The 144,179-nt window shown below is 41.6% G+C and overlaps 6 protein-coding genes and 1 long non-coding RNA gene across 13 annotated transcripts; 5 read left to right on the top strand and 2 right to left on the bottom strand.

Annotated features, from left to right (window-relative positions):
* Positions 1-6,772: 6,772 nt before the first annotated feature.
* LOC135486219 (growth/differentiation factor 8-like) lies at positions 6,773-22,188 on the top strand. Its single transcript, XM_064768877.1, has 3 exons — positions 6,773-7,345; positions 16,329-16,889; positions 17,441-22,188. Exons 1-3 carry the CDS (start codon positions 6,823-6,825, stop codon positions 17,650-17,652), a joined length of 1,296 nt encoding a protein of 431 aa, XP_064624947.1. The 5' UTR covers positions 6,773-6,822; the 3' UTR covers positions 17,653-22,188.
* A 30,827-nt stretch (positions 22,189-53,015) lies between these two features.
* On the top strand, positions 53,016-89,641 carry LOC135487252 (angiotensin-converting enzyme-like). The gene is made up of 12 exons (XM_064770777.1): positions 53,016-53,355; positions 66,370-66,503; positions 69,765-69,916; positions 72,060-72,292; positions 78,716-78,907; positions 81,679-81,928; positions 82,190-82,428; positions 83,801-83,945; positions 85,167-85,268; positions 88,093-88,215; positions 88,523-88,700; positions 89,500-89,641. The coding sequence occupies exons 1-12, from the start codon at positions 53,271-53,273 to the stop codon at positions 89,617-89,619; spliced, it is 1,953 nt and encodes a 650-aa protein (XP_064626847.1). The 5' UTR covers positions 53,016-53,270; the 3' UTR covers positions 89,620-89,641.
* LOC135487254 (uncharacterized) lies at positions 75,651-78,198 on the top strand. The gene is made up of 4 exons (XR_010446792.1): positions 75,651-75,930; positions 76,816-76,879; positions 77,180-77,245; positions 77,651-78,198. It is a non-coding gene; the product is annotated as an uncharacterized LOC135487254 (long non-coding RNA).
* Positions 89,642-89,787: 146 nt separating the features above from the next.
* Positions 89,788-97,384, bottom strand: LOC135486467 (uncharacterized). Of its 2 annotated transcripts, none has more exons than XM_064769266.1 (4): positions 97,185-97,384; positions 94,664-95,025; positions 94,239-94,280; positions 89,788-93,353 (listed from the first exon to the last, which is right to left on the bottom strand). In XM_064769266.1, exons 2-4 carry the CDS (start codon positions 95,015-95,017, stop codon positions 93,135-93,137), a joined length of 615 nt encoding a protein of 204 aa, XP_064625336.1. In that variant the 5' UTR covers positions 95,018-95,025; positions 97,185-97,384; the 3' UTR covers positions 89,788-93,134. The 2 variants fall into 2 exon arrangements, with proteins under 2 accessions (XP_064625336.1, XP_064625335.1); XM_064769265.1 differs by having other exon boundaries at positions 97,189-97,384.
* A 6,796-nt stretch (positions 97,385-104,180) lies between these two features.
* Positions 104,181-106,367, top strand: LOC135486040 (uncharacterized). Its single transcript, XM_064768504.1, has one exon. It carries the CDS (start codon positions 104,181-104,183, stop codon positions 106,365-106,367), a length of 2,187 nt encoding a protein of 728 aa, XP_064624574.1.
* Positions 106,368-111,093: 4,726 nt separating this feature from the next.
* LOC135486482 (D-aspartate oxidase-like) lies at positions 111,094-139,647 on the bottom strand. 6 transcript variants are annotated; one of them, XM_064769283.1, is made up of 9 exons: positions 139,564-139,647; positions 122,491-122,594; positions 121,490-121,699; positions 120,812-120,935; positions 120,125-120,201; positions 118,984-119,104; positions 118,393-118,559; positions 114,712-114,931; positions 111,094-113,208 (listed from the first exon to the last, which is right to left on the bottom strand). In XM_064769283.1, exons 2-9 carry the CDS (start codon positions 122,505-122,507, stop codon positions 113,086-113,088), a joined length of 1,059 nt encoding a protein of 352 aa, XP_064625353.1. In that variant the 5' UTR covers positions 122,508-122,594; positions 139,564-139,647; the 3' UTR covers positions 111,094-113,085. The 6 variants fall into 6 exon arrangements, with proteins under 6 accessions (XP_064625353.1, XP_064625352.1, XP_064625351.1 ...); XM_064769282.1 differs by lacking the exon at positions 139,564-139,647 and adding an exon at positions 127,026-127,038; XM_064769281.1 differs by lacking the exon at positions 139,564-139,647 and adding an exon at positions 125,368-125,750.
* On the top strand, positions 132,985-133,818 carry LOC135486038 (uncharacterized). The gene has a single exon (XM_064768501.1). It carries the CDS (start codon positions 132,985-132,987, stop codon positions 133,816-133,818), a length of 834 nt encoding a protein of 277 aa, XP_064624571.1.
* Positions 139,648-144,179: the final 4,532 nt, after the last annotated feature.

Raw genomic sequence — 144,179 nt, 5'->3', positions numbered from 1 at the left:
TCATTCACCTCGGTGTAAGGCACAAATAGAGGTAGTGTAAAACTAGCCAAAGTCCAAGGCACCGACTCGAACCATCCTCCGGCGTTGCTAGCCTCGAACGCGCGGAGCCACTGTGTTCTAGAGTTTGTAAAGGTCAGATATTCAATTGGATATTGGCGGCTAAATAGTCACGGGGGATATCACGCTTGTGATATGTCAGTAGTTTTCGTTAAGTCATCTATTGTAGGCGGTTAAACCTATACGACAGCCCATGCGCCGCCTATCGCCAATAATTTGTTACTGAACACAATCTGATAAAGGAAATAACTTTGGCTTTGACCTGGGGTTACTTTTTTGAGTGTTTTACTTTCTGAGCGTTTCTTTTCATTGTTTTAGGAACGCTGAATGACAGATTGGCTTGTTAGTGTCTGTCTTCCCTATTCAAAAGCCATTGTCTCCAGCTGTGTATTGTATGGAAACACTGAAATATTGGAAACAGTCGAAAACGTAACAAAATGACTCGGATCGAGCGCGGGATCATCGGCCACGGAGGCCGACGACGTTGCCTCACAGCCATTGCGAAAGTCATGTCAGAAGGAAGTTACCTTCTAGCCTTATACCCCTTGCGAGAATCCTGACAGTAAAAACGAGAGAGATGCTTTATTTATGTATGAAAAGCAAGAGGAACTCGTTAAGTCAGCACATTTGCATATAAGCAAACAGTCAACCGCGCTTATCTTCTGTTTTTAGAACCGAGGAAGGGGGTGATTTTAAGTCCTCAGTGGAATATATCAATATTGTCCAGTAACCCATACTTGATGCTGGGTATGAATCAGAATTATAAGTGACCCTTTTACAACATAAACAATCAATCTTCTTTTTTAGTGATCACTAGACAGTCACTCCAGCTCTCTCAATTAATTCAGTTGTTATATTTTGAGAGGTTTTCTCTGTCTCAATTAGGCCAGTTAAGGCAAGTTTCTTCCTTACAAGTGTTGTTCCTTACGGTTGCAAATATGGGACACCTCCTCTGGATGTGCTTCACGGTCATCGACTCCATGTCGCACGGGCAGAGCACCAATTCAGAAATTGTTGAGCAAGTCGTAGGATGTTACAGTAAAACCTCCCTAAGCGGACACCTCTCTAATGTTTACACCCACTCTATTAAGAACACTGCATGTAATGTTGGTTCATAATTGGTTGTTTTGTTATTCAATTTGACCTCTCTAATCAGGACACCTCTCTATAAAGGACAGTCCTTGTCAGTCCCGAGGGCGTCCTTAATAGAGGGGTTCTACTGTAGTTAACTGTTCCGTAGTCTGTATATAATGGGCAACTTTCTTGTCAATTTGGTGTAGCAGGTGTTTGAGACACATTCCAGATCGCTTTGATCAGCCTGGAGAATCCCAAGATTGTCGGGAATCAGACCGGCCATTCAGCCTGCCGAGCTGGCCCGCCTGTCCTGTCCTGTCCTGAAAAAGTTGTTCATCAAAGTTGGTAAAACTGTGTTGTTATCAATGAAATAATAATTCAATGTTCTTTTAAGCAAAATTTGCATTATACAAAATAGAGAGAAATGCACTGCTGGCTAGTCCTTAGGATTGAGAACAAATTAAAAATATGCATGCAACGCATGAATTGAGAATTCACAATTTAGTCCAGGTGAACACAGTTTGTTTGCAGAGAATTTTTCAATGAGCGCACATTTTGGCTGTTTTCCTCCCAGGGCTCAAGCAGCTCTATCCAGGCTGGTCAGTAAGTTGGAAGGTCTGATAAGATTCTCGGAAATCTTGGGAACCAATTTTCGAGGGTGTTGATGGTTTTATACGCCGTCTTATATCATTCCACGTGATATTGCTAGCAGTGCATGATATGCAATCCACGGTGTAGCAACATTTTTCCGACATGTGCATCTAGGTAATAGAGAACTAAAATGAAGTTCTGCATTTCCTCATTCCTGAGATCTTGCATGGCTTTTAAAACTGAGATTGTGTCAGTGAAGATGCCACAAACAACAAATAGAAAAAACAAGCATCACCTTCAACGAAAATGCTGACAAACTAGCAGGAAGCGCCGATATCTTCGGGGACCTGGACCCAACGCCAAGGGATATCAGCAACTGGATACAACGCCGGCTACACCGGATGGAGTAACTCAAGGTCTATAGACAGGATGCTGGAGAGGGGGACAGAGACAGGATCCGGAGACGGTGTCAAGTGTCACCTACGAGGGACCCGTAGACAGTTGGCCACACACCTGAAGAAAGGAGCCATGACACGGAGGCCGGTGGCGCTGCTAGACTTGGGGAGAGGCGGCCAGTGAGTTATCCAGAGCCTTCACTTCTCTGATGTCTACACACAACACAACAACACAATAAACCTCACTTTCCATCGTTTTCGAAGTGTCAAAAATGTTACATACGTGTTCAGGCGTGCCAGGTTTCATCCAAACAGTTTAGTAAAAAACGCACAAATTGAAAGTATCAAACATGATAAAGGAATCAAGTTAAGAAATCTATTCTACTCGGCTTGATCATGATATTTCAAAGCACGGACCAAGAATTTTGTAATCAAAAGTAGGCTGTCAATCTTTCAGTTTCGATCATTGCCATCATTCGGCAAACAAATTACTGAATAAGATGATCGGTCTAGTATCACTAAGGTCCGCATATCAAGTACACGAATTTGTGAATGGACTTTGGTATCCATTGGTAATGTCAATGCCAGTAAGCATGGAGTAGCCAACCCACATGTACTTGTGTGAATAGTAAAATAAATAGTAGAATACAATAATTAAACAGTCATATGCACATTAAACTTATTAAATGTTGAGTATGTAAAACAATTAATGACGAACAAACTCGGTCATCGACTTCAAATGGACACTTGAGTGGTTGACGATAGCTGTGCATTATAATGTAATACACGTCACTTGCATACTACAAGCATGAGACTACAAACAGTTCCTTATCGATTGTCATTGTTTAAGATAACAGGATCGACTAAGGTATCGATGATGACCTAAGTGTCCTGGTATTCTAAAGCGGACTTTGACTCGATCCGTCTTCATGTACTAACAATACTCATGGTGCACGTATTTTTTAAAAACCATTGGCTCTAAAATGCGTAGGTCCATCCTATATTACTTACAATATGGATTTTAGCTCACTTGCTGACTGTAGAATTATTAGTAAGGCAACCCCCTGAAGAATCTAACGTACGGGTGGTAAGGGTTACCCAAAAGTCATCATACTTATGTCTAAAATATCATGACTGTGTGAAAGAAACCACACAGAATGACATGTTTGCCTACTAAATAAGAACTATCGGCATTTTCTGAGCTCTGAAATCGTACATACTCCATTTCTCCTCCCATATAACTTTAAGCAATACGATTCGGTTTTTGCCTTTGTATCTTTGTCTGTCAACTAAATGAAATGATCTGAGGAGAAATCGACTTTACGGTGATGACGAGTGAACCAATCGATGATAGTAAATTCAGTGCTTACTTGTGCATGGCTTATGTCTAACAATCAACTGAGCTTACATAAGTGAATATAGAGTGTGTTCGTGTGAATGAAGAAAACGATCGTCTTTCAGACGAGCATGATCGAAATAATAGCCGGTTTGACAGGCCATTGTGATGACATGAAGTCGAGTGGGAGATACGGCCATCATCAAAAATAAACGTGCGTGCGTGTTTATACTAACCCATCATTTCAATTGTATGTATTTTTGCATTACATGTGATGACCAGTGATGATGAAAATGAGCCTTGGGGTGATAGACGATATACAGTCACGCAGCCTACCGGTATTCAATATCGAACATTTCAGCCCAAGTTTGAGCTTTCGATATTTTTCTGAACGCCGAAGGTATGGGATATTCAAAACAGGAAAATTGACTACAAGTACTTACAAAAATACACCAAACTGTTTGAACTAATCGCACCACGTTAATGAACCAATAGCTCATCTACATGCAATGGAATAAAACCCTACAGAGGTCGACAACTAGTTTATTCGAATCCCATGAATGCTCTCCTTTTTAGGAAAAGATGTGCGTCAATCTAAGTTATTCGTTAGACGTTTTGATACATGAATATATGTTTAAAAAGCCGTGTGTGCTTACATAACCATGTACGGTGAAAACAACTAAAAGTCGTCTATTCAAATGTTACTCGATGACCTAAAGAAAGGTCCTTGACTAGATGTAAAAAATATGGCTCAGATATTATTTACAACAGTTGTATGAATGTTGTTACTGTGCACAGTGACAGCAATTCAATCTGATAATAACAATTTGCCTGTGAAATAACACTGTGTACACTGGCGTACAGTGCTATACATGACGAAAAACGGTCATTTTATCATTTGTTATGCATGGTACTTATGTCAGTCCCCTTCGAGAACCTCTTTGCATCGGCTATACACTAGTGCATTGAAATGAGCACTTATTTCCACTCTAGTTAAACAGAATGCGGTTCTGACCTGATTCCTCTTTTTTCTGTATAGCACTGTATGCTCGTGACGCACTTGTCCACAAGTGCTTAATCTACAACGGAATTTGTGGCTGAAATTCTATGGATGGTCCTTCATAACTACCATCATGGTTTAGCAATTACCAAGATGGATGGCTTTTCATATCAAAATTAAATGTTATGATTGAATAACAACTTACATCATATACGCTGATAATCAGATCATTTGACTTAGAATTAGTTACTTGTGGCTATTTTCATACGATACCTACGCACGAACAGCAACAGTCTAATCCAGAAATCGCTACAAATTCATTCGTCTCACTTAACGTTATATTTTTATTTCACTAAAGGTTTGATGGGTTTCATTATATCATCCACAGCTCGTACAGTTCTAATAAACGTGCAGACTAATATCAAGGCCATTCTGTTACGCCAGTTAAAGATCTTCGTGTTTCCATTTCTCTGAATATCTAAAGTTAGGCTTAACAATAGGGTTAAAAATTTAGCACTTCTGTTCAAAATATAACATTTGAATAACCGTGTTTTCCTTGTCAAAGGACAGCAAGCACAGTTTTATAAGACTGAAAAGTACGTTCCCTGTTTAAATAAAGGGTCTTTTTTTTCTGCGATATCCACAGCAAAGCCATAAAAATCTCAAGATATTAGGCTTTTAAATTGTTACGCACGAACCTCATTTTTTAACCCCTTATCACTTAAAAGTGATACGGGGTCTGGTTTCAAAATGCTTTCAGTAACAAATTAAAACTTGTCCCCTTTAATTAGATTGATTCCTGGCTTTTAAACAACTAGGACCAACTCGTGGAGTGAGTGACCTGACTTATCTGGATGATCAAACAGATTTCCTGCGGGAGGACAGGAGTGCCAACCCACAGATATGGCCGCCATCAATCTACTGCAAGCAAAACATCACGAGAAACGGAGGCACAAAATGCTAATATGTGGCCGATTTTTGTCTGAAATTACCTGATAAAAGCTATTGTGACTTTTGAAATCAGCTCCTTTTTATCATTTAGATAGGCAAATAGACTTGTTTATATTCTGCACCAAATAGCTGTATGTACCATTTGTGTGGCTGATACAACCAAATCCAAGATGAAGCCCACTGTATGGCATTACATGTGGGCCAAATGTAAAAAACAAGCTTTAATTTACGATAAAAAAAGGTGATTTTTCAGCTCCAACTGCGGTCACATCTTTGAGCTGGGGCTGATGCAACACCTTCCCAGAGCAATCAGCAATAACTGGTGCCTTGGAACTGATGCAAGCCACCTGCCTTGGCAGCTTTCGAACATTTACTAACGGTGATTTACGGGAATCTCGGAATGTTGTAAGTTAAAGTTCTACAAGCCAGTTAACAACATTCCTTGAAACAGTGGTGAGAGGGTTACGTAATAGCCCAGGTTGTACATGTACGTCACAGTGCTTCTCAAGAGGAGGCATGTTGTTGTATGAAAATGAAAACAAACAGCCCCGAAAGCCAAGCACAATGACTTGTACACAATTGCAATTGCAATAATACATTCAGAATTCATGATGCTTTTATTTTTTTTAATAGGATGAATATCTTATGATTCAACATCACCTCCAACCATGTTGTTTTTTGCTCAATGCGTCCAATACCTGAGGCAAGATCATGTAAGAAATATTCCTAGGCGTATCATAATATTTCATCAGCGCCGAAGGACTTCCAGCGAACTCATATAACATGTATAATGAACTGACGAATGTGCTGAGGGAATCGTCACTTTTTTTCTGGTAAGGCATAATTGGACATATACTCATTCATCGTTTTGGTTGAAAGGGGTAAACAGACCATCGGCATGTTTTTTTCAATATCATGTTCTTATGAATGGCCACTAAACCCGGAACTAGGCCTATCAATGCAAATGTCAATGAACTAGATAAAAGTTAATTTTGTTATCAGTTAGGGTTAAGAACAGTGATTCAAAATTGACTTAAGCATGTTTAGCAAAACTGCAGATTCATGCATTAAAAACCACAACAGATGGCACGGCTGCCTCAAGGTATGGATTCAGTCAACAATTTTTTTCGCCTCTGGCAGTAATTATCAGAAAAATATTTCCACGCTTTCTGGTAATCTCTCCACGTGCTCTGTTGAAACACCTCAACTTGGAAACCGTCAATCAAATTCCGAACTATCGATGTAAGCTCTGCTCTGATTGGAAGAGTTGTAAGAGCACGGCCCGATCAGCTGATTCATTCGGTCGGCCAGCTGACCAATTTAAGGTTAAATAGCCGGCTTACGCTCAGTCCTTGTCAACGCCTGAGATCAGGAAGGTGAATTGGCCTGCATTAGAGTAAGACTCTACCACATTCACGATGGATCAGACGAACAAGTTTCTATTAACTTTTATCGCATTCTCATTGCTGTTGCAGCTTTCCGCTGCGGCATCTTTGAAAACAAAGCGTGATTTGTTCTCTTTCTTTGACTTGCCGGAATCGGAACCACGGCCGTATCAGCCGGTAGATTCTTCAAGGGAGGATTTTCCTGCACGTTCGACGGGCCCCGTGAATGACGAATTCGGCGAGGCGATAGATGCAGAGGTCGCAAATCCAAATCAACAAAACCTAGGCTTAGGTCTCAATCTACCGACCCAATCAAAAGCTATAAAAGAGGACTTAGACAGAATTCGACTGGAGATTATCAAGCATCAGATTTTGAGTAAACTACGGATGACGAACCGACCTAACACCACATTCCCAAAGGTTCGGCTGCCGACGCCCCTGGAGGAAAGCGAGTTCGAGCCGCATTATCAGGCGACAAGCTCAAAACATGGTAGGGAGATCGAGGACGAGGATTACTACGGCAAGACGACACAAGTCATCATATTTGCTAACGAAGGTATGTTTTTAACAAAACTCGACTATCTTATAGTTTATCCTTAATTTGTTCACTCCTTTCCATACGGTAAAACTGAAAGGATCCGAGCTTGTGATTCGTTCCATTTTGAAAACTCGGTGCCGATGCACTGAGCTAGATTGAGGGCTAAATTGCTTAGTCAGTCTGGATGAATGTCATGCCGATACATCATCGTATTGACATCGCAAGTAATCCATTCCCACGTGTCCCCAAGCACCAATGGCGACGTTGTTACATGTATCAACAGCATGCACGTCCCAAAAGATCCGCACCGCTGTTAGAGGTCGCGCCAAGAAACTGCACGGGTGTCAATATCTTTCAGCAGGGTCGCGCACATGTGACAACCCATCACTTCTGTTGTAGTTCAATGTAACAACAATCTAAAGCACAATTTTTGCCAGATAATGTTGAAAATGTTTGTTTTGATGTCAAGGCGATCTTGATTCAAAAACCTGCATCAATAGCTTCTGTGCGCGATGTTTTAAGGATCTATTTCGAGTATACCTACATGTATGCGTGTGCAGGGAGATGCGCATGTCTACAATATTGACAAATGACTGAAATGGTCGACAACCTGTCTCCAAGTCTGTCCTGATATCAGTCACGTGACGGGCGGACCTGAAGCCTCAATGGCTGTGGCGCTGGAAGCATGACCGTGATTTGAATTTTTTTTTGTTAAGATTTTTTTCAGTTTCGTGAACATGTACCTGCGCATTTTTTACAAAATTATTATATGTTTCCAAGTTAAGATTTATGCTAGGAATCTTACCAGACTCTTGTAAAATGTCAGATTCGCGTGGAGATTGCACATGTATACAGACTTCCAAAACTTAACACGATCTTAACTACATGCCGGAATCTTGTCGAGATTTTCGCCTCAGTGACATCAGCTTTTCAACTTGGTCCGAACAACTTCTTTGTCTACGGGTCCGAGCTGCTATCATGTATCCTGGCGCAAATGACAGTCTTGTAGGATGTCCACTGTTGTGCGTACTGCTGTCTCGCATTGGCATTCTGCGTGTTTTGAAGCCGGCACCCGGAGCCAACCGAGTTGCATGTATTGTCTGGACCGCGATATATGACGGATAGTTGATGAATAAGCAGATCTTTGCCATTGCCATGACGGCCAAAACAGGAAAACGACATCCCCAAGGCCAAGCTGTATTGCTCGCTACAATTCCCTTATTTACTCACCAACTGTAATATACACAGATCGATACCGGCGTCTGACGGCCGGTAACTGTGATTACGTTTCTGGTAGGTAACGATCAGTTGATCCTTCTTAATTGCCCACTGCGCGGAAACGCAGTCTTTCGTTTCATGTGTTTGTATGCATCTTCAGGACAACTTTCGAGGACGTTTTCAAAATCCCAAAGACGTCTGGGTTTATTTCACAGAATTCAATATTCGTGCTGTAATAGCGAGAGAAATCACGGTTGCAAACTTGTTAGAATAAGTTAACGTAAAATTGCATTAGACCCAACAGTATCGTAAAAAATGTACTTAGTGTGGGATTTATATTGGGAAGATCAGTGGCGTAGTGGTTAGAGCACCGGACTCATAATCAGCAAGTCGTGGGTTCGATTCTTGTATCCTTGCGCAAGGCACTTCACACTACTTGCTTTTCTCCACGCAGGAGTAAATGGGTACCTAGCTGGCAGAGATGGCAAACTATGAATGTTAGTCATGAGCGCTGTATAGCTGCAGCTCGGACCTGTGATACTCCCAGAGAGCTTGAATCATGAATGTAGCTAGGGGTAATAATGTGAAGCTATATAGGTCTCATGATTATTATTATTATTATATACATTCAAACTTACCATAGTTAAACAATCTAATTAATGCCGACACAAACAGAACAAAGCATATAACTATGTATTCTTGTAGATCTGCAGTCTCAAACCATTTTCCTGCTAAGATCTCCATTCCCAGAAACACTTCAGGATAACTCACCCAAGTATGTGAATGCGTTTTCGGAAATCAGCCAGGAATAAACCTTCTACATATGTGTACACGTTATGAGAGTATATCCTGACTGACTTCTTGGTCGGATCATTTTATAATTTCGCCCGTCTCAGACGCACATTGATGACATGTAGCATCTCCCCATCCTTCAAATAACAGGTGACAAATAATAGCGTCCATCCGCTTATTTAGGTGATCAATGATACACTGGATGGTATATTACCGCGATTAACCTTTTGCTCGACTTGATATAAGGAATAGGGGTATGGGCTGTCGGAGTGGCGCAGTGTAACATCAGCGCCTGTAACCTCTGAGGTCCCGGGTTCGATATCCGGTCGGTCCCGGTACACTCATGTGATAGAGGGGGCGACTGGCGACAGCGTAGGTTACCTCCAGGGTCTCTGGTTTCCTCCTACTTACATTACAATCCTCCAATAGTGTTTATATAGAGCTAATAATGTCCTTGTTGACACTCAGCTCTCAACTCAACATTTAGTAAGGGATGAGTTTCGTTTCTGGTAATAAAACTACATGTGTATCGTCCATTTCCAAGTTTAAACTCACTATGTAGCCTTCACACAAATAACTAACAAACGTGTAGAATAATTCTCAGGTTGAGCAATGCTTATATCGAAATGGCAATCTTGAAAGTGGAAGATTGATTTGAAATTTTGTTTTTAAACCTTGAATCTCTATGTACATGTATAACATTCTTCTCGAGTTAACAACTCCTTCAACCTTGTTGATGTCATGATAATGTCAGTTTGAAGGGTTCTTAGGACTGATATGCCTAGAGATTTATGTTTGGTTGGCTACGCAGGAAAGGTGGCAATATTTAGTTCCTCTTGTAGCGTAAACTGTATACAGGTGCTATAATTAAGTAGTAGGTGTTAACCACCAGGGTACCAAAATATCGCGCAAATAATTCAGTTGAGAGGTATTTGACCAAAGATCGAGAAAAACGCAATGTACAATGTACATAACACATTTTGAACTACTTATACATTGCTATTACATTTTAAGAAGCAACACTAAATGCATTGTCATAAATTTAACCCCCAAACAAAGAACACAGTTTTCATACAAAATTGAAACTAGGAAATCGAAAGACAGCACCCATACACGACATATATGTAAATACCAGATAATAAACTACAAGTGCCTAGTTCCTCTTCATGCATTGCACTATTGAATAACAGGAAACGCTTTCGTTTGCTACATTCGAAATTATTGAACATGACTTAAAAAGTAGGTTATTCTGTAAAAGGCGCGGCGGCTCCATCCTCTTTGTTATTCTTCGCACAAAACAAAACAAAATTAAAAAATTCACGTTGCAAAATACGGCGACCTGAAAGAATCTTTTTTTAAAATGCCTTCGCCATTTGTTTACTATGGTGGTCATTTTCATGAAATTGACACACGCCACTGCCGCGCCAGCACCAGCACCAGAGAGGCAGATTTGCGATGATTATAACAATACACCAACCTTTCAGTATACGCATATGACAATCTGAGCACACACATATATACGCTAAATTAATATGTAGCGATAGGGAAAATTGATACACGTGCCAATTGCATACAGATAACGCGTGAGCGTGCATGCGTGTTGCATGTATTATGATTGACCATTGGCATCGCCTGGCATTAGATATAGGAAACAGATATAGTTGGACTAACAGTAAATATATATAAACGAACGGCGTACCCCTTTGAGATTCATTGACTAGCAAGATGCATAGATGTCCAACGCACCATCCTTTCCTATAATCATGCCCTCAGTAAACTATCCCTTTCAATTTCTTAGCTGCAATTGTCTAATCACATTGAACGGTCAATATATTTTACCATTTTGAAAGCACCGCTCAAATCTCGTTCATTCCTTCATCTTTGTTTCTTCGTTTCTTTTTCTTCATATAACATTACATAGTTGTTAGTGATACTAACCAACGTAAGTATCCTGTCTTCTTTCTCTGTTTTACCTAACTGATTAATATTCTATCACCATTGCCCTATATTGTTACCTCTATTCTATCAACTTCGTCCTTTGTAACTCATTATTTATCATGGTTCTACCCGTTCCCCCCTCATTATCATTATCATCATCATCTTCATGATCATCATAAGCATCATCATCATAGTTATCATCAACAGCATCATCTTCATCATCGTTATCATCATTTGTCAACAGCATTATCATTATCATCATTTATTGCTTGTCATCTTTTTTGTCAAATAAACCCCAGCCTGTACAAATCACATTTGACCATGAAAATGTGTAGTAATAAAGGGGTAAGGAATACCATGTTTAATCTTATGAAAAGGGCAGACCTGTAACTTTAACCTGCAGCGGTGTACTAGTAGAAAATATCCCCCAGAAATGTGTCAGGCCCATTGTAATCTAAAAGGTTATGTTATATAATTCTTTGATGCCATTTCCATCAACACCTCAGAGATTTATACTACTACTGCTACTAAGACCCATTACCTAAGGTCGTAGGGGCACCACAGCAGCTGGCAGCAGTGATGCATGCCCAAGTAGATCTGTTGTCGGCTTTCCAGAGATTTATAGCGCATGATAAAATCTCTAGTTGCTCGGACATTCTATTCAAAGTTCTGGGCATGTATCCTTGTCAGCAAAATTTTCCTAGAATGCTTATCTGATTGAACAAGCTAAATGTTAAAAGTTGGGTCAAGAAATGGATATCAAAAAGCTTTGATGAACGTTTTGTCAGTGTCTATGATCGAAATGTACGGTAACGTAAAAGGTGAATTGTGAAATTTGTAAAATTTGGATCTTCTCCCTCGGAACTAATTCCGACCTTCCTACAAACCCACACCAGACTATCATCATATATACGACATTGCTTTGTATACCATGCTTGTATTCCGGATCATGTACCACCTACATCACATTCATGATATTCCTCGTTCCGTTTTATCGTTTACATTCATCATGTGAAGAGAGTGTTTGATTCCTACACTCATATAGATATAAGGGGCTTGGGGCTTTCAAAAACATTTAGGTTTTTTCAGCCAACACAAATATATGCCCCCAACCCCCAACCTCCCTGGTTTTTCAGAGATAGAAAATCTCTCCAGAGTGTTGGCTGAAAAACAAAAAAAAACTCAAAACGGCATATTGTTAAGAGTGTATATTTCGAAATCGTCCATCCCAATCCACTTGCCAGTTCTGCTGATTAAGTGCGTGCGTCATTTATGCATCTGAAACTCCTTTTAACTGTTTGAAAACGCAATATTTTTATTCCTTACTTTACCCATTTTTAGTTGATAGGGAACATATAAGTTTATGCTATTAAAGAAACTAACTCTAAAAATCACTGAAGCATGATTGCTCAACCAGTCCAAGTAATTAGGGCAGTTAATCTATAAACCAAATTGTGCCAAGGCAGAATTTCTGTTACGCGTCATCAAAATGATGTCATGGACTTTGCAATTGTTTCTGTTGACTGCAAAAAAGATTTGTTCTTAGGTTTTTTATGATGCAATGATGTCGAAAATATCATCACCAAAATGAGTTCCAAACTAACTTTTACAAGGATATGTATCAAAAAGCGGAAAATGGCGGTATGATCAAGGCGCAATTCATGCTTTCGCTATAAATAAATCCCGCCAAAAATGGGTTTAAAAAACTTTACGTTGTGACGTCTTGGAAAAAAAGATAGGGCTCTTTTCAACCAGGGCGAGATTGTTTTTCAAACTTAAAACAATTCGATGACCGTGTTATATGACCAAGGCACGGTATCATGAAATTTTATATTTTAGAGACTTCTGCTTATGTTTTCCGGGTACATGTAGGTGTTCATTTCCAGTGCATTAATTTAGAGTATAAATAGGTGCTATTTGTGTGGCATTAATACTGCGTTCATGAATCACGAAGCAAATTGAGCGAACACATCTAAAAGTGTGCACAGGACGTCCCACAGCTGATAGAATACCATGTGAACATTGATATATACTAAATTTAGCGCATATGGGCTGTCTCAGAGAGAGCCTGATCGCACTCTGGTACATTAGAGGTTGGAATAATGTCACTTTACTATAGCTAAAAAATCAATTGTCCGATTACCCTGGCAAGTGACCTTCTCGACCATTCACTAACACATGCATACACTTGAGGTCGGATCAAACTCGAATCGATATCTGAGATCCTTAACCTGATTGAGTTTTAATTATTTCCTGTTTGATCAAATAATATGGCCATACAGTTCAAAGATTGACCGATATGAAGTTGGTCAAAGTTAGTTTGTTATATACACTGTATTAATCAATGTAGATATAGGCCTGGCTCTAGATATGGGCCCTGGGTATCTTAAGGACTATTGTCTTCTAATGACGAAACTCCTTGGCATTTGAGAGAGACCTATATAAATTCTGATATAAGGTCAGACGTGAATATGGATTTCTGGACAGAATTGAGCCATGGCCGGCATGAGTGTCTAGTTTGGGCCTCAAGGCCCCCCCCCCCCCCCCCCCGCGTCAAGACCAACCTAGGCCCTGGCCACATTATACGATTCTGCACGTTGCGGCCCGAGTCTCGTCATCCGGGTCGTCGTGCGATAAATAAGTAGTCCGACGAGAGTGTCCACACCATACGATTTTATCAGCCAAATGTAACAGGGATTTTCACGCAAAAGCTCAATGAGAATCTTCACGTTCATCAGTCGATAAGTCTGTCATGATTACTGTATTCATGTCACGAAATGAATGTACTGATTTGTGTTGCAATCCTTCCCGCACTTCATGACCCGACGATCGGGTCGCGTCGCAAGAGTGCTCGCGCAACATGACTGACCACGACTGAGCAGTCTCATAAGACTGGACCAATTCAGTCGTCGTGCGACCTCAGAGTCTTTATCCGTATAGAGTCGGGCTCGAATCTTAAGGCCAATACTACTGCAATCGTTACAGTCGCTGCCTGCCAATCGATTTTGTCACCACATTGTTTGCTGCACCATCAAATATTTCAAGAAAACTATCGAAAACATACAGTATGATTTTTCTAGCTATCATAACTGGGCTTGTCTATAAAACGATTCTTCACGGAAATACAAGGCATTTTCAAAGCAATGGTGCTCACAAGACTACTGACAAGACGAATTTGGAATGATATCATTTGTAAGCTCCATATCCGGAGGACCCTAGTTTTTGATGACATCATACATGTAGTGAAATGAATGAAAATTTTTCAAATCTTTGTCAATTTAACCCATTACCTCTGGACTAGTTGCGTGTGCTGAGACATTTCTGACATCCCATTTTACGACATTGGTGCTCAACTACACGATCACAGGATTATATTGACTGTGTCAATGGGGCATATGTAGCGTCTATCTCATGGTACATTTACAACTATAATTTTCACAAAACCGTTATCCTCACCGAACAAATATATAACAGGAAATGTAGCAAATAGCTCTTTTGAAGATCAGCGTAAAAAATAATGACCGTTTTATATAAACGGACACAGGTGCTGGAAATCAAGTCAGCTACTTTTTTGAAAACCAACACAGAGAAGGAAGCCATTGTGTTGCGAGCATATTTCTTACAATGCACGCGTACATTTCAAAGTTGCCTCATTATTGTAAGTTCATGGAGATTTTGAATCTAAAGTGTGCACCAAGTGCGATCAGGAATTTCTCCTTCACATTGGCAATTAGATAATTCCTGGAAGCGTAGCCAGCGGCCGTGTTAAACAACGACTTCCACACTGAGAGAAAGTATTGCGCAATCTTACAGTTCATCTTTGCATGTTACTCTTTTTCACGTTACAATAACATCCTCTCAGTGTAACTACTCCATATTAACTAACAGCAGCCCCCTCGCATTCCACGAACTCCAGTCACATTCAAGTAGGACCAGCTGGAGCATCGTAGACATCATGATGTTAGAATTCCAACGATTAAGTAGATTAGATTTTCAACAATTAATCAATCAATTATTAGATTTACATTGTATTATGATATTATTGAAAAGTAGGAAACTGTGCTCTGCTAGGCTGTAACGTGTACCTTCATCCACAGTCTGTGATAACATTTTTTTTCTTGTTAACGATCGCTTGTCGGCTGTACAAAATCTCATCAGAAACCAAGTTGGTAACTTAACTATATAAGTACATGTACTTTAAAGCGGAGACAGCTTTTTCATTTTCAAGGAAGCCAAATATCTGTCAGATCATTATGATTTGCATGTGTAGATATAAGTCTTATACCTCAGTTACAAGTGCATATTTCAGTACCAAACTAGCACGTAATATGTAGAGCACAAAAATTGAAAACATGTTAGAAAAATATAGGTCAATCAGACATTTTAAACGACACGCCGTTAATGATACACACATTTTGGCAAACGGTCAACTGAGAGGCCATTGTGATATGCCGCGAGACCGTTGTTCGTATTTCTTTATTTTTTAGCTGCCAAGGTATATGTCGCCATCCCTCCCTAACTTCTCAACAAACCAAAAAGCAGTTAATGACGTGCGGTGGCCGCATCGCAGCCGAGAGCCGCAATGCGCTATGATAATGGTTCCAAACTGGCGGCTGCAAGACATTGCGACGAATTTATTTGATAACGCGGGAGGTTTTTCTTCGCATGTCAGTGTACCGTACTGGTTCTTGTGATGAAAACTGTAGACAATGATCTTAGTGAGCGCTGCGGGAGGTCAGGAAGGGCCTAGAATTTTATTTGAACACTGTACGGCAGTGCCACATTTCAATTACTCTACTAGCTTCGCCTTACAATTTGTAGATCGCAATCTAGGTGCATGTTTATTCTGATTTCCTTGTGCGGCCACTTATCAATATCTACAGTATATACCACCAAGCGCAATTCTAGCTCACTGCATGCTTCCGCATATCTACCGGTCAACATTAACACAGGTGCCGTCACAGCAAGACTATTTGAGTGTGTTTCAACAGATCTACAATCATATAAATCGTTTTTGCATCAACAAATTCTAACGAAGTGTCCTTTTATATAGTTTCAGGCAACTGCTACAACGCTCTGAACAAACCCATCGGATGTTTCCATTTCGACCTTAAGGACAAGTTAGCCGGGAAGCACATCAGTTCGGCGAAGCTCTGGCTTTACAAGCTGAGGGACCCCGGCGATATGCACAACCAGACAATCGAAGTATCGGAAGTAACCAACCCTAACAGCAGCACAAAGAAATCGGGACGATCCATCGGCACCACCGACACGCATCTCAAACGCGGATGGATGCAATTCGACTTTAAAAGCACCATCTATCGGTGGATACAGAGACCGACGAGGAATAGGGGCATTGAAGTTTTGTGCAAAACGTGTCGAATGGACAGTGAATATAGCCCAGTTGATACAGAAGGGCAGTACCGACCCTTTATTGTTGTAGACACTGAGAACAAGTCAAAACGACGAGTGAAGCGCAGTGTGGACTGTACTCCATCAAGTACTGTTTGCTGCAGAGAACAATTTTATGTGTCATTTGAGCAACTAGGTTGGAAAGATTGGGTGATACGGCCGACTGGCTACTATGCTAATTACTGTAAAGGATCTTGCGCTGGTGAGTCTACTGAATCAGTGAATACTCAAACTGTGTACCATGATCCCATGCTTTCATTCTATAATACTTGAGAGGATGGTACCTATTCGTTTTCTATTGTCTTTAAGTCAGCACTCTAAATAGAAATAAAGGTGTTGGAGCTTTTCACAACCCTTTCAATGTTTTTGGCCAACTTAAATATGCACCCAGTGGAGGGTTTTTAATTGAATGACAACCCCCCCCCCCCCCCGGATGGTTTTTTAGATTCAGAAAAACCACCAAGGGGAGTTTCATTTCCCTAAAAAACCTCTCCGTGATTCATATTTGTGTTGGTAGGAAAACCCACAAAGGTTTTTCAAAAGTTCAAAAAACGAGTCTAAGAGTGTATTTCCCATCTAACTGTGACAGATACGTACCATGCAATAGTTTGCACTGACCAGACTTTCCGTTGGGATCAAATAATAGATGTCAATGATTCATGAGTAGTTTCAAAGTGAATCGATACCGTAATTAATCTTTCTTGTCGAGTGTTCTCCTTTATTCTCTAACAAACATGATTTTACCTTTTGCAGAACCAACTGGCCTGACGCATTTCCATCACACGACCATGATGCACGGAGTTGGTGTATCAGGCACTGTAGACCCCTCCGTAAAGGCGGACCTTACCCCATGCTGCTCCCCGAAAAAGATGTCCAGTCTTTCACTTCTTTACTACCACGGCGACAACTACATATTACAGAAGAACATACCCAACATGATCGTTGAAAGCTGCGAGTGTTCGTAAAGGGAAGAAAGAATATCTTGGCTGTTGAAATCTCATGCCCGAGTTCCGGGCGGTTTGAAGCCCGCCGCGTGGAACACTGCTGTTGGTCGAGGCACTTTACGTGCAGTGACGTCACACTAGGCTGAAAGCCTTGTCGCACAATAACAATACAACTCCGATGAAATAACTACCATATGCTTTTCATATTGTGATATAAATGAGGACAAAATGAGACTTTAATATTAACTTATTTGATGAATGCGTTATTGTTAAGTTCTAAGTTTTGGTTGAACTATCCGTTGACATAAAGATATTTCAGGAAATCCGAGCTGCATTGCGTTTGGCTAGACTTCTCTGTAAATCTTTGGTACGGAGTAATGACGCAATGATGAAAAGACAATCTTTTCTGGTTCACTTTATCTACCAGTTTTCCAGAAGTCTACCTACAACGTGGCATGCATGCCTCGGTTTCGTATTGTGTGCAGAGGTGACAGCCTCGTTTTCAAACACTGCCATTTGCTTGACCTTGCACTGCCAGAAAGTAAAGAATGTTGGATATGCTATGATGTATTATGGTTCGTTGATGAAGAAAGGGTTCATAGGTCATAATGATCACGTGACCATTATGGGTTCTTGCACGTGACAAACACGGGAGGTCAAACGCTCCATGAAGAAAAAGTCGGTTTTTCATATTTTTTGTGCATAATATATTTATTGTATGTATTTATTTTTACGTCCAACTTTTTTCAAAAAAGATAATTTATTAATTTATAGTGCAACATAGTTGATGAATTAGTACATCGCCTGCTATTTATTCTACCAAACGATTAGGTTGGAGTAAAACCTAAGAGCAATGTTTGGATATAATTCCTGTTACAAACTTGGTTCATTGCTTGTTTAGTTTATTTTGGATATCGAATGTGAATACCTGATCATAATTTTTGACAACATGATTACTCGATTAGTAAGGTATTGTAGAATATGGATGTCTAAGGGTATTTTTCACTTAAAACTTGCGAGAAGCATTTTATATTGGTTCATACCATAAAATCATGTCTCTGTATATATCGGGTAGCCATAGAAAACGTTGTCATGTCCAATGGCTCAGAACTTGATACATGCAATATTGGTCGCTGATATTTAGTACATACTTAGATATAAGATATTTCTATCATTCATAAGACAACATATTCTCCTCAATACTTTATTAAGTGTATGATTTTTGCCAGGCAATTATAAATGGGGCCTACTCATATTGCCTTAATCGTCGTAATCATAGCTGGGTGTTAAAGATAAAATTAATTTTGAAAAAATGTGTTAAACTCTTAAATATAACAAGCAATGTGGTATTTTTTTGATTGGGCTATTTACAGACACGGTGCACTCCTGAAAATCAAGCTTTTAGCTTTTGAACCTTGCAAAGATGCAACTCGTTGAGTATTTTCTTAAAACTCTAAACGTATTGAGGGGTTCCGTTTTTACCGTGCCAACGAAACGTTCTTAGAGGGTTTTTTTTTTCTTCAAAACTCATTATTTGTTGAGTATATCATTCTATGAGTGTTGGATAGCTTGAATATGGGAAATGCTATCGCTTGTGTAGTCAAACATGAAGAGGGTGCTAACCCAAGACCTTAATTTCACAAAAGATTCTTTTCTTTTTCCCTCTTTTGAAAAAAAACCCGCATCTCTTTCTGAAATATTTTTGGCTTTGAATCTTGTACCACACGTAGATTTGCAGACTTCTTGCAAATTTCAGTCACTAGTGAGATATTAGTTGTGAGATAGTCTTTGTAACAGTTTCGTACTCTCTAATATTAATGAATATTTCAACAAAGTGTTGCGAGACTTTATTGAATATTTAAATATTTATCAGTACAATTTTATTGTAATATCATAAGGAAAATAGAAGATAAGCATTTTCTACGATCTAAATGATAATTAGACTTGTGTTTATTAGATACCACTGTTACTATACACTATTGATGTATTGATGTATTGTTTCCAAAGGCGAATATCCTAGATTATGCGGATGTATCGCCATCTGATATGAATCATCTAATGTAACCGTAAACCAAGTTAGTGCATCACGGCTGTATTTCTTTGGTTCCTTACGACATGAAGACATGCATGCAGATCGGTCCAAAACTAAAGGTTAACCACTGAACTTTTACTTTTCATTTTATCACAATTAAGCGTAGGGTCTACTCTAGAGTTGACAATATGTTCACTTCTGATCATCGACAATGTCATTTGCATTTCTGTGGGGGGTCATAAGTAATGCAATGCTTCTAAATAGTGTTGCTGCTTATGAATGTCTCATGTACGAAGGAGTTGTTTGTGATTACTTGAAACAATTTTACACCAAGAAATACTACTTTGGTGGTAAGAATGTGGCCTGAGTAAATCTTGTGGACTATTCCGTCGGTTATCTTTGCCTCTAAGTTCAGTTTCTTGTTTTGGGGAGGGGAGGGGTGGATTCTGAAAACGCGATTGATTGATGCATCCCATTCAACCGCTATCATCGTCATTCTATTTAAGTTTCATAAAACCATAAGAAGAACGAGGGCATTAGGTATCTACGTTTAGGTAAAGTCACTGGTACATTTATTACCCAGGTACAGTTAAAGGCCCTACGGTGGCAGACGTATAAGTTAAGGCCGGGTCTATTTGGCAAGCCGCTCGCCGAACAGGCATCTTTTTTTGTCCTGTTTGGAGAGCCGCTTGCCAAACAGCACTAAAAAGCCACCTGGGCTTGCCAAACAGGGCAAAAATACTACCCTCTTTGGCGAGCCGGAGAGGTTACAACATGTTGGCCAATCAGAGAGCAGTGACGTCATATTCGAATTTATATGCGCATATTTAACAATGGCCGACTTCCCGCTCTCGATTCAATTTCTGTTACTAAACTCGGGTTTTGGTCAATAATCCATGAAGAAGCATGTACATGTACATGACTGTATGGATCTACAAAAAAATCATAAACGTGATTTAACTGATAAGCATGTTAAATGCATTAGTGTGCATTTCTAAAGGCGTTTCACTGTAACTCCAGTGTTGCTGACCGTGTTGCCACGAATGATAATGAGCTCCTGGATGGTTGAATATGAATGAGTTCGGCTCTCCATCTAGGGCAGAAAAAAGGCGCTGTTTGGTGAGCCGGGCTTGCCAAATAGTCACTTCCATAATTTAATAGAGGCTATAAATGTATTCGGGCAATAAGCGTATCAACTTACCGAACGGATTAGTTTACAATGTAGTAGTTGGTAGCCATTGTAAAATGTAGCATTAGATTTAACATCTATCAGGGTTTGTTGAATATTTAACACCTAGAAAAGTTGTCCCTCTGCTCCATGACACCTGACAATGTACCTTTAAGTGCATGGGAAATTAAGTGCATGTATCTTGAATTTTCTAGGGTAATATTCACACTGTGCTCCTTTCAAAATGAGTAATTCTTGATTCTGCAAAATTACTGCAACATATTTCAATTGTTTTGCCAAAATTTGTTTGCCTGGAAAATTTGGATTGACATGTACAAGACAAAAAGTGCACTTCACGGCATCTTTAGAGTAAGGCATGCTGTGGTTTAATTTTTTACTTTTAAACTGCGAAGGAAAATGCCACCCCCACTTCAAATGAGCCACAATGATCAAATATGCATATTGTAGGTGATTTTGATAATAACACTTGCATGAATTTTTTTTTAATCTTAGACTGATAAACTAAATGGAATGATTTTAGTGTCCCGAGTATCGGTGACCCGTCAAATATTGTCAGTGATCCAAAGGCTGAATTTTAACTGTCACCTATTCAAAAACCTAAACAGTATCATGCCATGGCAATCATGTCAAACCTGTCGGGGTTATGTTCCAGGTCAAAGAATTTAAGTACATGTACGTGTAATTAGTTTCCCAAAGCAAAGAATGCAGACATCAAATGCCGACTGCTTTAGGGAAGCCCCTGGAGCATTTGAGAGACAATGGTGTTGTCTTAGTCAAGCAGAGGTAACTGTCACCTTATACATGTTACACTTTTTATGTGATATTGTTGCATGCTATTTTCAAATGCAGGGATAATGAGTCAGTAGATGTGTAAGAATTTGACGCAGTAACTTAGTTTTAAGACTTTGTTCACTAATGTCATATGCCGTCATCTAATTATTTTTACTATTGCCTACTTACACTTAGCCAATTATCAGTGGTATTGGTCTATGTCATTTCAACAAACTTTCATTTTGTCGAGGAATTATAAAAATAATCTAGTGTAAAATGTTAGTGCATTTTTGTTGGGGTCTCATGTGGGTTGCTATTTATTACATGGAACACAGTGTGCTACTCCTAAGTCTTTCCATGCCATTAGTACGTGGTGTCTCAACTTTGTATCAGAGCGTGTAACAGTATACAGAATCATCTGGAACATTCTTTAGACACCATTGTAAAACCAAGTGTGATAAACGTTCAAATTGTGTTGTTGTCATTTTCCTGTTTATGTGATCGATATGTCCTTGTACTGAAACAGTAGAAAGTTTCAACAATAAAACTCAAATAAATTATCAAATTGTTATCTTGTCGTTTGTGTTTGATAAGCGTTCCGTATATAGACAGATTAAATGGGATGATACCTTGAACCTCGGTCGTGGAATATTTCCAAAACACAGGATGGGCCGATGTTGTCTTACAAACTGCGCAGCCGTTTCTGACCTCTCACGATCCCCATCGACAAATCGTAACCTCTGTTAATTAAGGAGAGTGCCATATCACATTTTGTACCACCCGAGGTCGATAGGCACGTTAGGTGCCCGTGGTTGCGTGGATGGTCCTTCAGATTGTACGCCGTGTTGGACTCTATATAGAAATAAAGCACACATTACGAAGGATTCAAAGGCATACTCGGTTCTTTCAAAAAATGGAAAATTGAACTCAAAATTTAAATATAATTCGTGCGAAAAACCAACCTGAATACGAGTTTGGTACAAGAACAGCTGTACAACATCGATGAAGCGAGAGAAATATCAAAAGGACACTGGTTTATCGCATTTTTCCTCAATGAAAAACCATGTTGAAAAGCTACTAGGGTGAGCGCGCAGGATGTTAAGAAAGTTTCCTGACTTCATCAGATCAACGGCCTGTATTACATGTAGTCAAGTCCTGATGCCTAACTCTGTAAAACAAGCTCGAATTCTATGACTGAGACTCGATAATTTAAGTCTGTCGTTATACACAAATACCATGAAAGACTGACAATATATGCCGAGTTTCAGCGATTTTGCCTGACTTTATACAAACATGTAACTGCACTACTGCGGCCCAATAGGGAAGACATACCGTAAGGACTATCATGGTGCGCCAGCAATGGTGTGCCAATTACACCTAGAAAAGTAATGTTCTAACAGTCTTTCAAACAGACACTTAGTATGAGGGAGACAGATTCCTCGGTGTGAAGTTGAAAATGCATGTAAATGTTTTCAGTGGCCGATTTTTTGGGTTGAGAGCAACAGTTTTTAAGGCGCCTCGAGCAGCAAAGAGAAAATCTTCCAACTAGCAGCAGACAGAATTCCGCGTTTGCTGCCGAAATGTCTTATAACTGCTGCTTTAAACATGAAAGACTTTGTTGACAAATCTTTTGTCATTCAAATCTTGACCCAGAAAGTTCAAGAAAGTGTTTTATTCTTTTTACCGCTGGGGGTGTACCTATCAGTCAAAGATAATCTAAATCATAATTGTATTTTGCGGTAAAACTTTGATCTCTTGTGCAATTTTGACTGTACTGTACTATGTAACAGTATTATGTTAAAACCTATTGTCCGATCGGTTGCATATTCAGTACATGTGCATGTATTGGTCGCTGATATCAAGTATGGATAAATTGGATTAGGCCATAAACAGTTTCTTAGTCATTAATCTAGCGTTTACAGGAAATGACTGTTAAGGTCTGAAACAAAAACTAAAAGTTGAAATAAGCCAAATCCAACTGTGACGAAAATTCGTCACTGTAACGTTGGCAAAATTCAGGGCTAATCTATGGCTGAATCTATGTAAATCGCTGCATTTAATAACCTAATTTCTTAGTGAGGAATTTATCATCAATAGATGAGTAATACGTTTTACATCCATATCTCGACAGTCGCTCGTGTGCGGTCAATTTTCTTATGTGCATGTATTTACTCACTCGTTTTGATAATGAAATCCTTCTTCCATGAAATCAAAGAAGCGTTGAAATGGCAGCAAAATCGCGAATCGAGAAGAATAGCTTAAATGGAGTGACACATGTGAATTTTGAATTTGATTTACAAATTAACGTATTGAATCCTCCAAAGAACCACCGTTCGCTGATCTAAAACAATTATTCAACCGGAAAACAACTGGCGCAGATTCACCATGGAGAGTGAGTTCTCCAACTGCCGAGCATCTTATCAGGGCTTCCAACTTACCGAGCAGACTGCCCTGGATAGTGCTTCTTGAGGCCTGGGAAAATGGCTGCCTCACAAGAAAAACATCCAAAATGTGCGCTCGGTAGTTAATTAAATAGATAAACTGTGGCCATCTGGTAACATGGACAATATGTCATCATATGAACTAAATTTCGAGATTAATTAACCAGCGGGTTACTCTGTGGTGCACGCACAAAATCAATCCATGCATATTTCACAATGTGTTCGCTTTCCATAGGACAAACCAGCAGTGCATTTTTCTCTATATTTGATGTAAATCATGCTTGAAGAACCTAATTACCAGATAAACACAACAATACTTCGTTGAAAGACCCAACAACACAGTTTTTCTAACTTTATTAAATAAAATTTCCTTTCCAAGGACCGGTAAGCTTGGCAAACTGGAGTGCCTGATAAGATGCTCGGCAATGTGGGGATTTGATTCTCAATGGTGAGATTTGCAATGATTATTCTTTATCGAGGAAGGCCTACGCCTTGTGCATGTTATGGAATAATTGTTCTTAGATCTATCATTGCGTTTCATGATCTCAGCAGATAAGTGCTTCCGCGGCTACCTGACGAATGCGATAACGCTTGGATAAGATACAGGTACATGTACACGTTGATAAAATGTCAAAGGAATATTATCAACACATTTCGTATGCCAGCAAGAATTAACAAAGGATCTTAGTCTCTATCAATTCTTGCCAATCATATTCCATATTTGACGTAAGGCGACTTTTTTTCACAAATTGACTTTACTGTACATAATGGCAATCGTCTTGAGATACGGGCCTTTAGAATATTGAATAAGGCAATTATTCAGCCGATGGCAGCGATGGAAGGATAAAAACGCCATTTACATCTGCACGGAATGAGTTACATGTATTTTCACCTACATGTGGGCAACGCTTCACTCCGTCTTAGTTTGACTACACTGTTCAAAATGTGTTTTTTGTACTTGTTTATTATTAGTGTTGATATGGAAACATTTCTAAGACATTTCCCTGGTCGAAAATATTGATGAGATTCTTAATCAAGGTCTTAACTTAAACTCTTACAAGAATCTTGCAACGTACATGACGAATGTACATTTTCATGTAACGGCACCTAGTGAATAAGATGGCAATATCTTGTTGACAATAGACAGGATAGCAGCCGCCCAACTCAGGCTCTGTGTACGAGTCCGAGTAGAGACTGAGGGATTCGCGCTCGAATGCTCAGTTGGACCCGTTAGTAGCGCCATTACTCTCAGTCCGACTTGATGTACAGTCCTACCAGACTGCATTCACTGTATTCACATTCATCAGATAGTGAATGTCCACAGGTTTTTTAATATCACCGAGATAGAATATGATAATTGAATGCGGTTTTCAGCAGAGAATGGTATATCTAGTTGGTCATGTATATGTTGTATTCGGACCCAGCTTATCCTGTCTCTTCATTTTGTAACAGGCAGTTTAAAAAATGTCCAAAAAGTAACTTTTTTATTTAATTTTATTTTCGTTCTTTTTCACAATGTATGGTTGAACTATGATGCAACGAAGGGTTTTTTGCTCTCTTTACTAGAAAATTCCTGCTAAATTCCTTCCTTTTGAAGATTAGTTTTAGCTCGCTAAAGCCGATTGTTTTTTTCAGACAGCTGGTGACCTTTGAGAACACCCCTCATAGTCAGCAATGCAGTCAGTCAGGGTCTTTATTGCCAACTCAGCTCATACATGAAGGATTGGGGGTCTTTATCAAAGATTATGGAAGAGATTTAAAAAAATTACATAAAAATCAAAAGCAAAAATGTGCATTTGTCATGACTATCGAACACACACTATGGATTTGCAAGTGCCAAAAAATTATAATCACAAAGCAAAGTTCATCGGCTCATTTGAATTTTTTGAAAAGGCACATGAAATAAAATAAAGAGATTTTTGGACCTTTTTAAAAATGTTTGTTACATAATGAAGGGATGGAATTAGGTGCATCCAAATACAACAGATATATGACCAACTAAATAAACCATACTCTGCTGAAAACCGCATTCAAATATCTAATTTCATCTCTGTGTTATTTTTAAAAAACGGTGGACATTTACTTTCTGGTAGGACTGTACATGAATTCACCGCAGCAACAAAAAATGTGGGTGTTTCCATGTTTGAGTGTTTCCCCATCAACGTTTGGGAATGCTGATAACAGGCTAGTGTAAAAGTTCTTCCGTGTTTGGCCTCATTGAAAACTCATGGTCTCTTTAGCTGTCTATTATACGGAAACATGGAAAATATGTCAGACCGGTTGTCATAAAATCTATACTCCAGAGGCCTGACTATGAACGACCCTGGAAAAGACACTTACGTAATACCTGGGCTAATCTCCATGTCAATATATCATATATATCATAGATTAACACATAGCTTATAGTAAGCCTTTAAAAACTCGATTGTTTCAATGAAGGACAGGCGATATGGGCTTACTAGGCCGACTCGATTGCATACCAAGCCCCCGGACTAATCCCTTGACATTATTACATAAAACTTCCTATCGAATGTTTTATCTTCATGAATCCATTCATCATTATCGACGTCCAAGTCGTAACGCTACTGGTTTTTGGGCTGAGGGCTCTCTCCCCCTGTGTGTCATATTTTACTTGCCCTGGCAAAGGTACATGTTTATACATGCTTCCCGAAATTGGTGGCTTGCATTGGAACTAACTTTTTCCCCCTTGTCCGTCATTAAAGGCATTCAAGTGTGTTGGTCAACCATGACTATCTCCTTTGTCCCTCCACCATAAGGCCTCGTTCCCCCTATGACATCACTATTTCGGACACTCAGCGCCACATTTCTGGAAAGGTGTATAGATTAGTCTACTTTCTAGACTGGCTTTTAGGTTCATCCGACAGACCCTCGAATTTATGAAGAGCGAGGGATTTTAAATCCGTTAAAGCCCGCAGCACACTAGCCGCCAACTTTGGCGACAAGAAGCGTTCGGCTGACGCCTCTCGACACCAAAGTTGGCGGCCAGTGGATCCCGGTCAGAGCACACCTGCCCAGAATTGGCGTCCAGTAGCGTCTTTTCCGCCACTTTAACCCATCCTGGGCCATGCAGCGCGAAATCATGTGACATCAAGATGCAAGCTGATTGGCCATAGCCTCGCCGCCGACGCCAAGTCAGGCGGCAATCCGTGGCACACCTGGCTTCTTCTTGCGTTCAAACGCGGCGACATGCGTCAAAAATCAAACATGTTAGATATTTTGCGTTTAGTTGCGGCAAGTGGCAACAAGTCGCGTTCGCCGACGCCGTTCGTAGCAGACTAGGGATTTTTCAGGCGTTCAGGACTCATGCGCCAAAAAACGCCAGTGAAAGCCGAAGTTGGCGGCTAGTGTGCTGCGGGCTTAAGAGTTGACCATAAGTACCACCATTTTGGCTAGAAATTGAAATCATAAAGCAATTAGAACTCCATCAAAACGTAGTGAATGCAAGGGCCGGAGTCTTTGTTCTTTGTTTTCCAGAGAACAGACTCCAGCCCTTGAAATGAGCATTCAATTCATTTGGAAATAGTTCTTATTGCTTTAGGATTCGGAGGTCTAGCCAAAATGGCGGTACCTATGGTCAACCCTTAAAGCCACGCCGGTGTTTTTGGTCATTACTGGTACTAATTGGTTATATTTTTTGTTTTTGAGAGAACTTTTGGTATAGAATAATACCGAATCTAGGTAATAAAGGTACAGGAAAAAAGGTACAGGAAAAAAAGGTACGGAAATAAAGGTACAGGAAATAAAAGAACAGGAAATAAAAGTACTAGACATGAAGGTACCGGAAAAATAGGTACACAAAATGGCATAAATAGGTAAACGAGGTACACAATATTTGTTTTTGAATATTATTTGAATTCTCCCTTTTTCTATTCATAACTTTAAATTTATTTGTTACGTAGGCATTGCATAGGCCTTAGAAATAGGTATATCAAATTTCCAGTATACCGTTATGGTTTTCAATAGTGAAAACACGGCTATCAAGATCATGATGATTGTAAAGATTATAGGACAATTCCCTCTGCAAAAGGGTTAACTGATAAATGTACCGGTGTCCAAGTTAAATTGCAATTAATCAATTAACATTCATCATAGCGTTGGACCCAATTAACAATATGCCTGGCCAATTAGGTCTTAACAGACAAATTATTAGATTTAAGACCAAACACAAGCTATTTAGGGAAATTGGCGAGAAACTTAATGTGAAATGCCAGGTAGAAAGCCAGGTGTGCCCCCCCCCCCCCATTCCCAAGATCCTGGATCCGCCCCTGATAAGAATACGACACGAGTATTTTAAAATTTTAAAAAACGTGAATGTAGTAATTAACAAAAAAAATTAAAAGAACATGAATATACATGTAGTCATTACCCAAAAAAACGTCAGCTCCCCTGTTGGGCAACCTCTTCCATGAATTTTCCTCAAATTCATTCTGTAACAAAATTGCCCGCAATGTATTAAACTATTTTAAGGCACCACCTTAGTCACAGTAGAAGAAAAATGGGCAAGAAAAGATTAAGACATAGGCCGAGTCTGAACCAGTTGAAGAGAATAATAATATTCTAAAAAAATTGTGTACCTTTATTACCTACTTATGCCATTTTCTGTACCTTTTTTCCGGTACCTTTTATTTCCGGTACCTTTATGTCCGGTACATTGTACTTTTATTTCCTGTACTTTTATTTCCTGTACCTTTATTTCCGTACCTTTTTTTCCTGTACCTATTTTCCTGTACCTTTTTTACCGTATACCAATAATACCAACCCCTAAACACAATATTAATCCTAATACCTCTCTCAATAAGTCTGGCGGGAATTAAAGCAAAACCTTATTCTTGCTATACCTGGCAATGCGATTTGCTGAAATTGCCCTCGAATGTTGGCGTTTCATTCGCCAAGCCGAAAGTAAACAACTTTATGAACCCGGGTTTATGACTAGTTTTTATTTTTACGTGACGCCGGCGTCACAAATCACCATTACTCACCGTGATTGATCGATTCAAAAAATATTATCGCCTGGTCATCCCTAAAAGTACCGCGCTTGATATAGTCTAGTCATCCTTTAAACAGCTATCCTGCGAAACAGCGCCACGCACGGGCACGCAGCCACCGACTGCGCAGGAGCTGCTCAATTGCCTGCGGCTGGAATTCCTGGCTTTTTTCGAGAGCGCACAAGGCTCCTCCATTCAGGGGGTCAGAGTCTTTTCCAACGGTCTAGTCAGAACTCTCCAACCTCTTTTTCCAGGGGTCATTGCGCGCTCCTATTGTTACTGTGCAGCCATTTTGAATTGCTAATCAAGTAGTCCCCGGATGAAGAGGTTGAGAACTCTCCAGTGCCGTGACTTTCCTGTGCATGAGAATCTGGACGTCGCCGATATTTGCCATGGAAATTAATTCGTCGAAATTTTTTCCCGTTTTTGCGTTTATTGATGAAAACTGTTTCTACAGTCGAAAAGATTATTTTACGAAGCAGAGCATGATGAAATTGTGCCAACATTTATGCTAATCAAATGATGTTGACGTGGCAATTTGGTGTCCACTGCGCCTGCATGACCGCAACTAAATGAAGAGATCATTCAGGGACTGTCTGACAGCTGTGATTGTTGACCCGACGTCATGACATCATGATGACGTCATGACATCCTTGTGACGTCATCAGTGACATCATAGCCTGAGCCTGCATGCTCTGTTGCTCATGGCAACAAGAGAGGACCAAAATGAAGGATTTTTGCTACTGGGCACCGTGCACTGATGGTATGAAGCAACCATGTGTGCCTGATAGGTCATGAAGGTGCAGGAAATGCGGTTTCGTCAAGAGAGACTCATCAGATGCGTGTGGCGACAAAGAAATACGGTTGGATATACAGAGGTATCCTGATAGCGGGACCGCAAGGAGTCAATTTCTCCCCTTGATTGACCTAGAGTAGATCTTGTTCAGTCCGTCCAGGCAGTATGGCCTGCTGAAGGGCGGTCTGAGCCAAGCAGTAGGCAAAAAGTGGGTCTAGATGGTTAAAAGTTTAACCTGTGTGCCTAAAGAAGACACGTGAAACCGGAGAGGTTGAAACAGCTGGACAGTAAAGGAAATAAGTATACGGAGGGAAATAGTATTTAAATGACGTGGCAATGTACGTATACTTACCTTGGGAACATGAAGTCCACAGGGGCTGGGTGCACTGATGAAAGCTTCATGGAGCTGAAGCCCATTAATAATACACTCTGAAGTGAGTGCGGGGCCCTAGGCCCAAATGGTTGCGACAAAAATCTACCACTTATGAAGATGGGAGAGTGTGAGACTTCCTCATCACAGGCACTACAGATGTGCAGTGCCAAAGCCAATGCTAATCGTTCTTAAATCCCTATATTCACTGAAGAATGTTTTTGAACTCAGGTATCCAACTGATGGTTCTCCACTTGCTCTACCACCCTTCACCATAACTGACCGAAGTTTACAAGTCATGCAGGATTCCTGAGTTTACATGTCAAGAATCCTGGGCGGGATTTCACGAAAAAAGGCCTATTTATTCGTTTTACTATTTTTTGCCCCAGTTTATTTCATTCACAAATTAACATCAATGTTTTACCTAATCAGATATTGCGTGAAGAATTTTTTTATCTACAGCCCCGCCAATCAGTTGACTGTTTTTTTTTCTGGCAAAAATCTTTCCCGTGTTTCGCTCTTTTCGCCCCAGTGTATTTCATTCATACATACACATGAATGGTCTTGAGATATGAATGAAGTGGTCAACAATGTAAGCGATTGTCCGCCCACGTAGCTTTCTTAAGGAAATAAGCCCCGCCAATCAGCAGTTGACTCTTGTTTTAAGGCCAAAAAACAAGTTTCTGTGGTTCTTTTTTCTCTACTAGCTGTACCATGTTTCCTATACACACGTCAGACACTCTGATGGAAACTCATTCTGTGATAGGGTAAGGTGAGCAGGATAAAACCTGACGCTTAAAACTTAAGGTTTAATGAGCTTTCGAGTTTTTGAAAGACCTTTTAAGTTTTTTCAGCCAACACAGGTATTCATACCCCCTAGAGGTTTTTCAGGGTTATGAAAAACCACTTGAGGTTTTTCACAAGCTCAATGCATGTGTACATGTACAGTGTGACCTCCTTAGCGGAAACCTCTCTATTAAGGACACTAGTTTTCGTCCAAAGTAGTTTGTTTCCAATTAATTTGACCTCGCTAATCAGGACACCTCTCTATTAAGGCCAGCCCCTGTCAGTCCCGTGGGTGTCCTTAATAGAGAGGTTCTACTGTACATTATATACGAAAAAAAACCTCCAGGGCGTGCACATTTGTGTTGGTTAAAAACCCTAAAAGGGTTTTGGAAAGCAAAAACATTTTTTCAAGAATATTGTGTGACAGTGATCACAAACAACTCACGTAGTTCGGTTAATGAGAGACTCCATTATACCAACGGAATCTCAGTCAATTGTTCCTTCTTGCCATAAATCTCTGAACAGCGTTAGACTAATTCTTCATGTTGGACTCTTTTTGTACACCCCTGTAATGTGTTTGAGTGTATCCGTTTCGGTGTTCCATTGTTTTGGGAACGCCATGATAGAAGGCAAGAATGACATGTTTTTCTGTGTTCCAAATGGCAAGATGGTGTCTCTCTTAGATCTCTGTATTGTACACATAGATACGCAGAAAATGGATAAATGTTATATCGCTGGGTACACGTCTTTCACCAACCTTGAGATGTTTATTGACTTAACCGGCGGAAACAAGCCGCGAAAAATCTTTAAATAAACCAGACCTTTAATTGTTTTCTTTTGTTTTTTTAAATTACCCAAGACTTGGCCGTGAGTCTTGGAGCCCTCTCTGGAAGTTTAAGTGCAAGGCATGCGTTTTCCGGGCATCTGAGGAGGACTTATTAGAAAAAAATTACTTTCTTGTGGAGTAGTTGTGTACCGAAAAATCGTTGCTCTCCGACGAAAAGGGGGCGGGCGCGCGCCTCATGCGCCATCATCATCTTTTGTTTGGCCAATGGCATCCTGGATGTTTTCCTTCGGCCTGAGCCAACCACATCATTCAGTCACATATTCATTCATTAAAAGATATTCATTCCCTAATTGACCTGGTGAACTTTCATCGATTAGAATTTTGATTGACAACTGGCCTAATTGATTGATTGGTGGGGGACCTGAACTGACCCAGAAATAACGGTCGATAAGACACTCCTTGAATACAAAGTGCATTAAACAAAAAGATAAGTCTGTGGACTTAATTACGTATAGTCCACCTCGATACAAAAGGCACACTAATCATTAGCGGAACAGTAGTAAAAAACAAAATTCTCCGTTAATCAGGCAATTATCACACTTGTCTATTACGGATAGCGCATCAGCATGAACTATTGAGTAAATCCAAACCAATAGCGAATTTCCCGTGCCATTTCGCTTAGAATTCGCCACTAATTACGTTGTGACCATGACAGGGTTTGCATTGGCCGCCGCATCGATGATTAGATCATTGATATTTGAAAGTAAACATAATTTTGCAAGTACATGTAACTGTTCTGATATTCTCTTTTTGAAAAAAAAAAGGTCAGGTCAGATCATCATGTACCTACGGTGGCTGTAAAAGGCCACGCGAAATCTTTTTTTAGAATGCCCGAATTTATTTTTTATAACTCGAGCGCTCGACTTATATCTCGAGCGCTCGACTTACGTAAAGGTCACGCAAAATCTTTTTTAGTTTATTTTTTATAACTCGAGCGCTCGAGTTATGAAAAATAAACTCGGGCATTCTAAAAAAGATTTTGCGTGACCTTTACGTAAGTCGAGCGCTCGAGATATAAGTCGAGCGCTCGAGTTATAAAAAATTAATTCGGGCATTCTAAAAAAAAGATTTTGCGTGGCCTTTTACAGCCACCGTAATGCACAGTATACACATTAACATTTTGAAATATAAATTAGAAGGAAATCCTGGAAATTATTTTTGTCATATTTTAATCATAGCTTGATTCGCTGGTGCATCTGACTATTAAAATTATATTTGTTATCATAAGTTGCCCAAAGAAATGATGTCATCATTCGGCAAATGCCTTTGATCAAACAATAAATCACTTGAGAGACAACTTTGGCATGATTTTAAAAAGTGGAATCATTGAAACGCGCACAGAGTCACGGTTTCTTGCGTAAAACACGTTCGACTTTGCTATTATCTTTCTTTTTATTTGTTATCACCAGACGGGTGTGCCTAAAACCCCGGGCAGCAAAAAAGACACAGACTTAATGGATTTTACTGTCATTTAAGTAATGATTTATGTGGCGTGATTGAAGTGTTTTGTGTAAGTTATTGCCCCTCTGACAGAAATCCATGGTCCAAGGTGATAGGATAATATCGATGACTCATAAACCCACAAAGGACATCAAAGGTCTTCCTTTTGAAAATCACCCGTACACACTCAAACGTCTAGTGTCCGTTTACTTTTCATAAGTGGCAAAATATGATAATTACAGGTCAGAACAAACAGAAGGTTTTCACCGATTAAACCACGTACATCATGTTCATTGTATGTGTCCCATTTCAGTGTTTTAATGATTCTTGATGTTTCCGTTTTACACTTAATTATTTTTTTTCACTGGTACGTATACTCCAGTTTTACTGATCTAAGACCACTTCATTAATTACTGCGAAATTGATACTAAGACCAAGGAGATGACGTCATGATCATCGGACAATTTGGTCATGTTGGTTCGCCCAACAGCTTATCATAAACCGCGATCTTCGTAATGCAAAATCGCGAGATGCCAACCTGCCCATGAGACTGGTGACAAAATGGTTGACCAAGCTGCATTGAGGGAAAACATGGCGGGAGCAGTATTGGAGAACCCTGCCCGTCCAAGCATAGTTTTATTCTTTCATTACTTGAATTGGTACACTGTACCGGCCCCTCTCTTTTAATTAGATGGGGGAACATAGGTACCTATTGGGGGAATATAGGTACTTGGGAATATAGGTTCCGGGGAACATAGGGATGACCCCATTATGCTCGTTATTCGATGACCAAGACACCATTTTCTATTTCATTGATGTGTAGGCCTACAAATGGGTCATATCGACCAATTGAACTGCTCGTCACAAAGGAAGGCGTGGCGACATCTGATCGACTCTTCATGGGCGTGGTAAAAGTTTGGTGTCAGAAAAACATTCGTCACGTGACAAATCATAAACTGGTCAGGAAGCCACATGACAGGTCATAGGGCAACAAAACTACATATTGATATTTGCATGTTTCGTGTCAAAGAGCAATGTTTGCGATTTCACCATTTGAATAAGCAGTTATTAGTATTCTTTGTCTGTGTTATTTTTCCTTTAATTCAATGTGTTTAAAGACTATTATGTATAAATTTGAATAGCACTGCTGTTCATTACTGTAGTCACAGTGAGAATTTTAAACGACCCAGAAACTTCTGAGCAGATTTCATGGCTACTGTGGGTCGTTTTATGTATGGCAGGCCATTCCCTCCCAAACAAACTCGCATCAGTCCACGGAGGCCGCCGATATCATGAGAAAGCCTATTTCGTCATACCGACCTCTGGTGCTGCGGGATGCGTCGTTTCGCAGATTGTACCATCGGCGAAGTCTTGCTAGTTTTCAGCGTTATTGAACTCTGTTATTGCCCAAAACTCCTTTGAATATTTTTACACGCGTAATTTCTTTCTCGGTGGATCCAAACCCTTTCTTCTGGTGACATAGTCATGAACTTTTCATAGATTAATGAATCATAGATAAAGAAACTATGAGTAAAACGTCTGTCTGTCTCCACAAATGAGTGGTCTTGTAAATAAATCGCGTACAATCGAGCATTTAAGTTTCCGGCTGCATCCCTGGGGACGGAAAAAAGCCGAGGTGTGTGACGTTACCGGCGGTTACCAATCGTCGTTTTTTGTGAGTGCCCGACCGTCGGGTGACAAGATGACGTGTTTCATAAAATTTTCATCGTAATGACGTCATTTTCGCCAACACTGCTTTTATTGTGAACAGTTGATTTGAATGCCCGATGTGTTTCATGTGACAATATTGCTGCACAGAAACCTCGCAGTTGTGACTTACCTTGTTGGTGTCTTCCGAGCAAACTGTTTTTCAAGTGATTTTAAATGAGATCTACTTACTCTTTAATTCAGTCAAGAGGCCTTTGCTCTTTCGAGGTCAATGCCCTTGTGTACGTGGCAATATTGATGACTTGTGACGCTTCTAGTATCACAATGTCAAGGTGACAGCAAGTACACATGTACATGTAAGCCTAATGTAATGCATTCATCCGAAGATTGTAACCAACTACATGTACAATGCACTAGCGGTACTACCTACCAGAACTGCATGTTCAGCGACCCAACAAAAAATGCAGAATTAATGCTGAGAGTGCTTTTGAAGTTGGTGATCCTAGATTTCTACTATATATTTTGCTCGAAATGTTAGAGGGAAGAGGACCTGTGTATCATCCATCGCCACTACTCTTCTGATGACACTTAACAAACAAGCAAACAAACGATATTGATGTCAAAATGTGTTGAATGAGGTGAACACCCAAAGTCTTATTCGAGGAGATCAGACATCCAGGTGTTAGTGGAAATTCATTGTAACCCTTGGTGTATGCGGTCATGGTGGTGGGGCTCCATCTTCTACTTCTACTAAAGCGGATTCGCGGAACTCACTGTCCCATCTACAAGCTTGCCGATATAACACACTGGTCAGATTTCTTTGAAACTTGTGCTTTTATTGATCTGGAGTTCAAAACCAAACCAACGAGGATGACAGCTTCATTCAACAACAAATACTCCAGACTCACCGATTTTAGACCGTTTCATTAATTTGAGGCGTGACCTACCCCGGATTAAAATGCATTGAACAGGCAGATGTCCCTTCATCCTGATTGGCTCAAACTTGTCGGCCTTCGGATTGTGGTAAGTTCATGGACAGTGGTTGGGATTAGGGATGAACTGATCACTGGTAACCTAACAACCATTATACATACTCTTAGCTCGGCTCTATAATACCAGGTTGATAATACACTCATCAAAGAAAGTTAAGGACCACTTTTTATTTTTAACATATTTTTTTTACAGCACATATTAAGGACCAGAAAATGCCTAAATATGAATGTCCTGTATGACCTCAAAGACACAGTAATCAATTTCACATGTGGTTTGTTCCAGTTGTTGCATAACTTCTTTCTTAACTGGTCACAACCTGAAAATGGGTGTTTTGGTGTGTCAACTTTTTCACTATTTTAGCCTAAATGTCTTGTCATCAATGTCAGCATGGTCAGTAGCGAGTATGGCCTTCCCCTGCTGCAATAACAGCCTGACACCGCTGTCTCATTGAGTTTAGGGACGATTAACATCCCTGACATCAATTGCATCCCATGCAGCCTCCAAGGCCACACCAAGCTGCTGCAACCCATTTGGCTGCACCTCAAGCGCTCCAATACTCCTTTCCATCATGTCCCAGACATGTTCTATCGGATTCAAGTCCGGGGATTTCGCTGGCCAGTCCATACGCTCAATTCCATGATCCGCCAGGTACTGTGTCACCACCCTCGCTGCGTGGGGACGGGCGTTGTCGTCCATGAAAATGTAATTTTCCCCAGCGTTTTCTGCAAACGGAATCACAAAAGGTTCCACGATTTCATCTCTGTACCTCACACCTGTAATTGCTCCCCCTAGGACCACATAGAGGCGAGTGCGTTGACCGTAGCTGATTCCGCCCCACACCATGATGCTGCCTCCGCCATAGCGGTCATGTTCAGCGATGCAGGCATCTGCAAATCTCTCTCCCTGTTGTCTCCAGACTCTAACACGTCCATCATTGTGGTCCAGGCTGAATCTGCTCTCATCTGAGAACAGAACACGGCGCCATTGCTGGTGGGTCCATCCCACATGATCACGAGCCCAATTGAGACGGATTCTTCTGTGAGCAGGGGTTAATGGGATGCATTGCAGTGGCCTCCTGGCATGGATGTCGGCTCTGTGAAGTCGGTTACGGATGGTTTGATTTGAAACAGTCACCCCAGTTGCAGCAGTGAATTGGTTATTGAGTCTGCGAGCACTACTGAAGCGGTTGCGACGAAAAAGAGTAACTAAGTAGCGGTCATCCCTCGCAGTTGTTGCTGATGGGCGGTCAGTACGGGGTCTCTCTGAGTATCGCCCTGTCTCCCGGTGTCGTAGGTTAGCACGACTGATGACACTGTGAGACACACCCATCATCTCAGCTACTCGTCGCTGACTGAAGCTTCCAGCATCCCTATGGCTCGTGCAACCTCTACTTCACTCAAGTGGCATCTAAGCATCTCTCTTGTCAGAATGCTGCCTGAGCTTGGTGGGAAATGCAAGGAAAAGCACTTGCATGGACTTTTGTACCACTTTATGTGGTCAGCTGACACACAAAAACACCCATTTTCAAGTTGTGACAAGTTTAGAAAGAAGTTATGCAACAACTGGAACAAACAGCATGTGAAATTGATTACTGTGTCTTGGAGGTCATAGGACATTTATATTTAGGCATTTTCTGGTCCATAATATGTGCTGTAAAAAAATATGTTAAAAATAAAAAGGGGTCCTTAACTTTCTTTGATGAGTGTACCTTCCAATACCACATTTATGATGTTTATTCACAAGGATATTCATCCAGGTTAGGGGTGTTAGGCCTATACAAATTATCGTCAGACCTCATTGTTTGGAATCGTGATTTTGGGTAATCCTACATGTATGATTAACATATAATGGGCGGACAAGAAATATATGATCTGGTCTTATACAGCCGAGTTGAGAGTATATCAGCGGTTATAGTGTGGTCGATAAATTTCAAACGAAATCACAGTGAAATCCTTATGGGCCTGCCATCTTGAACTCTTACAAATTGGTGTTGCCCACCAATTCTCCATCCCGACTGAAGAATATTGAATGGCATTTGGTGACATTGCGCATGATATATTGGCTTGCATATCGAGAAACGGTCTTAGATCGAGTCAAGAGCATATTTACTCGGTAGCTGGACATGTAATAATATACACACGACATGGTTAAAATTTGCTGTGTGTGAACCCCAAAAAAGCACCCATGAGAATTGACAGAAATTTGGAAAATTTCGGGGGGAAAAATGGGCAGAAGTCCGGATTTTGGCACAAAAAAAAGAGGTATGTTTTTGCGTACCTTGACGTTGTGCATTGAATTTAGACATGTTCCGCTCTACTCAGTTTATCTCACTTCTAAATCTGTGCGATCTCAAGGTTATTATTGTTTTGTGTCCATGAATTCGTGTGCACTTTCAATGTCTTTTTAAGATTTCATTTATTCCAATCATCAGTCAAGAGCACCCGGACATCTGAAGAGAAATCCTTAGTACGACGTTTAAATCATTTCCAAATGTGATACGCCAAAGAGCAACACTGACACATGCTGTCATCGCGGAAGACGAGGGGCTTTCATTGAAAAAAAAATCTGAGTTACAAAAGGAAGTCCGAGTCTGAGTCGAAAAGTTGCAAACTGAGAAGATAACTTACAAGCTTCGGCTACATGGCCAAGCGAAATTGTATGCATGTTTTGATTGACTCATCTGTGCTACTGTCAGACTTTTTGCTAAACGAATTTGAGACACCCTGTACATAATCTGTGATGACATCATTCAAACATTTAGTGAAAGGGCCAACCGTTTTAGATGTGTCAGTAGTTTTAGAGTCTCGTGAAATTGAAATTTTGCCAGGAGGACGATAACCGAAATTTATATTATACTGATCAATTATTCTGTTAGGCAGCTAGATGGGCTAGTTTTATTGTATTTGTTTCGAAACTATATTACAGTTCCATATAATACCATCAAATCATATAGTCCAACTGTCTAAGATCATTATCAAACGACGTCTGATTTATCAATGTTCAAATTCGACTAAAAAACCGGAGGTGCAAAACGATAATAGAACGACCAAAAATTCAACGAAGAAAATATACTCTGCACATGCGGTATACATACTCCAGACTCACCGATCTAACACCGGTTCATTGTCTCTGGGCATGACCGTCGCAAGCACAATGCACATTGAACTGGCCAAGGCCCCTTCACACCTGATTGGCTCATGGCCTCTACCTGTCATTCTGAACCTGTCTTGCTGTGAAATCGACACAAAGACTATCAGAAATGTTAGACAACTTGGTGTCGCCCCCCTATTGGCTATCTCGATTGAACAATGCTGGATGGCATCGAACGACAAAAGGCATCATATGGGGGCTTGGCTTGCATATTCCAAAGTGGTGTTAGATCGGTGAATCTTGAGTATTGTAAAGCGCTTTGAAGTTTATTTTAACGTTAAGCGCTAGAAAAAATGGTTTTGATGATAAAATAATAATAATAGTAATCGATTCTTTTCCAAAGACCTTTCCTAAGATTCACATTCTCTTTTCCCGGTTCCCAAGTTAAAATCTCAGACAAACAAGTCTTAACTAGGATTGTTTTCGAAAAATTTTATGACGTCATACCTAATGCCAGGGTTCTATGACAAGATTTGTGTCAGTTGAAATGTCACCAGAAGGTCATCCACTGGTCCGGTAGTATCTCACATAAACAACTTGATCTTCCTAAAAACATGCACTAATTAGGGGACACAATTCCTGCATAAACAGGTATTGAGAGAGATGTATACGATGTATACGTCATATTTAGACCCTTTGCGGAGGCTCAATTTCTGCCAACTTTTGATATGTTGTTCTCTGAACTAATATCTACAGAATAACACCATAAAACGTTTTCTTGCAATTTTTTTGGGGTTGGCCTGTTTATTTCATATTTTGATCCTACTAATGGGCTTTGTAAGCTGATTAAGTGTGACACACTCTTCTTCTGTCTACTACAACCTATAACCAGGCAAATGACCCTCGATGAGCGAGTTAAAGCTCGATTAAGCTATCGCTTGCCCAGTGCGTCACTGCTATCAGTCTCCACTAGCCATGTGTTGACGGACATGGCATCGCTCGCTCCGCTCAGTCTGGCAAATGACACAAGAATATTCATTAGACGATGACGTCATCGATTGCTTGGAAGTTTTACCAACTCTCAGCGAAATGTCTACAAAACGAAGCGCGATATGCCTGCCTATTCATTTTGCTTGATTATTGTGTAAGACACATTCAGTCAATTATGACATTCGCTCAATAGAACGTTCTTCGTTTCAGTTGAAGCGTTCGATATTGGATTTTTTAGGATCACCACTGACTGCAGGTCTCACTAGACAGTGTGGTGGACCCCTCAGGGCATGACGTCAGACGTGCCCCTGCCGCGGGACGCATGGCATGGACTGGATTGACCCAGACCCAAAATGTTGACATGAAATACAAGGAATTGCGGTCGTTTCGCTACACGACCATTTCGCTACATGCCAGTTCGCTACATAGTTCGGTCGTTTCGCTACATAAGGCGTTTTTACACGGTGCGGGTTCAAGCCGGATCGAGACCAGTTCAGGTACCAGCCGGTTTATTTTCCCTCGTGTAAAAGCGAACCTACCGTCCTGAACCCTCCTGGTCCGAGGCGGGTTCCGATCGCCGGTCTCGGGTCGGTGCAGGCCGGTGTAGGCCGGTGGAGGAGGGTTTATTTATGCGTGTAAAAGCGAACCGGCTCCGAGCCGGTTTGCACACGGTACTCGCGTGACGTCATTCGCGGGAATAGCTGCCGTGTTCCTGGCATGAAATTTTCCGCGCAAAGAAACTGCTGTGAAATCTTCAATTTATCGAGAGATTTTGTCGAATTATTTATACGCCCGTATCATCCTTTTACTTCTATCTACAAACGAAGGTGGAGGTTGTGCAATTGCATATCGTGTCCGTCTTCTTGCAAGAGCTTTCTTCTTCCATACAAATGCTGTAAACACCACCAAAGCAACTCTGCATCTCACCGGCGCCATCGTAAACCATTTTGTATTATTTGTTGTTGTGATATTTTCGTACCTCCACCGCCAGCAGATTGATTAGCGCCATCGATCGACGATGTTAGTGACGAACCGGCCTGGAGCCGGATCGAGGCCAGATCATCGAACCGTCCCCGTGTAAAAGCGAAATGAACCGTCCTGAACCGAACACGCCTCGAGACGGTTCAGGAGGGTTGTCTTGAACCAGCACCGTGTAAAAAGGCCTATTGGCTTATGGTTATTCGGTTATTTCATGTTATGAATTAAATCTTTTTTTACCTTTTTAATGGGTCATTGCAGTACAAAAGTCTTTGATACCCTTTGTAACAGAGCTCGTAACAGAGGCGGCTCCCAGTATGCTCAGCTGGATTGGTTTTGAGTCAGTCCATGAACGAGAGGGGTTGCAGGTACCGTATCATGTACCGAGTCAAATTCATGAAATTGTTAAATGTGGCTATGGTTCAATCACTATATAGTCGATAACTTTATTTGGTCACTGTTGGGACTTGTTATGAACTCTTGCTATTATGTCTTTGCTAGTCCTTCGGCAACAAGATGTCCCCACGGCAATTCTAATTTTAAATGTATTAACGTTAAGTGGGAGCATGACTTTTCACATGTCTTCTTACCGTCATTCCTATAGGGTGTGCGGCTAACGTAGGAATGACGGTAAGAAGACCTTAAAAGTCAGGATGAGTGGGGAGGGGATTGGGCATGCTCTGAATTGCGACTAACATTCATCTCCTATTTTCAGGTCTGCCATGCCAGCTGAAGAAGCCTTTCAGTCAGAAATGGACATGCATAGTTTCCTTTTTTCAAATTTCCATTTCATGCAGCAGAATACTGGCAAAGCACCAAATTTAAGAAACCAAATTTAAGGGGATTGGGTAAAAACAAGACGCATAGAATCATGTATTCACAATTAACCTTTTATTTGTATCACTCAATAGTATTTACAATAATAATATTTACAATAAAACATTTACAACTTCTGCATATGTTTAATTTACATTTAGAAAACTTTCTTTTGACCCTTTATTTTTATATTTACTATAAAAACATCTTGTGTACTTAAAATAATATTTACCAAAAATAATATAAAAAACCCTTGCTGTGGCACATTTAAAAATCAAAGCATTTTCACAATATTGTTCAAGAATGCACAGTTCATTAAGTCCATGCAATAAGAATTTAGTTAACAGGTCCATTGATGTGGGAACAGGCGTTCAGTAGCTGCTTCGTGGTTTTTTCTCCCTTGTTGAAAGCCTCCCACAGGTCGAATACCTTAGCTTGTAGTTTTACATATTTTTTCCGTTGAATTCTTTTCAATTTGCCCTCTGACACCAGCCGCACGTGTAACGTTGTCAATTTATTTTGCTTCCTGATGAAGTAATTCGATTAGTTGATAAAATGGTAGAGCGCATCGACCTCCTGCCCGACGATTGATGGCATTATGCCAACCTTCGACGTCATTGTTCGTACGGATTGGCGACATAAAGATGCTCCAGGATGCTGGTCTCCAATCATCGCTTAGAATCCAAGTCGTTTCAATGTACGATACGAAACGTTTGATTTCCTCGGAATTTGCTTTCGATTTCAAGCCGTCGGAAGCGTCGATTATTGATTCAGCCGGCAAGAACGGGGAGCGCCATTAATTTTCGAATGTAGCTGTAAGTGTCCTTGTCCTCGGTGTATGGTTTTTGCAGACCAAGCTCTTGTATCTTTCGCCACAGGGCCTGCGTCCAGTGAAAGAGGCAGCCAGTAATTTTGACCCCCGGAAAAACCCGTCTAAATGTTCGCCACATCGCCATCTCGAAGTCGATGACGATGTTTTGCAGTCGAATCTCCCCCAGAATTTCACGAATCTTCTCCATCACGGTTTTGTAATCACGCTTCTTTTTCCCCGACATAATAACGAATAGCAGTGGAACCTGTTTAGTTTCATCGCCGCTCCTCACGAAAGCGTTTGTCGAAAATAGTTGTTTAAACGGATGCCGACATAGCTTGAAGGTTGCATCAGCGTACCACGTTTTGGCGTTCCGGAGGAGTCCCAGTTGTTCGTTTGAAGCGAATACTATATGTCGCCGGTCCTTGACTCTGACGTCAGCTTTTAAAAAATTGGCAGGAATGTTCTCTTCGTTGAGGATAAAATCGAGATCGATGGAGTCCTTCGGTCGGTTTTTTTGTCGTAGACGATTGGCAGCTCGGGCTAGGTTCACGGGTTTCGGAAGACTTGGGCACGGAGCGTTGTCGAGGTTTTTAAGTATGACTTCATTCACAATAGCTGACGCAGCTTTGTATAAGTTCTCCGATGCCTTGGCTTTGATCGACGTCGTTATTTTGATGGCGATTGCTGAACCTGGGTTGGCGGGATGATTATGACTGTTCTTTCCGACTGTGAATTGACTTTCTCCGCGCTGGATAACTGATGCTTTGCAGGGATTTGTTTTTGGTCTAACGGTGCATTGCCAATCAATCGTCGTATTGTTGTTCCGTCTTCGCTGTACGTTGTACGTGTATCCACCAATTTTTGTCTCGCACGTTTCGTTCCGTCGGTTATTACTTCAAACGATAACGTGAAGTCCTCAGCGGCGGGTGTGACCAAACTTGCTTCTGCAATAGATGATTCTTTGATGACTGGATTTGCTGGATTTTATCTGGCTGGTGCTTGTATCTCATTGGTGGCTATCTCATCAGCAGTACGTTGATCTGACAGCTCATCGGTGGTTTGGTCTGGTAGCTCATAGGCAGCTAGGTCTGGCATGTCATGGGCAGCTAGGTCGGGCAACTCATCGACAGCGGCTTGGTCTGTCATCTCGGTGGACTGGTCTGGCATCTCATTGGGCTGGCATTTCGGTGGCGCGGGTTTAGTCTGGCATCTCGGTGCGGGCGTCGGCCTGGGGTGGCATCTCGGTGGTGCGGGTTTGGTTTGGACTGGCATCTCTTTCGGGACTGGACCTGGCATTGGTTGATGGAGTGCTTCATCTTCAAGCAGCGACGTGATTCCGATGATTGGCGACGGCGGGAACTCGTGACGAAGGGTCGTCTGCATTGGGGTTGATGTCTTTGCTCTGCGTTTTTGTGGTCTTGCGTCGTCTTGAGTTGGTTCATCTCGACTTCTCTTGGTCGCTTGGGGGGCCTCTAACGAATGAAATGGTCGGAGATCCACATAATTATTTCGGCTTATGCCACTACCGAAGACGACCACATCAGATTGATGGACATATTCACCCCTCTGTGGCGTCGTGTTCATACAATAGCCATATGTACTCTTGACCCACGAATACAAGGAATTAGGCTTCGCCCCCATTCATTACAATGGAGGAGGGATTCTAAAACCAAAATATGAATTCTAAAGAAACGACACAATAGGGTCTCTTTTATTAGAAGAAATGGACTGCTATAACCAGTGATGTTGATTTGTAAGCTGATTAAGTGTGACACACTCTTATTCTTCTGTCTACTACAACCTATAACCAGGCACTGTCAATGTCAGCCAAGATCAGCGCATGATTATAACATACTGTGCTCGCGCAGTTACCTCGTCGTCGAAGGCGTTCCCAAACAACATTAAAGGTGTAAACCGAAGTCACCACTAATAGGAGCTAAACTGATGAGGGCATGGCTTAACACAAAGAGGATCTATTTAGGGGAAGGTCTCTGTCCATTGCTTTTGTGGAATTCAACGTTTCAGGGCCTTGATAATTTGCATAGGCAAGGGTCGTAAGCCTATGTCATTTTGTTGGAGTATGAACCATTGGGAAATGGAGATTTGCTCATTTCGGGCAGTGTTTGGGACTGTTTTCATAATACCCAAATACAATTTACTGAAGGTATTGTCGCTCGATTAATAAGAGAGTTTAAGAGACAGTCCATATGACACGTCCCCGCTAACGCAGTTTTTTTTACAAGCAAGTACTGTAAAAAGATGTTAGCGGTAGTGTTTTCGGGAGTGTGCTAGAAGACGTAAAGACCGAGTCAGAATTATGATTATCAAATGGACAACCGATGTATAACTAAAGAACGTAATTAGTGAAATTCGTTTCAATAATATCCGTTTATTTACATTGAGATATCAGGCGGGTGAATTTAACTCAGGTTAATCTAACTCAGGTTCATCCTGGAACTGAACATCATTATTCTCTTCGTCACTACTCAGTTCATCAGCTCCAAGTAGAAGCTCTTCACCTGCTTGTACCTCCCCAATAAGTCCGGCTGCTCGAAATGCATGGTCTGGAGCTTCGGCTGAAACATCTGCCCATGCTTCGCTGACTATAGTAACCACATCCGCTAAAGTGATTTTTTGGCACTGTCCATCTGGTGTTGTGTTTCTCCATTTCCAGTTACTCCACTTAGCCCTTAGGAAGCATTTTAATCCTCTAATCACTGTCAAGTCCAGTGGTTGTACCAGTGACGTACATCCAGCTGGAATGAAGTCCAATAACATCCCAGCTTCACTGAGAGGAACCGTGAACTCCTCTGTCATATGTGGACGAAACCTGTCAAGAATAAGTAACATGTCTCCTGGTTCCGTATCCCGAGCAACAGGCAGTGCAATTTCATCCAAATAAAATTGGAGAGTGTCCCCGTTTTGCCAACCTGTCCTAGATGACGTAACCCTTATATTATCAGGGATGTTACCGAGGTCTCTAATTTGACGAATGTATCCTTGCTCCCGAAAGATGATCTGAGCCGGCAGCTTCACTCCTCCAGTACCTATTGTCAATGCGATCGTACAACCGAGCTTGTGGTTGCCAAGGCTCGTGCGAATGTCCACATTTTTAGTTCCTTTTGGTTCAGCTGTGTAACTTGGCGGATAATCCAGCTGCATGAATGTCTCGTTCATGTTGAGCAAACGCTGCACATGCTGATCTCGGACAGTATTCCTTATTTCTTGCTGAAACTCAGCAACCCGAGCTGCTGCATCCGCCTGGAAGTCCGGCAGAATCTGTTGTACGCCGACGAAACACTATGTTCCATCTTTTCATGAAACACGTGACCCAACCATCGCTCGCACCAAAGTTTGAACGTTGAGGACGGTCTCTTTGGATTCGTGCGCGTTCATCCAGTGGTAGGTTGTCCCTCCATCTATCGAATGCGAGGATGACAGCATCTTGGAAGTCTTCTCTGGTCACTGGAAGTGCGTTTCGCCGTGACTGAAGGAAGGCGCATTGGACCACCCTCTCAACTTCCGGCCAGCAACCATCGTGGTTTTCTGGAACTCGCCTTGCCTGCGGGGCCGTCTCAAGATTTTCCATCAGGTCGTCGATGTTGCTTATCCATCCCCTCAGCGTTGTGGGTGGGATACGGTACCTCCGAGCATACTCGGCTGCGTTTAGAATTCGCCCCTGCTGGATGAAACCCTGGCAGTCAAGGACATGTCGCACCTTTTCCTGAGTCGTATAGGAACGCAGTTTCCTTGGTAGCGGCTGCTGTTGAGCGTCTTCCGGGTTTGGGTCCATTGCCAGAGTTGGGGATAATAGCAATACAGCGACGAAAAGTTGAGCGAAGTTCATCATGACACTATATACGGCATCAATCAAGAATGCCCCAATCGAAAACCCTACCAATGGGCCTATTACTAAGAGATAACCCTCATGTAATTCTATTACGAATACCTTAGTGGCTTTATTTCAAATAAAGGACATTGACAATGTTGAGCAATGTTGTAAGACTCTGATCTACGATGTCAGCAACAAGCCTTGGACATCATGTATGCATGTGATGTAGATTTCAAATCCTAGTTATTATGGAAATTAGGGATCTTCCTATCGGTACAGTTGTCTGCCTATAGACCACCCTCATACACATCAGCCAATGGTCGTAACTTTAGAGAAAAGGCATTGGTACCTCCCCAACGACGAGGTAACTGCGCGAGCACAGTATGTGACTCCATTGGCCCAAGCCGAAGTACACCGTACATACGCATGTGCGTGACCTCCGAAAACTGTTGGAAAACCAAAACCAAAAATTGTTTCTGCAGTTTCCGGAGCTTCCGTCATGGCCCTCTGTGATGTATTTGCATACTTAGTAGCGCGCGTGGAGCTATTTCTATCACACATGTTCGACGGTGTATCGACGCTATTTTTTAATAAGCGATGACCCGGTGAAGACCATTGTGTGATTTTCGAATTAACCAACGAAAACCTTGCCTTTCGACCTCGCGGTCCATGTCGCGGGCTTGTCGGTCCTTGGACTGACCAGTAGTCTATTGTGTGAAAACAATGAGATATAGGGAACATTTAAAATAACCCTGGTTGATAATTGTTCCAAAGCACTTTCGAGCAAATAGGGTCCAGATGATCGATAATCCCAATGATTCCATCTGGTGGAAGTTTCTATCACTAGATTGAGATCTTACGGCAGTGTAGTTCCGAAACTTATCACAGGTGTCTCAAAAACCCTAAACATTCCTTGTGGGCAGCTAAAACAACACTTTGCTGATAGCATTATGTGTGATTAGGATTTGGGAATTTCAACAATATGATAGATATATACACTAGGAACTCATATCGTTAATATAAGAAGAAACGGATTCGATCCGGAGCAGCCAAGAATGAATGCGGTCTACCAACTGTAGTCTTTATCCATTCTTGGTATGGGCACAGACCACTGAATCAAGGGTCAGTTAGGTGTTAAAATATTGTAAAAATGTCCATGAAGGGTTAAGGAAGAAGACGGAGAAAGAATACGCAGAGGTCCCGTAAGGGACCGAAAGCAAAGAATCTACAGCATTTTTATCACTTCACAACTTCGCCCCCTGTACATTATTGCACTACACAATGTACAGGGGGCGAAATTGTGCAATGGTAGTTTCCTCCCTTTCGGTCTATTTGAGACCTCTTCGGATTTCTTGCTTCCTCTTGGATTTCTTGCTCCCTCTTCTAGCTGAACCATTTTTACAATGATTGGACCCCTTACTGACACTTGATTCAGTGGCCTGTGGTAGCTATTTTGGGACAATTTTGGTACATCACATTGAATCGCTACCGGGGTGGCTACACAGGGCTCATTCAGGTAGCATGCTAATTGTTCATACCATCTTGCACGGCGTACGACTTATGCACTATGAGAACCAGCTACCTGTGACGGCTGTTATAAAACGCGGATTCCGCGGAAATCCTCGGAAAAATCACAGAGCCGCCAGTAAATACGCGCATAATATTTAATGATAATTATATTATACAAATAACAACATAAATCATAAATCGGAGGCAAGAACTACCAGTTATCTGCACATTTCATTGGTCCGATTTTAATCCTCTGGAGCGCCATTCATGCCATTCCGATCGACTCTTCCCTCTTTTTTTCTTGGTGTTGATAAACTTTGCATGTTATCTTCGACACCACCGTGGTTCCTTCCCTAACGGAACACATTACGAGGCTGCTTTCAAGTGTGATTGATGCCCGGATTGATGTACGGTATATGCCTCCTTCAAATATAAGTCGATGACGAACTGAATTCTGGTCTACGAAAATTTTTTAGGACAATCTCCTTGCAGCTCGAACCTAACCAACCATATGCGACTGCACATTGGAGTCTATTTTAAGCAATCACAAAAACTTACTTCGAGGCCCGTCTAGAGTATAAGTTTATTTCAAACCACAAGGTGCTTGTGATTTACGGCGGATACAGCGCACCATATAACGGGGATTCCCAAAGACCTTGTCACCAGGAGTACTTCATGCGCACAACAATGCACACTACTAATATGAAAAACTCTCACCTGCGGTTCAGGTAGCCACCCTGTAGCCAAGTTAGATTTTTCCGCGGATTTCCGCGGAATCCGCGTTTTATAACAGCCGTACCTGCGGTCGTCAATGAGGTCATGATCAAAGACTGAATGTCAAGCGAACTATATATACGCTAGACCAATAATAATTCGTCCCCAGCAAAATGTCGATGTAGAGCGTAGCGGATCGAACCTATATTAATGGACCGCTATAGGCGAAGCGCAAGAAGTGATCTACATAATACACTGTTGCCATACATTGCATGTACGTGCTGTGTCACACTCGACGGAACAGAGGCGAGCTACATTTACGTCCAAAGGGAGTTTGCAGTATGTTCCATCCACCTTATCAGCTACCTAATGAGGCTGCACTATTATGTTGCCACTTCTTAATTCTCGAACAAGGCTCTGCTCTAATCCCCGGAACGAATCAACGCAGGGAGAACTAATGCGCGTCATACCGAATCTTGACCTTGTAGAACCCAAAGTCTTTACCAAATAATTTCTTAAATTTTTAATTAGCAAGGAAAACAGATACTTAGAACGCCTACTTAATCAAATAAATGAACAAAAAATACTTTGGGACCATCGGTCACTAACTTGACATCTACAACATCTGCACTCGGAAGCTCCTGCCACCGTACGTCTCCAGGATCCTCAGGACGCAGTTGTCTTCAGACCTCAGGGATTGCCCGGGTTCGAAGTATGGTAGGAGCTCATCGTTGGACGAAGACCACAGTAATGATTTATTTCAGTCAAGACATTTGCCGATTTTTATGTTTCTCTAACAATCACTAGCACTAAAGTGCATGAGTGGACTGCAGTGCGCCGCGCGCAGACTCTCGTGCATCATATTCTGAGTCTGCCTCGTAATTGGCCAATGGCTATAATGACTATTGGGAGCTTATAAGTGGAGATAACGTAAATCACTGAGTATGGTCGTCGATTTTCAGTGAATTTTTTTATTTAATTAAATTTTCTAGTGCATAATAACAATCAAATTCGTGTAATCTATGAATGAAATCGACAACTCATGAGTTTAACAATTTTTTTCGCGTCATGAAATAATCGACCAATTTCTCTGCCACAAACTCCGATCTTCGTGAAGATTATTTTGGCAATACAGAGCAATTCCAGCCACAATACTCACAGTAATTTCATTGGAAAGAGCTTGTCTTTGTGAAACTTGCATTTGAAAACGGCGAACTTTTTTTGCTACGAATATCGGCAATGACCTTCAAACATGAACAATGTACATGTACACGTGTAATAATAATCTTTCGGAAAACTGTCTTTCATCACATATGAGCTGCAAAATTTTGCGTTTTAACTTATGAGAAATTATCTTTAGAAATTGGTATTTTTGCATTTATGTCTATCGGCAAGTATAGATCAGAGATTCTTTAATCCATACTTGCTATCAGGTATACAGTTACTTTAAAAGCTGAGATCAATACCTATATGTCTTGTTATCGTCAATGATTTCTCAGCACTGCGAGCGCTGTCGTCGGGCGGTAAGTCCCATGTTGTCAAGGTTGTTTGCGATCATGGCAAATGAGACGCAATTTTCCTTTGAGCGGACAAGCTTTTCTCGTTTTCCAATTTCTATGATCAGAAAAAGGACCAAAAGTAATGACCTATTCATCGTAACAGATAAATAACTTAAGTTGTATATAATTCCGCAAATTCGATAAACTACCATTGATCGAATGAAATGTGGCAACCGTTAAAAGGCTAATGAAATGTTGCGGGGAAAATTGTGCGATGGACTGTTGTACTCAACCAAACCGTCGCACAACCGAATGCAATAAATAATTATTGTCTCAATGGTGCAGTTGATTTCATTGTGCTGAAAGTTGGATGCATTTGCTACCGGTAACTGTATTTAACTATAGGGCATCCGAAATCATAAGTCAGCATCATTTTGGGATATATATGCGCAGCGCTAAAAACAGCTCGTCTGAGTCGTGTCCACTTGTATTAAGTTTTGCGGAGAGGTTTCAAATTTAAGCATAAAAATGAGCGTTTAAGAAAGTAATTCAAACTTTCCGTGAAGGCCGGATAAGCAGGAAAATAGAAATCAGATCTGTTTCTGTTTTTATTCATGATTTTTATACTACTATTAATCAAAGATTTTAGCCAGTCTGTTACAAAACGATGTGGCAAATAAATTCGCCATCTTTAGAATGGCCTTTTGGCATGTTTGGGGCGAAGCACAGTAAATTGCATAGCGAGAAATGTGCATGCCGGACATTAATTTTCAAGCACCCATTGGAAATGGGTGGAGAACAGGTGAACTCAATGAGCGGTCAGATGTTGGATGGTTAAGCGGATCCTAGCGGCGTCCTCGTAAAGTCTCCTACAACGTGGAGAGGACCATTCCGGAGGAAAGCCGGGCAAAGCAGGCGGACTGCCACTATCTTGGGTAAAGCAGAGCCCTTTTGATAGACATTGTATGGAGTAAAGGAAGCAGAAATCCATTCCAGGGCCCACGAATGACGACATCTTACTGCTGGTTCGCCAGTTCACGCAAAGTGCAATCAAAGATTTACTTGAGATGCTAAATGGGAGAGTACCAATGCCCCTACCAGAGTCGTTAGTCCCCTGGCCTTGAAGGCAAGGCAAGGCAAGCGTCACTGTGGAGTATGATAACTCTGGCAAAACATTCAAGGAAAAAGCCGATAGACTTGCTGGACTTTAGATATCAGAACAAATTTTTGCTGCCCAGAGACCAAAACAGAGTTAAACGATATATAATACTGTATCACAATGTTTTATTTGCATGATGGTATGGCAGTATTCATACCACCGGGAATAGATACATCAGCATGATGAATGGGGAATATTAGCCTGATTTAATTACCATCGAGTTGTTCTGCTCTCTTGTTTATTGGGTCGATTAGTATCCAGTACAGTATCCCTGATTATCGTTCCACTTATGAAACGCCGTGCAACGCGAACCCTATTATCATTTTTATGGCGGTACAAATTATAACGGTACGCTATTCACCACTCCCCTCCTGTATTCACCGATCTAAGGCGAGAGTATTTCGGAACTATTGCATGCCCGTCGACTCCTGCATAGGAGTAATTCGGGTCAACATTTTAACAACTAGAAATGTTGCGGGGAAAATTGTGCGATGGACTAATTCGGGTCAACATTTTGACAACTACCGATTCAACGGCTCGAATATGGGTAACATCTGATAATGTCAAGATTAGGTCACCAGGTCCATAACTACTAGTAGCTTTTTGGTAGGGGGAGGGGGCAAACACCTCTTTTGTCCTCCGCTATAACCCCCCCCCCCCCCCCCCCCAGCTATGACAATGCTCATATTGTATATACATGTACTGTGTGATGTGATTTTGCATTATTTTTATACTGAGTGCACACTACCCCAGTGATTTATAGGATTACATGTATGCTTATGCAGGCTTGTCAACAATATGGATTTAAAGTGCATATACATGTACTTATTTCTTAAAACGCATGGTATATAGAAGTGAATCTTTTATACATCTTTTAAAAGAATGTATATACATGTATCTTGATTTCGTCAAAGATCATGTTGTGCCTGTAATGTAGTCCTGTTCATTAGCTGATGTCTTTTAGGAACTCTGACAAGACCGAAATAAGCAGCACAATGAAACTTTGCAGGATGATAGTTCATCATGGGCGCAGCATTTTGACATGTCTCACTAAAAAAAAAGGTAATAAAACCATTTAGAATCATTGGAACTTTTTCAAATTCACTTATGACATTGACAAGATATATGATTACACTTCTTCTAAATTGGTGATGACCTCTTATGCAGTTCATTAACTGGAGTCAGTAATGTTATGCAACGTTATGCAATGTTACCCAGATACCAAGCTCACATAATCAACTACCTGAGGGGAACTCGAAACTGCTAAGATTTATTAATTGAAGCTTATTCCCGCCTTAGGTTTTAACCGGGTCGTTCAAAACTCCCCATTTTTACAAGCGTTTCGTGATAGGTTTCCTTTAATTTTGTGCTGAGTCCATTAGATGGTGTCGAAGACGCCGCAGGAGTGGTGATCCCTGTGTCTTTTTGTTTCTTTTCTGCATTTTTGTTTAGTCTCTTTTTTACAACTACCAAGTATAGATTTAATTCATACTTGCAACTACCCATGGAGGTTACTAGCCTCGCTTTAGTGAATAAGTGAAAGTTGAAAGCCCGAGTCTGAAAGTAATCCCGAATTTAAAAGTGGGGATCCCGAGAGAGAATTATCAAGTCGTTTAGCACGGCATATCATACTTGCGTCATACTTGTCCCATGTCATTCAATGGCGCTTGTAAAGGGACGCACCGCAGTTTAACTCGGTTAATTTTCCCTGCATGCAGCGAAGTGATTCATTACTCATTCGACTCGGCAGAGCAGTCCGGGGCAAATACACCTCAGCGCGGGCCGGGATGCGCTATCCGACCTAATGGAATATCACAGTTAGTTTACTAAGTACTGAACTAATTTGAACGCAGACAATCCATTGGTAATAAGGTGATCGAATACAACAGCAACGGGAATATGCAGCAATTTATTCTTTTAGGATTACTGATGGTCTTTACATTGGTTATTTGTACGCCTGGTGAAACAGACTTGGAGAACGTTGGTAAGTCCTCCTCTTCTCTTTTCCTTCTTCCTCTTCTTCATCTATCTCTGATCTACGTTTTTCCTTGCGTTCCTTGCTTTTCTTTGTTTTTGCTCTCGCTTGTACCACTTCGGTTCGGCGCCTCAACTTCCCTACTCTCTGAAATCTACCAGACACCTAAATAAGAAATCCAGTTTGGCTAATTCAACAAGCGTTGGCTGTCAAATCGAACTACTTCTAGACTTTTACAGAAGCTTTCTTAAGACTCCGCGAGAAGTAAGTGTCAAAGTCATTTTGGCCGCTGTGCAAGAACTACCGGACCGGTTTCTTCAAAGCTTTTGTTTTCTTAAATCTAATTTCGGGGCCCAAGAGGATTTTCACATTTCGGTGAAAAAAAGTGTTGTATGTATCTGTGTACATTCACGTTGCATTGATTTTTGACATTTTCCGCTCTGTACCGCTCATTTTTAGTGACGAATTCTGATAAAATCTTCAGGTTGTTTTTTTCATGTGTCTCTTTAAATGTACAAAGTTTAATTTCAAAGCAGTACTACGCTAGATGTGTGTATTGTTACTATGCTCTGCGTCGTGAAAACATCGTTTAGAATTTACCAACAAGTTAAGCTTGTCAATGATTTATACATATCACCAGCTCGACCTTTTTCGGCAAAGTCTTGACTCTCCAGCACTGTGGTAATACTTTTAACTAACGACGCCACGATTGTCAGTATAACGTCGTCAATGGAGAGTGATGACCCCAAGGCTACTATATGAACCCAAGGCTTAACGGTTTTCTCCAAATTTGATTGGACCGCGTGTAACTGAGTATCAAAATGAAATATTGGGAAACACCCCGAATACCTCGACACTTTGTCGTTTAGTTTCTACAGCGCCGACCGCGCAATAAAACTAGTAGGCTCTTCCATGCAGTTGTTGCTCTCCCCCCAATCAATGAAGTTGGTACATATTATTCAAATCGGCATCCTCCGCTGACGACAAAAAAGAAGAACTCGAATTTGAAGACATGGAGGGCATGTATTGGTACGCTGCCGCCGAGGTCAGACAAAAATCGATAAAACCAGAGATACATAATGTATATGCCACAACGAAAACCTTGACCCTTTCTCGCTGAAAAGTTGAGGAAAAATCTTTTTCTCAGTTTGTCAGGATTGAAAACAAAGTTTTGAAAAATAGTAAAGTGTTTAGAAAACACTATTCGCCACCCGATAAAACAATGGATAAGGCGATACTGTTTACATTATTATTTTTTTATACTCCTTAAATTATTCCATTAGAAAAAAAATGCCCCTGACTAGATCCATCAAAATCGTCTGAGGCCCGAGCACCAATGAAGAATTGGTTTTGCTTATTTGCCTTACCTCTAATTCCAATATTGCGTTAGGTCTCAAAATTTGATTTAAGAAAAACTAACTTTTGAAGAAATCGTATCGCACGGGGGTTTAAAAGCATCGTTTTTTACTCCTAAAAAAGCCCATAAAGTTTTTCGAACCTTCGCCCTCCTGGTCTTAAAGCAATCCCTTGAACATTAGTCTTCGCGATCGGTGCTATCAATCAGGGGTGAACCCCGATCAGCCAAACGCCGATGTCTATTCAATCGATTGATAGAATTTTAGCAAGTAAATTCCAAGGACTGTCCCAGGATACCTTCTCAAAAGCAACATAATTTCCGTCGTGGTACCCTCTGCGTGTAGGAAGGGTCGACCTTTCTATTGGAGAAAGGTGCCAGAACCTAATGATATCCGATTGCAAACTCCTCAAGTAGCTTGAATGCATCTTCGACTCATGACAGCTATGCAAAGAATGATAACTACTTACATTCCAATATCGGTTTGGAATACGGCCCGAATGTTAAATTAACAAATTTGATGATCATAGCATTGTTTGAAGACGTAAAATATTCTGATTACTGAATCGATAGAGGTCATTGGTTAAGTGAATTCACGAATTGGGTAAATATGCAAGACCTCCAAATTTTGGTTCGTCATAAAATAAATAACTGTACTCCGAAATTGCTTTTTCTGGTGCTGATCTCAGAATCCGGGCAACATGATGACTTAGAATCGGCCTAAAATTGATATTCTCGTACCATTTTTAGGCTCCTTCCGCCGCCAGTTTCGGCAGATTCAGCATTTTCCCCAGATTCCGCTAAATCGCCACGTCCCTCAGAGCAGCGGTAGTATACAAAAGTGTTGTTCAATGGTACTCTGAATTAATTAATTTCATTGATTCATATAGCGTGTTTGATTACTTGCGCCGCGCCTACACACGAGTAAGCGCGGTGGCTTCATAATTTGGGTGGTGCTTGTCGAAGTTATAGCCACCTCGCTGAGCTGGTTACTTGGGCTTCCAATCCGTAATATTATGACAAGATGTCGCCAAGATAGCAACGATGCTGTTTGTGACGTTAAAAATCAGTTCTTCCGTGTCCAAAGTCTGCTATTTCGCAGAATTATGATGGAAAATGGAAGAAATCGAAGTATGCTAGTGAAAAATGAGGTTGGTGTGAAATGATGTGAGTAATATCACGGTTGCATGTCATGTTAAGTTTTACAGCATTTTTAAAACACTACAAACCGCAAGAATCCAATTTCCAAAATTGTTACCACTACTTCGGAGAATTCAAGACTGCCTTTATAGTGTCATCAACATCTAAAAATAGGTTTACAATCCATGGGTACGGTGGTGTCTGCTACTTTCTGTTCATAGACAGGATAGGATGTTCCATAAACAGGTTAGCGACGATGGAGGAACCGCGCTTTCCATTGATGCTCCAAAATTTTGACGATAATCGGTATCGTCAGACTGAAAGTAAGTTGTTATTAGAATGAATCTAGATTCATGATGTCGGCAACCCCTAGTTTGATCCTATCTTTCAGTAAATTACCGCTCAAAAGTATATCCCTTATGATGATGGCCAAGCGTAGCTCATCAATGGGAGTGTTGGCGAACAAGCTCACCGCATCGTGGGCATCAAAGTCTTCATCCTCATCAATAAGAATTCATCATTCATTTCGTCAGATATTGACATTGCACAAGTCCGACCTAGATCTCTCCAGGCCGCCTTATTGGCCGAAACGGTCACGTTTTCTAGGTGAAGACTCGTCCCCAGGTCTTTCTTTCTGTCTTCAGCTACGAGCGTTTGTGTTTTCCCGTCGGTCTTTTATATTTCCGGGTGAATTCTAGGGCATCCGGGCTGACTTAGTCTTGTCAAGTTTAGTAGGTGTCCTAACAATCTCAATATCTTTGCTTGATGAGATCGCTGCATGGTATTGTGGACATTTGCTCATATAGGTCTTCGTTTGTAATCTTGTCAAGCTTGGTTACTATTGCAATGTTCTCTAGGGAGAGTTATCTGTGAAATGTCAATTATATATGCGTTCTTCCTCTTTGGGTGAGGATCCCAAATTCACTGTCAGATAGGTAGATGTTGTTTACGAATGCTTGAATGGTTTTCACTTTGGTTGTGATGGATGCTTTCAAATAGGTATAGAATTTATTGCGGGTGTTAAAAGTATCGAGTGCCAGTACTTTCCTTCGTTTGACGTCATTTGCTCTATCTAACAGGCTTCCTAGATATTCAAAGCGTATTTCCTACGACAAGTACAATGCACTGCCCTCACCTGTGTAGATATCAAGCATCAAGTCATACGCAAGTTACTGAATGGAACCCTATTGTCCACTTGTTCAGCAGGCCAAATCTAGCTAACGTATGAAAAGGAAATGAGACGGTTCATTTTCACCACCCGAGAAAATGTAAAAACTAGGCTGAATCGCTGCTGTGCGTAATCCCCTTTTGAGAGGTCAGTTATTGGATGCGTGTCGCTCCATATGCCTGGGTATTGAATCATGTTATTTATTATCATCATAGCCTCGAAATTAATAATAAAAGTTTTCAATTCGATTACAACATGGTTGAACATTACATTTCTTCACACCGTCATTATTCATTATTTCTGTTTAATTAAGCTGCAAATCAAAATCTTACGAGTGTTACACCTATTGCAAAAATTCAATGAAGCTTTGGCTATTCATACCGGTTCGTAGCTGTAGTGTAATTAAGGTGAACATAAAATTCTACTCTTCTATAGATAATTTATGGACATTCTAAAACATGCGGAGTGGGTAATACAGTCGGATACAAATACCTGGATATAAAACATATGAAGAACACCTGGGTTTAAAGGTGTTCATTATTATTTGGTATGTTTATTAAAATTGTTAAAGTCACGATTAGTTGCACTTCGTTAGAATTAAGAATTATCCTTTGTATTAGACACATGTTAGAGGTTGTAAAATAAGAGTTGCTAAGCGCATATCATGACCATGAAACCCTTCGTGAGATGAACAATAGTGGCTCGGTACACACCAAAAAATAACGATTTTTGAGCTGAAAAACCTTTTAGCTAAGAGAAATATGCACCCATAGAGGTTTTCGAAAAGGTTATTCAGTTATCGAAAACCCAAAACCCACCTCCCTGAAAAACCTCTGTAGACATGATGGGTTTCATATTAGTTTTGGCAGAAAAACCCAGAGAGAGTTTTCAAAAGCTCAAAAACTGTTATTTTTAAGGGTGTATGGGGATGATAGTGCATTCGTAAATTTTATGTCAGCATCGTCTAGGGCTCTGGAGCGCGAACTACTGGTCGGATTACTTTGAATGCTGGTTTTTATTGATCCTTGCCTCAAAACCAAACAGGATTTGTAGGAGTTCAGCATTTTCGAGGCAGAAATTTTTTAAATTCTTCAGCGAAGTCCAATTGTAATTTTGAGGGTTCCTTGGATAGGCCATATTTTGTTTCTGAATATTTCTCATTCATTCTTAGCACATGAGTAGATTGACACAACAAGATAATAACCTGAACATTTCATCCATATTGGTCAAAAAATAAACCGTACAGAGCAGAAAATGCGAGTTCGATGCACTACGTCAATGTACACTCGTGCATACAAAATAATATTTCGTTACCATGGTTACTAAAATAAATAAATCCTGTTTGGTTTTGAGGTGAAGACCAATAAAAACGAAACTTCAAAGAAATCCAACCAGTAGTTCGCCCTCCAGAGCCCCAAACGATGCGGTCATAACATTTACGAATGGAATATAGTACGTTCGAATCAACGCTTAGGAGTTTAACACTCTTCAACACTACCAATGCATGTTCCTGTCTCAGATCTCTATCCGGATAGCAGACATGATGCCATGCGTTTCGGTCACCGTACACTGTCTTCTGAAAGAAAAATCGACCCAAAGTTGTCAGTTAATATACATATCAAATAAGTTTACCGACGCCTTCAAAACTCGACTTTTCTTATCAGCGGAAGATACAAAGTGGAGCAAGTTGCAAAAAGGACAGGTTAAAAGATAGTGAATGATCGGTTTATGCCTGTTTCGCCTATTCCTGTTTCGCCTATTCCTGTTTCGCCTACAAAATTCCTGTTTCGCCTATTCCTGATTCGCCTATTCCTGTTCCGCCTATTCCTGTTCTGCCTATTCCTTTTTCGCCTATTTCCTGTTTGGCCTATTTCCTGTTTGGCCTATTTCCTGTTTCGTCTGTTCCTGTTTCGCCTACTTTCCAGTACCCCTACAATAAATCGACTCTCCCACGGGGAACCTTAGGGATGCATGTCCATTTTATGGGGAAAATGTGAGGGGACAATTGGATGATGTTAACGATGTGATGACAATTTGACTAATCAAATGCCATCAACTTTGTTAACAAACCATGCCATGACCGTTTTGAAAGAGTCACCTTGAAAGCGGGGACAGTCCGGGACTTATTTGACCATAGGACCATAGGACCATACTGACACACAGTAAAAACTAATAGATTAAGTAGAGTAAAGCAGTCGTTTATTTTATGAAAACTGAATTCATGAGTTTTTGATAAAAATACATAATATTGTACATTCTCATAATTATTTGATCAAAATCAGCTGTAAAACCCATGTCATAATATACATGTAGGTACAGCACATATAAAGTCAAACAAGGTGGAAAATACATATCATGATATTATGTCAGACAAGGTAACTGATGGCATCAACGTAACTCATTATGTCCCTCTCTCCATTGACGTATTGTTCTTTGAGGCGTAACATGCGTTCGTCAATGCGTACATATGTGGCTCTCCTCGGGTTTGGTCGGTCAGTAAGGGACGGTTCATATTCCTACGTCTGTGGGGAGGTTAGCAATACATTTGAATAGGCGAAACAGGAATAGGCTAAACAGGAATTAGGCGAAACAGGAATAGGCTAAACAGGAATTAGGCGAAACAGGAATAGGCTAAACAGGAATTAGGCGAAACAGGAATAAGGCGAAACAGGAATAGGCGAAACAGGAATAGGCGGAACAGGAATAGGCGAAACAGGAATACACCGAATGATCATTTGCCTTGTCCATAATCAGAAAGGGGAACTTACTTGTTACACATTAAAAAATTAAAAGTGTACACAAAATGAATTAATACAGGTCGTCCTCGTGAATACCTGTATCGGGTGCCATTTTTTAAGAGCCCTTTTAGGGTGCAATATATTGCATGTATTATAATTGGCTATCTATACTCCATGAACAGTGTTATTTCAATGTTATTGTATGCACAGGTCGCCACAGTCATTGGCTAAATATCTGTAAGCCACACCAGCGGGTATTTCTATACACTGAGGATCGACAACGGATTGTGTTAGTGAAGCTTTTCTGGAGATTTGGAAACAACTCAAGAAATATTTCTATCAGAGGACATTAGAAATATAAATAAAACTTTACCGGAAGGTTCGCCAATTTAAGGATGCTTTGTCTTTAAACAATTCAACATAGTGTTCCTTGCAATAATCTATTTTGGACAGTTCATTGAGAGAAAGTGAATTTTGCCCTCAATGACTTTGATGTTAAGGGAATGACGGAGGTCGCAAGTTTCTGACTTTTGAATTTAATGTCATTCGCATAACATGTATTGATTTGTTCATTGAGGAAGACTGCGCCTATGAAGTAGAATTCAAGGCATCTGATTCTGCGATCAGGAAACTCTCTGATTTCAACTGTGATTCGCTTCCAGTCAGGACAAACATCCATCGACAGCTCTTCAATTCAAGTGATATTCATTGAACAACTGAGCGACGTCACTGTGTATTAGAAAAGTAGTCTGGAATCTAAAATATGTAGTATCATACTTCAATTATAACATAATTCTCTCCAACGACCTTAATCATACCCACAATATCAAATTACGGATCACTTGATGTCAGCAACTTGACTAGATTCGATTGGAAATGGCTCTAATTTGATAAGTTAGTGGCATAATTGGCCTTGTTTGGCGCCATTACTGGCAAAAGTTCACTAACAATTACTTTCTGGAATCATCCAGCTCCGTGCTAGGTCTATCCTTGGCTGCACGACACTCCTGCATACGAGGATGCTGACATAAGAGCGGGCACCAAAGAAATACGGATGCATAAACATTCACCTCTCATGCCCGGGGCGAGGAATTGACTCCTTGGTCTTATTAAAGTTATATCATGTATGTATGTACAGCATGTCAAACGGTCGCAGGGAAGGTTTCTTAGTTGAATCCTCATCAGTCCTATGAATCATTCACGCAAACCAATTTTCAAAGTCAGATTCGTGAGAAACGTCCAAGGAGGAGAGCGGGGAGGGTCACGCACAGCCAGACGGCTGACCTGTATTGACTTTGTCATCTAATCTATTCTTCATGTAGCAAAATCTATTGGGTGAAAATCAAGATACCATATTTTTTTCAGTAAAGTAATGTTTTTTTTCTCTCACAGAAAGTTCAAGCAAGTTGCCTGTGATGTAAAGGTCTGCCAATAGCCCAGAAATGCACTTCTAAAACTTACACGTAGGGATACATATACCCCAACCTCCCAGGCTGCGCTGTAATTAGTTCCCTAAAGATCTGCCGACGATCAACCGGAAAAGCGACCATGTAGTTCACCGTAGCCTCTGCATTCCTGTCGCCTTCCAATTATTGAGTCGCCTTGCGCAGATAGCGCAAACTAAAGTTTGTGTGATTTATGTATGGAATATTGTTAAAACATTTGAAAAGTTCCTAGCGAGAGAATGTATTAATTCTTTGCTGAATAAAGTTTTGCAATTCTTATGAAATATCGATTAAACATTAGATGCATTAGGTACATTCTCCAAAGAAAACATGATATTTAAGCAATATATATAATATGTTCTCGCTGCCAGCATTATAGCTTCAAGGTTGTATGATCGAGTGAATGTACATTATACATTTCGATCGCGCAGTGTAGTCGGACTGAAAATGGCTGCGGTCACAGATTCGTAATCACTTTAGGAAAAAAATTACAAAAACGTAAGCTATATAGTCGTTGCTGATAAAACAATTTCAACATAGAATAGAATAGAATAAGGTTTATTGGTCAACAAATGCCGTGGTCACACTGGGGTTTTAACACGAATTGAATTCGAATTAAAACGTTGATTCGTATTGGGGCGTCACACTCAATTCGGTTCATACCGATCTCAATCCGCTTTAACCAACACGGTTCTTAAACCGAATTGAATGCGAATCAGCTAATCCGAATCAACGAAACCGTATTGAGATTTCAAGTGTGACGCGCTTGATACGAATTAAGGTTTTCGATCGCACTGCGCATGCGCCCGGTGCATGGAAAGTGACCTTTGACCGCGGGAAGTAGTGCTCCGAACTAGTTAACTGATGTATTTAAATGATCTCATTAACTCAAATCGTTTTTCGTTATGCCATAGAATAGGGAAAAATCAACTCCCTTGCACGTGACTTGCATTTCCATTTCCTAACCCTAACCCTAAATTACATTGCGTAGAGCACAAAACTACCTATATACAATAGAAATACGAATATACATGCGAAGGTTTTTTAACATCAACAAAAGAATACGAATTTGCTTACAATATGATTCGAGTAGTTGGAGAGACTTTGACAAAAATTTAGTTAGTTTTATTAATGTATTCTTTGGCGAGTTCAAAAGTTTTACATATTTAAATAAATCGGGATATCTGTGAAAGTCGGCTGGAATGTAATTTACTCGAATGTTTGAAAAGAAGGGGCATACGAGGACGTGGTGAAATTCATCTCCAACTACTCCGAGGTTACATTTATTACATGTACGTTCTAGTCGGGGGGGGGTATTATTATATCGGCCTAATTCTATAGGGAGTTTATGGTTGGTACATCTAAATTTACAGAGTAATATACGTTGGGCTTGAGATAGACAAAGCAAATAATTCTCGAAACCCCATGCAAACTTGATTTCTCTGAAGATCAAACATTTTGGAGAGTTTATCAGAGTATTGCGCCATTCTTGGAGATACTGGTCCTGCAGTCGTCTTCTGACAATTTCACCGAGATAATTAACGTTGGGGAACATCTGTGTCAGCCAGATGTCCCCGAGCCCACAAAGTTCCAAGATATTTTTGACAAACGCGACCCATTTGATATTTTGACCGTTTTGGTGTCTATGGTATGCAATTTTATACATTTTTCCGGCTATAGTTTGTTCCTGTAGGACCAGTTTCCCCCAGAATTTTACCATCTTGACTTTAACATTGATATACAATGGAAATCTACCTAATTCTCCATATACCATTGCGTTTGGTGTTGAGCGCTTTAACTTTAGTATACATTTACAGAATAACAGGTGCAATCTTTCTATCACATTGAGGTTCTCAAAGCCCCAAATCTCGCTACCAAAGGTCAGTATAGTAGCTACCATAGCGTCAAATAACTGTAGTGCTATATCAAGATCTAAAAACTGTTCTTGCACTCGGTTCAATACATAAAACAATGCTTTTCTGCCTTGGTCACTCAGTGCCTTACGGCACTTTACAAATGAACCATTATAATTAAAAATAACGCCTAACGCCTAGGTACTTGAATTCCAAAACGGTTTCAATTGCTTTGCCGTCTACAAAAAACTCAGGATGGTTTGCAGAATGTCGACTTTCAAAAACTATAGCTTTTGTCTTGGCGTGGTTTATAATTAATTTCCATTCTTTACAATATTCAACTAACTCATCTAGGCTACGCTGTAGGCCGGCCGCACTGTCAGAAAGCATAAAGTAAGATCAGTAAACTCAACCACGGGTCCACATCGACGCCATTCAGATATAAATCAATACTACCAACACCATGATCAGTTAAATGTTTCTCCAACTCATTAACATATATAGAAAAAAGTACAGGGGATAAATTTTCTCCCTGTCTAAGACCAATGTCACTTTGAAAGAATTCCGACGTCTGTCCATTAGCAAAGATACATGATTTAATGTTTTGGTACATGTTTTGGATAACTGTAAACACTTTACCATGTATACCAGAAGCAACAAGCTTGTACCACAGACCTTTTCTCCAAATAGTATCAAATGCTTTTTGATAATCTATGAATGCACAGTATAATTTACGTTTATCTTTCAGAAAGATATCGATCAGCATCTTAATAGTATAGATGTGATCCGAAATACAATGACCTTTTCTAAATCCAGCTTGATTCTCTGATAATAAGTTACTTGCCTCCAAGTATTCGTTTAACCTGCTATTTAGTAAAGAAGTACATGTAAATAGCTTACCAACACAGCTAAGTAAAGTGATACCTCTAGAGTTGTTAGGGTCGTTGACCTCACCCTTTTGACCATAGTTCTGGGATTTCACCGGAATCTAAAACCTTATTGAAGAGTAGCACGAGAGTAGGCAGTAAAATGTTTCTACCGGTTTTCAAAAACTCGTTACTAATCTCATCCAGCCCGGTGGACTTGTTGTTTTTTAAATTTTTAATACTCTTAGCAACTTCCTCGTGTGTAAACGACCTGTTTAAGACCTTATTCTCATCGCCCAACTGGTCCGACGGTTCTGCCTCAACATTCAGATGCCCCGCATCTTGATTGTTTTTTCTTCTTGAAGAATTTCCAATAACAACGAGGATCCGCGTTTCTCATCTCTTTCAACGTGGCATTATGTTTCACCCGTTTAGCCTCTTTCCTTTTTCTAATTTCATATTTGTACTCTCTAAATGCTTTATTCATTATCGTCTTGTCTCTTTCGTTACGACTGGTCTTAAACCGCCTTCTGGCACGTCTGTAAACACTCCTTTTTACCTTTACCTTATTGTCTATTATACCATCATTCTTATTGCCACCTGTTCTGTCACCAACTCGGTAACTTCTACCCATAAACTTCTCTGCAGTTTTAACCAGAATGTCACATAACCTGTCATTCGCTTCATTTGCACTCAGGGTATCGTTATCATGGACGAATTAATGGCCTCAAGATCATCTACATCGAGGGCTTCAAGATATCTATGTGCCTTAAGTCTCGCCCATTTGACTTTCCCGCCAGTGTTAACTTGTCCTCGGTCCTCACTTGAGTGGTCAGTACCTTGCTTTGTTGCCTTAACGCTGCATATTATCGGGCTATGTACATCTGAAACTGCTCGATCAAAACTCTTGACTTCACATTTAGTAAACAAAGGGAATAAGTCAGGTGAGACCAGAAAATAATCAACCACGTGCCTACTCTCACCTTTATAACATGTAAATTCACCAATACCTTTGTCCGCACCGACCCTACCGTTAACAATCATCAGGTTGTGCTCCTTCAACAACTCAATTAGACGGTACCCATAGTTATTTACGCTATTGTCTTTGTTAGCTCTTTTCAAAATATCGATATCAATATCAGAATTCATATGTTCTAGTTGTAGTATTTCCAGTAGCTCCAAATCGTAATTTACAATTTCTGAAAGCTCCTTAGTGTAAGCATTGAAATCACCAGTAAGACAAATATACCTGTCTTCACCTGAACCTGTTATAGACAATAGCTCCTGTCCAGGTTCATCAAATAAATCAACTCCACCATATTTGCTGGTTTCCGGGGGAAGGTACACACCCCCAATAACAAGGTCTTTTTCTAAGCAAAGTACGTCTTTCTCACACTTTACCCACTGAACTAATTTACTAGTTTTTGGTAATGGTTTTATTCCATGAGAGAGTTTGTCTTTCACACCAATCACTATGCCACCGGATTTTTTGTATTATTTAAATCATGTCACAAACATTTGCATGATCAGAGACCCTAAACGTCTTATGATAATGAAATGGCGAGGCCATTCGCAGGCATAATGGCGGCCAATAGTCATGCGAGCAGGGACGAAACAGCGCCATCATGCGCAAGGAGGATGGCCAGGATCATCACGAGAGCCGAAAAATTGAACGATTGGCAACTAGCACGGTGGGTGTAGAAATCCTTGGGGAATCTTTTGAACGAAGCGTTAAACCAGGATGTATGAATTGTAATCTGTGGGACACCCCGTCTCGAAGTCGATGACGGTATTAATTTGTTACTGAAAACATCGTATGAAGAAGACATATGAGAAACAAATGTTGTTTTGAACAGAGTTTCATGCTACCAAAAATAAGCGAGTCTTATATATTTTTGATGTTACTCGATCCATACTTACGGCCGATATCCATGGAAAGATGTTGGTCGAGATGACCTCTCCGTCTCATTATCCATTGACTTAAAGTGTTTTGAACTTTATACCAAAGATTCCGATATCCTACCATTAGGTTTTGCCTTACTACTCATACTTACCATTTACGGGTACTCGACAAAGAATGTTTGTCTCGGCCGTCTTTCTTGCTGCTGTTGAAGTATGTTGTCACTTGCACGATATGTTTCAATAGCGAGCCAATGGGGCTTCTTTTCTACGCTATAAGCAGTTTGTATTTTGAAAGAAGTTTTTAAAGAGGTTTTTAAAACGAATAAGGACTGAATCCTCACCCTGGAGAATGAGTTCTCAAAATTACCGGGCATCTTATCAGGCCTTCCAACTTACCGAGCAGACTGCCCTGGATAGTGCTTCTTGAGGCCTGCATGGTTACCTCACAAGAAAAACATCCAAAAATGTGGAAGGCCTGATAAGATGCTCGGCAATGTGGGGAATTGATTCTCCACGGTGATCCTTTCATGTTGTTATAGCCTTTCTCTAACTTTCAGGAACCAACGATAACTTGACTGCGGCCCTGTTATTCCTGGACGACTACAATAAGCGCCTGGCGACCTACCACTACAATGCTTATGTTGACTACTACCGGATGACTACCAATATCACTGATGAAAACAGTGCCTTGGTGAGTCGAAATAGGGATTCCGCTCACCACGAAAATAATAAAAAATGCTGAGTTTAAAGGGCACCACCCAGAGAACAAAATATTATTTCTAGTTGATCAGAAATATTGTAATTTTTATAGTATAATTACCTCATTATTTAATCTCTGTCTGGAGAGGATTTTTTTATATATAACGAATTGATACGGAACTGGAGGTTTTGCTCGTCTCATAAAAACCGCGAGGGCTGAACTAAACGGTAGGGCGAGGGTGGAACGAAGGCGAGGCGGTATATATTTCTATTCTTCATGTAAGACACCTCAAACGTGATAGTGTTTCATGCGTAAGCTACAAAGAAGCTGCTTTTAAGAAATGTTGTACCAACCAATGCGTTTATGGTTATCCCACCAACACTTCTGTCATCAAAACGATGCGAATAAACAATCTATGTTAAAAATGAAACACTGTAGCCAATGTATTTTAGAATATATGGCCTAGACGACAGCAGCGCATGATAATGGTTTAATGCCAAAGAAACAGCACAATATTTATCAATAAAAGCTTAGCCAGTCTGAGGATTTTGATCACGTCGTTGAAAACGCCCCATTTTTACAAGTGTGTCTTATTCTGTTTTCTTCGAAGCCCCGGTTAAGCCTGCACCACACGGTGAAAATTTGCGTGATGCAAGTGACACGCGTGCATGTTGCGACAGGCAAATTCTCACTGTGTGGGGTCGTTTTTTGCTGCGTATCTTCCCTCGCGAGTCGAGACGCAGCCGATCTAGCATGTTTGATATTTTCTCGACACGCGAGGAAGTTAATCACCGTGTGGGGGCTACCTGCAGCAATGTTGCGCGAGTTCGACGAATCACAACAAGCAGATCGGTCACATGATTTATAGGTCAGTCACATGATACCAAAATGGCAGCTCTGTGGAACTGGCGATACTTCATGGGGTCCTCCTCCCGCAATTCAGCAATTAGATTTGCATAGGCCCCCTTATCCTCTCTTCTCTGAATCCATGGCCTTGTCCAAAGACTACGGTCCACGCGGCGCCGCCTCCGCCGCCGCCTCCGACGGAGTAACAGCAGGAGAATAAGGGCAATTTGGTCTTCTTGGTCCATAATACTTCTCATAGGATTTGACAGTTCCCGGGCGCTGCCATTTTGGTATCATGTGACTGACCTATAAATCATGTGACCGATCTGCTTGTTGTGATTCGTCGAACTCGCGCAACATTGCTGCAGGTAGCCCCCACACGGTGATTAACTTCCTCGCGTGTCGAGAAAATATCAAACATGCTAGATCGGCTGCGTCTCGACTCGCGAGGGAAGATACGCAGCAAAAAACGACCCCACACAGTGAGAATTTGCCTGTCGCAACGTGCACGCGTGTCACTTGCATCACGCAAATTTCACCGTGTGGTGCGGGCTTTATGCAGCGTTCAATGTTAACCCACACCCAACTAGCCTAGAAAATATTCACAGTATATATAAGTGTCGATTGCCCGAGTGTGGAGGCTCATGGTTTTATTGACTGCAGCATTAGGATATGGGTTTGTGTCAAAGTTGAACGACTCGAACAGCTATAACATACCATTCGGTTGCCTTTATTCACAAGCTTAAATAATTGTCCGCAAGCTTATCGACCATATTCTTCTTTTTATCTTCGTTTATAACTGCGAAACTGCCATTTTCAAAGAGATATCAAAGAAGCTGGTACGAAGATATTTAATTTGATATTGACCAAAAATAAAATCAAAACTAAGAGCAAGTGTTGGGCTTATTATAAACCGCGTGATGAGAAATCGCGAAATAGCGAGACGAGGAATTATTATTTTCTGCCACAATATTTTCTACTTCCCTGGACCATGACAATCACCATTTCTATCGTTGTTGTCCAGGCAAGAACTGCATGTTCATCTTGACCACAAAGGTTTTAGCAACTTATCAAGATATACTGCGAGTATAATTCCACGAGGTTCAGGATGCTGCATGTATCAAGATTATTTTCACGTTACGCCTGGCGGCACAAATCACAATAGGCAAGATTGACCAATAACACAGGGCATGCACCTGGTGATCGTCTGGTCATCCCTAAAAATAGCTCGGGATATTAGGCTATAAATTAGGTTAAATTCAACACATCGCACAGCGGATTCTATTTCAATGGGCCAACCAAAACAAGGATAGCCTCCCCACTACAGCCTCGGTCTCATGAATGTTAGCCTTTTCAGGTTCCATATTTGCAATACATCTTGTGGCGCATGGTACTCTCACCGAGGTTGGCATCTCGCGATTTCGCATTCCGCATCTCGCGGGTTATAATAAGCCCAAGATGCCGCTATTAATAAAGTGATGGTCCAAAACATGTTTCGGTGATTCCAATTTGGCATGCAATACAAGGGCATTTTCAGCTAGCTAGATGGAGAACCCTCAAGGTTGTGTGCATTATACTTTGTGGCCCGATGAAAACGTCACCAATTTTAATCTAAGATATAACAAGAACGGACGGAAAGTCCATGAAAAATGTATATATATATAGATAGATATGGATTAGCATGGTGTTGCCAGTTATCTGTAAAAATTGCATTGTTGTAGCTGACAATGTTCTGTCCTCGAGTAGAGCAAAGATAAAATTGGAGTACATGTAGTGAAAATCCGGATTCTGAAAAACTTACAAAATCGGTCTGAAAGTACATGTATAGTATATGACAATAAATTGTGCCTCTCATTAGATATGGGAGTCTAGAATAAGTGTTTTCTATCAAAACATAGTGAACTCTATTCATAATAACAGCCAGAGATCAATTGCCATGCAAAAGCATTGCAAAAACGCGTCTGACTGGCTCTCATATCAATGACGTCATCAAGCCCAAAATAGACAGTAATTTACATGTTTGATGACCAGGTGCGATGGTCAGAATTTTTTGTCCGCCAATAACAAAAGAATGCAAGCCAAGCACTATCGAGTCCAAAGTCTGTCACCAACCACAGCGTAATTTAGGCGCTGCTGCGCTTCCGTGTCGGCTTTAGCCTATCACCACCTAAAAGTCAGCTAACGCCGTGCTCGTGGCAAGTGACGAAGTGAACCGTGAGCCATGACAAATTACAGCGTACATGTACGAACACTCAATATAAACCAGGCCTGAGGCGTAGGTACCAAATGAACAGCTCCTTATTATTGTACATCTAGAACCTCATAGTCTGTACCCCCTTTAAATGTAGCCGGAAATATTGATAAGATGCAAAAACCTCGGTGGTCAAGATGATTATTGTGTTGCAGGCCGCAAAGTCTGATGAGTTGATGAGAACATTTCAGGCGTGGGCCACAGAGGAAGCCAAGAAGTTCAATACTGCCAACTTCCCCGCCGACACGAAGCGGGCGTTGACTATTATCGGCCGGTCGGCGACTCACAAAGATCCGGCACACAGACGGTGAGTTAGCGCACTCTGATCTTTCTCCTCATTCTCCAAAGCGGACATAATATTCAAGCATATTCTCTGCCAGTTTCAGCTTCCATGTTGTATTAGCCACTGTACACTATACTCTGCGATTATGCGGTGTAATCAGACTAAAATTGGCCAAGTCGACAGATTCGTACTGACTTCGGGGATCATCATCATCACCATCATCATCATGTCTCGCAGCTATGCGGCAAATCGGGCGACCCTAAGCTGTTATCGATGCGACACCACACGGTTCTGTCCTAATCGGCGAGGCGGATCAGGTCACTGGTCTTTCTTCCAGTCCAGTGCGTCACGTCATCCATCCTAATTCTCTTTGGACGGCCGCTTCGGCGGCTACCCTCCACTGTGCCCTGCAAGATGATATTTGCTAAGTGTTCCATTGGCTCTCGTGACATGGCCGAACCTCCTCAGCTTTTTCTTCTTGGCAACGGTTAGGAGGCTGTCATGATGCCCAATGTACTGGGTGACCCTCTTACCTGGATGTTGGTGATGTGCGATGTTGAGTAGATGTTGAGTAGTCTCCTGTAGCAGTTCAGTTCAAGTGCGTTGATCCGTTTCTCGATCTCGGTGTTCATAGTCTACGATTCTGCCGCATACAAGAACACCGAGATCACCAAAGACCTCAGAAGTTGAGGTTTTGACGCATTGAGATGTTTCTGTCTCGCCAAATTCTCTTCAGTCAGGCTAAGGCGATCCAGCTTTGGCTATATACGCGTTTTCACCTCCTTGTAGGAAGTACCATCCTTTGTTTTTGTGGCACCTAGGTAGATGGATTCTGCCACTTGGTCTAGGTAGTAGTCTCTTAAGCACACGTAAATCTGTTAAACTCCGCTAGATGCCATTGTCTTCGTCTTCTCCAGGCTGATTTCCATGCCATCTCCCACTGGTTTTGTCAACCTTCTGTGAGTGATGCATTTGGTCACTTGTTGAGTCATGTAGGAGATCGATGTCGTCGGCAAACCTAAGATCGCTGATCATTCGGCCCGAGGTCGTCAAGGGTGACTCGTGTTCAAGGAGGGACTCTGCCATGTTGTTCTCGAGGAAGATGTTGCACAGGGTTGGTGACAGAAGGCAACCTTGTCTTGCTCCTACCGAGGTGGTGAAGCACTTGCTGAAGTCTTCTCCAACCCGAACCATGCTCCCCGATGCAGCGTACAGTGCCTCTATGTACTCGATGATACCAAAGCTGATGTTGTACTTCCTTTGAACTGCCTTAAACCTTCCTTCCAAATACGATCAAAGCATTTCTTGTAGTCTATGAAGTTGTAGTACACTGGTTGGTCAAGCTGCCTACAAGATAACTACGGTTATTGTGCGAGAAGTATAGATACTTCTCGCACAATAACCGGAGGTTGAATATCTGTTCTGTTGTTGACCTGCCTTTACAAAATCCTAGAAGTCGTCTAAAAAAGTATCAACCAAAATGTTTTGATTTATTTTATAAACCAGGTCACAAACATTCGCATGACGAGAAGCCCTAAAAGTCTCATTATGGTAAAAATAGCTTATTCGAGGCCATTTGCAGGCAATGGCGGCCAATTCAAGCAAGGACAGAACGGCGTCATCAATAACTTGAGTTCCGGTTATGAGCATTGAGGGTCCAGGTTGCAGTCTGCAATCATACATCATATTTCAGCAGTTTAACAGCTGACACCAAATTCGTGCATTTGAATTGATCCCCACTCTTTCGTCAATCGAATTAAAATTACGGATGAAATGGGAAAGCATAAAGAATGAGTAGCAGGGTCATGGAAATCCTCGGTCGGAGAATCAGTTATTCTCCGAAAGGCGGATTCGGCGGTTGAATACATGATCACCACGAGTTGGTTCTGTGTTGTCATAAGTGGAGTACCATCAGTTACGGCGAGGGTTGAGATGTTTTGCCTCCAACTGACTTTCAAAGGCAATTTTATAACTTGTTTCATTCGGATATGGACAGAAAAAAAACCTCAGCAGATCGATCCGATATCAAATATCGCCCCAACTGCAGCTACCTTGAAATCGGTTTCCGTCCGTTTTGCATCTGGTCGTGTTGATTTTTACAGAAAGACTGTTAAATGTGTAAATTCCTGAGATTTAATCAGTCAATTATTCTATTTTCTCTTTGTAGGCGAGTCATTGCAATCGAACATGCTCTACAAAAAACATTTGCCTCAACGACGCTGGAATTGAATTCCACCACTTTCGTTGAACAGTCTCAGATAAAACGATTTCTCGCTATGGTGGAATCCCTTCCAAAGAGACGCGAACTGTGGGGGAAGTATGCCACCGCAGTTGGCCTCAAGCTGAGACAGAACTTCACAGAGCTTGTGAGCCTTTATAATGAAGGGGCACGAGAGAATGGTAAGCTTATGGGAACTTTCGACAAAAATTGATATTAACTTTTAAAGGTCAACTACGTTCATGTTCAACTGAGAAAATTTGGTAGTTGTTGTTTGGTTTTTAGCTCACCTGTGGGGAGCTTACGATGCTGTGGCGTCATCCGTCGGTCCTCTCATAATACAGACAAAAACAGTTTATTTTCACCTATTAAGAGTGTACAGTCGGGCAGGATTTCGTGGCTTTGCATTTAACACTTACTGCGGTATTATGCACTACCATATGTTATCATATACTTTGTTTATTCGTACTATACGTACAGTTTACAAATTACTGTGCAAGTGCATGAAACGTTTTGTGCGGGTGCAGACAAATCATGATCAAACCGATTTCTCGGTAATCTCCTTCTTACACATCCTTATGTATAAGCTTGCATCTTATCAAGAATTCATTAAGACAAAGAATTTGGAACTTCAGAAATTCAAAAACTTTTTTTTCAAAAGGGTGGGTAAAAGCTTCCTGAAATCAGATTGTTATGTTATTGATTCATTGTAAAGATATCATCAAGACAAATGAAATGATACCTTATTCAGCTCTGAACTCCTAAAGATTAAGGAGATAAAGAGCATTGTCCAAGAGACACAATTGATTATTCAATTTCCCGTAGTGGGATTTAAAATACCATTTCCTTATGAGCCTAATAATAGCTGTTAAACGAGTTACACCATTTGAGGCATGTTTTTGTGACAAAAAGCAAGCAACAACCAGCAAATAGTAGTGATAGCCATTGAATAGAAGACGAATTATCTTGCAAAAGCCCCCTATTGTCAAAATTTCGAACCTAGTGCCAGTCAAGATGCTGTAGTATTGGTTCCAAATTCGTAGTCTTTATTTACTCTTGATGTTATAATACATCGTCACGCAGTGCACAAGAAATCTAAAATTTGTTTTTATTTCTGCAGTTGTTTCTCCCCTGATCCCTCATTTCCAGAAGTTTCCTAATTTGAGATCCCACCCCATTTGACCTGGCAATTTTTCATGAAGCGTCTTTAACATCTCCTAAAGGGGGCAAATTGTAACTATTCCAATCATTTTTCTGAGTAATGTAAGTAATCGTTTTCCCTAGTGCTGAACTGCTGCCCGCAAATTATTGGTGCTTCTTGATTGTTTTCATACAATGATCTTGAATGGGCAGGCTACTCATTTAATGAAAATAATGTTGAATACTGTTGAGAACTGTACCACTGCTTCTGGGGTTCTTGAAACTGCTTAAAGTTGACCTTTTATTAACATTTTAACTTGGGGTATAAATAATAGGGCATAACATAAGAAACACAAGTGTGAAAACCGCATAATAATCAAAGTCGATCTATACCCATGCGTGACGCAAAACTGCCCAAACTCAACTCGTGAAAATTCATTGATAATAGTGATTTCAAAAATAATTATGGTGCGGTACGACACGTATGAAGCATCTAAGTGAACTTTCCCCCTAAATAACTGGATCGTATTTCTAGATTACCCTGAAAAATGACTTTTTGGGAAGGTCAAAAAATCACCTTGATCAATTTTATGTCAACATGCTATGTCGCATATGGCAAGCCAAAGCGGAATTTATTCAAGACTTTAGAATTACCATTCAAGAAGTTATTGAAAGGACGCAGCCATGCCTAGCGTATGTCCGTATAAGCGCCGATTATTGAAAACAATTCTAACTATGCATATGATTAACAGTGTAGAGCTTTTACTCCACATAATTTCTCTATTTCGGAAATTTTGCGGAAATCTACTTGAAAAACCCACTCCGCGGTTATACGGACAAGCTCCAGTTGCTTAACAGCACATTTCCATTTTCAAAATTTGAAAAATGTTTTATGAAAGTGGAGAAAAACTGCTTGACATTTTGAAACTTTATCATTCACGTCGGTATGTTTACTATTTGCAACACTAGTTCAATAGAGTTCGTTTCGAAATAGCATGCGCAAATCAGCGGACGATTGAAAACCAAGGCCTATAATTGCCATCACATTTCAGGGTTGCGGTCAGGCATCAATAAAAGTTCCTCGTGCGTTTTCTCTGCCTAAAATCGGCGAACAGAGTCTAGGCAATTATGATCATTATGTTACACTCCAATGGGTAGCTTGGAATGTGCTTGCCTTAGGGAAAACCCCTTGACTATGGATCGACCTTAACGTTATCGCAGTATGTAATTCAAATATTCCAGGTGGTGCAAGAAGAACAAACTGATGATGTACATTGCGCTGTACTGAAATAAAGTTTTGATAGTTTCATGCTTATATTCTTATTACCTTGTCACAGGTATGAGCTTTTAGTGAACATATCAATGTACAATTTTAAAATATAGGCATGAAACTATAAAAAAAACTTTATTTCAGTACAGCACAATGTACATCATCAGTTTGTTCTTCCTGCACCGCCTGGAATGTTTGAATTTTCTACCTGCCATACTTGAAGATGGGTAGTTCGATATTTATGCGGTTTTCACCACTGTGTTTGTTATCTTATGCCCTTTTTTTTCCTAAGTTAAAAAGTGTTGCAGGTGACTTTTAATGAATGAGAACATATCCCCGCCTGAAGTTTTACCATGTTACAGAGCCGTTCAAAATTCCACTCTTTTGCCCTTTGTAAACAGGTGATAAACGGTAACTCAATACATGAGATCAAGCACATGAGTATGACGAACTACTTTTTGTAATCCTCCTTCAACGTGGTTTTAAAGATTGATCCTACCTTGAATTCTATATACATGTACAACTGTCTTAAGATAGAGTACTGATATATGCAACTGATGCTGCTCAGATAATCAAACATGGAAACTTAGTTCATGTTCTTACCCAAAACGATAGAGGCAGCACCGGGGCATTCTTTTTGTAAAGAAAGGCTTGCTATCTTAGATTGTATTCTAAAACAACTGGGTTAGGAATGAACCGCACATTACAGTGTAAATGCATGCACTATGCGCCAACGAAGCCTCGTTTTGAATTCAGCGGTTTTGGTTTGGCAACCATATCCGTTTGCGTTGGAGCAAAATGTGGAAGCATTTCAAAATTATTAAAACCACATTATTCGTCATTTAATTTGAGATGTTTCAGAATAGAGCTTGACGCAAGGGCCCAACGCGCCGCGTAGCGGCAAAAAAGCGAAGCTAGCGAAACATTTATAACGGGTCACCGTCACTTATTATTGGACTTATAGCGCATTTACGGGGTTGCAACTATTTTGCTTTATAGTGTCACCAGGAAAGAAAAGCATGCGACCTAACGCCGATCTATTTGTATAAAGTGATAATTGGAAGGTATATAGTAGGAAATATCAATAAAATAATCATTCCATATCGTCTTTTGAGGGCATTTTTGATTGTAAAAAATATATGTGTACGTCACCGTAGTCTCTGCAATGATAATTTTATCAGAGCAGTCTCGCGCAAGTAGAAGTTCTTTACCTATAAGTTCTTCACTTATTAGTCTCAACGTCTGGCGCAAAGCCAGACGTTTTCCATTACGATTTCACTACGATGTTTGACAAGAAGGAGCAGTGCGCGAGATATGCTAATGAGCAGACTTCCCTCGCTTGAGTTTCTGAAGAATGTTCCATATCGCGCTAAGCTCATCACTGCAGCTGATTATGACAGGCGTGCAACGGTAGGTATCTGCTCCCCAACTTCCACCCTGATACGGTACAATAAGTTACCATTTGATGGGAATGGGAGAATGCCCTCACTGTGTATGGAGTCATAGGGATAAGAAGACATTATTCATTAGTGTTGGTACAAGTGATTTTGCCCAAAAAGCATGCGCATTCAAAAAACAAAATATGCAAGGTATCACGTACATGACCATGACGACGTGCAGAAAGTGTACTGGCCAGTGCATACCCTATGGCTATGTACTAGTAAACATGGTAAACATGGACAACATCATTATTCATCGGCAGTTCATTTTACTCCGAGCTTTTCGTGAAACATATAGCCATGATGATTAGGCCTACCATGTACCATGACCAATAACAGCACTAGATCATGATCATGTAGATGTCAACAAGTTCATGTAGATGTCAACAAGTTCACATGAACCGTATAATCCAGCATTGCGCATGTGGGGCATGCGTCTAAACCAAAGCCCCAAAATCACTTGTTTTGGTCTATTTCACTTGTGTTTCCCCCGTCTCCCAGTCCATAATACATTTACAGTTTACAATCCCCGATCATGGCCCAACAAAAGGTCATCGGTTGACTAAAGGAACACAACTGTTCAATGGATTTATAGTTGAATGCGATCAAACTACGTCTTTTCAATCGTGGATTGTAAATTTAACCCCATGGGCCTAGGGAAGGCCCTATAACAATACTTTCGACACAGTTATTATCTCCGCTGCCTCCACCATGTTACACACAGTGCTCACTGCTGATTCTAAAATGCGCCACCTAGTCAAAGCAGGACATATGTTCTCCTAGGAATAGATCTCTTTCCAATATTTCGTCATTCCACTATCGTCATCACCTCATCATACTTTCATTGACATTACAGGCACACATCCACAGAGCACTCTTCAAATCATCTACACAGTGGTTATCCAACTAGGATTATAAAGGTAATTTCTTAGTCCCGCACAGTGGGTTTCAGTCTTGATAAAGGGGCACTATTGCTAGCAGCTAGGTAGGCAAGATAAAGTTAGCCGATGTAGCCGATAGGGGTCTCTCACCCCTCAAAGTCCGTCACAACTATTCAAGCTTGTACAAGGAATACATGCAGCGCTGACTCTAACAAGACCCAATGGGAATGTCGCACAGTCATCTGTCAAAAACAAGACCTATGTTGTAGTATGATCTCTTGCCAATATTTAATAATTGCACTATCGTCATCATCTCATCATACTTCATTGACATTACAGGCACACATTGACATAGACCACTGTTGCAATCAACGACACAGTCGCTATCCAAGTAGCATTATAGAGGTAATTATCATTATCATACCTCATTAGCATGTGAACCAATCGCGTCGCGTCCTTTGCGATCACGGCAAAGCCTCATGGAATAATGTCTTTCACCGTTGAATAATTTTTCATATTCCATGCCTACAACTTCAATTTCTTCATATTCCATGGCTAGAAGTTCAATACTAATATAATATCCAAGATAAAGTTACAAGAAGTAGTCAATAGGGGTCTCTCACCTCTCACTGTATGTCCACACTATTCACGCTTGTACGAGGAATACATTCAATGCTGAATCTAACAACACCCAGTGCCCTTACTCTGTATAGTAGTCACTGGAAGATGGCCCATTTCACTCCTTGCTTCTACTTCACCTATAGTCTCATTGCAAACGCCTCAGTTCTATGATATCACATTCACTTTCAGCTGTCATGCAACGCAACAACTGTGCTATCTGCCATCGCACATCAACGAAGAAGTGCAGCCGCCCACATTCCACCTCACGTCTGTCCGACCAGCTGCAATCCTCGAGGACGCCCCACTGTACCACGATTTCACTACGATGTTTGACAAGAAGGAGCAGTGCGCGAGATAGGCTAATGAGCAGACTTCCCTCGCTTGAGTTTCGGAAAAGAATGTTCCATATCGCGCTAAGCTGACCACTGCTGACCATGACAGGCGTGCATTGGACTGGTACAGGTTGGAACTGAACATTGAATATGCTGGTGGTGACGCTTTCTGATGAGAAGTTGGTCGTGACTGATGCAGTATCCTTGGACTTGTCCACAGCATCGTTCAATCATTGCTCTCTCAGCTGCCTTGATTCTGTACTTACCCAAATACTAAGACCAAATGCCTGTTGACTGTGCTTTAAGAGAGACTGGCGCCATGCCTAGTGATATGACTGACCCCTATTGGCAAATTTGTATGACTTTATCTTGCCTACCTAGCTGCTGCCTATAGTCTCCCTTTAACTGCGGAACACTTCAAAGTCGCTAAAATGCCATGTTCCACCTTTTAATGTGTTCAGACCGCCATTTTCAAAATAATCAAGTCAGGACACTGCCTTCTAGTCTCATAATAAATTTTGCTTTCCTCAATAATAACATTTCTTCTTCTTCAATGCTTTCATCATTCCAAACTTCTCCTCCTCTGACTTTTACAGGGGTACAGTCATGGCAATCAAAACCCAAATACTGAGACCAAATGCCTGTTGACTGTGCTTTAAGAGAGACTGGCGCCATGCCTAGTCTCTCTTAAAGCACAGTCAACAGACACCAACCCCCTCAGACTCAGAAACCACAAACGCCCAACCCTTCCTGCTACCTTAATACTTCTGGATACCGAACTGGAGGACTTGCCTCACCAAAACTGTTCGGGTGGAGCTAAAATATTCGCACAAACCTTGACTACGCCTCGGTTTTGGTCTACATTTTAGCTTAACCATACCTGTGAAATAACGATTTTCTTCGGTTTCGTCTTTCTTTGTAGGTTACAATAATATGGTAGAGTTCTGGCTCGATTCGAGTATGGAGGATCGGCAGTTCGACGCCAAGTGTTGGGATCTGTGGGAGCAACTCGCTCCTGCGTACCGGCAGCTTCACGCCTTCTTCAGGGCAAAACTCAGGGAGAAATTTCCAAATGAGATTCAAGAAAATGAACCTATTCCAATCCATCTAAAAAGTAAGTTTGTTTTGAATCGACACAGGCAACGAAAATAAAAATAAGCTCTCAAGATGGTATGTTCTTCTGCACCAGCATTTTTTCATACCACGGGTTCACCAATATCAGGAAATTCATCAAGACTAAGAATTTGGAACCATACTGCAGCATCTTAACTAGCACTAACTTCCGTACTTTGACATAGGGGGCTCTTGCAAGATAATTCGTCTTCTATTCAATGTGGTCAGTTGTTGCTTAATTTTTGTCATAAAATACATGCCTCAAATAGTATAACTTGTTTAGGAGCGATTATTAAGCTAATAAGGAAACGGTATTTTAACGAGGTTCTAAAACCTTTTCTAAGACAAAGAATGCCCACCATGCATCACGCCATAGCACGGGAAATTAAATAATCAATTTGTCTCTTAGACCAAAGTTCCGTATCTCCTTTATCTTTATGAGTTCAGAGCTGAATAAGGTATCATTTTGGTCGTCTTGGTAATATCCTTACACTGAATCGAATCGATAACATTTAGTATCTGAGTGCAGGAAACTTTTACCCACCCATTTAAAAAACTTGATTTTTTGTTATTTCTGAAGTATGTGATGTGCCGCGGACAATATTAACCTTGTCTATGAACCAATCGTAAAGGACAAGCTTGTCAGAATCAACATAACTATTTTCCCGAGACTGTATGCTCGCTGTTTCGACAATTACGAGAGCCACTGACAGTCGACAATTCGTAAATCAACTGCAAACGCAATTGTGTCGCGCCTAACCGGATATAAACACCTCAACAAAAGTAAGTCCCCCCCTAAACAATTGATCATAACTTCTAAAGTATCAATGACAATGCAATGAAAATTGCAGGACATCATGATACTATACTTTTACATAACAGGTAAAATTAACAACGCAATACCTATTGTTACGCATGAATGAGCCTCAATTGAATGAAAAGAGTGCCATTTCAAAAATAACAAGATTGGCCCAACAAGGTTTCAACACTGAAATCGACTGGCAGTGTTAGCCGTGCTTTCAGTTTTGGTTTGACATGTACTGAAGATGCCACGAATGTCAGAGCAAGACAGGGCTATAGCCATTGGTCTCCTTCAGGCCAATACACCTGTGAAGGAAGTTGCCCGGAGAATGGCAGTATGTCCGAAAGCCATAAGGAAACTGCGAGACAAATTCAACCAGACTGCTTCGGTGAAAGACCTACCAAGGACTGGCAGACCAAAAATCACAACCCAAGGAATCGATCGCCATATCAGGATGTCGTCCCTTAGGAACCGATCGGTGACAGCTACTGCGATCCGGGACCAGATGTTTCTCGCCAATCGACAAGGGATCAGCTGCCAGACCGTCCGAAGGCGACTCCACATTGCTGGCCTTCGTGCCCGACGTCTCGTCAAAAAAGCGATGTTGCTTCTGCGTCACAAGCAAGCCCATCTTGCATGGGCCCGACGGCATGAGAGATGGACCAGAGCGCAGTGGGCCTTGGTGATGTTTAGCGATGAAGTGAGAGCCTGCCTTCGTCACATTGATGCGAGGTTACGGGTGTGGCGTCGCAGAGGAGAGCAACATGCTGAGTGTTGTGTTCAACCAGTCACAGCATTCGGAGGAGGTAGCATGATGGTATGGGCTGGGATCAGTGAGGGGCAGAGGACAGATCTTGTCCAAATCCAAGGAAACCTGAATGCCAATGAGTACCTTCGACAGGTCATTGTTCCTTACGCGGTTCCATTCGCTGCAACTGTCGGGAACAACTTTACGTTCATGGATGATAATGCGCGACCACACCGGGTCGGAGTTGTTGACCAGTTCTTAAACCAGAGGAACATTGAGAGGATGGTTTGGCCAGCGAATTCCCCGGATCTGAATCCGATTGAACACCTTTTGGACCAACTCAAGAGGAGAGTTTATCGGAGGATCACAGAACAATCGAACTTGAACGATTTGGCAGCATACCTGCAACTGGAGTGGATTAACATACCACAGCAAAGGATACGGCGCTTGATCCACAGCATGCGCAACAGGTGCCTACAAGTCATAAGAAGCAACGGTGGATACACCAGCTACTGAAAATGTTTAACAGTAGCCGAAATCGATCTGTAATTCGACAAGAATAAATTTTGAAAGAGATACAAGGTTTTGTTATTTTTGAAATGGCACTCTTTTCATTCAATTGAGGCTCATTCATGCGTAACAATAGGTATTGCGCTGTTACTTTTACCCATTGTGTCAAAGTATAGTATCATGATGTTCTGCAATTTTCATTGCATTGTCATTGATACTTTAGAAGTTATGATCAATTGTTTAGGGGGGGACTTACTTTTGTTGAGGTGTTTATATACGTCAATACAGACGGAAACTCTGGGATATCGATGTACACTGTAAATGGTTAGCGTTTTTTGATTGAAACGTCGCTAAAATAATTACCACACTTTGTCATATTAGCCCAAGCACAAACATTCTGTGTCGTTTTTAATCTCGAAGACCCTCCTTAACCAGCACCTGGTAACATGGGTCCGGAGTTCACGTTAGAATACAGTTCTAACATAGCTCGATTGTCATATTGCATGAATTATACACAGGGCCTTGTTTTCTCGCAAGCAGTCTCGATTTTTCGATTGAGATATGGACGGCGCGATCGAGGAGCGCGTGCTGTACCAAACGTGGTATTTTTAATTATTGATAGATATTTTTTTACCAACCACCTTAATTATATGCCTGTTCCACTCCGTCTATACTGCCCGATCTTTGTTTCCATCCGGGGTTTTCATTTCAGACGAACTTACTGCAAGCGCCGTGCCATTCCCAGAAGTTACAAACCCAGTGGTCACAGATGAGATGAAACGGCAGGGCTACATACCAGTGCGCATGTTCAAGATGGCCGAGGATTTCTTTAAATCACTTGGCATGGCTCCGATGACAGAGACGTTTTGGCGAAATTCAATGATTGAAAAGCCCATAGATCGCCAGGTGCAATGCGGGGGAGGCGCGTTTGATATGTGGGATGAGAAAAAGCAGGACTATAGGTGAGAGAACGTAGCGCCCCCCCCCCCCCCACACCGAATTTAATTCATTGTCATTATTGAATTTAATAATGCGCGGCTGGCGTTTCTTTTGAATCAGCGAGCAGACGACAGAAAGTTACTTTTTTATTATAGTTTTCTACAATGTTGCAGTGTGCACCTATTAAAGCTGGTTCGACAGCCACTTCGATGCTATAAAATTCAGGAAAAAAATAAGAAGATATACAATAATCACATGACGCGGGCATACTCTCTGTACTTCAGAATAAAATATTGCACCCAAGTAAGCCAAGGAAGTTTCAAAACCGTCCACCATGAGATGGGTCACGTGCAGTATTATATGGAGTACAAGGACCAGCCAACCGTCTTCAGGAGGGCGCCCAATAATGGTTTCCACGAGGCCATCGGCGACGTGATTGGCCGCTCTTTTGAGAGTCTTCCACACCTTCAGGCTGTTGGACTGCTCAACAAATCTGCTGAGTGGACCCGCGAGGAGCAATTTAGTAGGTAGCATGCATCACTTATTGCCAAAATCCACACCCTGGTGTAGACTGGAAATGATAGGCAGGTTTTGCAATCTTTACGAAGAGCTGTATAAGTACGAACGGCAGAGCAAGAAGACTGTCAATGTATTTGATCGACGACGTTTTTGAAAGAGTTCCCCAAGGTGGGTAAAGGTATTGGTTTACCTTTGCAACACAATAGAAACAATGCCCTCCCATTACAGTGTTTGAGGGGTGCAATCGGATAAGAATAATAAATACGGGCCTTACGCCCCTCAGAATGAACTAATCTTTTGTGTGCTTCTTTTGTGTCGTCATTTCCTCTCCAGGTAAGCACGTATTTTTCTTAGGCAACCCGATACCTTTAGCCACCGTGTTCCCGGGTTCCTCGTTCCACTAAATGAATCAAAACAGATTTACGAGTGTTGCTTTATTCGTTCAGGACTGGATGACGCCATAGACCTTCGTATTCCGTATTTCGTTGTTCGTATGGGTTGTGAAACCTGCCTAATATAGGTATGTTCCCGACTGTCTCGATCATGGCTCGGGCGAATAACTTTTGCAGGTTTCACAACCCCAATGAACGGCGAAGTACGAAGATCTGCGTTGTCATGATTTGCTGCTCGATACAGCAAAAATGTACGACACACTCGTATTTAAGTGCGAGGAGAAAATAGGGAAATTATCCCAAAAAAACATCATCGATCAAATACTGGTACATACTTCGTAGCTCTTCGTATGGTTGCGAAACGAGTTTATGCCTGTTTTTCTGAATATTTGAGAAGAGTCAGCGGCCTTCGGGTATGTTTTTCTCGAGTGTCTCGCTCCGGCGAATAGGCTACATGTAGACCAATCATCGCTTTCGTTCTGCTCCACGGAATAACTGAATGCGCTTGACAATGTGTTAAGCGTCTACCAATCTAGATTCTCAGTGGCAGGTCCATCTTTACTAACTCTATTCTTTGAAAATGTCCACCAAACAGATGTTTTTCAATTTCATTGGATACAGCATGACAAACCTCATGACCGATATGTATGATTTTAAAAACGGCAAATGTCGGCCAATACTTCCTTCCCGGTTTCTGCTACAGTGGTTTTTCTATTTCGCTGGTCACATGGTTCGTACGTTGCTGGTGCTTGGAAACGATTAGATTGATAAAAATCAACAGAAACGCCTTCATTTTGCAGAAACTCAATACTTTTCATCGAGAGGCAAAAAGATCGCAAACAAACAATCTTGCCGTTCACTTGAGCAGTAGAGTATCATTGATTCCAAGTAGAGTCAATCCATATTATGCCTCCTACATTTACTTGTGCTAGTAGGCATTTAGGGTCACGATTGGAGCGGTCTCCATGCTTTATATCATTCCAGAGACAGGCATCAACAGTCTGATGACCCAGGCGATCAAGAAGCTCCGCATTGTTCCATACATTCTCGTCATCGATGGCTGGAGATCCGCCATCTTTAATGGCTCAACGCAGCCAGATGAGTTTAACCAGAAGTGGTGGGAGATGAGGTAATTTAGAATTCTCGGGCAACACCACCATTTCCATTGTAAGTGCGTTTTCTATTGAAAGCATATACAACTATCAAGTATAGATTAAATCCATGCTTGCAACTATCATTATTATTCTAAGTTGGGCTTTTGATCTGTTTGGTCAGGGCTGTTCAAATGCGGCATCTGGATCTGCATGCGACCTGAAATACACTTAAATGCATGCATCTAATGAAAAGAGATCAATTTCAAGATATTGGTATTGGCAATCTGATTCAGCATTTGGCATCCCATCCTGAGGAATTTAGGTGTTAATGTTCGCTTCTCCGACCCTGCACACGAACCCCTGATACATTAGACCTCATTGGTGAAGTTCCAGCGCAAAAGTAGTTGCGCCCAATCAGAGCGTCGCTTACATTTGAGTCTAGGAATTTCAACAAGGTTGTAGCCACAATATCCAAACTTGCATTTTCATTGGTTGTTTTATTTTTCTGACGGAATAGAGAGCACTGTCTCCTTCGAGGTGCGCACTGCAACCTCGATTCTAAGATTTCTGAGTGCGATTTCTATTCATACAAATCATTAGAAGTACAGTATTCGGACCGAGGTTGACAGTTAAATTTCGGTGCTGACTAAGATGTGATGTGCGTCTGACGTACTTCAGCTAATAGAGGGGAATATCTTGGGGTTTGTATGCAGTATCTGAGAAGTAAACACCAACTCCTGATTTCTTCAGGATGGTGGCATCCAGATCCTTCGTTACTACAATCCTGTTATTTTATATGACCAGCTTAACTTTGTGTAAAGTTTTCTGTGCTTATAATTGAAGTTTGTGAAACTGCCATTCGAAACTCCTTTCAGTATCAAATGAAGAATTGTATTTTTAAAATCCACTGAAATCACACCTTTTGACATTAATTAACTGGGGGAAATCTTTGCATATGCTTCCACGAGTACGTTGCCTAATCCACAGCTCAAAAAAGGGTTCCCGTGATTGGCAAGTGGTTTCCACTTGATTGCCACCTGTTGTAATGAGACAGAGAATACACACTAACAGGTGGGGTAAAATCGTCTGGTCGTTTTGCACCAATCAAAGATGAAGGATTCTGTGTCTATTTGTTGTTGCTTGGCCTAGTGCTTTAATTAAGTCTCGTTGTTCAGAGGTGTAAGAGTACTATACAATGCAGTGTGCTAGAAAATGAATTCGGTCGGCTGCCGTGTTAAAGTCCCTCGTACTTTCAGATTGAATTACGAGGGTCTCTCGCCACCAGTGACGCGCTCCAGCAGCAACCTGGACCCTGGTATCATCTACCACATCCCAGCTATGGTCCCAGCGGACATGAGGTAAGTCCTTGAATTCGGACATAATCTACCACATCTGGGCAATGAGCCCAGGTGACATGGGTAGGGAAGTCCTTGGATTCGGACATCACCTACCACATCTCGACCATGGTCAAATGTGACATGAGGTAAGTCCTCGGATTATGGTATTATCGTTTACATCCGAGCCATGGTTCCAGGTGACAAGATCTCCTTGAAGTCTAGCAATATCTTCCATACTCCAGCCATGGCCCAAGGTTGCATAAGTTAAGTCATTGGAATATGGCATCATCTTCCTCGAATCCCAGCCATAGTCTCATGTGACTTGACGCAAGTGATATCGGGCATCATCATTCACATGCCATCTATCATGTCTATTGTCCCAGGTGACATGAGGTAAGTTCTTGGATTCTGGCATCCTCCACCACATCTCAGCCATGGTTCCAGGCCAATACCTTTATTTGCCTTTGCCAGTCTACGCCTATCAACCCCCATGAAGCTGTTTTGTGGGGGTCGATGTTATCATGGTTTGCTCTGATGACCCTTTGGTAAGTCTGTAGAACAATGCAAAGTTAGGGCGAGGTGCGAGCGTGCCTTGTTTTCAGACGAGAGGACATGTAAAGGACTAGGCCTAAATTCTTTCAATTTACGAGGTAAAGGGCAACTTAACGTACTGCGTGACATAAATAATTCCGCGGATTCTGGCATTATCTGCCACTTGCTAGCCGTGGTTCCCGGTACCTCAAAGTCTGTCATACTTTATCCTCAACATCCTACCCGTGGTCGCTGGTGACAAGAGGAAGGTACCAGACTATAGTGAAATCTTCCACATCTTAGCCATGGTCTCAAGTGGCATGTGGTTAGTCGATAGGGAAAAAAGAACAGTTTGAGCAAAAATATTCGGTGCGCATCAAAAGAATGTCGTGGAAAGTGTTGTGAAATACAAATTGAATGTACCTTTTGATGCACTTGCCGGTGATTGATCGTCTCAATATAGATGTCCCTTGGGTGACGTCTCGTTTGTATCGGCTTTAAAATATCGGTATGTTTGCGGATAGCACCTCAATTAATGTGCATGTAATTGGTTGAAATGTCGTCGTCGACATGTCCCCGGTGTACCGTAGTTTACATAATTTTACGACCTATAATTGTCCATATCCCCTTATGAACCCATTCTTCTTGCCCATTGGTAATTGTAAAATATGCTACTTCATGTCGTTTGGAACATTTTCATACTAGTAGGGGCCGTTCATTTAGCTCGTACGCACAATTTTCCAATGCATTGCGACCACCTAGCGTTCCCCGTCCGCATCTATAATCCATCTTGCGGACGTAAAATATGGACAGTCGGTGCTGTATGTAAACGATAACACTATACTGCATACTCACCATGGAGAATCAATTCCCAAGATTGCCGAGGATCAGACAGGCGTTCCAGTTTGCCGAACTGACCTGTCCTGGGAAACGAAAAAGCTGGAAAAAGTGTGTAGATGGAGTTTTCCATAAAATAACGTTGTGTTAATCTGGTATTAAGGTTCTTTAAGCATGATTTGCATCAAATAAAGATAGAAATGCACAGCTGATTTGTCCTATGAATGGCAAAAGAAATGGAAAATATGGATTGATCGATTTTGTTCTGGTTAATTTACCAGGAAATTTCGTGCACATGATATCATATTGTCCATGCTACCAGACGGACATAGTTTGTTCTCGAACATTTACCAATGAGCGCACATGTTGGCCATTTTCCTTGTGAGGCAGCCATCTCCCAGGCCCAAAGTAGCACTGTCCAGGGCAGGCTGCTTGATAAGATGGAAGGCCTGATAAAATTCTCAGCAGTCTGGGGAATCGATTCTCCAGGGTGATACCAAAACACAATGAAACATGTTTTTGTATAATAGTCATTTGATTACGTTTGAAATCAATACAATTAATGACGTACACGCCTGAGAGATGATTAACTTAAGCACATATTTGTGACTGTGTAATCTTGTCATCATGCAAGACAACACGTCTCATAGAAAATGTTGGAATAATATCAAAAATATTTGACCAATGAAATATCAACCAAATTTTGACATTTGAAGATTAATCAAAATGAAACCAGATTTTCCATTGGGCCTTTGAATTCACCATACTTCCATACTTATCATGATTTGTGGGCCATTTTCGAATTTCTATTCTGTCCAACTATTTTCAAAAACACAGTTTTGATATCCGTTTATCGATATTGGATAATGGTATGAATTGTTACAAATGACATTTAGTAGACGGCGAGGTATGCGGGGACCTTCTGTATACATGTATATTATACTAAAATTAAGCTATTGGAATAGCTCCGTTTTGGGGATATGAACAATTTTAAAGGTTGTCTTAAACTCATGCAAATGACGGTACTTCGTATTATATTTAGTGTTATCACAAAATGATGGTATACCTACTGGTTTTGCAATAAGCTTTGGATCGTGGGATATGAAGTGCAAAACGCATGTAGACGTATCTTAGGCTGGGGTTCAAAAATGTCATATTATTGGGCGCTTACAACAAAAATATAAATAACTTATTGATAACAAATGGTCGCCTGTTTATTTCAATACATGTTTTACTTCCAACCCATGAAAATTTTAATTTCGACCGATTTGAAAAGACAAAATTTTCTTGTAATTAGAGGTCATAATTTGAGTTTTGAACAGTCCTGAAGACCTCAGCATGCGACATATCTATTTCAGATTGGGACACCTCCATAGAGGTTTTGAAAGACTCTGGTAATACCGTTTGATAGAATAGTGGTGAATAACCAGAGACCAAGTATAAACATTCAAATCATGTCAATTACATCCTTTTTCAGGTACTTCGTCAGCTTCATAATTCAGTTCCAGTTCCAGAAGGCTTTATGCGCAGCCGCCAAACACACGGGACCCCTTTATCTCTGTGACATCTATGGATCCAGACAAGCTGGAGATAAACTCAAGTATGTCAATTCAGACAATGGTGATGGGTTTCAAAATTACATTCTCCGTAAATTCCTCCTTTCGTAAACTCCTTTTTGTTTCATTGTGTCGGAAGATTTAAGTCAGATTTTTGAAGTTCGGAACGGGGTATGAAAACATTAAAAAGTGATACATGAATATTAAAAAAGAAATTGTACTGACTAAAAATAGCACAAACATTTAATTCTGTAATGAAATACTTAATATACTGTTCCAGATGGTCTATTATCAAATAGACAGAGTTAGTTTTTAACAGCCAAAATTTATGAAATAAACCTTTTTCTACAGGGCTGCCATGAAGCTTGGCCGCAGCAAACCTTGGCAAGATGTCCTTGAACAACTGACGGGGCAGCGCAATATTGACCCGACCGCCATCTTGGAATATTTCCAGCCACTCACTGATTGGCTGACAGAATATAACCGGAAGAACAACGTAACTGTCGGATGGGACACGGACTATCGTAAAGTTCGGTATCGATTTTAGTTCAATATTTCTCTTTATTCTTTTTTCACAGGTTTGCAGAGTACATTTTTCTGTAAAGGAAAAATATCTGCTGCTTGCGAAGTTTTCAGAGCTTTCTTATCTGTTCTCTGATGAGTGACTATTGCCGAACAACAGAACAGCAGAAGAATCACACAAAAATAACGGGTATCATTTACGTCATTTCGGGTTCCAACAATTTTAATTATTACAATTATTTTAGTTATTATTAAAATAGATGTTCTATTCAAACAGCTGCAGTTGTAACCAATCACGAAAAGAAAGGCGATTTGCATTCCTTTCGTGAGAGGAATCCATGTCTACCATGATTAGCTAATACATGCTGAGTCTTCCAAGTGGTTTTCAATAGCTTGAAGGAATCCTTTCCAAGTGGTTTTAAATGGGAAGGGGCGGGGGCAGAGAAAACTTAAAGGATCGGTCGGATCCCTAAAATGTCAACCGTTTCACTATTGAGCACAATTACTTTTTGAGGTCGTTGGTCCTGTGAGAAGAAGAATGTCATAAATCAATAAGGATCAACGTCAAGCCTGAGTAACCCATGCATTGGGGACAATAATGTAAAAACTGTTGACATTAATGGTTCATCTTTTATCCAAAACAACCTTCATGTGTTCATGTGTCCATGTGTTCATGTGTTCATGTGTTCACGTTGTATGCTTCAACCTTCTTGTGTTTTTGATAGATTAATCGTCAATATCGTCTTCTCAATTTCATCCACTCTCCACTCAATCAGTAACTCAGTGTAATTCATTCTTTTCTTCAGTACTTCAAGGAGAAGACCAGCGGAAGTAAAGGTGTCGCCAATAGCATATCTACTTCCTGTATAGTTATTTCTCTATTTATCGTGCTGTGTCAGTTTTCTGCAATGTACCGGTATCTTTGATTGTTAAATAAACCATAGTTATAAGTGTAACAATACTGTTGCTTTCACTTTTCGCTGGGATAGACTTTATGTCAATGGTATTATTTACACCCAGAAACTCTTCTTTGGGTTGAAACCGCAAGAACCTCACAGCGTTGATATACGCAAAGAAAACGACGCAACTAAAAATTCCTAAAGAAATTAATGGCAATTCTGCTGTATTCTTTTTTGTCTCTTTTTTCAACAAAAACTTACTGCATTCATGGTCGCGTATGCAAACGGATCAATGGCAAGGTTCAGATGCGCTCCGAGAACGGAACGAGAACGAGGTGAAGTCGTCGTCATTCTCGGAAGGTGTGACGCACTTTCACAGTTAAAAAAAACCCCATTTTTAACAAAGCGCGATGGTTAGTTCAACGTACATAGGCTATGCATTTGAATAGAGCAAAAAGTGTACTGTTGGAAAGAGTTGATTCGTTCAGTTATTTCGTTTTATTCCACCAATAAAAACAGTTTCTAACAAAGGCTGGTACATGTACATATATGAAAGGGATGTGTCTCGGTATAATTAGGAAAAAAATATCTTAAATAGAATCGAACCACCACGGAATTCACTTACGACTTCAGAGGATTCAAGACGTTTTCACGAGCAAGTTCACCTGCCGCCGTGGGGAATCCCTCGAGAACTGATTACGTAGCATGCAAAATGGGAATCACCTCGCTCTCGTTCTTGGAGTGCATCTAAACCTATTGATGAAGACCTATCCGATCCCTGGTTCAGTGGGCCTCTCCGTGTGAAATCTGGGGTTATACACCCTCAAACGGAATATCCTCGACGAACTTTTGGGCCGTTTGTTCGAAAACTAATGGAAGGATGTCTTGAACGCAATAGGTACATTGAAACTTAAGTCGGACTCTTCACAAATCGGCAGGAATATGTTTCCTATCATTGGTTTTTCATAGTTTCTGGTTAACGGAGCGCACATATCACGGTTTGGTGCTCCGAAAAGGGATTATTTTTACGACGGAGATTTTCAAGTGATATTGAGCGCATTATTGAAGATGTCGATGAAAAAAAAATTATAACCTAAAAATCACAAGTCCGAATATGTGCCAAAGAATTGCAATTTGAAGCGAAATATAAAATTTAGGCTCTGCATGTCTACCATTTTCCCATGAAATGAACTATTCACTCAGACACCATAAAATAAACCTTTGCCTTGTAAACGGCGTTGAAACAATATAGTAAGGAGTTTTCGCAAAGCACTCGAAACGTCCACGTGATGGCCTGTCCCATTGTTCGACATCGTGAACAGGAGCTCGAACAATGGGATAGGCGTTCGCGTTCGCGTTTCGGGGGCTGTTCGAAAACTCACTATTCTATTCAAATGAGCCCATGAACAGTGCTTTTTGACCATCATTTTCTGGCACTTGCAATTCCATAGAGTGTGTTCCGGCAGTTCGAATCCGCGGATTCCGTAGATTCCGAGCTATTTTTAGAAATTCCATTTATCATCATTATATGTGCATCAATACAGTTAGATTTTGTTCTTATTATTGGCAAACTATTTTTGAAAACATCAGCCTTATCTAGGCCTAGGCCAATATGAAAAAATGAGAATTATTCATTGGGGAACTATTTCATCAGCTGAAACCGGCTGAGTGACAAGGCTAAGGAAAGCACGAACTGATGGCAGACATGGGGATGCGGCAATCAACGGGCTTCAGGTGAGATTTATAAACAATTTGGTTATCAGGGAGGAATATGTCATACTCATGGCAACAGTCAGGAGTTTGATGTAGGCCTAATGTAATATCTATTTGAGATGACGGTCGTGTCATTGCCTATAGCATGTTAGATGTAGCATAATTTGATGATTAGAACGTTTGATTGACCATTATCCCAGACACCAAATAGGCGTCTACTTAAATCGAATGAGCAAAACGCTTTCGAACACAACAATAAATCGAATGAACTGTTTGATTTTTTCGAATGAATCAAAACGTGATCAAATCGACGATACATAGAATCAAATCAAATCGCATTCGATTGTAACGATCGAATGCAGCTGGTGGAATCGAACCAATGCCGGAACAGCTAATCCCGCAATTCATTCGATTCATAATGTGCGACATTCGTTCGATTCGCCAAGGGTCATGTGCCATCTTGTGACGTCACTGCATCAGCCGCCTGGACGCGCGGAGATTGTTGATTACTTTCGATCTTTCTTGGCGATTCTTCAGCTTCCACAATGACAGAAATGCGTGTTAGCATTCGAAAAAATGGGGAATCTCATGGCAAGGTAATAAACTAAGAAGTAGTAGGCCTAATTAGTGATGGGAACGGGAACGATTTATTTCTCTGCCTGGATTGAGTCACGTGCCAGCATTAACCAATCGGAATCGAATAGGATTTACTGTGAAAATCGAATGAATGTTGTAAATAATCGAACGAATGCTGTGAAAAATCAAATTTTGCTACAAAAAACGTGCCATAATTGCCGAACTACATTAATGATGATACGTATCCCTACGCCAGTACCAGCACCGTATCAAGATAACGGGGAATTCAATTATCCTGGTTAATTCGATCCATGCTGTGAAGGATTCCTCCCTGGCATCGGCTGAAAACTATCAACAGTACTGGTAATCTTCTGTAGGGCTTCATTTTGGATAGGCTATTAAGTGATACACACTCTTATATCGCGTTTAAGTATAGTTCAATGTGAATTTCTAAAAAAAGCGTGGAATCGACGGAATCCGCGGATTCGAACTGCCCAGTGTGTTCAATGGTCATGACAAATACACATTTTTGCTAAGGATTTTTATGTTATTTTTTTTATCTCGTCCATAACCTTTGATAAAGACCCCCTATCCTTCATGTATGAGATGAGTTGGTCATAAAGACCCTGACTGACTGCATTGCTGACTATGAGGGGTCTTTTCAAAGGTCACCAGCTGTCTGAAAAAAAACAATCACCTGTAGCGAGCTAAAACTAATCTTCAAAATGAAAGAATTTAGCAGGAATTTTCTAGTAATGAAAGCGAAAAAAAACCTTTGTTGCATCATATTTTCACACATACATTGTGAAAAAGAACGAAAATGAAATAAAATAAAAAAGTAACTCTTTGGACAGTTTTTAAATTGCCTGTTACATAATGAAGAGACAGGATTAGCTGAGTCTAAATACCACAGATACATGACCAACTAGATATACCATTCTCTGCTGAAAACCGCATTCAATTATCTCATTCTATCTCTGTGATATTAAAAAATACCTGTGGACATTTACTTTCTGGTAGGACTGTACATGTAAATCCAAACGGCCCAGTACATTTACATCTAATTGCTATATTTAATTGGACAGAACAACATCCATGGAAGTCATGACAGAAAGCTAGATCTCGAACAACTGCATATCTCATTTTCCATTTCAGTAGAAGCAGAGTGTACTAGCAACAGTCCATACATTTTCGTTACAAGTCTGATAATTTAGAAGCTCCCCTCCCCCATGCAGCTACAATTGTAGTACGGTTTATTTCGTCTGTGCCGTTGTTTGGTACGTCGGTGCTGTTGCGGTTTGGTAGTAGACCACGCCACTTTGCTGCGCTGGGGGAGCGCCGCAGCATGTGCACACGGCTTTGCTGGCGATGGCTATCAGAGCGATGCATACACAGAAGCTAATGAAGGCCACAAGAACCAGAATGATCTGTGAGTATGCAATCCAATTTTCTGCAGTGTATGGTTCCTCGTACTGAAATGAAAGGATAATCGAGAACAAATTCATCTTAGTGGCTCAACATACAAATGTACAGGAAGCTCTCCTAGCAGTCGCGGATGCCCGCTATGGTCAGTTAGCATACCTTGCACATTTTCCAAATTCATTGTTCTTATTGTAAATGTACCGCATGTGTACGAAAACATAATTTTCTTTTCTAAATTCTGAAGAAACGCGATCCGATGTTTTGATTGGTTGATTTATGGTGCACCACAATTCCTATTTATGCCGTGGCATAATTCTGAATTTTGTCCACTCGCGCCAGCCATACACGCGCCACCGGTATTAGCACGGATGGAAAGCACACATCCGTGGTATTAGGCTACCTATGATTTAATAGACTCCGGCGAATATAAGTAAATACACCTCGTTACGTGCCTGTCAACACGGGTCGCCATTTTGGATCCGCAAATCCACTTAGATTACAGGTGTGTGAGGATTCCAGTATCGTTTTGATTGATCAGTCCAGGAAAATGATTAATGCGCTAAATATACCTAAAAGAACTGTACTATTTTATATACTTAGTGCTATTTTTATTTTTTTCTGCAGGTTTTCTGGTGACTGACTGATCACTATCTATCGATCTGTTCAGTTGGATATCGAGACGCGCCGACGACACATCATAGCCCTTTTGCTAATGGAAATCCGTGTTGAATCGAGAAGATCTATCTATCATTCGACCTGCTTGAAGGATAATGTATTGTATAATTATACTAAAACGCAGAAAGGACTCTGCATTTATTCGGCTTTTCACAAAAGGAATCAATATATGATCAAGCCGTCGAATTCTTTAAAAACAATCCAGTCGCTGTGTATTTGACCAGGACAAAGCGAACAAATAAGAATGATAATAACCTTACCATTGGATGAAGTATGATAATCCGAGACATGTTGTACCCCATCTGCAAAGCACGAAGAGATGGAATAAAGGTATAATCACTTTTAACAGTGCATGACTGTTGTGTGTTCATCTTCAAAGGGCCTCTGGTGCTTTTAGGAGACCAGTTGGCAGAGTGCCGGGTCACAATCAGGGGACTTAAGTTCTACCATGGGAATCATTACCACTGTTTCACCTCCGAGTCGTTAAGCGAGAGACACTCGACACCACAGTGTTTCTTAGCGCCAGTGTATCAATAAAGATCAGTCTTGACTTGGATGTCAGCCGTTAGACTGTATGGCCGTTGGACTAATTATTCATGTCTGTATACGCTTGTCAACAGTGGGTATGGTAGATTTTTTACACTATTTTCTCTAGAAAAAAAATGTGGTAAGAGATTCTTTATACCTGGTTGAGGCAGGTGAATAATGTCAGCGTCGCCAGCACGATGAGGGCAATGGCGGGTCCCTTGGATCTATGTGTCTGCGCACTGATAATACCCAGGGTGCCTACGATGAAGTAGAATACGATGGCTCCGATCATGTCAGCCCAAAGTAGAACCGAGTTATAATGAGGGATAGACAAAAGATAGATGAGGAAACCGAGGTTCAAGGCAGAGGCTACGATCATCAGGACACCAGGAGCCATGGCCCGTGGTGCTGAGTAATCCAGTGACTTCGTTGGCGCAGGTTGGCCGTAATTCGCCGGTTGCCCTTGATAAGACGGTTGGCCGGGTTGTCCATATTGCGGTTCACCCTGCATTTTAAGTGCTGAAAAATTAAAGCAACAATGCCTGACATGTATGATATGGCGTTCGTAAACTAACTTATTCGAATAAACTGAAAAGTACCTACATTATAATAGGTCTCAAACAGGAATGGCACCTGTCTTCACGTCGTTAAAGTGTATTATCAAATGAGGATGAGCATAACTAAGCGCATCAATACTGTACTCCCCACAGTGTTAGAATTGATATGTTATGAACCAACAGCTTGTTCCATTCAACATTGTATAGGCTACTATCTCCTAAAAATCTGCCTTTTAATCGTGTTAAATCGCAAATTCAATTACATCAATTTAATTGTCAACATTAGATAGGCTAAGATCTCCTGGCCCCGATCACGGGGGCCCGCTGTCCGATTCTCCGAAGATCAGTCGCAATCAGCGGAGAATCTCTCTTCGAGAGTCTTTCGCGATATCGGCAAGATTCTTAGAAACAAAGGTTTTTTAGCTCATAGTTTCTCGGCCAACACAAATACGCACCTCGTAGAGGTTTTTCGACAAAGTGAATCAAAATCTCAAAAACGACTCTTTTTTAATTTTTGGTTTTTATGTTACCGAAAAACCTCTGTTGGCGGCATATTAGTGTTTGCCGAAAAACTTGAAATGGTTTTTCAGGAGCTCAAAACCTTTATTTCTAAGAGTGTACATGTACGGTTCATAAATGAACTGACAACATATAATTGGCGATCTAATATGACTTAATTTCGAAATTGAAAGTTTCCATCTGAAAAAATTTACGAAAGGACTCTCTGTTATATGAAAACCATAGGGTACTCGACTTGAATGTTAATACACGCTTTATTAAGTTTCATAAATCCAAATCCGAGATTTTAAAAAATTAGCAAAAAAGTGATGGTTCTAGAATAATGCCCGTGTATTAGTAATGAGCTTAATTTAGACGCTTTTAAACTTTGTGTTGTTCTGACTTTCATTATTGTATTTAACAAACCGGATTGCAAGTTGTCGTTAGTCTGTTTCGTAATACACGCCTCATATATATCCCACATTCAAATGATCTTCGTTAACGCATAAATATGAGTCGACTTCAATTTAATAGACAAATATGGCACGAAGGGAAGCTACGAAAGCCCAGAAGGCTCATCTAAAATTCGAAAGCCCCAAGCCGAAAGCCGAAATTCGAACTTTGAAATCCGAAATTTTGAATCCAATGTTAACCGATCAGAGGAAAACTTACAAAAAAGGGTAAGTGTTCATTTCATACCGGTATAGCGGACAAAGCCCAGCGTACATGTAGACCGGTGAAGGGCTGTATCTTAGCGCTGGCGGTTCTACCATGTCTCCACAATACTGCTCGTATTGTATGCAATTGGTAGCTCGGTATATTCAAAAATGGTTAAAAAAATGTATACTATCGACACCTTATTTTGAGCGGCAAAATTTAAATTTAAATGATTCGTCCAATTCGGGATTCGAACACACTGGGCAGCGCACGCTTCCTCTGAGCTAGTCAGACTAGCCGGTTAATTGGGGGGGGGGGGGTTGCTATTATATATGACCTATTTTCTGTTCATCATCGCGCCGAGTCGATCTTATCGTGCTTCTAACGATGATTTGATGCATATTGCGGCATTTGCATTCGGCTAAACTAAAATGAAATGCATGTTACACGGCATCTAATTGGTTTTGATATTTTGTAAGCTCTCCTCTGATTGGTTAATATTGGATTTCAAATTTCGGATTTCGGATTTCGGATTTCAGGTGAGCCTTCTTGGCTTTCGTAGAAAGCAGAATCCTATGAATGCTGAATGAACGGTGCCTTAATGGGACAACTTGGGCATTAGATATACTGGTTTTCCTTAAAAATGGCTTTCTGCAGAATCGATTCTCCTTCAAACAGAATCATTGAAAGGTCTATCATGCATTAATTTGCAATAACACTTCACTAGAACATGTCGTAACCCAACGCCAACCTGAATGTTGCAAGCAATGTCCAAAACCTTGCGACACTAGCAAAAAAAACTTTATTGGAGATCTTAGAATTAGTGTCACGACATTTGGTTAATTACACTGGCAAGAAGGCGCAATATCCTCCTGGTCACAAATCCTACGCCCAAGTTGTCCTTTTAAAAGTAACCTCCAAATTAGAGTCCCAAGTCCCTGTTGACTTAAAAATAACAATAAATACCTACTGTGCCTCTATCTCGATAGAAATTCCGTTTTAACCAAGTCTCTCTGCAACTATATGTCTGTATTTCTGGATCCTTGTGTTCCAACGTTCATTGTATCCGAGAAAGACTTAATGGTGGTCAGTTACGATGTATAGTTTGGCTCGCATTGAGTACTTTAATAGAATAACACAACGCAACCACAAGCCCGACTCAATACCATCAGCATAACCGTCAACAGTTCTTATATCTGTTTTTTCCTTCTATAAACATGAAATAATCGATAAGATTATAGGATATTCGTAGAGCTGTTGCAAGAATGGTAGCACCTGAAGTACACAATATCCAGCGGACTAGTGATGTTTTCACGATATCAAAGTGGTCTGTCCTATGTTACAGTACAAAATATTTATGGCAGGAGTTAGGGGGTCAAATTGGTCATCTTCGATCAGCGAGGTGAGTGACTAATAGCACAGTTGGGTGACCTTGGGTCGTGTTTGATTAATAATTAAACATTTTCCTCGCATTAGCGTGTAAACGTTATTTTGTCACATTTGACAGACCCCTATTGGCGATGTGTAACCTAATTGACATACCAGGCTCCTGCCTGTATATAGAACTCCTTTGAGTTATTACCATTCTTGACCAAGGCGATTCTCTTCAACGCAGCAATGCTAATTGCGCGTTGTATCCATGGTGCAGAAAGTTTGGGAACCACGCCGTGAGTCTTGAACTAGCTACAATTTATTTACATGTATCTTCATTTCATTAATAATGCCTCCGCCAGGGGTATTAATAAACAGAGAAACAGAGAAACGAGGAAATCGAGAACTTCTCCGATCGACTAGTTAGGCCTCGTCTCCCAATGCATTGCTACACAAAATCAGTACTTGTGTGCCAACAGCCATTTTGTTTTGTTCAAAATGAAGTAGCATCAATTCAAAACAATTAAGGGGCGTATAGCCATGTAGCAAAATCCTGACCTAGCTTGGACAGTTTTGACTGTGTATTAGGTTATTAAAACCAAGAAAACAACCACTAAAAACCAATCAACCAAGACTTTAGTTGGTCAATTTTAGACCTGGTAACCTCGTCCCTCCTGCTTGTTTGGTCCTGGGGACGAGGCTTGTTTCGTAAGGCGGGTAGCGTCTGGCAGGGCAACAGAGTCGAGAATATCGGAGATGAAATGCTTTATTTCTCACGTCGGACTACGATCTACTGTTACACCGGGTAGATCTAAAATACAGACTTTGCAAATTAAGACTCGACTATGCTGAATTCTCAACAAGGCTAAAATGAGATATGAAGTGGGGGTGCAACTTCGCCGTGCCAGGTGTACATCGGTCTTTGAGAAGGGACGCAGATGGGAACCATTTTACTGACACTTTTCTTAATAACTGAATGGTTTCATTCTCCTATCCAACCAGTAAATAAACGGTCTTAACTTCTCCACTGGACATATTATACACCTCCAGAAATGCACAATCACTCTGTCTGCAATGTGGAATTAGCATACTAGAAGGGCCTTCTGTGCTAGCATATTAGTCTATTTTCACGCCGTACATTATAGATATAGGTTTTAAGGCCTAACTACTCGATATGGGAAGTTCTCGATTTCTTCGTTTCTCTGTTTCTCTGTTTATTAATACCCCTCCGCCAGATCAGCCGAATCTGCTGGCTTGATAGAGTCTTAAGCAAGAACAGATTAGATTGCCAGACAAATCTATTTTTTACACACTTTATACTAAAATGAGAAACTTAATCGTACGTCACAGTACAATAGTTTCGAACACACCTCGATTGCGACGTACCGTTCTTTGTGTGTATTTTTGTTTAGTGCAGCGGTCTCAATTTTTCGAGATGGAATGACACTTTATAGCTGTATTGGATTCGGCGTAGCGAAGTCCATGGCCAAAGAGTTTTCAGCATGTTTTAGGCGGACAACTCATTAACATATAGGTGTGATAGAATTGAACACCGCACTGTTGTATCTCTTAGTCAAATTGAGACCGCCGGGTGGAGCATAAATTCTGCAGCAAACCTTCAGCCAAAGCGCCTACGGTTTGGGCCTAGGTCTCCTACTGGCTTTAGAACAGAGACCCACCAGTGTGGTGTCAATTCCTTAAACCAATCTGAGTAAAACGGGGCTATGTTTATGAACAGCCTTTAAATGAACTGGCCACATATTCCCATATAGGCCTTCAATGATACGCGCGCGAGGAATTATTGATGATTATTGATTTGATGTGGACCGTCTGGCTATGTTTATAAAAGCATTTCACTCTCGGGATGGGATAGGCCAGCAATCGATGAGAGACAAAGCGACAATTGCAGCTGACTCAGGCCCGACCAACCCCATTTTAACCCACCAAGTCTGGCATTGCAAGGCTTGGCCCAGGAAAACCTTCACACCTATCGTCAACGAGCAAACACCACTAAAACGCGCAATGTCTAGTTGACCATCTTCCAAGACAGGGTCCAATATTTCACAATAAGGCCGTGATACAGACACAAAATATTTTCCGTTCCTAGCTAGCCAACTGTGTTACAGTGGAGTACAGACAAAATAATCTTTATAATTATAGATTGGAACTAAGGCATGATCATCTTCAAACAGAGTATATATCTAATTCGGTATTTCAATTGTAGAAACCAAAGGCATAATGTTGTGACGATCAGTGATCGTTTGTTATTGCGGTCAGCTGACTTCTCCCTTGACCCGGTTTGACCCCGTTATTGTATTATTATTTCCGCGCCAAAAAATTGTTTACCGAGATTTTGCGAGATGTTGGCGAGACTTAGGTAACACCCATGGGCATGTGTGTTCAAGACAGCACTTCGACTCCGTCCGCGATTGCGTGAGGATCGCCGCCGGTTCTGTACTATTCTATAGATGACAACGCCCAGAAGTTCGTAGCGAGATGGTTGAAATGGTTTGAAGCAGCGTTGAAATGGTGGTAACGTTTTTATGATTGATTCACGCCGTACTTTACCGATAGAATGGAAATTGCCATAATTTTACCGGTGTGAAGCCTTTCACGCTTTACGTACATTTGTATACGGCCGATGCACTGACCGTGTGTATCGTGCTGTGTTTGTTACGTATCACCATTTTGTGTCTTCCTCTCGCTAATGTATAGCTATCTGTGCATTTAATTGACATGGTTTTCTATAGTTTGAGAAGGGGTCTAAAAGGGGGTGTATTAATGTTTGAAGGTGCATTCTGGTCTTTGCGGACCAGGTGCTTCGAATAGGCTCGCGTAGATCAGGTCGACCTGAGCAACTTTCCACTCCACTCTTTTAGGCCTATTTTCGATGAATGGGCTGTAATGTTGTTGATTCTCGGTTAGAATGAATCGTTATCGTTTAGTATTTTAGTCCATTGGTGTTATTGGACATACTCGAACCTGTTATATAGACTTTAATAATTATAGTCCGTGCGAACGGATTTTTTTGGAAAACCATTATATAAAAACCCAGTTGTATTTTGGGACTAAAAAGATGTTGTGTTAACCCACGTTTTAATCTGTGTATGTTGAATTCAGGTGACTGTTTGATAGTTATATAGTTAGAAGCCAGTGGGTGTGATTCCATCACTGTCTCTCCGCTTACGCCAGAAGCCGTGTTGACGATTTGGACGAATCCGCCCTGCAGAGATCGAGAAGGACGAGGCCTTGCTGTTGACGTCCCTCCCCGTTTATAGAATACCCGTGGCGGTATAGTATTCTTAATTTACTGGCTAGTTTATTGTTACGACCTGCCGGCTGGTTAGGACTAGTCTGTTGCCATCTGGGCAGAACCGGTTGAGTCGAAGTCATTTATATAGTCCTAGCTAGCGGTCAGGTTGCTTCAGTCAGCCTGAGTCAATGTTACAGACTGTTTATGTTGTAGCACGTTTTGAGTTGTGAGAAGCATTTTAGTATATATCCCTTAGCGGAAAAAACTTGTATTGATATATTCCCCTTGGCGGGAAGATAATTTGATATATATATATAATCTACTACGCCCTTCTACTGACGTTCCGGGCTGGAAGACCGAGGTCTGCAATCGAACACGAGACGGAGGATAGCCTGTTGTAGATGCCGGAGAAGAGACACCGCAATCGTGTGTAAAACTGCATAGTATTAGCAGTGGAGTTCGTATATAGTGTGCATCCACGTATATTTGGTGTACATTGTGAATTTGCAGTTGGTATAAGCGATGTCTGGTGCTGTTCGGAGGTCGACACGAATCAAGAAGAAGCCTGCATATCTTCAAGATTACGAGTGGGAAAATATCCGAGAAGATCAACCTGAGATGGAACCGAAGCAGCCACAAACATTGGATCTCCGTCCAGGTGAGGTACTTGAAACACAACCTTCGACCACGTCAAAACCCGGTAGTAAGATGACCGCGGCAACTACGTCTGGAACCAGTAATAGAGGGCAGTTTGCTGCTGCTTTGGACCCTGAGAACTCGGACGCGATTGCTTGTTGGTTAGAAGATGAGCGGCAGTTGTTAGGTGCCAGAATTAATGACATGTCGTCTGAGTTGAGAAAGCTTTTAGGAGGTCGTGGTAGTAGAACTAAGATGCAGAGATTGGTAGAACGCTTGAAGTCATCTTCTCGTGATGTTTATTCTGTAGTTGACAGACTGACACAGTTGACTACGAGCGTGGACCGGATGAAGCGCCTTGTAGACTGGGGCCGTCAGGCTAATAGCATCGTCGAGCAGTTAGAAGATGAGGTCATCGACCAGATTGAAGAGCGTGCAGACGAGGCTCCTTCAATGACGCCGTCATTGCTTGCTCAGGGTGACCCAGAGACCAGACACCAGAAACCAGAAGAAGATAATCTTCCTGAAGATGAAGAAGATGAAGACGACTTTGATGACGCGAAGAGTGACCAGTCACATCAGTCAACGCAGTCTAACCGTTCACAGTTGGCGAAAGTAAAGGCAGAGTTGGCGATGCTGAAGGTCAAACAAGAGAAGCAGAGGTACGTCGAACAGCTGCGCATCCAGGAAGCTCAACAGAAGTTGGCCTTGGCGAAGGCCGAGGATGAGGCTGAGAGCGCGAAGTTAGAGGCTCAGCTGCTGGCCGAGTTGGATGGCGGAGGCATCGCTAAGCCTACCATGCCTACCAAGCCTGTCGTCTTCACGTTACCGCCTAGAAAGCAAAGAGCGACTCAATTTTTTCCTGTAGATTTCAGCCCAGCAGGGGAAAAGCACCAGATGACTGGGAAGAGACGGTCTGCATCCGCACACAATAGTTGGATCCAGCAGGTTCAAGCTCAGGACCTGGCGAGCTTGAAGTTTCCTATCCTATCCAGCAGTAATGAGAAGGTGGGTGAGAAGCCTGTTTTGCAGCCCTTTGGTGTCCTAGCAGCTTCAAAGTTGAACCCGATTGACGAGTTAGTGCAGTCGATTGAGGAATCTACACCGATGCCAAGACCACAGCATTCCTCCACTCCAGCCAAAGATGTTCCAGAAGTTACACCTGCCGAGACGAAAGAGATACACCGCTTCTTCCAGGGTCTGGCAAAACCTCATCTACCGAAATTCGATGGCAACAGAGACCGACCGATTCGAAGACTGGAGGGCGCAGTACGAGGTATTTGTTGAACAATCTCAGGTACCAGTAAAATTCAAGATGATAATGTTGAAAAATGCCTTGTCGGGTCATCCCCTTAGGTTAATCAGCAACCTGGGGTATACGGCAGCACAATATAAGATGGCTATTTTTAAACTTGACCAGCGCTATGGGGGGGGAAACTCGTACACTAAAGAAATACTTAGATCGGTTGCTAACTTGGAAGGAGGTGTCCGAGGGTGACTTGCGAGCCTTAGAAGAATTGTCCAACCAGATGTGCGATGTAATCTCCAAACTCGATGACACTGACCATGCCCGGGAGTTAATTGGTAACACCGTCTTGTATACTTTAGTGAAGCAAAAGGTTCCACACTCTCTCCTAGTGAAGTATGCAGAGCAGCGCAGTACAAATGCCCAGGATGGTTTGGCTGTATTCACGAAGTGGTTCAACCGGCAAGTTTGCTTGATGTTGGAGATGTCCGAGCTGCGTGCTCCTCGTACCAAGGAAAAAACTGCTGAACAGCCACACAGTAAGAGAAAGTCTGAGAGTAATAAAAGCCATTCTTATGCCGTTTCAGCCACTGACTCTAAGAAGACAACTACTTCCCAGTCGAAGCCTGCCGAACAGAAGGATGACAAGCGCCAGGGAACAGAGTTCGAATGCCCGTTATGCAAGGGCAGTCATCATGTGGTGAGAAGCCAGTTGTGGAAGCCAGCCTCCACCGAAGAGCGATGGAAAATAGCGAAGGGAAAAGCCTTATGTTACAAGTGCCTGTGTGGGAAACACATGGCGAAGAATTGCACGAAGGAGCCCCGGAAGTGCGAGATAGACGGATGCCAGCGGACCCACCATCGACATCTGCACAAGAAAGAAACCAAGACAGAAGCTGCCAAGAAGAACACACCTGAGCCTGTTGGGTGTTTTGGAATTGCTGGGAATGGTCAGGTACGTCTGAATAAAGTATCATTAAGAGTTTTACCTGTTCTTGTTGCAGATGTTGATGGTCAGATGAGAAGATTGAAGGCCTTCCTCGATGATGGGTCCGACTCCTCCTACGTTCGTCGATCCGTCCTGTCTGAGCTGGGGATTTCCAGAATTGAGGACCACACGATCACCATGTCAACTATGACGACGACTGGTACAAAGGTCAAGAGTGGTACAGTAACCCTGTCGGTGGAGAGTTTGAATGGCAACCTAAGGGTAAGACTGGGCTGTAGAATTTTGGATCGCCTATGCGAGGGGGTGCGTCCTCAGAATTGGGGCATGAATAAAAATAGATGGTCTCATTTGGCAGCTATTGACTTCCCGAGAATTGATGGTGCAGAGACTGTAGACATAGTAATAGGATCCGATCATCCCGAGCTGATGATGTCTTTGGAGGAGGTCGCAGGATAGCCAGGAAAGCCGGTAGCACGTCTTACTCCCCTTGGTTGGACTTGCACTGGGATGCTAGGGACGTCTTCCCAGGACCAGGATGAGATAGGTGGCTATGCAGCCACTTGTTCAGTTATGTCAGGTATTCACTTAGATAGCTGTTTACGTGCGTTATGGAACCAAGATTTGATGACCGATGGTAAAGAGACAGAGTTTACACCCGAAGAGCAGAGGATTATAGATGGTGTTGAAGCTTCAAAGGTGTACCACAGGGAGCAGGGATGTTACGAGGTTTCCATCCCATGGATAGATGGCAGTCCGGAACTTCCATGTAACTACGAGATCGCCCGTCGCCGCCTGGTGTCCTTGGAGAGAACCTTGATGAAGAAACCGAAACTGGCGGAGAAGTACAAAGACGGGATGAAGCAAAACATCGAGAAGGGATACCTGAAAAAGGTGCCAGATGCAGACATTGCTTCTGGGTGGTATCTTCCGCACTTTCCGGTGGTTCGGGAGGACAAGGAGACTACGAAGGTGAGGATAGTGTTTGATTCTGCAGCCCAGTATCAAGGAGTCTCCTTGAATGATAAGATGCATGCTGGTCCCAAGCTTCAAAGAGGAATCTTCGACATCTTGGTGAGATTTCGCGTGGGTCAAGTTGGTCTGGCTGGAGACATCAAGGAGGTGTTCTCCCAAGTTTTGCTGTCTGAGAGAGATCGCAAATTTCACAGAATCTTATGGAGAGATCTAAATGTCTCATGTGCCGTTAAAGTTTATGAGTCGACCAGACTAACTTTTGGGGATAAAGCGTCTCCTTTTCTTGCCATGCATGTCTTGCAGACTCACGCCAGAGATCACCAGGATGTGTGCCCAGCTGTTGCCTTTGTGTGCCTGTACTGCACATATATGGATGATGCGATTACCTCGATTGATGGGACTTGGGAGGCCAAACAGCTACGGAAAGATTTGGCTGCCATTTTGATTAAGGCCGGATTCTACATTCGGAGATGGTGCAGTAACGTCCTACTGGCATTGGAGGGAGTACCTGCCGAAGATAGAGCTAGTGGACAGTTGGAGGTGAGCGATTCCACTTTACCAAGCATCAAGACGTTGGGAATCAGGTGGGATGCCGAGCCTGACTGTTTTGGGTTTGCTGCCAAGAAGATTGTCGTCCCAGAGGTCGTTACCAAGAGGTCGCTGTTGAGTCGCATTGCTACACTGTTCGATCCCTTACAGTGGTTGGCACCTTTCACCATCCGTGTAAAGATGACGTTACAGCAGTCCTGGGTTTTGGGATTGGACTGGGATGAACCTATGCCTGAGGCCCTGGTGATAGAAGCAACAGAATGGTTCGAGCAGTTACCGAGGATAGAACAGCTAGTCATCCCAAGGCGATACTTTACCCAGCCATCAAATGAGGGAGTTGTTACCATTCACACTTTTTCCGATGCCAGTTCGGAAGCATATGCCGCCGTGAGTTATGCCCGTTATGTCTCAGCTGGCGGAGAGATAGAGCTGTCATTGGTCGCAGCAAAAGCCAGAGTCGCGCCCTTGAGAGCAGTGAGTATTCCGCGACTTGAATTGATGGGAGCCGTGCTAGGCTATAGACTCACGCTGAAGATTACTACCTTGCTGAAGTGTCCAATAGAAAAGGCAACATTTTGGACCGACTCACTAGATGTGGTTCATTGGGTACGGAATCAGTCGAGGCGATTTAAGCCGTTTGTGGCCAATCGTATTGCTGAGTTGCAAACTGAATCTAATCCTCACCAATGGCGTTTTGTTCCAGGCAAAGAGAATCCTGCAGATGTAGCCACGAGAGGGATGTCGGTGGAGGATCTGACCAGTCCGAATGTATGGTTCCAGGGCCCGGAATTCTTACATAAGGAAGAGAGCCAGTGGCCGACGTGTAAGACTCTGATCAACCCTACAGACCAAGCTGTAATCGAGTCTTCCAAGTCGTGTGTGCAGACAAATGCCATGGTTGCAGTTTCAACACCAGAACTTCTCGAAAGAATGAACTACACCAAGTACTCCACATGGAATCGATTGGTACGTGTGATGGCTTGGATGATAAGGTTTGTCCACATTGTTAGAGGAGGACCTCAGCAGAGGGTGAATCGACAGGAACCTGACAAGAATGGGTGCAATTCCAGCGAGTTAGATGGGTCTGATCGACAGTATGATGGTCACACTTCAAAATGTAAGAATTTCGGTGATAGACAAGCTGATACTGACGAAATTCCGAATGATGCCTAATCACGTGACGAGTACCAAGAATCTGAGCTCGCCATTGTGAGAATGGTACAGCGGGCCTGCCTGTTTGAAGACTACAACGCGTTGCTGGTAGGTAATAGTGCGAGGGTGATGAAGAAAAGCGCATTAAGAAGTCTTAACCCATTCCTAGATGCTGATGGTGTGATGAGAGTGGGAGGTCGTTTGCAGCATGCCGACCTACCATACGATGTTAGACATCCAATCATTCTTCCTAGTTCACATCACATTTCAGTACTGATTGTGAGAAGAGCCCACCTGTATGCCGGGCATTCACGTGGAGTGAATGCTACCCTGGCTGATATAAGGCTGCGATTTTGGATCTTGAATGGGCGAGAAGCCGTCAAAAAGGTGGCTTATTGCTGTTACCAGTGTAGAAAGATGAAGGAACAACCAGCAACCCAGATGATGGCTCCGCTACCAGCCTCCAGAGTTATGATGTCTCTCAGGGCCTTCTCCTACTGCGGTGTTGATTTTGCTGGCCCCTTTGTTACTAAGATCACTTGATTCAAATCTGCTAAGAGATACATGTGTTTGTTTACTTGTTTGCAGACTAGAGGCGTTCACTTGGAGATGGCCTACTCGTTGGAGACGGATGGATTCTTGATGGCCTTTTCAAGAATGGTGGCACGCAGAGGGAAACCGATAGAAGTCGTCAGTGATAACGGAGGGTGCTTGGTAAAAGGAGAGAGTACCCTGAGAGAATTCGTGGAGGGCATGGATCGGACGAAGATAGTCGACTCTGTGAGTAATCAGGGCATCCGTTGGAAGTTCAACCCTCCGTATGGCTCCCACCATGGTGGGGTGTTTGAGTCGCTCATTAAGTCTGCCAAGAAAGCCTTGTATTCGATTTTTGGAGAAGCCCGCCTGACTGACGAAGAGTTGCTGACAGGGATTGTCGAAGTAGAAGGTATGCTGAACTCCAGGCCGTTGACGTATGTTAGCTCCGACCCTAAAGATTTAGAAGTGTTGACGCCTAATCATTTCCTGGTGGGACAGTGCGGTGGACAGTTGGCTCCCCAGATCGTGGATGAGACTGACTACAACCCACGACATCGATGGCGCCTAGTCCAAGACATGTTGTACAGGTTCTGGGTTAGATGGCAGAAGGAGTATTTGACTCTCCAACAGCAGAGAGGAAAATGGAGAGAAGTCCATTCTGATTTGGCAGTCGATGATGTCGTTGTCCTGCAGGAGCAAGGTTGCCCCCGTTGGAGCTGGCCGATTGGAAAAGTCACTGAAGTAGAGAGAGGTTCTGATGGTCATATAAGAACAGCGACAGTCTTGTCCAGAGGAAAAACGTATCGACGTCCTATCACGCGCCTTGTTCCGTTGATTGCAGCCGATGGTGAGACGACTACCGAAAAAGCAGACGACAAGAAGTAGGTTAAGTTCTGAGGAACTATATATATATTGTGACATGGCTAACTCGGATCATGTCACGGGGAGGGGTGTTGTGACGATCAGTGATCGTTTGTTATTGCGGTCAGTTGACTTCTCCCTTGACCCGGTTTGACCCCGTTATTGTATTATTATTTCCGCGCCAAAAAATTGTTTACCGAGATTTTGCGAGATGTTGGCGAGACTTAGGTAACACCCATGGGCATGTGTGTTCAAGACAGCACTTCGACTCCGTCCGCGATTGAGTGAGGATCGCCGCCGGTTCTGTACTATTCTATAGATGACAACGCCCAGAAGTTCGTAGCGAGATGGTTGAAATGGTTTGAAGCAGCGTTGAAATGGTGGTAACGTTCTTATGATTGATTCACGCCGTACTTTACCGATAGAATGGAAAATGCCATAATTTCACCGGTGTGAAGCCTTTCACGCTTTACGTACATTTGTATACGGCCGATGCACTGACCGTGTGTATCGTGCTGTGTTTGTAACGTATCACCATTTTGTGTCTTCCTCTCGCTAATGTATAGCTATCTGTGCATTTAATTGACATGGTTTTCTATAGTTTGAGAAGGGGTCTAAAAGGGGGTGTATTAATGTTTGAAGGTGCATTCTGGTCTTTGCGGACCAGGTGCTTCGAATAGGCTCGCGTAGATCAGGTCGACCTGAGCAACTTTCCACTCCACTCTTTTAGGCCTATTTTCGATGAATGGGCTGTAATGTTGTTGATTCTCGGTTAGAATGAATCGTTATCGTTTAGTATTTTAGTCCATTGGTGTTATTGGACATACTCGAACCTGTTATATAGACTTTAATAATTATAGACCGTGCGAACGGATTTTTTTGGAAAACCATTATATAAAAACCCAGTTGTATTTTGGGACTAAAAAGATGTTGTGTTAACCCACGTTTTAATCTGTGTATGTTGAATTCAGGTGACTGTTTGATAGTTATATAGTTAGAAGCCAGTGGGTGTGATTCCATCACTGTCTCTCCGCTTACGCCAGAAGCCGTGTTGACGATTTGGACGAATCCGCCCTGCAGAGATCGAGAAGGACGAGGCCTTGCTGTTGACGTCCCTCCCCGTTTATAGAATACCCGTGGCGGTATAGTATTCTTAATTTACTGGCTAGTTTATTGTTACGACCTGCCGGCTAGTTAGGACTAGTCTGTTGCCATCTGGGCAGAACCGGTTGAGTCGAAGTCATTTATATAGTCCTAGCTAGCGGTCAGGTTGCTTCAGTCAGCCTGAGTCAATGTTACAGACTGTTTGTGTTGTAGCACGTTTTGAGTTGTGAGAAGCATTTTAGTATATATCCCTTAGCGGAAAAAACTTGTATTGATATATTCCCCTTGGCGGGAAGATAATTTGATATATATATATAATCTACTACGCCCTTCTACTGACGTTCCGGGCTGGAAGACCGAGGTCTGCAATCGAACACGAGACGGAGGATAGCCTGTTGTAGATGCCGGAGAAGAGACACCGCAATCGTGTGTAAAACTAGTACGGAGCCGCTGGCTCTAGGCTGAAGCATTTACAGCTGTAGTGAATTGTAGGTATCTAATGATAGCTTGTACCATATAAATATACAGTCCTCTTCAAAAAGTAATTAACCTCTGGCATAGTTATCTTATCGTCATCTTGTCAATTCGTTGATCGCCAGAACACATAATCAATTTCAATTTGCTGATTAACGCAAGAGTATATCTATGTTATTTGGGATGTTAATAAAACTTATCGAGATTGATATTGTGAATGCGTCAGCACCTCGGAAGGCAGTTCCTCCAAAGATCAGAACCTTATTTGGTGCCCAAGGCATTCCGAGCTGCTGACGGATATATAAACCCTGGGCAAGCCTGGGTAGCTCATTCAATTTAAGTCATTCATTCATTTATCGTCTCCAGTAAAGACACATCGATACTTCAACTTCGAGTTGTTATAATTATTTTGAAGGAGCAGCTGTACTGGAAGATCATTCAGCACGGTCGCCAGTGGAGAACAACTCGGGGTGGGGGGGGGGGGGCATACATTGCAGAAGAGATCGTTATCTCAAACCTTGAGAAGTAATTTTTAATCTCAAACCTTGAGAAATAATTTTTACGATGAGGCGATGGCTTATACGAGCTTCTAACACAGTTCATGTATGTATACGTTAACTAATTGGAGGCCAATACTGGCAGAGATAATATGCTTGAATATTATCGCTGTTTGGAGAATGACAATTAGCATAGGGCGACTCAACCACTCTCTTGATTTCATTACAGAGTGGCCCGGAACTGGCCAATAGTGGTTACACACTGGCCACCTGGCGGCGGGAGCTCAAGGAGGATACCGCGGTGACGTCACGGCTTTTCCAAGATGGCGCTGGATATTGTAAACAAACTCGATCCACGGCCAAGGGGAAAATCAAGTCATCAAAAAAGTTAGAATTTTCGCATCAAATCAGAGTTATTAGTACTTTTCTGCTATGAAATAAGTCTTCAGAAAATAAGCTATCATTTGAATAATGAAAAGTGCTGTTTTGATGGGGAAAAATAGGTTTTTTTAAACCAAATAGCCGGGCACCGATCTTCCAAAATTAGCGATGGTTTCAAAACAGTCTCCCAGATATGGGGCAATCTCTTTATTATCATAATGGGATTTGGAGGCATTTACAGATTTTACAAGTTCGAGACCTGTAATAGCTAAAACTCGCATAGATCCCCATAGATCCCCTCTATTTGTCGAGTTAGCGCCCCTGTAAGATCATGCATTTTCGGACACTAGAACGAAATCTTCCTGCGGATATCGCGGTTTCGGTGATGATTTAAGGATAAATTGACTGTTCTTAGAGTTGTATGGGACAGAAATGAGTTCATACTTCATGAATACATGAATATATTATGATATGGGCGGGCTTCTAAGTCAAAACAATAACAAACTCAACTGCATCTCTACTGTATATTGCGTAGTGCATTGCCTAGTGTATTTCGTAGTGTATTTTAGCGGAGACATTATTTTCGCACTTTGGCCACGCCAAACGTCTTTTTTATTCGTGGAAGTTAATCTGCTCTGTAAATTTTATTTTACACAGGAAGAATCCATACTAGGTATTGCAATATTTCATGTCTATTGGTGTTTTTGTGTACAGGAGCGCACCAGACAGTGAGACGTGGAGATGTGTTCAGTGCTGGTGCTGTCAGTAGACTGAATCTGATTGGCCATAGCGATCACTAATATGGGTCGGGATCACGTGATGTGACGTCACCGCGGTATCCTCCTTGGCGGGAGCTTATGCGGAGGGACAACGTATATAACAGAAGTCGGTCGTCTATTTTCAAACATAGAATATTTTATTGAATTAAATCTGCTTGTCCATACTAACAATCAAATAACAATTAGCATCCTTTTGGTAAAGGTAGTCAACAGATCTCGGCGTGGTGGGCCGGGCGTGGGCGTCGGGCGTAATGAGGCGTCCGGGCGTCTTTCATCATAAGCCGTTAAAAGTGAACGCCCGTCCTCAGGACTGGTATCTTGACCCTCAATGTACACGTACTGACATTGCTAAGCTTTACAGACAACGCGGGCGGAGGTAACGGAGGCATTACCGCTTGAAGTTCAGTATGCAGGACTGAATGCCGTATAGAACCATATCCCATAATCAATATAATAAGGGCCGCCTGGACAATTTTCCGGGGAGGGGGCACTTTCGACTTTCGATTTTCGACTGCAACACGAGTCGTTCTAAACAACCGGACCTGGAAGCCGCATCACCCCGGCACATCACGTTCTATTTTGTACGAAAGCCCAGAAGGCTCATATCGAGATTCGAAATTCGAAATTCAAAACTCGACTTCGAAATTCAAAACTTGACTACGAAATTCGAAACTTGAAATTGACCAATGACCAATGGTCTTCGTGTGTGTAATTTTGTTATTATTGTATGTTACTATGTGCACTATGTACATGACTGTACAGTAAATGTCCACAGGTTTTTTTTTATATTTTTTAATATCACAGAGATAGAATAAGATAAGTAAATGCGAGTTTCAGCAGAGAATGGTATATCTAGTTGGTCATGTATCTGTTGTATTTGGACCCAGCTTATCCTGTCTCTTCATTATGTAACAGGCTATTTAAAAAATGTCCAAAAAGTCACTTTTTTATTCTTTTTTATTTTCGTTCTTTTTCACAATGTATGTGTGAACTATGATGCAACAATTTTGTTGTTGCTTTCATTACTAGAAAATTCCTGCTTAATTGTTCATTTTGAAGATTAGTTTTTGCGCGCTACAGGTGATTGTTTTTTTCAGACAGCTGGTGACCTTTTGAGAACACCCCTCATAGTCAGCAATGCAGTCAGTCAGGGTCTTTATGGCTAACTCAGCTCATATGAAAGATTGGGGGTCTTTATCAAGGGTTATGGAAGAGATTTTTTAAAATGACATAAATATCCTAAGCAAAAATGTGCATTTGTCATGACTATTGAACACACTCTATCGAATTGCAAGTGCCAAAACATTTACTATCGGAAGGGGCTGGGAATAAAAGTGGGACTTCATGCATTCAGGGGTCTGGGTCTTGTTTCATTCACCGATATTTTCCTGGCGCATACCAGAACAGTTTCGATATACTATGAGATAGGAGAGAACCCTATTGGCGATTTAGTGCAGCTTAATTTCGCCTAGCTGGCAGCCGCTCATAGATTCCCTTTAATGTGAATCAGGTTGAATCATTTGTATGCCCCAGGCCCAGGGCATACAATACATACATAATGAGTTACTAAGGCGGCGTTTAAAGTGTATCATGCTGAAGTGATATGATTGGCCAGCCAATTAATTCTTGTGTTGTAAGACGGTTTGCCATTGGTCAATTTTAAGTTTTGAATTTCGAAGTCGAGTTTTGAATTTCGAGGTCGAGAGCTTTGAATTTCGAAGTCAAGTTTTGAATTTCGAAGTCGAGAGTTTTGAATTTCGAAGTCAAATTTCGAAGTCGAGTTTTGAATTTCGAAGTCGAGAGTTTCGAATTTCGACTTTCGAATCTCTTCTGGGCTCTCGTAGTTTTGGGAGTAAGTTTTGAAAGCTCTTGTATATTGCGATTATAACAGACACTGTGAAAATATCTTCCCGTTGATACTTTATTTTGGGGTTATTTCGAGGCTTTAGAGAAGCGATAAAGAAAACGCGGGAAACAGCATCCGATCAGGTAGGAAATTTCAATCAATCGATTTTTCTTGCGAATACCTATCAAAGTGTCAGCGACCTTCGCGCAGCAGAGTACTGTTGGCCCGACTATCTCCGAGCATGTATAAGGACAGCATCGTCATAGTTTCGCGAGGGTAGGCTTCATTGTCTGTAAGCTCTCCCGCACGAGATTTGCCGCGTCGATGGCAGAACCCCAATGTAAAGTGATGCCCTCTTTACCATGGCCATAATTGTGAACAACCTGAAAAATGCAGATGAATGAGCATGATAAACATATTGGAATCAAAAGGTATTTTAAAAGCCTACGTCGTTCATTTTAAATTTGTAATTGAATTTGGAAATTTCCAATTGCATAAATACGTACTAAATATAAATTTTAGTATTGCTGTTGTGTAGATTTACGAATACTATAGATTAAGTTTCAGCAAATGTGTATGCATGATAACTACACTACGCATTGTGTAACTGCATTTCTATTTTCCTGGACTACCAGTAATTACGAACAGTGTACCACTTTAAGATATCTTTGCAACCATTGCATTTCTTACATTTATTTATCCATCTGTGAAAATTTCAAAAACTAAAACTAATAATTATGTCTGTAAAAATATAGAAGAGAGAAACTCTGCTGCAGTTTTGGAGCCACAAGGTTTGTTTCCAGAAATAAAACCCGACCAAATTCACCAACCGGCACGGCCCCTTCATGCGAACTAGGTCTCATCCGTATGTGAAATGTTTGATTTTTATCTAAAATTATGATTAATAAGCATCTTTCTCTGATGCGAACAACACGTCGCGGATATGATTTACTCAGAGATTATTAGCTAAGCAGCGTACATGTACTGTGTCACAACTCTGTTGGAGGTTTCACATCTCAACAGGTTACAAGCCCAGATGAAAATCTATAAGGTTCACTATAAAAGCCATTGGGCTGAAATTCTTTTGCCAAAAACAAAAATGACCCTTGTACTTGTTTTGAAGTCCTCGGGACACGTGTGTATTTCTCTCTTTGACGTCAAGAATATAAACCGGGTTGCTTGGATGATAGTGAGTTTTTGCAAATCCCCAAATCGCCAAAGAGAACTGTCAGCCCTCCAAGCTCTCCGGAGCGGGAAAGCTGAGACACTGACTGACAGCCTACTAGACAGGCTAGGTCCCCTTCTCTCCAAGAAGAGAATTATCATCCAGTGGATCCCAGCCCATACAGGAGTGCATGGAAATGACCAAGCTGATCACCTAGCCAAGCAAGGCAGCATGCTCCCGCAGTTCCAACACAGGATCTCATATGCGGAGTACAAGACCCTCCAAAGGCCAGCTACAAGGCGAGCTGGAGCAGGCAGACTGGCGGTTACAGAACAGCACAGGACAGCATCCACAAGCTAGACCAAAGGAGCCAGGTGACAATATACCGGCTTCGGACAGGACACTGCAAACACCTGAAGCGACAAGGAATCCGAGAAACGGCCAACTGCGAGTGCGGCAACAGAGAACAGACCCCAAAGCACATCCTAAACACTTGTCCACTACTAGAGCCGGCACGCAGGAAGTTCTGGCCCGACAAGACAACACTCCAGACGAAGCTGTGGGGAAATGCTGACGACCTGACGCGAACCACCCGTTTTGTCGATGCATCCACACTGCAGATCTGATATCTGCATGATCAACCGAACGCTGAAGAAGTACCAAGCTTTAGAGAATGATTGAAATGCTCTCTGAAGTTTTATAAGTACTGTAAAGTGTTCACCGTGAATCTCTTGCCCCCATTTTCCATCTCCTCCTTCTCAACTCTCTCCAGAGACGCCCTGACCGGCCTCCAACCAACCATCTCGCCAACGACCTCAACATCCTTCATCGCCGGGAATACGCTACTGCAAATATTCAGGATGTGTTTCCTGTCTGCTAACCTTGGTTCTGGGTCAAGGTCATTTGGATGCCATGTTGTTCCGAGGATGACGTGGTCATTTCTGAAATATAGTGATTTCCATTAATCATCAGCTGATACGGCTTGTCTTTGTCATTATGTTTCCTGATAGTAGATAAGTACCGGTAGCAGAGTTCGTTTTCGGATTTTATGGAATCTGTATAGTTTTCATGTAAGAAACCACGGACGTTCGTATGAAACCTTAACATATTACCATCATGTCCAAAAAGGAACTCTGCTACGTATCGTCATCAATGATCTAGAAATGAATGCCCATCACAGACTTTCTTAGTCAGTCTGGTGTGTCATTTTTGTTAAGAGAATGAAACTGCAGCTTACCAGTAACTATGGCTAAAAGGGTGGATGTCGTCCTGGGTGCCGACAAATGGTACCCAGGTTCGAGATCGACTGGACAATAAGCACCCTGGGTGCCATTACACTAGACAAATAGCACCCAGCTTCTTTTTGCCTGGCTTACGGATCTTATGGACGAGGACGTTTCTTGCAATCTCGTTTTATCTCGCGCCGTGGTACTAGCGGCATTAGCAGTGCTCGAAATAAAAAGAACAGATAAACAGAAAAAAACGCGTTTAGGCCTAAAGGTCTTTCAAAGCACATTTCGCATGATTTATTCAGATGAAACGGCCAGGGGCCATTGTGCTCACCGTAAGTATTTTTAGCAGACAGTTACAGAAAGTGCTACAGTATGTAGGCCTCTCATAATTTATACATGCATCTGTGACCAGTTCAGAGCCGGCCCTGGCCAAGTGGTGAATCCGAGACTTGTGGTTCCAAGCTTGTAGAGTCTAGGTGAAAATGATAGTGAAGAAACGTGCCACTCCATGACAATGGTGAATATATTTTTAACTTTGACCTCAGTGACCCTGACAGGTAGGTCAAATAACAAACCAGGGTGATATGTGATGTAGACACATCCACCTGACCATAACAATTTCATCACTTGTTACACTACAGCAATCGGCAAAAAACGATTTCCAAGATGGCCGCCTAATTAAATCTATGGCACCAAATAAATCAAAAAATGAAGAAAATGTAAGATAGAACTCAGAAAAGAAAAAAGGAAAAGATGAAAAATAAAAATATTTTTGGCTGTCCTTGACCGGGGTTTGAACTCACGACCTTTGGATTGCCACAATACGAGGAAAAACCCACAAAACATGCAATTTCGGCCATATTTGAATTCCGATCTGGCTGAAACTAGGCATACAAATAGTGGCTTCTTAGATGCATCATTACACAAAATTAAAACTCTTTACATTGAACAACGACAAAACGTACCAAGAACGGTAAAGTTTTCAACTTTGACCTCTGTGAACTTGAAAGGTGGGTCAAATCAAAAACCCGTAAGATATGTGATGTATCCTTGCTGGGAGTACCTACCATGAAACTTTTATCAAAAACAAATCAGTAATAAGCGAGAAATCACACTTTTTGAGTTTTGAGTTTGGGCCCCCTGGTGGCCAAGTCAATAATCAGACCGAACCAAAATTCAGTGTAAAAAGGTCAACTGACCTAGGGGGTCATTTGTTCAAAGTTTCAAGTTCATAACTGTTGCGGTTGAGAAACGTGCCATAGTTACACTCAAACGGCAAATTTACGCCATTTGACCTCTGCGACCTTAAAAAGTAGGTCAAATCCGAAAAATCGTGCCACATCTGAGGTAACCTTGCTAGGGGTCCCTGCCATAAAAATTTCATCAAAAACAATTTGCTAATAAGCAGGCTATTGCACTTCTTACTTTTTCTGTTTTGGCCCCCTGGTGGCAAAGTCAAGAACCAGATCAGGCTGAAATTCAGCACCAGAGGTTATCTGATATAGGGGGTTATATGTACCAAGTTTCAAGCTCATAGCTTTGGTGGTTGAGAAACGTGCCATAGTTACACTCAAACGGCCAATTCACGCCATTTGACCTCTGCGACCTTGAAAAGTATATCAATTTAAAAACCCGTAAGATATATGATGTATCCTTGCTATGAGTACCTACCACAAAAGTTTTATCGAAAACAAGTCACTAATAAGCGAGATATCACACTTTTTAGATATCCACATTTGGCCCCCTGGTGGCCAAGTAGAGAATCAGATCGGACAGAAATTTAGTGTCACGGGTCATCTGACCTAGGGGGTCACGTGTACAAAGTTTTAAGTTCATAGGCCTTGCGGTTAAAAAACGTGCCACTGTTTTTGAACTAGGATACGACGGACGACGACGACGACGACGACGGCGACGGACGACGGACACTGCGGTATCGTATAGACTCCCCTACGGTGAGCCAAAAAGGTATATAATAATAATAATAATAATAATTTATTGTAAAAAAAACTCCAAATAAGGAGCAGACAACACAAATATGCAATAAAAATCATACACAGAGAACGAATCAAAAAAAGCGATCAAAAGGGTGAAAGTAAAAGCTTCAATAGTTGATGGTTTTTCCGGTTTAGATTGGCACATGAGGTTTTTACCGAATCGACAATTCCATTCTCCCTGGTGATACGTCTAGGCCTACATGTTGGATTTACAAACAGGACATATAGGAGGGATATATCCGAAATGTGCTTTCAAAGACCTATAGGCCTAAACGCGTTCAAAAAAAGCTATCAAAAGGGTGAAAGTAAAAGCTTCAATAGTTTATGGTTTTTCCGGTTTAGATTGGCACATGAGGTTTTTACCGAATCGACAATTCCATTCTCCTCCCTGGTGATACGTCTAGGCCTACATGTTGGATTTACAAACAGGACATATAGGAGGGATATATCCGAAATGTGCTTTCAAAGACCTATAGGCCTAAACGCGTTTTTTTCTGTTTATCTGTTCTTTTTATTTCGAGCACTGCTAATGCCGCTAGTACCAGGGCGCGAGATAAAACGAGATTGCAAGAAACGTCGTCCCTAAGATCCGTAAGCCAGGCAAAAAGAAGCTGGGTGCTGTTTGTCTAGTGTAATGGCACCCAGGGTGCTTATTGTCCAGTCGATCTCGAACCTGGGTACCATTTGTCGGCACCCAGGACGACATCCACCCTTTCAGCGTTACTATGTTACATTGATGAATTGACCATTGCATCACATACATATTCTGGCTGCCTTGAGCCGACGTTTTGAAGTAGCTAAAACTTAGCATGACCTCTATATTTTCATCATAAACGTCAGTACGTAGTGCCCAGGAAGTTATATAAAACTTCCTTGTACAGTTGACGAAAGACTCATGAAATCCTTCAGCGCACGTTAGCACATTCCTTGCGCTCCACTCTTTTAGATCCTGCATGTTTGGGTTTAGTGTTTCCTTTACATATGACAGATTTGGGAAGTGGGGCAATGTTAAACGAAACACGTCCATGCATTTATGATACATTTATGCACTACAATCTACATGCACCAAGATGATGAAGCTGTTACGGGTTCTGTAGATAAATGATTACGGAATCATTTGAAAAGCAACTCTGCGTCCATCGTTCAGCGGGGCAAGGGGAGTATACAGACACTTACATTGGCAGAACAATCAAGTGGGTGTTCTCATCGAACAAAGCAATCTTCAACCATGGCGCCTTGACCTTTAGATTATGACCTCTGATCATCGTAATCTCGTTATCATTTACAAGGTCACGTGCAGCGGCACCTGAACAATTGACGATGATGTCGAAGTCATTCGCCACCTGGAATGAATAAGATGTACATAACTGGCATCGCGTCGTGAGCGACAATTATAAATGCAAAACTTTCTTTTCGACCTCTAAAACAAAACAATAATATGGTACATTTACTAGTATACTAGTATGTCGTCGAAGCGAACATCAAAATAATTCGATGAATCAATTGCCTCGGAGACAAAACATCGAGGTCTTGTCATTGTCATTCGGTGAGGTGTCGGGGAACACAAGAATACCCAAGGGATTAGAAGTTGGAGACACTGTGCCCTTCTTGACATCCCATTCTAAAATTGACACCATCAATAACTACAATCGGTCGAATTCAATAACTACAACCGGTCAAAGACGCTTTGTTTCCTTCACCAGATATTTCTGTAAGACCGGGATATTTCGCGGTAGGGCCGACGTTGCCCTAGATCGGTATACATACCTCGCCTAAATATTTCAGTTTTCTTTTAACCATCCGAACTCCCAATTCCCGAACCTTTTTCATCAACCAGGGGAGATATATGCTTTGATTTATAACATACGTCCGGTACGAATAGCCTCTCCTGTCGGGGAAAAGAGGGAGCTCACTTACGATCATAGTGTTCAAAGAAACCTGAAGAAATCAAAATTTCGGCGTGGCCCCAAAATGTAAAAAAATGTCAACAGCTACACCAACCTTCTGATGTTACCATTTTTATGGTGATCAAATTCATTTGACAACGCGAACGCCCATCTCATAGTTCAAGCACTGCTCACGATGTCACTGGGATAGATATTTGCTCTGGTCTGGCATTATGGGAGATTTGCGAATATTCGCACCTTTCTCTTCAAAACCAAACAAGAGCTACGCCGAGCGAGCACATTATACGCCCGCCATTAAGAGTAAAGGGTGGTTAGCCAGGGTGAAAAGTGAGTGAAGTATCAGATAAGCGGAAAATGGAAACAGGTCTTGGTGACCTTGACCTTTGACCTTTAGACCTCCAAATCAATAGGCTTCTTCGGGCCTATACTAGTGCCCTGCAAACCAGGTTTGGTGACTATACATGATATAGAATTTCAGTAATCGCGCAGATAATGAAAGGTAAGCGGAAAATGGAAACAGGTGTACGTGACCTTGACCTTTGACCTTTTGACCTCCAAATCTATAGGCTTCTTGGGGCCTATACTAGTGCCCTGCAAACCAGGTTTGGTGAATATACATGATGTAGAATTTCAGTAATCGCGTCGAAAATGAAAAGTTAACGGACAGACGGACAGACGGACACCGAGCGCCATACCATAATACGCTCCGGAGCGGGCGTATAAAAAAGTAGGCCAGGATCCTTCGTTCAGTTCAAAATTAAGATGTAAAACACGTTAACAATAGAGAGGTTCTGATTTCAATCCGTGAACGGACAGATATCACGTTGGCGGTTGCCACAAATGCACTGAAATAGTGTATATTTAATGTCTGGTATGCCTAGAAACAATAATGCAAAGTAATCTAATTAGCTTTATTGCGTTAACCAGAGAAAAAGTTCACCTCGTTTTCGGTTCAAAATTTGAACCTCTCTATTGTACACGAGCCTTTACGACTTATCTACCTGTGCGCTGGGAACATTTTCATTTCATTTTGCGTCATCGGACGAAATCCAAGGTAGTTATCACAGTCCACCGGTTTCTGAAAGCGAGTAGGAGGTTTTTTTCAAATGTCGTCATCACCAAAATCAGTCATTCATTTTAAAGTGTGAAATAAAAGTGTCGGGCGGAATCAGCTTTTTGAATTCGAACCGTAATGCTGATAACACATGTGCATGAAAGCAAGTGAATTTTCTACATTTTCATGATTTCGTTCCACAGCTCACTGGCTGGGTATGCACATGTTTACATGTATGAGGGACGACAAGGAGACAAGATTTCGATCCAACATTATTATCAGTATGCAGTAATGTAGTAATTTTCAATGTTCTATTACCGCCACAAGTTCAACTGGCATGACATCTACATTCACAATTATTATCATATCCACGTGCATGTGGCATCGAGGCGAAGAATATGTTGTTGTGGGCATTGCCTGAATTAAAATGTTTTTGGCGAGACAAATTCTCCTGATATCAGGCCTATTTTACTCCTACGTCAAAACAGTCGGAGTAGGATGAGACATATGTTGGACTGTGATTAATTGGCATGGATAGTGCAAATATATGCTGTCATTTTTCCAGAAAAGTTTTTCACGCAACCAGCAAATTGTTTAACCTGCGGCTAGAAAGGTTTACGTTCAAGATTCTTACATCTTCTTCCTTTTCCTCTGTCTTGGCTATCCGATAGAGGTTGACTAACTGGACACCAGTCTCTGCCACCTCCTTAGAGAAGAAAAGCCTCTGGCAGTGATCAAATGTAGCCTTCTTTCGAGCACTAGAAAGAAAAGACAAACAAAATATTGGTCTTTGATCACCTCAGAACCTAACAGGATATTTTCATTTTACCATTTTATTTTTGGCGCATTTGTGAACATTGACGTAATGCATTGAATACGGCCATTTTCTGCTCTGTACGGTTTATTTCTCGACCAATCTGGATGAAATGTTCAGGCTATTTTTTTGTCCACCTACTCAAGTGCCAAGAATGAACAAGAAATACCCAGAAACCAAATATGGCCTATCCAGGGGACCTTCCAAATGACCAATTGACTTAAGAATTATTTTTACTTCTGCACAGAGAATGCTAGACTCCTAAAACCCTGTTTGGTTTGGAGGCAAGGATCAATAAAAACCAAAACCAAAGAAATCCAACCAGTAATTCGCCCTCCAGAGCCCCAAACGACGCGGACCTGATATTTACGAATGTACTTTACATAAGAAACAATCGAGTAGGATTGAATGCAGTACTCTCTCTCCGGAACTATAATTTCCGTTACAACGCACAGTAGCATTTTGACGCGCGGTACTAGTTTAAAAGTTAATGCATACCTGTTTGCCTCATAATCTTTTGGTATATCTTCCTTCATGAAGTAAGCCATGACGATGTACCCTCCCGCTGCACTGCTAGAAATGTTTGGAGGGTAGTCCTCAGCCAAGATTGTGACCTCCACCCCAGGAATGGTCTCCGCTATCTGTAGTGCGGTGGAGAGGCCCATGATACCTGCACCAACCACACACACCTTTGGCACCATCTCTGGACTATGTACACGAAGAGACATCACGCAATTAAAAAAAAAGCACGGATGAGACTGTTGGAACCGCGGACACTAGATACAACATGTATATAACAAAGTATAGATATTTAATTTCGAATTGATTTAACTAGTGTCCTTGGTTGAAAAAAGACCACTCTACCTCGTGGTTCCTTTTGGATAAAAAACAGAAAAACAGAGACGATGCTGACTTTAAACAATATGCTTTACAGGTCAATGTAATATCATCTCGTTACTATCTGGTCACACTGGGGTTGTGATCTCATGCTTTACGATTCCGCTTAGGCGTACGTTTTCAAAACGCTAAAATTATTGAGACACGCAACTGGTCCGTTTATGATGATGACTCCAATTCGAGCTTTTGGTCATACATGTAGACATGTAGTAGGTGTTTGGGCTTTTGATATATATATTCTGAAAATAGGTCATTAACACCTTGATTCCAAATAAAGTGGACCTAAAATGTAAATTTCACAATACCTGGGTTTAGAATGATTAGCACTTTACAGGGTGTAGAAGTTTAAAATGTCCTGGGATAGAATGCCCTGGAACCAAAGGATCCTATCATGCGCTTCAATCTCTGAGCTATTGACGGCCAGGGTCTCTATAGAACCATATTGCAGAATACAATAGGGCCGGACACTTTTTCCAGGGGGGCATTTGTTACTGTTACAGGTAAATGCACAATGCGCCAACGAAGCCTCGTTTTGAATCTAGCGAAAACCGCAAAAGAATTTTAAACTGTCCAACTCCAAGACCGGCGAAATGTGATCCTACCTGTCGACGCCACTCATGACATGGGTTGCACAGTTTTGGACGGTAGTTGATAAAGCTTGGAATCAGTGAAACCTTGGAACCAGTGATAAACCTTGGAATCAGTCCTTAAAATGCATAAAAACATGAAATAATGCCATTGGAACCTAAGGTGGTTACGAATCAATATTTGGAGATTATTTTTAAATGATCAGATCGGAATTTGACGGTAGTTTAGAAATCAGTCGCATATCCGATTCAACAATCTATATTTTAGAACAACCCAGTCATACCTCGCCTCCAGTGTACATTACTGATCTCCCAAATATGGGCATTCACTTCACGACACGCCCACCACACACCCATAATATGGACCAATCAGCGCTCTGCTTACTACGCCACCACACGGGGCCTATTTGAGCTACGGAGCGGTGTGATCATACAGGGTGATACAGAGAAGATTGACTACATCATGCAGTACCGGCTGGCACTTATCCGTACATCATCTTATACATGACAAGAAACGTAGATGAAGGTTTATTACCGAAGGTTTTGGAAGGGTTTGGAGATGAAAAATGTGAACAAATTCCTTCGCTGTGAGCGATTTCGTACATCTTCATGTAGGCCTGCACATCGAGGGATGTAGATATCTTTTCGTGATGTCACCAGTTCGAAGCGGACACATTTTTTAGTGATTCCCGCGTGCATGTTTGTCCTATCTACCAAGCTTAATCAGAGCATTATATATACAAAATGATTCTTCTAATAAAAACGTTTTATTTTAACTCACACAACGTAGTGAGTGTAATGGTTACGTATACACTGTATGTAAAGTGTAAACAAAATGCATATATCCATCATGTCCATCGAATCTGAAAAAAATTGTGCAGACCCGCGGAGAAAGGAAATATGTCGAACCATAAACGATGAATACGTGTTGTGATTAAACTCTTTGAAATACACGACTTGTATTAAAGTTTATGGTTTCTGAATATGAACGCGGTGATGATTTTTTCAAATTGCTACATGAAGATACTTTAATGTCGGCATATACTTATATAGGCTATATATGTATACCATGCTTAGTATGTGTGATGTCAAATGTTTCAAGAGAATGAAAAGATGAGATGATCATAATCTAGAATGTTTATCACACGACTATAACAAAACTAGTGTTATCTGAGGATTTGAATTTGCATTCCTATAAAACAGCATGTCAAAAGGTCAGACTCTGCATAATAAGTCACATCGAGGTATGTCTATTGAGGCGATGCATGATCGTACAAGTCTGAACCGAAGTAAATGAAAGGGTGTTTTCGCAACTTGACTCGAAACAGGTTTACGCACGTAGGCGTTTGTTTACTCTGTGTTGTTGTTTTTTGCAGACGCAAAGTGTGTGTACACCTCCGGTCAAAAGTAAATGAATACTTGAAATTTCCATATGATATCTCCTAAAATATACACTACCCACAAAAAAATTGGGAACACCTGCGCCACATATACAGTGCATTTTTCATTCCGTATAAAAGTATGGTTTGGTTGAGTATCACAGTTTGGTATAGGCTTTTACAAACACCACATCAAAATGTCCATTTCAAGAAAAGTCTTGTCAATTAGCACGTATGATAATTACCCCTAACAAACACAAATTCAACACCTCTGGAATGACCGTTGCATAATTACTCGTATTATATACCCATTTTTGTGTACCTCATTGGCCTACCCGACACAATGAGACATGTTTACAGTGGATTTGAGTATTTTAATATAGCCTCAAACACTGCAGCAGCAATCTGTTTGAGTGTTAAAGGGACAATATAGGCAGCAGCTAGGCAGGCAAGATAAAGTTACACAAAGTCGCCAATACGGGTCTCTCACATCTCACAGTACGTCGAAATGATGTGTATATTAGTCACCTGAAGATGGCCAAATTAGCCCCTCTGCTCCTACCTATAGTCCCCCATTAATGACAAGATGCATTTAATTTAAGAAACATACACAAATAGGCCTATCTAGGCTAGCAGGTGGAAAATTCAATCATTATTTCACCACAAAGAGCTACTTCTGTCAGCAGATGTGAGACAGCTACCGGGGCGGGCGGGGACTATTTCTTTGTGGGGCCTTGTGGTTCAGCGTCTCCAAGGAATTCTTTTTTAGAGTCCAATGGGGGGGTTGGGGGGGCCTTCCCCCCAATGTACTGGCTAAAACCTGTCACTTTCAGAGAACGGGGGAGGGGGTTTGGGGGACTCATCCCTCAATGTACTGGCTAAATATGTCAGAAGGGCGGGGGTTTGGGGGAGCTCCCCCATGTCAAACAGTTGTGTGAGTTCACTAGAGCTTGCTCTTAACATATTAGTATATGGAATACAAAACAATCACAAAACCTTTCTTTTGCTTTCATTGAAAATAAATCATTAGATATTTGCAATTGCGGCCCGTCATGAATATAAGTTTATTTTTTACCGACAACAACGCATTTCAAATGCATTCCATGATGACGTCATCCTCCACAAAAAGGTGGTTTCTGGAACTACTGGCAAATTGCTATCAATAAAGTCAGCTGGGACGAGATTGGCAGTTGGAAGGGGATAAATCGTGGAAGGAACGCACCCGATTTCACGTGGTACTTGCACAGTGATTCCACGGTTAAGTACTGACTATTCCAAGGTTTATCACTGGTTCCAAGGTTTCACTGATTCCAAGCTTTATCAACTACCGTTTTGGACCCTCTGAAACTTTGCAATGATGTCAGCAGGAAGCGGGCCACTTACCGGCAGTGAATGTTGATCCTAAAGTCTCCTCCTTTCACGGCATGGCATGGCGGTGTCTCAGAGACATGACAGAAGGCCTATACCGTCGAACACAAAGAAACCGCCGGCACATGAGCGCGTATAGACCTACCGTTAGCGTGATCTATGTATGACCCAGAAACTCTTGCACTGTGGTCAAAACATCGATGGCAGGCTTATTTATATGTCATAATCTGTGCACAGAATAATTAGGTAGGACAAGTCTTCTTGGACCGGAAAATATAACATTGTGGTGTTACAGTTCGAGAGTGACTTTTATTAAAAGGTGGACTATAGGCAGGAGCAGAGGGGCTAATTTGGCCATCATCAAGTGACTGGTATACACAATAAGGCACCTTGGTCATGTCAGACTCGGCACTAAATATATTCCTCGTACAAGCGTGAATCATTTCGACGTACTGTGAGATGCGAGAGACCCCTATTGGTGACTTTGTGTAACTTTATCTTGCCAGCCTGGCCGCTGCCTATATTGTCCCTTCAACATGCAAGCTACAAATGATTTGAATGTGTTGAGGGATAGAGTACGCCTACCTGACCATAGATACCAAATTCTTAAGTTTTTCCAGAGGTGGGCCGTGTACAGGGTTCAATTTTTTTTTATGACTTCATCATTGGACAATGGCGCTCTGTAGGTCTACAGGAGCACAAGCATCAATGTACACGTAAATCTTGAACGGTTGGATTTAGACCCTTTAAATGTATTACCAACATAGAAACATGCTGCTACAGGTGCCTCTGACTGAGATAAGTATGTTTATACATGTATTTGTTTTCAAGTGGCAGTGTGGTTGGAAACGACGTATTTATGTATTTTGCCTTACTTTCGCTGAAAGGGTGGATGTCGTCCTGGGTGCCGACAAATGGTACCCAGGTTCGAGATCGACTGGACAATAAGCACCCTGGGTGCCATTACACTAGACAAATAGCACCCAGCTTCTTTTTGCCTGGCTAACGGATCTTAGGGACGAGGACGTTTCTTGCAATCTCGTTTTATCTCGCGCCGTGGTACTTGTGGCATTAGCAGTGCGCGAAATAAAAAGAACAGATAAACAGAAAAAAACGTGTTTAGGCCTATAGGTCTTTGAAAGCACATTTCGGATATATCCCTAAAGACCTATAGGCCTAAACGCGTTTTTTTCTGTTTATCTGTTCTTTTTATTTCGAGCACTGCTAATGCCGCTAGTACCAGGGCGCGAGATAAAACGAGATTGCAAGAAACGTCGTCCCTAAGATCCGTAAGCCAGGCAAAAAGAAGCTGGGTGCTATTTGTCTAGTGTAATGGCACCCAGGGTGCTTATTGTCCAGTCGATCTCGAACCTGGGTACCATTTGTCGGCACCCAGGACGACATCCACCCTTTCTGCCTTACTTTCCATAGAAACCAATTCAAAATGTCATTTCCTATAACATATCAAAAGGAGGCTTTTGAAAACATGCTTATCTCACTCATGTTATCTGTTGGTGATGAATTCATAGGGTCTAAATCCAACCGTTCAAGATTTACGAGTGCATTGAAGCTTGTACTCCTGTACAGAGCTCCATGATTCGTGGTCCAATGTTGAAGTCATTCACAAAAATTCTAACCCCTCTCCGGCCACCACTGGAAAAACTTAAGAATTGGGTTTCTATGATCAGGTAGGCGTACTCTATCCCTCAACACATTCAAATCATTTGTAGCCTGCATGTTGAATAAAAGTCGCCCAGCTCCCGGATTATTAGAATGTACGAACAAAATGCACAGAATACCCACAATACAAACTGTGTGTTGAATGCAAAATGTTATCACTTTGCATATCAGCAAACTATTTACATGTACATCAATTTTCTACCATGACCTGGCCAATGTAAAACCCCGCGCCAGACACATACACATTGTAATGATAATAATTTATTGACCTCCTGATTATGTGGCGAATGAAATTACTCGGTTGCCAACCTCGCTTTATGGTCAGGTTACCCTTTTCTATACAACACGCACAGTGCATTTGTGCCAGGTCGGCTTCCCTGGAACCGCTACTCATTCAACACCTGGTCCTCCACTACGATGGCTTTGAATGCGTGTCTCGTGCAACAGCCACGAGTGTCATGTTAGAGTTGTCGCGACATAGACGTGTTGGGAAGGAAGGGAATGCATACTATAATACCAATAATCAATCAAATCAAATCAAAATGGTGGTATTTATAGTGCCAGTATCCACTTACGTGATGAGTGACACTTTACATTAATTATATCGGGCAAAAAGATTTTTAAGTGACCCGCGAAGACAGGGGTGCTCATCAGCATCTGCAAGGTGATTGGGAGTCGGTTCCACAGCTTGGGAGCGACGCAAGAAAAAACTCTGTCTACGAAGGTCACCAACCTAGCCCCTTGGCTGGACCAAAAGCAACCCATCTGAGCATCTTAAAGTGTGGCTGGGTTGCTTAACCTGCAAAAGTTCCCGTAAATACAGTAAAGCTGTCCCTATGGTGCACTTGTGGCATAGCAAAAGAACCTTGAATTCAATACGTTCCTTAAAGCGCAACCAGTGTTATTCGTTTAAGACAGGTGAAATATAATCCGACCTGCCGACACCACTGATGACACGGACTGCACAGTTTTGGGCCCTCTGAAGCTTTTTAATGGTATCAGCAGGAAGGTCAACGAGTTGGGAGTTACAATGATAATGTAGTAACAGCTATTCTGACGGCCGAGCAGGGGGTGTGACTGTGGCCAGTCTGTTTCTGGGTGAATCTTGTTTTTATTGGTTGTAGCCGGTGTAGAAGTTTAAAATGTCCTAGGATAAAATGTCCGGGAACAAAGGATTCTATTATGCGCTTCAATCTCTGAGCTATTGACTGTCAGGGTCTCTATAGAACCATATTGCAGAATACAATAGGGCCGGACACTTTTTCCAGGGGGGACACTTTTTACTTTTACACCGGCCTTTAAGCTTTGTAGATGGCTCCACCCGTTTTCTCCTCGTGTTATCGCTTTTGCCGCCATTGTTAAGATCCAGAATCTTCCATATTTTTGGTCCATCAAATGAGTGAATTTGCCTCATCCCCGAAAGTTTTATAGAGAATTTAAGGGCCTTACAAAGGTAACTAATATGTCTAGAATAGAAATAATTTCCTTTACTGTGATGACAAGAACTTAGGAGAACTTAGTGGCTTGTTTTTTAGATCAAGTATAGATTTAATATTCTCGGTGACGTTTCTTTCGTTACACCACTTCGGACATCTCAACCTGGCTAGTACTTGATTATATCGTGATGTGTTCAATCTATCGTCTCTGTGAGGTAGCTCGGTGTTGGAGCTCTTCATCTTAATAATTTTGTTTGTAGTTAACATCAAGTTTTGGGGCAGCATGTGGACTTTAGTAGCATTATCTCAGTCTATGAATATTTTAGTTCAATATTCAATCGTCAGGTGTCTCCACTTCCTTGAGGACAGTGTTGTGACAGGTTTTCCTGTCCTCCTTGTCTTCCATGATTGTCTCTTTGTTGTTACGAATATGTACTTAGTTGTTCAATTATTGTATCTTTCAGTTTATTACGTGGTGAATAGATGGGAAAAGAAATCAAGCTTGTTGGTGTTGTCTTCCAGTAATTTAAGGGTGGATGAATTGAAACAAGCCACGGCATGATTATTAACGACTGAAGATATCATTGCCGCTTCAGTAATAAACTTTGTGTAACTCAAAAGGAGATGACTTCATCGTGAAGAAGAGAACATATAGTGTGTTACTAAATACTGTGATATCCAGTGAATTTATAAAGAGAAACCTTTTAGATATCAAAGATTTTGTAAAAATGGATCTTCAGAACGTCTACGGAATCAACGGTATGATGAGTGACATGGCGACCAAACATATGGAGGCAGACATCCGTCGACTTAGCTCGGAACTTGAAACTTTAAACACACGGCTGACGAGCCGCCTTTAAGCTTCCACCCCTTGACAACAACATCGAAAGTTGATACAAGAAATTGATGAGGACGCCCAGGGGTGTGTGTTTGAACATAGAAATGTGTCACCAAAATCAAGTCCCAGGTCTTATGAACTTTATGAAGACACGCATCGCATGCCCGAGCCAAGTGGGTATCCTGGGGTTTCGCCAGAGAAGCATCGCATGCCCGAGCCAAGTGGGTATGCTAGTGTCTTGCCAGAGCAGCATCGCATGCCCGAGCCAAGTGGGTATACCAGTGTCTTGCCTGAGAAGCATCGCATGCCCGAGCCAAGTGGGTATGCTAGTGTCTTGCCAGAGCAGCATCGCATGCCCGAGCCAAGTGGGTATCCTAGTGTCTTGCCTGAGAGGCATCGCATGCCCGAGCCAAGTGGGTATGCTAGTGTCTTGCCTGAGAGGCATCGCATGCCCGAGCCAAGTGGGTATCCTAGTGTCTTGCCTGAGAGGCATCGCATGCCCGATCCAAGTGGGTATCCTAGTGTCTTGCCTGAGAGGCATCGCATGCCCGAGCCAAGTGGATATAGTAGTTACCTGCAAGACAGGCGTCACATCACTGATCCAAGCAGGTACCATAGTGAATTGCAAGAGAGGCGTTACATGCCTGATCCAAGCGATTATCGTAGTCACTTCCCAGAAAGGCGTCCAGTGCCCGAGCCAAGTGGGCACGATGTTGCAACTTCTGTTGAACTATCAAAGTTAGCAGAACTCCTGGCTAACCGACAAGACTCTCTCCCTAGAATGGAGCCGGAGGTTTTCAAAGGACAACTGCTGCAATATCCGATATGGCTGAAATCCTTTGAGGCTTTAATTGAAGACAAGGTTCGCTCACCTTCCCAGAGACTGTTTTACCTTAATAAGTACACAGCTGGTGAGGCCAAGGAAGCAATCATGGGTTACCTGACACTCCAAACACCTGATGCATATATAAGGGCAAAGGAGCTACTCAAGGACCGTTATGGCAACCAGTTCATCGTTGCTGAAGCCTACAAGCGCAAGATCAATGAGTGGCCGCCAATAAAATTTGGTGAGGGAAGAGAGCTACGAAGGTTTTCAGATTTTCTGGCAAGTTGTATGGCTGCCATGGAGACAGTTGCTTACCTCCAGGGCCTTAATGATGTTGAGGAGAATAGAAAAATGGTCAAGAAGCTCCCACGTCATTATGCGATGCGATGGAGTAGAAGAGTTGATGCATCCCTACACAGCAGCAGCAGTAGTTACCCAACCTTTAGAGAGTTTTGTGCTTTCCTAGCAGAAGAATCAAGGATAGCTTGTAATCCTATCAATCTATGGCCAGATGAAGACACAACTAAACGACATCAAAATGGCAACCCGCACAAGGCAAGGGCACTGGCATCAACCACCACTACCAAGAACAAGAGCAAGACAGATAAATCCTGTAGACCCGATAAGGTCAATGTCACTCAGTCTGCGCCAGATAAGGCACTAAAACCACCGCCGACATGCAGCTTGTGTAAGGCAGCACATCTGCTCATTAAATGTGATCAATTCTTGAAGATGTCACTAAAGGAGAGGCAGACCTTGGTGAAGAGTAAAGGCCTTTGCTGGGGCTGCCTTCGTTACGGGCATAGAAAGCAAGAATGCAAGACAAACTTGAAATGTGAGGTATGCAGCCTGAGACATCCAACACCACTGCACCGATATGCTGATCCAGCCTTTCCAGTCATTACAACTGAAGGGACAACTAGTGCGACGACATTCAACTGCAGATCAGTGACTGAACCCAACCGGGAAAGATGCATCCACTCTTTGATTTTGCCGGTTTTTATCTACAGTGAAAATCAAAGTGTTCCAGTCAAGGTCTACGCTCTCCTAGATCCTCAATCTGATTCCTGCTTCATCAAAGAAGATGTCCTCGATAAATTGGGTGCCGATGGACCGACTATCACGCTCCGATTATCTACCATGCTGGCAGAGGACTCCATCCAGTGCAAGAAGTTAGCTGGTCTTAGGATTAAGAACTTGGAGGGCACTGTGGACTTGGCTATGCCCTGTACGTACAGTAGGCAGTGCATACCAGCTAGCCATTCCTTAATTCCAAAGAAACAGACAGTAATCAAGTGGTCCCACCTCAGAGAGGTAGCAGAGAAACTTTATCCCTATGAGGAAGACGTTGAGATAGGGCTGCTGATTGGTACCAATTGTGCTCAAGTTTTAAAGCCAAGAGAAGTCGTCCCTGGTGAAAGCAATGAGCCCTACGGAATCCGGACAGATCTTGGGTGGGGAGTCATCGGGGTTGTGACCCAAGGACTTTAGGAGGAAGAGGAGTCGATGTGTAAGATGGTCTCCAGTGGCCAAAGCGAAAGAAAATGTCGTTTTGCCCTGCGCACATCTGCTAAGGAGATTACGACTCGGAGGGTAACTGAGATGTTCGAGATGGAGTTCCACGAACAATAGTCTGACAAGACATTGTCCATGGAGGACAGGAAGTTCATGGAGAAGGCCAAAAATGGTATTCGCCAACTTGAAGACGGGCATTTTGTATTGCCATTGCCGTTGAAAAATGATGATATTCGACTCCCAGAAAACCGTCAGATGGCGCTGAACCGCTTGAATCATCTAAAGCACAAAATGGTTAAAAATCCCCAGTTCAGGAAGGACTACACAGCATTTATGCAGGATATGCTTGACCAAGGTCATGCTGAACCAATCCCAGTAACATACAAGGGTACCACGGGCCAAGTGTGGTACGTACCTCACCATGGCGTATATAATCCACAAAAGCCAGGAAAGATTCGTGTCGTATACGATTGCAGCACGGAGTTCAAAGGGGAGGCCCTGAACCGTCACCTGCTTCAAGGGCCAGACCTCACAAATAACCTCTGTGGGGTGCTGACTCGGTTTCGAAAGGAACCAACAGCGTTCACATGCGACATCCGAAAGATGTTTTATGAAGTCATTGTGGAAGAGGGGCACCGAGACCTTTTACGTTTCCTTTGGTGGGAAGACGGCAAGTTGGATACCGAGCCGAAGGACTATAGAATGACGCGCCACATTTTCGGTGCCACATCATCCCCCGGTTGTGCGAACTATGCCCTGAAAGAGACTTCAAACCGATACGAAGGCCACTTCGGAAAGCCCACTGCAGATTTTATACGCCGTAATTTCTATGTTGATGATGGAGCCCAGTCAGTTGTCACAACTCGGGATGCAACAGAGCTGATAGAAAAATCAAGGGAACTTTGCAAAAAGGGAGGATTCCATCTCCATAAGTATATATGCAATGATAAAGATGTTCTCAGCAAAATCCCTGAAGAATTCAGAGCAGCAACAATCCAAAGTTTCGACAGCCACTCAGAGAGCTTACCAGTTGAAAGAATATTGGGGATCCGGTGGTGTGTGGAATCAGACACTCTGCAATTTGCCATAACCTTGAAAGAAAAGCCACTGACCAGGCGCGGAATACTGTCAACTGTCAGTTGAGTGTTCGACCCCCTTGGCCTGGTAGGCCCTATCATTTTGGAAGGTAAACGCATTGTCCAGGAATTGTGTCGAGACAACAAGGGTTGGGATGACCCTATTCCAGACAGCATCAAGACAAGGTGGAAAGCTTGGAGATCACAGTTAACCAACCTAACCCAGTTGAAGATTCCTCGTTGCTATCGACCACCTGACAAGACACAACATCAGAAGCCAAGGCTTCTCGAGTTGCATCACTTCTCTGATGCCAGCCTACTTGGAGGTTATGGACAATGTAGTTATGTAAGCAGAGTCGAAGAGGACGGCAGGACAAGTACAGCCCTTGTGATGGCCAAGTCGCGTGTTGGGCTAAGTAAGCCTACAACTGTTCCTCGCCTGGAACTGACAGCTGCTGTTTCATCCGTCAAAATCAGCAATTTCCTGAGGGCCGAATTGGATTATACCCAAGACGTCATTGAGCACTTTTGGACAGATAGTAAAGTTGTGTTAGGCTACATCTCAAATGAAGCTAAAAGATTTCACATATTTGTGGCCAACAGAGTCCAGCAGATAAGAGACAGCACCAAGCCTGAGCAGTGGCACCATATTTCAACCAAAGAAAATCCTGCAGATATAGCATCCCGCGGTGTTACAGCGAAGGAGCTGATCAATAGTGAATTGTGGTGGAAAGGGCCAAAATTTCTTGCCACACCAGATGGAGTCCTCCTAGAGACAGAGAAGTTAACAGTGCCGAACGACGATCCAGAAGTACGAAAGTCGGCTCGCTGCATGGAGAGCCACGTCTGCATGGAGAGCCATGTCATCCCTTGTGACATGATGGAGAGATTCCAAAAATTCTCAAGTTGGTTTCGACTGCAAAGAGCCATAGCAATCTGTCAGAAGTATGTGAAGAAGCTCAAAACCTGTGATGCAGCCCACTACTCTCCAGTGACTGTAGCAGACATGGATAGAGCCAAGCTACTCATCATCAGGACTGCTCAGGGTGTAACATTTCCCAATGAGATTCGGGTCTTACGAGCGGAGCACACCACACAAGTCATCAGCAGCAAAAGTCCTATTTTCCAGTTGGATCCATTCCTTGACGACAAGGGTTTGCTTCGAGTGGGTGGCCGGTGTAACATCTGTGGTTGTTTCCCATGTGTCAGTGTTTCCAAACAATAGGCAGCTAGAGAGACCATGACTTTTCAATAGGGGGGGATACACAGAAAAACTTGTCAATCTATTTTTGAGCGTTCCCAAACAATGAGGGGAAACACTCAAAAACAGAAACACTCAAAAACAGAAACACTCAAAAACAGAAACACTCAAAAACAGAAACACTCAAAAACATTACACCGGGCCAAAAGGTGCACCCTGTCGATGGAACTGAAACACCCAATTCTCTTACCTCAGAGATGTCACGTCAGCAGATTAATCATCGAACACTACCACAGAGATACTGGTCACGCAGGAAGAGGCATAACATTGAACCGAATACAACAAGCAGGGTTTTGGATCCTCAAAGCTCGGACTGCAGTAACGCTGCTGATCAAAGATTGCATCTCATGCCGCAAGTTGAGGGGCAATAGCTGTGGACAAAAAATGGCAGATCTTCCTACTGATCGCTTGGATTCTATTGCACCATTTACCTACAGTGGGGTCGATTACTTCGGACCGTTCCTTATCAAAGAGGGTCGCTGTGAGATCAAGAGATGGGGCGTGTTGTTCACGTGTTTAGCCAGCCGCAGTATTCACATTGAAACTGCCATCAGTATGGACACAGACTCTTTCCTTAACGCTTATAGACGTTTTGTGTGTCGACGAGGACAATAAGATTGCTGAGATGCGACCGTGGAAGCAACTTTATAGGAGGACGGAATGAGCTGGATGCAGCCCTGGCTGAAATGGATAAAGACAAGCTGAAGCAGGAGCTGCTTAAAGATGGCTGTGATTTTGTCACCTTCGAAATGAATTTCCCACACTCAAGCCACATGGGAGGTGTGTGGGAGAGGATGATTGGAGCTGCCAGAAATGCTTTGTCTGGCCTACTCCTGAGTCATGGCACCAAGCTGAATGATGAACTACTGAGGACGCTGTTAGTCGAAGCTGAGTCGCCCTTTAACCTACGTAGAAGCTGAGTCTCCAGATTCACCAGAGCCTTTAAGTCCAAGCCAGTTATTGACGTTGAAGGCAAAGGTGGTTTTGCCACCACCCGGTGTGTTTGAAAAAACAGATCTGTATTGCCGACGCCGCTGGAGACGGGTACAAGCATTGGCAAACGAGTTTTGGGTCCGTTGGAGGCGAGAGTTTTTGCCAACCTTGCAGGAGCGTGAGAAGTGGAATCGACAACAAGTGAATGTGACCAAGGGCGACGTAGTCATGATGATCGACGAGACGGCCCCAATATGTGACTGGCCTCTAGCGAGGATTGTCGAGACATTTCCTGGAGAAGATGGACTAGTCCGGAAGGTGAAGATCCGCACAGGCCAAGGCACAGTCTACGAGAGACCGATTCATAAGCTGGTACTACTTTTCAAGCCAGATGAACCAGAGAACTAGGAACGTTAGTTTTGACGCTCGTGATTACGAGAGATGCTATCGAAAAGACCATTTCTAAGTAAACTAACTTTCAAGCCTTTTCCAGTAAATCTGATTAGAGTTGTATTTCAATGGGTTGTTTTTCCCACACCATTTTCAGTGTACCATGTTTTTGCGTGCACTAATTTCTTATTTTTAAAATTTGGAGCATTGATACAACTATATCAGTTTTACCCTGGCATTGGCCTCGAAAATAACACAAACCCTAGTGTAGTGTGGGGTTCTTATTATTAGTGAATATTTTGATATACATAATTCAGGATGTGAAATAGTCACAAACGGTGACTTGGAGATTCTGGCCTAGAATTCGGGATGTGACTTCAATTATGAGTGTCTCCATTGGTTAATCTGAATAAGTCATCACATTGCATGGTATGTTTTTCCCCCTCTATTCTGCTGTAATATAGGTGCAGCCTTTCTTCCGTTTAAAATGGTAGTTTTTACTCTAAAATTTACCAGAGCCAATTTACATGACTTCTCAGATTTTCCTTCTGTTGATGCCCATTTTTGAATACTCTAAGGAGATTATTCACAAGTGAGATTGTTCAATTCACTTCAAGGAATCCTAATCAGTGTACTAGATATATGTCTTCTAAGATTGTGTTTTTTGTAAGACTCATTTGTGAGACAATTCCTTTCATGCATTCTTGAATTTGAAGAGTGCTTCAGGACATTATTGACTTTCTGCTATGAGAACAATTGCAGGATTCAGTATTTGAACAATTTTTAGAATTGTACTTATTTATCAGAGACTTCTTTGGGGTGCACACCAAATTGGTGACTGTCAGATAGGGACATTTTCTATTAGTCTGAGTTTTTAGAGGGGTTTTAGGTAAATTGTCCAACAATTTAGGAGAGCCATGTGACTGTGGCCAGTCTGTTTCTAGGTGAATCTTGTTTTTATTGGTTGTAGCCGGCCTTTAAGCTTTGTAGATGGCTCCGACCGTTTTCTCCTCGTGTTATCGCTTTTGCCACCATTGTTAAGATCCAGAATCTTCCATATTTTTGGTCCATCATATGAGTGAATTTGCCTCATCCCCGAAAGTTTTATAGAGAATTTAAGGGCCTTACAAAGGTAACTACTACATGTATGTCTAGAATAGAAATAATTTCCTTTACTGTGATGACAAGAACTTAGGAGAACTTAGTGGCTTGTTTTTTAGATCAAGTATAGATTTAATATTCTCGGTGACGTTTCTTTCGTTACACCACTTCGGACATCTCAACCTGGCTAGTACTTGATTATATCGTGATGTGTTCAATCTATCGTCTCTGTGAGGTAGCTCGGTGTTGGAGCTCTTCATCTTAATAATTTTGTTTGTAGTTAACATCAAGATTTGGGGCAGCATGTGGACTTTAGTAGCATTATCTCGGTCTAGTTTATGAATATTTTAGTTCAATATTCAATCGTCAGGTGTCTCTACTTCCTTGAGGACAGTGTTGTGACAGGTTTTCCTGTCCTGCTGGTGGATGTACTATTGTCTTCCATGATTGTCTCTTTGTTGTTACGAATATGTACTTAGTTGTTCAATTATTGTATCTTTCAGTTTATTACGTGGTGAATAGATGGGAAAAGAAATCAAGCTTGTTGGTGTTGTCTTCCAGTAATTTAAGGGTGGATGAAACAAGCCATGGCATGATTATTAACGACTAAAGATATCATTGCCGCTTCAGGGGGCAGTTCATCGGCGGTGACGATGGATATACGCAATTCGACGGTAGATCGGCGTGCATCAATCTCAGGCTTACCACAGACCAATAACAAAACAACAAATGTAAACCCAAATCGTCACGCTCCTGAACAAATTGCCAATCTCATTTTTCCATGTTTTTAGAAAAACGAAAAAAACAGTCCCATCTAATAAATCGATATTTATTCATGAATATATTTGGAAATATATAGTTTATATGAATACATTATGAATGCAATAAAAATACAAATACAATGAACATGAACTTTTATTACAGAACGGCCCCGAGTGACATTAAGGCAATTTTCATATGACTGAGGCAATATTACAGCCTGAGATAGGCAAAATGATTGTCAGAATAAGTGACTTAGGCATTTTTCACCTCTTTGACAGAGTAACTCAACTCATTTGTGACACACTGAATAAATGGCAAAAATGCTAAATTTGCTGTTGATAAAGAGTATCACACTCTTTGCTGGTAACCATGGTAATTTAGGCATGAGGCAGACTGTCAAAGAATTGGAACTTGCTCAAATTTCCTCTGCCAGGTAAAATTGTATAACTCAGATTCTGTGTCAGGCAGATTTGCATTTTTTTTTTTATTTTACACCAGTATATTACCAATGAGATAGGCATTTTTACAAAAGATATATCACGTGTGGTTGGAGTTGAGATGGGCAGATATCTAACTTTCCCGAAAAAGTGAGTTAGGCAATTTGATTTGTTTAGGTGCATGATGAAATACATGTAAAAACATAAACAAGATAGGCCTATAGTATTATAGACTTATGATAAAACACCATACATGTATGTCAGCATTAACAATCGGTGTCAAAAGTTGATGTTTACCTACTTCCGTTCATAGGTCGCGGCTTTTGACACTACGGTTAGGCACCAATTGGGTTCATTCGTCTGGTGACTATGTCGTCGGTCAGAGGTAGAGTCTATCGCAAGACTTTCATGTTTTTCACCTCATGGGATCTTTCTTGCTCGCCCATGGCAGAGACGCCAGGTACGAAGTAGACCTTAAAGAGGGACTATAGGCAGGAGCAGATTGGCTAATTTGGCCATCTTCAAGTGACTAGTATACACAGTAAGGACCCTTGGTCACGTCAGAATCAGCTCTAAATATATTCCTCGTACAAGCGTGAATCATTTCGACGTACTGTGAGATGTGAGAGACCCCTATTGGCAACTTTGTGTAACTTTATTTTGCCTGCCAAGCTGCTGCCTATATTGTCCGTTTAAAGTGTTATTTTTCCGCCATTCAAATATTCCACAAAGGTTCATGGTGTGATGGAACGCATAATCATCTTAGTGAAGGATTCCGTGGTGTTTGGTGTGTACAAAATCATCGGTCGAACCTTGACCTAAAGACCTACGCCGTTTGTATAGGCCTACACTCTTTTGTCTGTGCCGCGAGTTCATGAAAATAAACATTGCCGCTGTACAATAACCGGACATGTCGACGTACATGTACATCGGTGTACACAGCAGTAATGTTGATATTTCTTGTGTATCAAAATTATTGAATGAAACGGCCAGGGACCATTGTACTCAGCATTGAACTTTTTCTGTGAGATGTGCTCAAGTAACAACCAATTCATGCCACTTGACAGGCTTGTGACCTTGAAAGGTAGGTCAAATTGAATATATGGGTTACATATCATGTGTGGTCATTAGATGTATCCATCACAGAACATGCAGGCCAATTCGACCAGTAGGCTGTATATTATCAATTTAATGTTATCAGATTTGTCCCCCTGGTGACCAAGCCAAGAACTGGGCTGGACCGAAATTCAGTGTCAGAGGTCATCGGTTATAGGGAGGGGGCGGGGGGGGCTCTTGTGTACAAGGTCGGCGTACAAGACTTTTGAAACTAATATAGATGTCCCGTAACATTGGGAATGTATGTACCGTGATCGAGTCATTTGTGACTAGGGGATAAGGTGCCATTCGCACCTATCATCCCTGCAGTTTTATTTTCGGTTGCAATCGAAATGCTATTCTGCGCACTTTTGATGATGCTGTTATTATCATTGTTATTCCCATTGTTATTATTGTTCCCAATTTGGTCGCCATCGAAGCTTTTTACAACATTGGTGGTATTGTTCTTGACGTTGTCCACCCTGCTATCCGCATGCTTTACCGTGTTGTTGCTCAGTCTGGTATCATTGTCATTGTCATCGTTGTTGTTATTGTTGCTGCTGTTTACGACGTTGATTAAGATTAAGTTGATAATATCAATGCTATTCATTGACTTCTTGTTGACATCAGAGTCCCCAGCATCAGTGATGATCTTTGCCTTCAACAGCTGCGATAATCTGGCTAAGGTCCCTTCAGTTTCTTTCTTAATCAAAAAGGTCCCGCCTTCTTTTTCATTTCCCTCGACTAAGCCCATGACTTTGTGCCTAATTTCCGCACCTGTAGTATCACCATTGTCGCCAATTAAACTCGTATCCCGCACGCTCCCACTGTCTCTATCGACTTTTATTACCAGTCGTTGCGAGCTTCTCGGCAATAGCGTGACTTTAAAACACAGAACACCCACAGACATGCACCACGAGAAGCAAGAAAGACAGGACAACCAAGCTTGGGAATAATCTGTGACAGTTTGATATCATAACCGGTCGCCTACCTGGGAAATCCTCAATATCGCCAATCACTGGTTTGTCCGCATATCTAGACTCCATCGTTAAGTCAGTGTCACGTATTGGATTATCTGCTCACTCCGAATAGTCCGTACCTTTTACAAAATAAGTCTTATCGGTGGATACAAATGTTTAAGACTGCAGCTGATAGTCGAGTGGTTAAGCCGGGCGTCAGAGCTCAAATTGGTGTTTGAATAGGCGCAGGCTAGTGATATGTATCGTCGCTTTAACAATTTAACGGGCAAGCTATATTATAAAACTTTGGCGAAGAAATTGGGTCGAGTGGTGTTATGAAAGCTTTAAACGGAATATTTTTTGGGCGATTGGTACGACCTAGACCGCAGCCCAGCCATTTATCACTTTAATCAAAAATAAAATATGTTTTCTTCTCATCTCTCAATTTGGTCACAGACTGTTGTCTTTCTACAGTCTGTGATTCGGCGTTGTAGTCATGAACTGTTTGTTTATATGAAGTATCATAGGAATGACATGTATGTTAATGTCATACTGTACTAGAAGTCAGGTGAACATTTTTTTTTATCAATAATTTGTTTAAACTACTGAACTCGGTCCTCGTCAAAAAATGTTCACTTGACTTCTAATATCTACACACTAATTCCTTCAGTTGTACAGGGTGTCAAAAATAGTCTTGCTACTTTTAAAGTTGAGTAAGCTTTTTTAAAGCTTTTTTCTGAAACACTTCCTTGCTGCTCAAGGAACGGTACATAATTTTATTTGGCGAAATCCCCATAAAAATACAAAGCCATTATTTCTCAATGAGCCGTTCTAAGCACATGTCATTTTTGAAACTGGCCTCATTCCCCCACAATAAGACTTAATGCATAACTTAACTGCATGCGATCGACATTCGTTCGATTAAGATATCAATCAAAAGAACAAGAATTTTTACGCTGTGCTCACATGATAGATGATCAAGCATCGCACCCCTCTTTTACGAAGAAGACATAATTTGTATTATTCTATCCGTTACAATGACCCAATTTAATCTAAGCGATCTGATTAGCTGCTTCTAATGACGCCACTAATAATGTGCGAGCATCAGTGCTATAATTGCATAATCGGGAGGTTGAGAACACCTGACCAAGGATCCTACACGTATACGGATAAAGCTCTATAGAGAGAGGACGAATTGTTCATATACTCTAGACTCGCCGATCTAAAGCCCGCATTTGAAATCATGTGACATAAAGCTCTATAGAGAGAGGACGAATTGTTCATATACTCTAGACTCGCCGATCTAAAGCCCGCATTTGAAATCATGTGACATCAAGACGCATACTGATTGGCCATAGCCTCGCCGCTGACGCCAATTCAGGCGGCCATCCGTAGCACACCTGGCTTCTTCTTGCGTTCAAACGCGGCGACACGCGTCAAAAATCAAACATGTTAGATATTTGGCGTTTAGTTGCGGCAAGTGGCGTCAAGTCGCGTTCGCCGACGCCGTTCGTAGTAGACCAGGGCTTTTTCAGGCGTTCAGGACTCTTGCGGCAAAAAACGCCTGTGAACGCCGAAGTTGGCGGCTAGTGTGCTGCGGGCTTAACACCGGTCATTATCTCTGGGCATGATCGCCCCCAGCACAAGGCACATTGAACAGGCCAAGGCTCCTTCATACCTGATTGACTCAGGGCCAATCTGCCTGTTATTCTGCACCCTTGCTGTGAAATCGACACAAACACCATCAGAAATGTCAGACAACTTGGTGTACGTTGCCCCCTACTGAACAATGTTGAATGGCATCGAACGGCAAAAGGCATTATATATACCGAGGCTTGGCAACCGCTTTACACACGGTGTATCGTTTCAGTCAATTGACTGCTCTGGTGGATATACTCATCCGCCAGCAACATGTCGGAAATTATCGTACAGCAGAGCAGTTTATCCCGACCATTTCCGAGCATAACTTAGCACTCGCGAAGGTTGCCAACGTTATTTTTACTACTGCAGGTCACCTGCACCTACAATCGTCGTCAGAAGTGAATGTACATGTACATGTAATTTTGTTCTGTAGTGTGCCGGGCAGAAGGTCTCATTCATTATAAATTCTTCATATTGAACCCCAACATATTTTGGCATTAGATTGTTTTGAAAAAGTTGTCCTAAGGAACGAGTTGCGAAGGCAATGCATTCTATTAGTATGCACTTTTCATCTCTGATGTATTAAAGGTCTTGGAACTTTACGAAACCCCACCTTTCGAAGTGTTTTTAACCAACTGGCGTAAACCGTTTCGCGTATTTTATTGTTTCCTTGATCTGTCCTTTACCCAAATCTTTAATAGTCCGTACTGGTGATAATAGAACGCTATTAGGTAGCATTACTATTTTGCGTTCTTCTCGATATTTACTATGTTTACCCGGCTGCACAATATGCCAATTACTGACCGAAACAATTGTCACTTTATTTATCTTTGTTGCAGTATTCAAAGGAGCCAGAGGAGAGCATATGCCTCTGATAAATATTACACTGGAAAAGACGTTTTTGTTGATTTGTGTCAATAAAAGCGTTGATTCCTTTAGATAGTTGATGAAATACGGAAATGGGGAATGTGATAGCGAAACCAACTCCAACTGACATACAGGTTTAGGGAAGGCACGATGTAGTGTAAAGGAAACTTTACCTCCAGTTATCAAGTATATGATATGACCTTGTCGATTGCCAAAATAATAACTTTGGCCGTTGCACAGCAAACTACATGTATCTAGTTTTAAGAGCGTCCCCTGCCCGCGTATCCACGTAACGTTAAATACTGTGATCAACTCTCGCGAGGCACCCTGAACAAACCATCCTTCTGCCATGATGTTTTTCAAGAGAAGCGCCCCGGAAAAACCGGATCCCGAAGCTGAACATGGGTGATGACGAGGTAGGATTATTGTGCCACAGCGACCAGTTAATATCTCAAACAACTTAAAAACATTCGCTTTACGTCCATTTCTCCGGCGCACGACGTCAAACAGCCATAATTTCCCGTCGTGAATATCTGTGAACTTTAGAAGGAAACGCGAGGAAATAGACACATTATGAAGGAGTGCGTAAACATTCCTTTGTTCAGGTTGGTAGACAAGTATATTCCTTAAAATATTAACATGTCCTCTTACCTCTTGATAAACAAATAGTAACGAATTAGAATTGTCATCACGCATACATACCCTCGCTTCATATTTGCTCAAAATGGCTGATACGGGAGGTTTGAAAACGACTGGTTCAGTAACTCTGTACATTTGGGTACTTTTTTCCTGAAAGAGCATTTGTTAAAGAGTAAATAGATTAACGCTGCACTGCTTTTCATTCCTGTTACCAAAGAACAGTTTGAGCCTTAAACGACCAAGAAATTTCTGGACGGATATCAGGTACCATAAGTCTACCATGGGCCCATTTTTGTTTGGCGGGTCATTCCCGCAGAAAAAAACCCCGATTTTTGATAGCGAGTAGCGTTTACAGATCATATCAGATACCCTTATATCAAAAATAAAATGGTGAAACTGTCTGAAATTAGAGAGTGTTTCTGCTAGGGTAAAGTGAAGTGATGATATACGGCTTATAGTAGCAATTCAAAAACAATTTCGGTTGTGTTGTACAAAGGCCGTTGTTATCTTTCAATGATCAGCAAAATAAGTCCCCTGTTGACAGGTAAAAGTAGGGTAACAATCAAGGAGGATACCACGGTGACGTCACATCACGTGATCACGACCCATATTACTGATCGCTATGGCCAATCAGATTCAGTCTACTGACAACACCAGCACTGAACACATCTACACGTCTCACAGTCTGGTGCGCTCCTGTACACAAAAACACGAATAGACATGAAATACTGCAATACCTAGTCTGGATTCTTCCTGTGTAAAATAAAATTTACAGAGCAGATTAACTTCCACGAATAAAAAAGACGTTTGGCGTGGCCAAAGTGCGAAAATAATGTCTCCGCTAAAATACACTACGAAATACACTAGGCAATGCACTACGCAATATACAGTAGAGATGCAGTTGAGTTTGTTATTGTTTTGACTTAGAAGCCCGCCCATATCATAATATATTCATGTATTCATGAAGTATGAACTCATTTCTGTCCCATACAACTCTAAGAACAGTCAATTTCTCCTTAAATCATCACCGAAACCGCGATATCCGCAGGAAGATTTCGTTCTAGTGCCCGAAAATGCATGATCTTACAGGGGCGCTAACTCGACAAATAGAGGGGATCTATGCGAGTTTTAGGTCCTACAGGTCTCGAACTTGTAAAATCTGTAAACATGCCTCCAAATCCCATTATGATAATGAAGAGATTGCCCCATATCTGGGAGACTGTTTTGAAACCACTGCTAATTTTGGAAGATCGGTACCCGGCTATTTAATTTTGTTTTAAAACCCCTATTTTTCCCCATCAAAACAGCACTTTTCATTATTCAAATGATAACTTATTGTCTGAAGACTTATTTCATAGCAGAAAAGTACTGATAACTCTGATTTGATGCGAAAAATCTAACTTTATTTGATGACTTGATTTTCCCTTGGCCGTGGATCGGAGACAAGACCACAATTGATTTTTTAAGCCTTTTAGCAGTTAAATTGTCAATGTTTGACCGC

Source organism: Lineus longissimus, chromosome 4 (genome assembly GCF_910592395.1).
Source record: "Lineus longissimus chromosome 4, tnLinLong1.2, whole genome shotgun sequence".
NCBI classification, from domain to species: domain Eukaryota; kingdom Metazoa; phylum Nemertea; class Pilidiophora; order Heteronemertea; family Lineidae; genus Lineus; species Lineus longissimus.
Note: the sequence above shows the minus strand (reverse complement) of the source record. Positions and strands in the feature narration are given on the sequence as shown.

Bases quoted from the DNA above. Each gene is read 5' to 3' on its own strand.
- LOC135486219 (XM_064768877.1), top strand. From the start codon at position 6,823: ATGGATCAGACGAACAAGTTTCTATTAACTTTTATCGCATTCTCATTG. The intron at 7,346-16,328 runs GTATGTTTTTAA...CCTTTTATATAG, and splicing joins CATCATATTTGCTAACGAAG to TTTCAGGCAACTGCTACAAC. The intron at 16,890-17,440 runs GTGAGTCTACTG...TACCTTTTGCAG, and splicing joins CTGTAAAGGATCTTGCGCTG to AACCAACTGGCCTGACGCAT.
- LOC135487252 (XM_064770777.1), top strand. From the start codon at position 53,271: ATGCAGCAATTTATTCTTTTAGGATTACTGATGGTCTTTACATTGGTT. The intron at 83,946-85,166 runs GTAATTTAGAAT...TCGTACTTTCAG, and splicing joins CAGAAGTGGTGGGAGATGAG to ATTGAATTACGAGGGTCTCT. The intron at 88,216-88,522 runs GTATGTCAATTC...CTTTTTCTACAG, and splicing joins CAAGCTGGAGATAAACTCAA to GGCTGCCATGAAGCTTGGCC.
- LOC135486467 (XM_064769266.1), bottom strand. From the start codon at position 95,017: ATGCAGGGTGAACCGCAATATGGACAACCCGGCCAACCGTCTTATCAA. The intron at 94,281-94,663 runs GTATAAAGAATC...CGTGCTTTGCAG, and splicing joins TATTCACCTGCCTCAACCAG to ATGGGGTACAACATGTCTCG. The intron at 93,354-94,238 runs GTAAGGTTATTA...CTTTCATTTCAG, and splicing joins TTATCATACTTCATCCAATG to TACGAGGAACCATACACTGC.
- LOC135486040 (XM_064768504.1), top strand. From the start codon at position 104,181: ATGCTAGGGACGTCTTCCCAGGACCAGGATGAGATAGGTGGCTATGCA.
- LOC135486482 (XM_064769283.1), bottom strand. The intron at 120,936-121,489 runs GTATGCATTAAC...TTTTCTTTCTAG, and splicing joins AAAGATTATGAGGCAAACAG to TGCTCGAAAGAAGGCTACAT. The intron at 120,202-120,811 runs GTAAGAATCTTG...ACTCGCTTTCAG, and splicing joins CAGAGGAAAAGGAAGAAGAT to AAACCGGTGGACTGTGATAA.
- LOC135486038 (XM_064768501.1), top strand. From the start codon at position 132,985: ATGGCCAAGTCGCGTGTTGGGCTAAGTAAGCCTACAACTGTTCCTCGC.